The following is a 144,179-nucleotide window of genomic DNA, read 5'->3' on the forward strand; positions in this document are numbered from 1 at the left end:
TAGACAGTTTTTGGCTAAAAATGGCACGGTTCCGGTTGCCCTCGAATGTTACTCGCCTGACCTCGGTCCGTGCGACTATTTTTTTTTCCACGAGTGAAACTGGGTATGACTGCACACCGATTTAGCAACACTGGAGAAGTCAAGAAAAAAGCCGGGGAGGAGCTGTCAGCCATTTTTTTTCTTTTTTTTTTTTTTTTTTACTTTATTGTTATTTTAAAACCTGGACAAGTCAGGTAGGCTGGCAGCGGCACACTACGCCGCTCTTCAGCCATAGCGTTTTACAAGAGTATAAAACATGGTGAATGACAGTGAACAAAGTGACGGGCAAAAGAGAGAGGACACAGAGACATAAAAAAACACGGAGTCGTTCACATGTGACGATAACAACACTGAAAACACGTTGGCACGGCGCACAAAACACTGGTGAATCCGACGGCACAAGTGAACGTAGGAGTGGGACGGCGGACACCAAAAACACTATATGACGTCACACACACGAAGCACAAAAGGCGACGATCTCCGGCGCGCGAATGTTCACTATACGTGTGCGAGTCCGGGGACCTGCCAAGAGAGGAGGAGGAGGAAGGGGAGTGGGAGAGCGAGAGGGGAGAGCAGAGACGCCACGGGCAGGGGAGATAGGGGGAGGGAGGAAGGGGGAGAGGAAGCCCGGGGGAAGAGGGGGAAGGGAGGGGACAGGGAGATGGAAAAAGAAGGGAAGAGAAGAGAAGAGAGGGAGGGTGCCGAAAGGAAAGGACACGGGAAGTGGGGGGTGGGGCAGGGTCAAAGTTGATAGGAGGGGTAGATGGAGGGGACGAGGACATCATCAGGGAGAGGGAGCCGGCGGAAGCCACCTTGGGAGAGGGCATGGAGGGTGGAGAGATGGAGACCGGGTGGGACGTGCGAATACAGGCGCGGCAGCGGGCGGGGGTGGGAGAGGAGTGGGGAAACGAGCGGGTGAGGAGGATCAAGTTTACGTGAGGTGTACAGGATACGAATCCTTTCAAGGAAAAGGAGGAGGTGGGGGAAGGGGATGAGGTCATACAGGATCCGCGTGGGGGAGGGGAGACGGATGCGATAGGCAAGGCGGAGAGCATGGCGTTCAAGGATTTGGAGGGATTTATAGAAGGTAGGGGGGGCGGAGATCCAGGCTGGATGGGCGTAACAAAGGATAGGGCGGATGAGGGATTTATAGGTGTGGAGGATTGTGGAGGGGTCCAGACCCCACGTGCGGCCGGAAAGGAGCTTGAGGAGACGGAGTCGGGAACGTGCCTTGGCTTGGATTGTCTGGAGATGGGGAGTCCAGGAGAGGCGACGGTCGAGGGTGACGCCAAGGTACTTAAGGGTGGGAGTGAGGGCGATAGGACGGCCATAGACGGTGAGATAGAAATCAAGGAGGCGGAAGGAAGGGGTGGTTTTGCCTACAATGATCGCCTGGGTTTTGGAGGGATTGACCTTGAGCAACCACTGGTTGCACCAAGCGGTAAACCGGTCAAGATGGGATTGGAGAAGGCGTTGGGAGCGTTGCAGGGTGGGGGCAAGGGCGAGGAAGGCGGTGTCATCGGCAAACTGGAGGAGGTGGACGGGGGGCGATGGCGGCGGCATGTCCGCCGTGTACAAAAGGTACAGAAGGGGGGAGAGGACGGAGCCTTGGGGCACACCGGCGGAGGGGAAAAAGGTGTAGGAATCGGTGTTATGGATGGTGACATAGGAAGGACGGCGGGAGAGAAAGGAACCGATCAGACGGACGTAGTTAATGGTCAGCCATTTCTAAAGATGACTACAAATGTGTTTCGAGCAGTGGAAGCACCAGTGGGACAAGCTTATAATGGGGAGTATTTTGAAGGGGACTGTAAACAATTTGAAAAAATATAGTTGTTAAAAAATAGTTCCTGTTATTTTTGGGTACCCCTCGTATATGTACAATATACACTGAAGCGCCAAAAAACTGGTGTAGGCATGCATATTCAAATACAGGTACATGTAAACAGGCAGAGTACGGCGCTGCGGTCGGCAGCGCCTATGTCAGACAAGAAGTGTCTGGCGCAGTTGTTAGATCGGTTATTGCTGCTAGAATGGTTGGTTCTCAAGATTTAAGTGAATTTGAACGTCATATTATAGTCGGCGCTCGAGCGATGGGTCACAACATCTCCGAGGTAGTGATGAAGTGGGGATGTTCCCGTACGACCATTTAACGAGGGTACTATGAATATCAGGAATCCGATAAAATACCAAATCTCCGACGTCGCTGCAGCCGAGAAAAGGTCCTGCAAGAACGGGACCAACGACGGCTGAAAAGAATCGTTCAATGCGACAGAAGTGCAACCCTTCGACAGATTTCAATGCTGGGCCATCAGCAAGTGTCAGCGTGTGAACCATTGAATGAAACGTCATCGATATAGGCTTACAGAGCCGAAGCCCACTCTTGTGCCCTTAATGACTGCACGACACATAGCTTTACGCCTCGCCCGGGCCTGTCAACAAAGACATTGGAATGTTGATGACTGGAAACATGTTGTCTGATCGGACGAGTCTCGTGTCAAAATGTATCGAGCGGATGAATGCGTATAGGTATGGAGACAACCTCAAGAAGAATCCATGACCCTGCATGTCAGAAGGGGGTTGTTCAAGCTGGTGAAGGCTCTGTAATGGTGTGTGTTGTGTGCAGTTGGAGTGATATGGGAATCCTGATACGTCAACATACAACTCTGACAGGTGACACGTACGTAAGCATTCTGTCTGATCACCTGCATTCATTTACGTTCATTGGGCATTCCAACGGACTTGGGCAATTCCAGCAGGACAATGCGACACGCCACACGTCCAGAATTGCTGCAGAATGGCTCCAGGAACACTCTTCTGAGTTTAAACACGTCCGCTGGCCACCAAACTCTCCAGATATGAACATTATTGAGCATATCTGGTATGCCTTGCAACATACTGTTCAGAAGAGATCTCCACCCCTTCGTATTCTTACGGATTTATGGACAGCCCTGCAAGATTCATCGTGTCAGTTCCCTCCAGCACTACTTCAGACATTAGTCGAGTCCATACTATGTAGTGTTGCGGCACTTCGGCGTGCTCGCATGGGCCCTACACGATATTAGACAGGTGTACCAGTTTCTTTGACTCTTTAGTGTTTATGGCTTATCTGCATGGAAGCGAATCTGAGGGTAAAAAGCTAGTTATCCTATATTCATCTGACCGTAAATTTTCATTTCACTTCATTGACCCGCTGTTCAAATGGCTCTGAGTACTATGGGACTTAACATCTGAAGTCATCAGTCCCCTAGAACTTAGAACTACTTAAACCTAACTAACCTAAGACATCACACACATCCATGCCCGACACAGGATTCGAACCTGCGACCGTAGCGGTCGCGCGGTTCCAGACTGGAGCGCCTAGAACCACTCGGCCACACCGACCTACATTGACCCGCTGTATGTAGACTATAACTTTGCATTTCAATTTTAAGATTTTCTAATTTCTCTACCACATTCAGATTTCCTGCGTTCCACACTTCAACTCTAGTGTGTTACCCTTTCGTTGATCATTCAGTCTTTCTTTTGTGCTTATCTCCCCACTGGCATCCACCTCTCGGAGATCTGAATGGAGTCTAATATGGATTCTGTTCCCGGAGAGGAGATCATCATGACACTTTTTCAGTTACAGGCTACATGTCGTGTGTATACATATCTAGTGTTTTTAATTAATTGGTTTCCATTTCATTCCGCATCCTCATGCCGTTGATCAGTTCTGATCCCTCCGCCTGTATGGAACCTCTGTCAGTCCTCCACCCTATTTGGCGGAAGTCTTCGGCTGCCGTTGCTAATGATTATAATTAAAAGTCTGAGCAATGACTAGGATAGAACAATGACGCAGAAAGTTTTGATGACTAATCTAAGAACTTACTCCTAGACCACGGTGGCATGTTTAATATGCACCAGGAAATCCGCGAAAGAGAATAATTTCACTGAAATCGTTACAACTGTGTAATCTGTGAATCTTCATGCCAAAGTTTAATATCAAAAGTCTTTTTTTAAGTCACCAGTCTTCTGACACGTCTGCTGCAGTTCTTCCTCTTATCCTACCTCGTGGTAATTTTTTCATCTCGACATAGTTCTTGAGCTAAACATTCTCCACAACTTTTTTGCACGTTTTAGTTTGTACTATTTTTCCCTTCACCTATTTCTTCCTGTGTTAGGTTAACTACTTCCCGATGCCGTAACAGATGTATCAATGTCGTGTCCCTTGTTATTCATAGTGTCTTCTACATAACTCTATCGTCGCCTATTCTTTTTAGCATTTCATTTAAGTCCCTGACAGCTTAATTCTAACATTGTGAAATAACTATCCGTTTCAAACGCTTCCAGTTTCTTTTTCTTCAGATGTACGATGGTCCACCTTTCACTTACATGGATTGCTATGCTCCATATATACAGGCTAAGGAATTTATTCCTCAGTTCCACATCAATATCTGATATCCATGGAGCTCTTTCACTGAAGAAAACTTTCTTCGCCTGTGCCACTCTACATATGGTATCTTCCTTAGTTCGATCACTTTTCTATTTTTATTTCCTAGACAGGAGAATTCTTTCACTTCTTCTATTTAGAAATTCTCTGTTGAATAATCGCTTTCAGTGTTTAATTTTGCGACTTCTTTATTTTTATTACTTCGCGAAATAGTTGTCACAGTGTTGCTGCCAAGATGATTCTTCAGTCAGCATCGGCTAGCAACACTAATATCTTTGGAGGTTTAGTCTGCGAGGGTTGAAGGAAGCATTCTTTGAGGCATCTTCGGTGGTACGGACCAATCAGATGAGTTACAGTTCGTGGTCCACGCTTTTTCTTGGTCTCAGTTTTTTTTCGTTTTGGTACTGTGCTGTTGGCTGGTCTGGTATGGACGGAAGCAAGGTAGGAGGTTTTGGTGTCGATTCTGGTTTGTTACAGGGTTGTTGTTTGGTGAAATGTTTTATGTTACGGGGTTATCCGTAGGGATTACCTATCTGAAAATTTATTTCGTTAATCATTTGCTATAAATTGTGAGCTGCTCGCATTCCACCGTTAATTTTTCACTGATTCGCGTTGGGAAATTGCTGTGAATCCTGGGAGTGGACTTACGTTCCATGTTCCGCTGTTAATCCTTTGTATCTTGTGAAGTCAAAAGCCACGAGACTTCGTACAGAATCCGACTTTAGTCGCTTATTGGGAAGTGGTGGAGTCAATTCGGTCACTCTTCCTTTCAGTTTAGCTTATTAAATGCTTTGCATCCTATACGGAAACTTAGTTCAGATGATGAGAATGCACTTACATTTAAGTAACACGTGTTGTTTGTGGACTCGGAGGACCGTTGTTATTCTGCTCATTTCATTTAACAATTCACTTGTATGCAGTCATACATAAAATTTATCTCTTTATTTTGCCTTACCTGGTCATTTATTTATTGCTTAACTGCGTTAATGAGACTGATTCTTTGCGGCCATTACACGATCGCACAATGCAATATGTATCCTTTGATATACTGATTGATTCGTTCAACGGTTATCACATGGTACTTTCACATCAAAGAAAGCATTCTCTGTTCTGAACGTTACGTATACAGTTACTGTAAATAAGGTGAATGTGATGCTGGAAAAAATCTGCAGACGCGCTGTGCGTGCTTTTTCAAGTGCGTGCATTCAAAATTTCACATTTGACTGCTGTAATCACAGATCAGAATTCCATCACTACTGGACAGTGACCAACTACAAGTCGATTGCTAAAGGACATTCATTACTGCTGGAATCTTAGAGATAATTTTTCATGTTCGCTTGTGTTCAGTTATCTATTGCTGTGTGTACTAACTCCTGATGCGCTATTAAAATAAGCGTGAACTGCTCACATAACTTTCATTTCTCATGCTGTAGTCAGATTACGTTCATTAATCCATATCGAAGAGTGTTAAGAGTTATTTTAATAGTAATCCAGCTCTAAACAGAGCAGTCATTATACACACTATTTCATCGTCCCTAAATCTGCTGTTGAGCAAGTTACTATTCTCCTTTCTACTACTCTTTATTTTTGCTTTGTTTGTTCTTAACCATATTCTGTGCTACTTACACTGTACATTTCTTTCAAGAAGTCTTCTGAGTCTTTAGATCCTGCGAGAAGGGCTGTGTTGCCAGTGAATCTTGGCACTGATATCTGTTCCTCCTGAACTTTCATTCCACTTCTGAAATTTTCTATCACTTTCGTTATTACATAGTCGTCCTACAGGTCGAACAATAACGGCAATAATTGGCATTTCTGCCTTACAGCCTTCTCAACATGATTTTCTTTGTTGACCTTCCTCTTTTTATTATTCCCTCTTTTGGCTTTGAAGATGATGCAGATTATTCGTCTGTCTCTCTAGATCCAGTCTTCCACGGGTTGTGAACGCCTTAGCCCGCCTCAAGTTATCGAAGCCTAAGTTGGGTCCACAAATTCCAGGAAGATATACTGATGTATCCTGATATTTTTTTCAATTCACTTTCCTGTCGGAATTGCTTCTCTGGTAGCCTTCTCTGTTTAAAAATGAATAATATACTAGGAACTGAATAGATGTTGGGACAGCAATTGTGAGCGAAGCTGCACGTACCTTGTCGTACACAGCAAAGCTTGTTTTTGTGTAGTCTGTTTAATCTGAATAGGAAATGTCGTTTATCGACTAATAAAGTCATAAGAAGATCAAAACAAATTAGAAAACGATTTAGAAAAGATATCTGAATGGTGCGAAAGTTGTTAGTTCACCCTAAATAACGAAAGACGTGAGGTCATCCACATGAGTGCTAAAAGGAATTCGTTAAAAATCGGTAACACGATAAATTAGTCTAGTCTAAAGGCCGTAAATTTATCTAAATACCTACAGTTACGAACAACTTAAATTGGAACACATCGAAAATGTTGTGTGGAAGGCTAACCAAAGACTGCGTTTTATTGGCAGCACACTTAGAAAATGTAACAGATCTACTAAGGATACTGCCTACACTACGATTGTCCGTCCTCTTTTATAATACTGCTGTGCGGTGTGGGATCCTTACCAGACAGGACTGACGGAGTACATCGAAAAAGTTCAAAGAAGGGCAGCACGTTTTGTATTATCGCGAAATATGGAGGAGAGTGTCACTGAAATGATACAGGTTTTGGGCTGGACATCATTAAAAGAAAGGCGTTTTTCGTTGTGACGGAATCTTCTCACGAAATTGCAATCACCAACTTTCCCCTCCGAATCCGAAAATATTTTGTTGACACCGACCTACATAGGGAGAAACGATCACCACGATAAAATAAGGGAAATCAGAGCTCGTACGGAAAGATATGGGTGTTCGTTCTTTCCGCGCGTTATACGACTTTGGAATAATAGAGAATTGTGAAAGTGGTTTTATGAGCCCTCTGCCAGGCACTTGAATGTGATTTGCAGAGTATCAGTGTAGATGTACATGTAGATATTTTAATTACAATTCTGTCATTTAATAGGACCAACTATTTCTACAATAGACAAGGTATTGTTATGGCGTCTCATTGATGCGTTATCGCGTATAATGAGGGTGTCCGGATTACGCCATGCGATATGCAAAGGTTAGCCACAACCGTTGCTTCGGCCACACTGATGGAATAAAAAAAGATGCTTCAGCAGCATGCAGTACCTGTATATGACTGCCATTCTTACACAAAATTTCAGGAAATGGCAGGAACATTGAGTGATTACTGACAAAAGATGCGTAGATTGTTTGTTTATGACTATATACATAGCAATACAAATGTTATTGTAATTTCTCAACATAAATTTTTACAGAACAAATGTAGATCCTTGTAGATTATGCACTTTTTGCTTTGTTTTATTGACGATCGCTGTTGAATTTTTATAAATGAATAAAAGCGTGATTAAACTTACTTAACATATTCAGAGGTATCACTTTCTACAACAGTCACATACAAAGCAGTGTTTTCCTGCAGCTAAAGTTTATGCACTAGTCTCTTATGTGAAAAGAAAAAAATGAGATTACGCTGGTCCTTCGAACCGAGTCGTTGAAGATTCAGATCGCGTTTGAGATATGTCTGCATGAGAACAGGATGCATAAAAAGTATGTCTTTGACAAACATTCGTACTCTGCGCTGCCTCGTGCTCGACTTCTAAACTAAACTTCTATACATGTCGAGGTACTTGTTGATAGAGGAAAGAATACATGGAAAATACACTGGCTGCAAATAGAGGAGATGGGTCTGTAAATGATTTTCCGGATGCCTTTCTTAGCTTTTTGAAGTTTGAGGTGAATTTGAGCACGTTGTCTGCCACCATTATGTTGACGAAGCAGGCCACCTTATCTGATAACTTACTCTTATCACTATGCTCCTATTGTAACATGTTGTGGAACACGTATCTATAAGTTCATTTATAGCACCTGAAGTCGTGATGTCGTTTTGATGACCATGGAATATATAAACCATTACTTGACATTGAACTTTTTAGCTGAGGCAGTCCTTGTCTCTAAACTCGTATAGCCACCAGAATGAAGACAAGGGCAGCGAACAAGAGCGAGCCTGCAACACAAGAAAAGTGTTTCAGTTTCAAAAATATTATTGGCCTCAGTGTGTCAAGATGAGCTACAAACAAGATGAGAACCCTTGCGACTGATTGGGGAGCACATCATGAGAAATGTGAGTCGTTTAGACATTCGCCCTGGTGTTATCTTTGTCCTAATGCTCAGGTTATTTGCTTTGTTTTATCTATTGATCTTTAGCTTACGCCAGACCGCTATCTAATTCGTATAGCTAATACAGAAATTTGACTTCTTATAAAGTACTACTGTTATAGTGTGTTTTTTTTTTCACGTAGCTAATCCCAATATCATAGGGAAAGGACTTAACAGCGCTTTCCAATACTATATTGTGAAAGTGGAAGGAGGTCATATGTGCGGTCATTCAGTTTTAGTTGATTTTCATTTCAAGTTTACATCATCTTGTTCTATGTGCAGCTGCTAGTTTCGACAAAAATAAGGGCACAAAAATACTTATGACTTAACAAAAAAAAAGGGAAGTCTAACTTTCCATGTTTATTTGCACTTTCTAAATATACGCATTCCAAATTACAGGTTTCGATGAGTGTCCTAAACTATCTTAAGCTTCTGTAAGAGACTGTAAAAAAGCAAAGAAGTTCTACTTGTTACTAATGTAGGAATTAAAGCAACAAAACTGTAGTATTTCCTAAATGAAGAAGCGGAATGACCAGATAAGCCCTTAGTAATAAATGTAGTTTATTAAACAGTTATCATGCCAAAGAACCACAAAAGAAAATTGGTAAATATTTTGAGATATGTACGAATGTTGTGAATCTTGAGAAGCTACAATGAGAGAATAATAATAACGTTTGACGCCACGGTAGTTATTCTCAACAGCAGTCAACCAAGTCATACAAATAGTTGGAATTAAGTATGGGTTGGAATATGAAATGGAACGATAACATTGACTCAGTGAAGTCGTGGAATTCTTTTGAGGTTAGAGTAGGCCTACATGATAACGGACTGCGTTTTGCCTGCAGCAGCACACGGCAGCCTGGGGAGTTACCGTGCAGCGTACATTTTGCAAATCATCTAGCCTATTTACCTCCCATCGTACTTTTACAACTATAGTAAGCACAAATACCTAAATCGTTCAGCGTGTGCTACGTTAGTGATTGCCTTCTTCTAGCTTGTTTCTTGCTTTCTTATTTTCGGTTTTTTAGCCCAGAATGCCCAACTTCAGTAGTCTTCATTCTCTTTAGGGGCTTACCTAATCATACATTGCTCGGTATTGATGTTGTGTGGGACTGTAGGGGGTATTTGATGGCTGTTGACAAAACAGCTGCAAGGTGCTTTGGCTGTTTCTGATAGGCTGCAAGCTATATCTCTGGGTCGCAGCCTTGGCGAGGCATCACGGCATGTGCGACGGCGTCACATGGGATCATTTCTGCCGTGCCATCTGCAACTGATGGCTCTCTTGCCCTGCTCCATGGACAGTCAACGGGCTGTTCATGTTATGTGTCCCTGGGCGGAAGGGATTGGCCATATTACACTCCCTGTATGTTCCAATCTAAATAGGAGCCATAGCCTGTTGCCGAAAAGACAGTTGGAGCTGTCTTATCTGTTGACAATGATTATGTTTTTAGAAGATTGGGCGGTCCACCACGAGACCAGTTATAAAGCCACTCAGAATGCTGTCACCTCCAAGGTTTGGTTTTCAGCAACCGCTGCTCGACTCGCTGCGGCTCACTTCTTTACCGTCGCTCGCGCACGCCGACGCCACTAGCCCAACGCCCTGGCTGGACGGAAAGGGAAGCAGATTGCAGCCGCACTGGAAATTCTCATCCATGCGATGGGGAACAACAGCGGCCGACAACGGCAGCCAAAGCGCAAGCGCACTCGGCAGAACAGCAAGATTCTGCAGTGCTGCAAGTGCCAGCAGCTGGGGCATGCTGCGCGTGATTGCAAGAACGTCGTCGCGTGCTTGAAGTGCGCGGCGGCACACGACAGCCGGAGTTGCGCGAAGCCACGTGGGGCGGCCAGCAGCTGCGCGAACTGCGGCGGGTCACACGCCGCCAACTCGCGTAGCTGCAGCTACCTCAGGGAGTCACGCCGTCAGCCCGCCGCACCACGCCCTGCGGCCGTGTCAAGCGCCACGACGGCTGCCCTGTCCCCCCGCTCCGGCTAGGGGTGCGAGCTGCGCCGACACGAAGCAGAAGCCGCCACTGACGACGCCACGGCCGGCCTCCAAGCCGCCTTTGCGGCAGAACGGGCCGAGCTCAAAGAAGAACTCGCCGCAGTTCATCGTCAGCTCCAGCAGCTGCGTTAGGAGCTGCGAGTTCTGAACAAGAAGATGGTGCCCGCCCCCGCGCCCGCCTCCCCTGCGGTGCGCCCGGTTGGGGTGGACGCCGTCACGCAGACGGACCTTCCGTCGCAGAAGGACGTGGCCACTCAAACGGACGTCGCCCTGGAACCTGTAGCTATACAGGAGACCGGGGAGACGCCCATGGACGTGGCACCGTCCTCCCCGTCCCCAACTCCAGGCGGGAAGGCAACACAGAAGGGGAAGCAAGAAGAGGATGGCAAACTTTGCACGGACATCATACCCTTTCCGGACAGCACGAACATGCCAAACGTGCTGAAGAAGATTGCCACCATGTTATGGGATGGGCACTACAACGCCCAAACGAACCCGTACCTCTTCGCTCAGGTGGAAAGGGAACGGAAGCCGTCGCTCCCACACAGGCCGTTCGAGCTACGTGGCGGGCATCGGGCAATTCTGCTCGAGTTCGTTACCAAGAAAGACCTCAACACCATCAACGCGAACCCGGTCTTCACGCCGCGCGACTGGGAATACATCCTAGAGGACGCAGTCGTGCGGCTGAGGAATGAGGTTCGTGACGGCGCGAGGAAGCTGTCCGCAGACCTGCAGACAGCACTGCAGAACGTCTCGCGCGAGACAAAGAAGATCCAAAACACCAAAGTCCACTAGTAGGCCTGCATGCTAGTAGCCAGGACAGACACCGGACAACGAGAGGACACACCATACAGTGAGGCCACGTCATCATCGCATCGTCAGGAACAGGAGGAAAGACTGTAATAAGTCAAAACTCCTACACCTCGGGCCAAGGCCAAGGCCCGTCTGTAGAGCGCCAGCGTCAGCAAATAACTGGACGAGAAGGTTCTTGAGGTGCACTTTATCCAGCTGACCGATGTGAATTTGACTTGATTTATTGATATCCGGTATGTAATATCGATAGGAGAAGAAGACACCTAGGAAAATTATTAACTTCAAAGTATATAGATTGCTAGAAATTTACTCTAAGTGAAAGACTCTCTGGGACACTGTTCTAAAGTCTCATATGAAGAAAGACCAAGTCTAGAGTCAGAGACAGTGGCAGTCTACAACTGTTCCATTCACTCAGATTATAACGTTTTCCGACCAAAAGAAATAGTACCAAAAACGGCCAAGCCTCAGAGACGTTGGCTCCTCGTCTGGAACACGACGAGAACTACCTTGTGTCTATTCTCTCCTCCAGTTTCAATGTCATACCCCCCTCCTCCCCTCCCCACCTCCTCCGGGGAGAAGGATTACTTCGACTGGTGTTTGATGATCTCTTGACACATCCCAATCCCAGCATCTTGTTTTCTATTACATCTTGTGATCTCGATTCCCTGAGTAGCGCTGGTTCAGTGAGTTAAACTATCTCGAGTGTCTGGTTTATACTCTGGATTCCAGGCAGTGTAAGCAATAACTCAACATTCACTTGGATAGTCCCCAAAACACTGTGAGAATTTCTTTATTTTACGGTTCCAGCAGCTGATCTCCAGCTATCAACTGTCAATACAGAGCATGTATGCCAATTATTGAATTTGTGTATTTTTCTTATGTTCGACTATTACCCCTCAACTAACAGAACGCAGCGTACACGCGTGCACAATTTCAAAGTTTGTGCCTTATGCCTGGACGCTTCGTCAAGGCACGCTGGAGCCTCTTCAAGTGTCCACGCTTCTGTATATTATTCAAAGAATTGGTTTCCTTTCGATAGTATGTTATTACTAACTGTGACTGGTGTTGGCTCTCGTCTGAGGAACTAGGCGGCTGCTGAAGCTGCTGTGTGCATGTGGCTACAAGTCATGACTTACTTCAACACCAATGTAAAGATGTGCTGTGTTTTCTGAAATATCTATATAACAACAAACAGATGATACGCTCGTTTGATTCAAATATCAGACAAGTCGAAATTGAAGGCTTCAATGCAGCCATGCCCAATGATAGTAGAACACGTGATTAAATAGATTTTTTTAAACATTAGATGGTCCATACGAAGACCTTTTCATTCAGTGACTATCCGTCTTAAAAAAGCGCACATCGTTAATTGACCGTACACAAGCTACTCTATAAAAGACAGATCATAGGACTTGATGGATAGATTTTAGATGCAATGTCGGTTGCACAAAAGCGTAGATCCCTTTTTCTCTTGTTGTAGATCTCTTCTGCGTGACTGGGTAATCAGCTAGCTATTCCAGGCTTTGAGGATGGATGTGGGCTAAATTCACGTTAGTACTGATTACATCACTGAAAGTCAGTGAATTACAAGTTTACGAAATACGTTTGGGTTCGCAGATGATTGGTTTTTTAAATTATTTTTGGCGCTACCGAAGGAATTACATTAATAAATTAGACACTAAAATTAGTAGATGAGTTTTGTTATTTGAGCAGGAGAATAAGAGACGATAGTGAAAGTAGAGAGGGCACAAAATGTAGACCGGCAACAGCATTTCTCGAAAAAGAAATTTTTTAACATCCTGACTATCTCCCGCAATACGGCGAAGATCTGTTGTGCTATTTGTTTTTACAGCAGGACATCATCGATTGTCACCCGCGGCACGCTGACAGCACAGAGGTACGTTGACGACGTTCTACGCCCCGTTTTGTTGACCTTTATGGCAAGCCATCCTGGGCTTACATTTCCGCAAGATAAAGCCCGCTCGTACACTGCAAGAGTTTCTATTGCTTGTCTTCGTGCTTGCCAAACCGTACCGTGGCTTCTCGCTTCCCACGCCCGGGTTCCTGGGTTCGATTCCCGGCGGGGTCAGGGATTTTCTCTGCCTCGTGATGGCTGGGTGTTGTGTGCTGTCCTTAGGTTAGTTAGGTTTAAGTAGTTCTAAGTTCTAGGGGACTGATGACCATAGATGTTAAGTCCCATAGTGCTCAGAGCCATTTTTTTCGTACCGTGGCCAACAAAGTCAAAAGATCACTACCCAACTGAGCACGTTTGAAGCGTTATGGACAGGGACCTCGCATCAGCTCATGATTTTGGTGATCTAGTGCGCCAGCTGGACAGAATAATTTTGCATGCTATCCCTCAGAAGTTCATCCAACAACTCTTTCAGTCAATGCCAAGCAGAATAACTGCTTGCAAAAGTTCCTGAGGTGGAGCAACGAATTATTGATTTGCTCAATTTGTGAAACTCTTTCTCCTGAATAAATTATCCATTTTTTTTCAAATTGTAATCATTTGTTTGTCTGTACATGTACATCACATCTACCGACATCCGTCCCATTCGGTTAATTCCTTTATGGGACGTCGTTTTTCTTGCCTTAGAGTGTATGTTAATGCGTCCCTCCACGAAACTGCGTAAACGTATAAAGAATAAAATAAATATATACCCGTCTCCTCCATTAGCTGAGTGCTCAGTGCGTCTGACTGCCGTATAGCAAGCCCGAGTTCAATTCCCGGCCGGATCGGAGCTTTTCTCCGGTTGGGGACTCAGTCCTCTATTGCCTCCCTCATTATTTCTTCATCATTGACACGCAGGTCGCCCATCGTGCCGTCAACTGAAAAGACTCCCAACTCGGTGGCCGAACTTCCTCAGATGGGGACTCCAGGGCATCAATACCAGACGGTCATTTCATTTTTTCCGGGAATATACAAGGAAAAACAAATTATTACTGTAATAACATATTAATTTCTGTTTTGTTATTCTTTGTGAATTAATCCATGTAATTAAAATCAACGTAATGATGATTGGTCACAGACTTTTTCTAAAGAGGCAAAAATGGTTCAAATGGATCTGAGCACTATGGGACTTAACATCTATGGTCATCAGTCCCCTAGAACTTAGAACTACTTAAACCTAACTAACCTAAGGACAGCACACAACACCCAGCCATCAGGAGGCAGAGAAAATCCCTGACCCCGCCGGGAATCGAACCCGGGAACCCGGGCGTGGGAAGCGAGAACGCTACCGGACGACCACGAGAAGCGAGCTCTAAAGAGGCAAGAAACTTTGTGTATCTTTCTCTCTAAAACAAACGAATTGTTGTACATCATTTATTCTCGCCATACTTAGATGTCTTTTATCGTCTGTCTGTTGTAACGTAAGCATCCATGTTTCTGAATACTGTAATTTTGTCTTAAATAGAGCGTTCTGTTATGACTGTATGTGTGGCATTCATTTAAAATATTAGACCTGGTTATGTCGCATGTGATTAACCATAATTTTGCAAGAATTTTTGGATTTTCTCGGAGACCGTAGAGAAAGAATTGATGACGAGTTGTTCGAGGGTATAACGACCGAATCCATTACTTGTTTCTTCGTTATTTAGAAGGTGGGGCGCTTAAATCCGGACAAATTTGAATTTCTCGCCATATCGTAGTTCCGCTGTAGGTCGCTTTTGGCGTTCTTGAAAGCCATTAGTATTTAGTAAACAGTCAGAAGCCCAAAATGGCCGAGATGTTACGGACAAGTGCGGAGTACAACCGAAGAGCCGCGATTATGAAAGGTCTTCGCGCTGGGCGTTAGCCCACTGAAATAGTTCGATTCTTCGATTACCCGATGTTAACTGTTTACGATATTGTGACCAAGTACAATGCTTCGGAGAAGCCTGGGGAAGGTTCCAGTAACCCGGCGAGGAAACCTCTTTCAAGGAAACGCGTGTCACGAACTGCAGTAGTCATCGAAAACGCTCAGACGCTCATTTCGGAGAACCCGGGGCAATAGCAGAGGAAACTGGCATCAGTATTGAATGTTAGCAAGCGCACATTGCGTCGGACGGCAGAGGAGGACCTCATACGAGCCATTTAGTTAAAAACTGGCTCTCGAATAAAGCTTACATGTTCTGGTCAAAGGAATTCTGGCCCCCGAATAGCCCGGACCTGAAACCCCTTGACGATCGTAGTCGAAAGAGTTATCAACGAAACGAGGCATCCTAACGTCGCATCTCTACGCGCCGCTATCTGAGCAACATTCACAAATATGGACAGCGATGTTGAGTGCGTGCGATCGCTTCAGGACAAGATCGGAGGCGGTCATTGCGGCTGAAGGGGGTTACATTTAGTAATTTACTCTTGAAAGATACCACTACTTATATGTAAAACGATTTTCTTTTCATTTGTACTTTGCTTTAATAAATTTGCTTTTTTTTAAAAAAAATTTCATTTGTCCGCACCCTGTACAGTGTATCACTAAAGAGAACTCCCCCGAGATTAATTTCCTGATCATTTCTTTGAGTTCTTTGCGCATATTTTACACGTAAGAATATTTTTTAGGTTGATCGGTTAGTTGCAGTCGCTTCACTGGCTTAATGTGTCGTGCCTAAACAAAATCAACAGTTGACAACCTGAAATATTACGTGAATGCGTAAGTATCATTTTTAACAGCAATCATGGATTCTATTTAACTAGAATTTGGATCAGTTTTGAAGTACTTGGACGTTTCTTTCGCTAGTCACGGTGTTACATTGTAAGCAATATTTTAATAATCATATTGTATAATTTCCGTGACATACTGGAAAAATTATCGTTTAAAATATCGCAGGCAGTTCTGTAGTAAATTCAAGAGTGGAACGCTTCAGGTGCTACAGGAGAATGTTGAAGAGTTGATGGGTAGATTAGGTAACTAACGAGAAGGTACTGAATCAAAGAGGGGAAAAAAGAAACTTATGGCACAACTAGACTAAAAGAAGGGACCGACTGACAGGACACATCCTGAGCCATCAAGTAGTCGCCGATTTGGTAATGAATAGAATTTTGGGGGTAAAAACTATTGAGGGAAATTAAGGGTTCATTACGTTAAAATGGTTCGAATGGCTCTGAGCACTATGGGACTCAACTGCTGAGGTCATTAGTCCCCTAGAACTTAGAACTAGTTAAACCTAACTAACCTAAGGACATCACAAACATCCATGCCCGAGGCAGGATTCGAACCTGCGACCGTAGCGGTCTTGCGGTTCCAGACTGCAGCGCCTTTAACCGCACGGCCACTTCGGCCGGCTTCATTACGTTAAGCCAGTTCGGTTGGATGTAGGCTGCAGTAGTTATACGGAGATGAAGAGGCTTGCACTGGATAGAGTAACGTGGAGAGCTGTATCAACCGATTCTTCAGGTTGAAGACCGAAAAACAATAACGACTTATGACAATCACACACTGTGTTTCAACTGATAAATGCTATCGGAAGCTTTCTCTGCAGTGATTGATGCCACACCAATTGGAACAGACTCCCGAATTACGCCAGCCACTTGGATGTTCTGCATTGTTACTTATTATACTGCCTGATCCATATGCATACCCGAAACCCTTTAGACATATGATAACAGGTCGCTTCGTCTCACCGACGTAAACAAGATTGCAGTATAGGCTAACCTCAACCTCGTGTACTATGCAGCTTGTCGATCACAGGAGCAGTAGTGTGAAAGTTACGGCTTCCTTCCATTTCTCGGAAATGGAGGTGACTGCTCTACTAATTCAGCTACTACTTCAAAAAGTGCCATCCATAAGCGTTGCAAAAGGCATCAGGTCAGATATCTGCTGTGCTAGTACCATTTACTCGCGTTTTTAGTACATTCATATTATTCCTAAAGAACGTTTGCCTTTATACTCACATATTTTATCTAATTTTGCCAACACGTTTCTTATGTAATATATATATGTAAGGAATACTAACACGGTCATTGCCTCATTCCAGTGGCGCACGGGTAGGATACCCAAAGCACTAGTTTCATAGGTGATATCTATCTTTGGCAGAAAAAGTTATTGTTGGTAACTTCAAAGTTAAGACTGCAAACCTATTCTGAAGTCTCCATCGTATATTCGCGGGTGGGCGTTAAGGGGAACAAAAGAAAGATTAGTCAAAAAATGGAAGCGAAGTGTTTCCGCGTTCCATTCGCGAACAGAAGAGGAAAACAGTTGCTCGTTCCTCTCTTTTAAAAGACAACCCTGTATCACTTCGTCAAATACGCCAGAGATGTCAGACCGGCTGTTTCGCGTATCTTGCTGATGTTTTAGTATTTAGTTCGGAGACTGATTTGATGCTGCTCTCTTCCCTCCACTACGAAACCGACGATTCCTTAATGTCTCAGGATATGTGTTATGAACAATATGTTCTTTAAGACAACCTGTGCCATAAATTTCTTTTCTAACCATTTCGGTTCACTGTTTCCACTTTCGATCAACCTGTCTGATTTTCAGTGTTATTCTGCAGCATCACATTTTAAAAGCTTCTTGTCTGGACTGCTAGTAGTTCAGGTTTCGCTGCATATAGACGGCCATAAGGGTCAGCGTAAGCAGTTAAAGAAGTTTTTGTGTGGGGAAGGAAATCTTGGAGAGTCAATCGAAGGATATATCTCACTTTCTGGGATTGATGACGGGCGGTGTATGACCCTTACCTTTAAACTGACCATTGTTAATGACACCAAGCGCCGACGAATTGTCGACGACTTCCGTTTCTTCGGGCCAGTCTTCCTTGATGAAATCGGCCGCCCTCTCGGCCAACATGACGATGGACGAGATGGGGTTGGAGTTGGGTATGTACGGGAAGACGGAAGCGTCGACGACGCGCAGCCCAGCCACGCCGTGCACCCGGAAGCGCGGGTCTACGACGGCGGAGTCGTCGGTGGCGGGCCCCATCTTGCAGGTGCCTCCCTGGTGGTTCTCGGCGCCGGTGCTGTAGCGCACCACGCACGCCCAGTACTCGTCTGACGCGAACTCGTAGTCCTCGCAGCCGGCCGTCACCGTCGTGTCCAGCTCGAAGCCCCAGCGTTGCATCGCCTCCGTCCGTGTCATGTTGATCACCAGTTTGATGCCCTCGACCAGTATGTCTACATCGATCTGCTCAGAGAGGTAGTTGGGTCGGAAAATCGGGTAGTCGAGAGGGTCGGTGCTGCGTAGTTTCATATAACCTTTACTGCGTGGCATGATGTTAGTAGGTCGCGCATCGATGTAACGGCGACCGCAGTCGACGCCCACGTCACCGCTGGAGCATTCTTCTGGCAGACCCGAGCGGGAGCAAGCTGCATTGAAGCCGTCAAAGAAGATCTGCAGGTCGGGCACGCCGTCGGTGGCGTACTTCGAAAGCATGAAGCCTGTCGTCTGTGTCAGACCTGTACCTGACATGGGGCCAGTGCGGTTGCTGATGAAGTCTTGCAGCACCTCTGTGGTCAGTGTCTGGTAGGATGTATCATTTATGAAAAAGGCCACGAAACCAGATACGTGATTGTGCAGATTCTGGCCGACAGACAAGTTCTTCAGCACTGTGATGCCCAAGTCCTCGAGGTCCGCCTGTGGCCCGACACCAGAAAGCATTAGTATCTGTGGAGATCCGATGGCTCCTGCGCTTAGGATCACTTCCTTATTGGCCATTACTGTATGCAGGTTGTTCTCACTATCCAGAAATTCTACGCCAGTCGCTGTCAAAGTTTCAGGGTCGATAAGAACTCTGGTCACATGTGCGTTTATACCAGTGTAAAGTTTGGGATTACTGGCAGCAGCGGGCCTGAGATACAGCCTGGGTGTACTACCTCGGAGACTGTCTTTCACCATCATCTGTGCTATGGCGACACCCGTTTGGTTGCTGCCACAGAGGTCTCCCGTGCGGTAGCCGAGCTCTATTCCCGCCTCCACGATGGTCTCAGAGAGCAGCGGGTGGCTGGCGAAGTGCTGCACCACGAGTGGTCCTTCTGTGCCGTGGTACCCTTCCTCCAGTTGGTCGGCCTCCAGGTTGTTCTCCGCTTTAATAAAGTACGGCAGCACGTCATCGTAGCCCCAGCCTTCGTTGCCAGCTGCTTCCCACCCGTCGTAGATGCTGCGGTGTGCCCTGGTGTACATCATGCCTTGCATGCTGCCAGTTCCAGAGACCATCTTGCCTCGCGGCCAGCTGCAGACGCCTCCTGTACTGAGGCACGCCTGCTCCTGCACGTCGGTCGTGTAGTTCCAGTCAAGCACCGTGTTCTCCGCTGCGACTGCGAATGCCTGCAGAAAATAAAAGGTGATGCAGTTTGTTTATTACGCTCCGCTCTAACGCAAAACTCCATAAAAAGTAGCTATTTTAAAAATCTGTATGGACTTATTAAGTTGAACACGTAGAAAACGACACACACTCTCTCTCTTGCCGGCCAGTGTGGCCATGCGGTTCTAGGCGCTTCAGTCTGGAACCGCGTGACCACTACGGTCGCAGGTTCGAATCCTGCCTCGGGCATGGGTGTGTGTGATGTCCTTAGGTTAGTTAGGTTTAATTAGTTCTAAGTTCTAGGCGACTGATGACCTCAGAAGTTAAGTCGCATAGTGCTCAGAGCCATTTTTTTTCTCTCTCTCTTCATACTACACTCTGAAGATTCGACAGAAAGTGGCCAGGTAGATTTCGGTTCCCTCGAGTCCTAAAAGATTTTCGAACTTGTACTAAATGTCAACTGATAACAAAGACACGATCGTAAATGAGCAATTTTAAATACTGTACTGGTTCGCAGGATTCTTGACCGTTATAGGACAGGCAGTTCTTCTGATGTACTGGTGCTTATCAAGAAGAAAGTTAACTTCAGTTAAAGAGATAAGCATGAGTATTAGAGCCGCTCATGTATTCAGTACATCAGGTTATTAATTTAAAGGGGGCACCCTTAACGTTTGATAAACAAGATCAAGAAACAAGAAGTGTTAGCATTTCATTATGAAGTTGACATAATTTTCTGTCTACCGATACCTTGAATCAACTGTAAACAAAACAATGCCCTTCTTTTAAAATCATTCGTGAACTTCGAAAATCGAGAGTATAATGATATGATACTTGCTAAAGTCTGTTGCGGAACTTTATACGAAAACAAAATGAAGACCCCCTGCCCAACCATTGTTTGCAAGTGCAGCTTTATTGGCTTCCATTGCCATATAAACATTGGTTAATACGGCAGAATATGCACTGTGCCGTTTGACTTCGGATTTTGCACGTTTCTCGTCTTTTTTGTGAAAATTTCTACAGGAAACTTGCAAGTTACGAGTTTTAATAATATATTCGCCTCTCCGTTTATTTCCACTTGAAGAAAGACTTGCATCTCTGCCTTCACCTGTCCATGAAACACAAACGGCGTCGTATTTTTTGTTCACCTTGCAAATTAGACGAATGTCCAAAAGTTGTGCATGATATACAAAAGGAGGAAAAGCAGAGAGAGAGAAAAGACGATCAAAATGACTGTCAACTTTTCTCCACAAAGATGAGGTGCGTGTTCATAAGGAAGGACTACTCTGTCTTAGAATTGTGACGCGATTCAAATGTAAAAGTGCATTTGAAACGTAATATATCAGCTCTACAGGATAACTTCTTCATGAATGTTGCAAAGTAATGCGACACGCATGCCATTGGTTCCCTCTTTTACAAGGTACAAATCGCAGACACCTTGAAGCAAGTGAGTCTCAGCTGTGATGAATGAATCACTAAATTTCATGTCATGTATTTGTAGACGGCTTCGAGATGGAGGGAAAGTTCGCTCTACATAAACCCAAGGTTCACCAGGAGTAACCACTCCACAATGGGACCGATTTTCGGCCTCAGCAGCGACGAATTCCAGTGGTATCTGCAGGACTGGCCTACAGAAAATAGAGTTGGCTCAGATATTGCAGTGTGCGATAAACTGTGAATGTGGCTCGGAGAAGCAAGCTCATATGCTTCTCAACCGGTAATACATTTCCGGCTTACAAAGGTGGACCTGCATATTATGAAACCAAAAACATCAAAGTACTACCGGGAATAACTGGAGGAATTTTCTTTCCACAAATGAATCCAGCTAGAGTTTTCGGAATGAATGTAGTCACAAGTTTGTATGGAGGGAAAGTGGTGATGTGACAAAGAAGGAAGAGTAGGATTCAAGATTAGTATGGGATTCGAGAAAGATGACGAATGAGTCCGGCCTTACTCTCTTTAGAGGAACCTTCCGAGTATTTATTGGAAACAATTTAGGAAAAGCATCAAAGACAAAATTAGATGTCCGGACGGTGTTTGACGCCCAGTCCTTCCGAATGCGGATTCAGTGCGTTAAACACTGCACCACCTGAGTAGCGCGTACAATTACAGGAAGACAGTGGAAAGAGATCAACTGCTGTGTGGAAGAGATCTGATGTAGGTACGCTTCATGGTGCAAGGATGTAGAGATCCACCTTACAAGAGATGTAGAGGCGAGCAGCTGCAACCAAATGCGTGGCTTTTCAAACTTGCAGTTGGTCCACACTTCCGCTTTATGAAAGTTAATGTCCGTCTGCATACAACTGTTCTGGTAGTTGAATGTTGCACAGAAGAAGAACATTGTGCTCGGAGGTCTCCGACTCTGCCGGCCCCGTCGACCGAGCGGTTCTAGGCGCTTCAGTCCGGAACGGCGCTGCTGCTACGGTCGCAGGTTCGAATTCTGCCTCGGGCCTGGACGTGTGTGATGTCCTTAGATTAATTAGGTTTAAGTAGTTCTAAGTCTAGGGGACTCATGACCTCAGATGTTAAGTCCCATAGTGCTTAGAGCCATTTCTCCGACTCTAAATCTTGCAGAGTACATCTGGAACACATTGGGAAGAAGAACTGCACGCACCAGCCGCCAGCCGTTTTTCAGGCCTCTGTGATGGTTTTCTTAAGGATGCTTTGGCTGCCAGTACAGATTCTTAATCGCTTCATAACCAGCCGTCCACGTGGCGGTCACGTATGTCTGGCAATTAGAGGTAACCAATGCAAAAATTGTTTCGCTGTTGTGCAAAAGATTTTCTTCTTGTATTACTTTAAAAATAAATTCTGTCTTCGGTGTCAAAACGGTGCACTCGGCGCTGAGACTGAAGTGCTTGAAGATGTGACGTTGTTGCTTGAAAATCGGGATCCAGTAGCATATCTGTGGCATTAAATTGCAGTATTTATCAAGAAGCTACTCTTTACTCAGCCGAAGCGCCACTGCATTGCCTTTCTGATGTGCTGCATTCTTTATCTTTGGATCACGTGCTAATGCGAAGATACCGTATTCTTCCCTATGCATATGCACAATGTCAAGTTGTGAATAAATGTCTCTTTTTCCATATCATGGTTAACTTTTGTACACTACTGTATTGTGCAGCGTGAACACAAATATGCTACCATTAATGTTTCATAAACGAGTAAAGATATCGAAGCATGGTTTCCTTCGAGTAGAAACGCATGGATGGGGCAAATAATTTACTGTGTGGTTAATTCTGGTAACTGGCCGGTTTTCAGAGAAAATTTTCGCAGAAAACGAGAAATATGCAAAATGTGAAGGCCATGGTAGGCAGCGCAGACCAGTTTCTGCACTAATATACAACGTTTATGTGAGAATAGAAGTAAAGTTGCACTGAGGCAGTAGGTATTGTCTTTTTCTAATTGTTCAGTTTAAAGACATTTTAGTTGCTTCAATAAACTTATGTGAATTAACCACATAGCGAAATACCATCATTTGTCGAAAACCTTGTTCCCTGATGTTTATACATTATTAGGGATGTCCTCGTGTAACGACTAGCATTATACCGGGTGCTTGTAATTTAACTTTCCCTAATAAATGAAAAACACTAGATTGCTTTTGTTGTACAGTATTACTTTTATTGCGTTAACCGGTTTTCGACTTACAAGGCCATATTCAGACATTTACTGAGTATTGTCACCAAAAAAAAGTTACAATGTTTGTAAACAACATTAGAAGAGAAGTTTCACGCCTACATTGAAGCAGAAACATACAGTAAGTAACATCTTTGACAGTGTGGTGGTAATGCAGTGTAAAAAGTAAAAAACTGAACAGTAAGAAAAAAATAGTAACGGAGTAGTCAGGAAAGAACCTTAACACAAAATAGGAACAACATGCCTACCTAAAAGTTTTTGTTTATAAACGAAACTAACAAAATAAAATAAAAATTAGCTCTTGACAAGGCTACTCCGGGAGGTATAAAACATGGAGACTGATTTATCATTATGCTGTTCTACCAAGAGCCGACGGAAGATTCAGTTAAGATGATAAACTTTCCGTATTTAACACGTTATAACGCGTTAACTAATTACCGTACGAGTATCAAACTTGGTAGCATTAACGTCAAGGACACGGGGAAGAGAAGTAATGCAGAATCAATTCAATTGAAAGACTTTTAATGTGCTGCTACGGTACATCATACCATTACATAGAAAGCGCAGGATTGCTTCCGAAGGATGTCCGTGCGTATACTGGCTACCTCACTTGCTAATTCGATCGTTTCGAAACGTCTTTCGGAGAAGCAGGTGAACTTCACGAGCGGTGTGCGGTGAGGTCCCATCTTGCATGAAAACTGTTGTCTTCTGCGGGGCGGATATGACATGCTGGCGAAGTATATCGCAATAACGCTGGCCTATCACACTGCACGTCTTTGTCCTTGGGCGCCAGCCTGTTCAAAAAAGAATGGGCCGATGATGAACGTAGCCGGTGAATCCACACCAAGCGGTAACACGTTCACCATACACAGGAACTTCATCACAGTGACTGGAGGTGAAGATCCCCCCACTAGGCAATTCTGTGTGTTCGCCTTACCCGTAAGAGTAAAATGAGCTTCGTCTGTCCGTATGTATGATGGTGCAGGGCCAGCCCTCGTCAATTTCAATCCTTTCGAGAAAGCGGAGAACGAAGTGAACACATCGTTGTGCGTCCTGTGGTGCAAGGTACTGTGCGATATGGATCTTGTACGGATACCATTTGAGAATGGTTCGAAGCGCCGGCGTTATAGTGGACCACGGGATGTTCAACTGTCGTGACACAGCACGCGCACTGCCTGACGATCGAGAATTGCGCTCAGCGTTGTCTGCCAGAGCAACAGCGATTTCATCAACCACCTGTGGTGCAACCGGTCGTCGGCCTCTTCCCGAAGGGACGCCCAGTTCCCCAGGTGATTCGAACTTCTTCATCATGCTCCACACAGCAGGTGGAGAAAGAGGACCCTTCCGTAATCCTTTCAGCCCGCGATATTCTACAAGTGCAGTTGCAGTATTACTGTTGTTTTGATAATAGAGCTTCATCAATAACGCCCTGCTCCTTTAGTCCAAGCTCATGCTGACACGTCAACAAGTGTTCTGCGACTGGTCAGGTAGGTGAGACTATGAATCACGATGACTGATGGTTCAAATGGCTCTGAGCACTATGGGACTTAACATCTGAGGTCATCAGTCCCCTAGAACTTAGAACTACTTAAACCTAACTAACATAACGACATCACACACATCCATGCCCGAGGCAGGATTCGAACCTGGGACCGTAGCGGTCGCGCTGTTCCAGACTGTAGCGCCTAGAATGTCTCGGCCTCCACGATGACTGATCACGGCACTTGATGGCCATAGTTGGAACTGGAATGTGACGCTGTGGCACATGGAAATCATGCACCCCATGCTATGGACATTAATGCTACCAAGTTTGGTACTCGTTCGGTAATTAGTTTCCGTGATATAACGTTTTAAATAGGGAAAGTTTAATTATAACCGCACGGTACATAGAACTCATTAGCGGCCATGTAAAAAATGCTTGTGGCACACCGAACGTTAGCCTTCTTCTTGATAAATAGGTAATCGCTGATAGAACTGCGTGTTGGCTTTGGTTCCTCAAAACTTTTGTGAAACAGTCGCAAGCTTAAAAGTAAACCGTGTCTCTGTTCCTAACTGCAAAAAAGTCACATTTTAAGACTCAAGGACAACGAAATTTGCCTGAAAGTCTTCTTTCAATTGCATCTTTAGGATATTTGTATACCAAATGTTTTGTAATTACGCTTTTCCTCGCTTTGAAGTTCTACAGACAACTTGTTTAAGGTATCAGCTTGTAGTGCTGATTATTCTTAAAATTGTGACACTAGTGCACAAAAGACTTAACAGGCGGTGTGAGCAACAATCTTAGATTGTTGAGCGACGAAGCTGTACCCAACAGCAAAGTCATCAACAGATGTCGAAGTAACTTCGAGCGTACTTCAGGGAACCGTGTAGGGTCCCTTGCTATTCTCGTTGTAAATTAACGATCTTGCGGACGTTATTAATACAAACGACAAACTTTTCGCAGATGAACTTGTCTACATGAAATACAGTCTGAACGGAACTGTAGAAATGGTCAGTCAGACCTTGATAAGATTTCAAAATGGTGTATGACTGGCAGCTCGCTTTAAATGTTCAAATATTAAAATTGTGCACTCCATCGAAAATCAAAGTACCAAATAAAATAATATTAATGAGCCACAGCTGGAATCTGTAAACTAATACTAACACTTCGACGTAGCACTTAGTAGGAACATGAAGTGGAACGATCACATAGGCTCAGTCGCGGTTTCTTGGTAGAATACTGGGGAAATGCAATCAATCTACAAAGGACATTGCTTATAAATTACTCGTCCTACCCATCCTGGAATACTGGGCAAGTGTGTGGGACCCATACCAGATAGGAGTAGCAGGTGATTTTGAACGTACACAGAGAAGGACAGCACGAATGGACACAGGTTTGTTTGACCTGTGGGAGGGTGTCGCTGATATGTTGAAAGAACTGAACTGACGGACTCTTGAAGCCTGACGTACACTATCCCGGGAAAATATACTAATAAAGTTTCAAGAACCGGCTTTAAATGATAACTCTAGGAATACACTACATATCGCTCCCATAGGATCTTAAGGATCAGAGTACATTAATTACAGCACACACAGAGGCATTTAAACAATAATTCTTCCCACGCTCCGCTCCATACTTGAATGGAACGGTAAGGAACTATAACAACGGTACAGTGGGATGTACTCCCAGCCGTGCACCTCACATTAGTTCGCACATTATTGATGCAGGGGTAGATGTAGATCATCGCTGGGTAAATGGGCACCGAGATAAATAAGCTTTCGGTTGATTTAGCGAATGGCCTTAAATGTGGATGAAGAAGAGTAAAAATACAACTACATTTTTTTAGATTATTAATGTGAAACTTCTGCTTTCATTCAATTTATGCAATTACATACATACTACGTAAGCCACCGCAAGTTTCATGGTGGAGGGTACCGCGTACCACTATTAGTAATTTCGTTTCTTGTTCCACTCGCTAATAGAGCGAGAGAAAATCGAGTATCTAAAAGCCCCCTTGCGAGACCTAATCCTTCACGTCTTATCTTCGTGATCCTTCCGCAAATTTCCGTTGGTGGAAGTAGAATCATCATACAGTCAGCCTCAAATGCCGGTTCTCTAAATTTCCTCAATACTGTCTCGCGATAAGAGCTTCATCTTCCCTCCACGGATTTCCATTTGAGTTCACGAAGTATCTCCGTAATACTTGCGTGTTGACGGAACCTACTGGTAACAAATCTGGCAGCACGCCGCTGAGTTGCTTCGATGTCTCCCTTTAGTCCGACCTAGTGTGGCGTGGAACGTCAGAAGCTTGAACGTGGTAGGGAAGCTAGAAAATCTGGAAAGGGAAATGCAAAGGCTCAATCTAGATATAGTCGGGGTCAGTGAAGTGAAATGGGAAGAAGACAAGGATTTCTGGTCAGATGAGTATAGAGTAATATCAACCGCAGCAGAAAATGATATAACGGGAATAGGACTCCTTACGAATAGGAAGTTAGGGCAGAGAGTGTGTTACTGTCAACAGTTTAGTGATAGGGTTCTTCTTATCCGAATCGACAGCCAACCAGCACCGACAACGATAGTTCAAGTAGACATGCCGACGTCGCAAGCTCAAGATGAAGAGATAGAGGAAGTATATGAGGACATTTAAAAGATAATACACTATGTAAGAGGAGATGAAACTCCAATAGTCGTGGGGGACAGGAATGCATCTGGAAGGGAGGAAGTAGAAGAAAAGGTTGCAGGAGAATATGGGCTCGGGACAAGGAATGAGAGAGGAGAAAGACTAATTGAGTTCTGTAACAAATTTCAGCTGTTCAAGAATCACAAGAGGAGAAGGCCGGATGATACGGAAAGATTTCACTTAGATTACATCACGGTCAGACAAAGATTCTGAAATCAGGTACTGGATTGTAACACGTGCCAAGGAGCAGACATGGACTCAGATAACAATATAGTGGTGATGAAAGGAATGCTGAAGTTTAAGAGATTAACCACGAAGAATAAATACGCAAGTAAGTGGAATACCGAAGTATTAAGGAAAGACGAGATACGCTTGTAGTTTTCTAAGGCTATAGATACAGCAATAAGGAATATCTCATTAGGCAGTAAAACTGAAGAGGGATGGACATATCTGGAAAGGGTAACCACAGAAATTGGAAATAAAAACACACATACAAAGAAGCTAACTACGAAGAAACAATGGGTAACAGAAGAAATACTTCAGTAGATTGATGAAAGAAGGAAGTACAAAAATGTTGAGGGAAATTCAGGAATACAGAAATACAAATCGCTGAGGAATGAAATAAATAGAAAGTCAGGGAAGCTAAGACGAAATGGCTGCATGAAAAATGTAAAGAAATGGAAAATGAAATGATTGTCGGAAGGACTGACTCAGCACATAGGAAAGCCAAAATAACCTTCGGTGAAATTAAAAGCAAAGGTGGTAACATTAAGAATGCAACTGGAATTCCACTATTAAATGCAGAGGAGAGAGCGTATAGGTGGAGAGAGTACATTGAAGGCCTCTGTGAAAGGGAAGATTTGTCTGTTATGATAGAAGAAGCAACAGGAGTCGATTTAGAAGAGACAGGGTATCCAGTATTAGAAACAGAATTTAAGAGAGCTTTGGAGGGCTTAAGATCTAATAAGGCAGAAGGAATAGACAACATTCCATCAGAATTTCTAAAATCATTAGGGGAAGTGGGAACAAAAGACTATTCACGTCGGTGTGTAGAATGTATGAGTTTGGCAACATACCATCGGACTTTCGGAAAAATATCATCCGTGCTATTCTGAAGACTGCAAAACTGACAAGTGCGGGAATTACCCCACGATCAGCTTAAAATGTCATGCACCCAAGTTGCTGACAAGAATAATAAACAGAAGAATTGAAAAGTAAATTGAGGATGTGTTAGATGACTATCAATTTGGTTTTAGGAAAGGTAAAGGCAACAGGGAGCAATTTTGAAGTTGCGGTTGATAATGGAAGCAGGACTAAAGAAAAATCAAGACACTTTCATAGGATTTGTCGACCTGGAAAAAGCTTTCGACAATGTAAAATCGTAGAAGATGTTCGAAATTCTGAGAAAAATATGGGTACGCTATAGGGAGACACGGACAATGTACAATACGTACAAGAGCCAAGAGGGAATAATAAGAGTGGACGACCAAGAACGATTTGCTCGTATCGTAAAGGGTGTATGACGGGGATGTAGTCTCTCGCCCCCTAATGTTCAATCTGTACATCGAAAAAGCAGTGATGTAAATAAAAGAAAGGCTCATGAGTGGAATTAAAATTCAAGGTGGAAGGATATCAATGATACGATTCGCTGATGACGTTGTTATCCTCAGTGAAGTGAAGGAGAAATGGTTCAAATGGCTCTGAGCACTATGGGACTTAACTTCTAAGGTCATCAGTCCCCTAGAACATAGAACTACTTAAACCTAACTAGTCTAAGGACATCACACACATCCATGCAGGATTCGAACCTGCGACCGTAGTGCTCGCGCGGTTCCAGACTGTAGCGCCTAGAACCGCTCGGCCACCCCGGCCGGCGAAGTGAAGGAGAATTACATGATCTTATGAATGGAATGAACGGTCTAATGAGTACAGAATACGTATTGAGAATAAACTGAAGGAAGATGAAAGTAACGAGAACAGCGAGGTACTTAACATAAGGAATGATGATCACGAAGCAGATGAAGTTAAGGAATTCTACTACATAGGCAGAAAAATAGCCGACGACGGACAGAGCAAGGAGGACATTAAAAGTAGACTAGCACTGGCAAAAAGAGCACACCTGGCCAAGAGAGGTCTACTAGTATCAAACATAGGCCTTAATTAAAGGAAATTTCTGAGAATATAGGTTTGGAGCACGGCATTGTATGGTAGTGAAACGTGAACTGCGGGAAAACCGGAACATAAGAGAACCGAGTCATTTGAGATGTGGTGCTACAGACGCATGTTGAAAATTAGGTGGACTGATAAGTTAAGGAATGAGGATTTAGGAGAGGAAAGGAATATATGGAAAACACTGACAAGGAGAAGTGACAGGAGGGTAGGACATTTGTTAAGACGTGAGCGAGTGACTTCCGTGATACTAGGGGAGCTGCAGAAGGCAAAAACTGTCGAGGAAGACAGAGATTCGAATACATCCAGAAAATAACTGAGGACATAGGTTGCAATTGCTACTCTGGGATGAACAGGTTGGCGCAGGAGAGGAATTTGTGGCGGGCCGCATCAAACCAGTCAGAAGACTGATGACTCAATAAATAAATAAATAAATAAAGAAAAAGTGGTGAACCCAAACACTAAACACTCGAACACACTGTTCGCTTCTCGTGGTCTAGTGGTTAGCGTTGCTGCCCCTGGATCATGGGGTCCCGGATTCGATTCCCGGCCAGCTTGGGGATTTTCTATGCCCAGGGATTGGGTGTTTGTGTTGTCCTCATCATTTCATCGACATCATCATTCGTGATAGTGGCTAGACAGGACTGCGTAAAAAATTGGAGTGTGAAAAAATTGGGACTTTGTACGGTTGCCGATGACCGGCAGTTGAGCGCCCCGTTATACAAACATCGTCATCATCATCGAACAGTACTCAAGAATGGGTCGCACTAATGTTCTGTACTCCCTGTCCTCCGTACATGAGCTACACTTTCTCAAAATGCTCCTACTGTAAGGATGCCGAGCATTCGCCTTCCCTACCACCAACCTGACGTGTTCATTCCATTTCATATCGTTTTGTAAACGCTACGCTTAGATATTTAATAGAAGTGACTGTGCAAAACAGCACGCTACTAAGGCTGTACTGGTACTTTGCAGGATTGTTTCTCCTGCTCAACCGCATTAACTTACATTTTTCCACATTTAGAGCAAGCGGCCGTTGGTTACAGCAACTAGAAATTTTGTCTAAGTCGTCTCGTACACTCCCACAGTCACTCGGCGACGACACCTTCCCGTTTTCCACAGCCTCATCACCAAACAGCTCCCAAAACCAGACAATCTGATGTCCAGAACTGACATCTGACCACAACTTCTGTTTCCTTCATAAGGTTTTTGAATCACGTAGGTGATATTGGCTGTTAGAATGGATAACGCGCTGTATTGCGGACGAGCGTTTTAATTCCAGTTTTTGATAATCCAGAAGTAAACTATGCATCCTACAGAAAGGTGATTCCCTAGGAGAAAGTCACAGATACCTACAGAACCCGTTGCTGTAAATATCTAACAAAATTTTGACGATTCCTAGCAGACGTGGTGAAAGACAGTTGTTGTATGTGGCGTAGCAGATTCCGTATAAATTTACACGTTTCTGGTAAGTCTTCGTTGGGGGCAAACCGTACAATGTATCTGACAACGTCGTCGTAACCGCAGTTACGGATATGAAGTACTACAACAATTTTAAGAGCCCTCTCTGATGACACTTGATTACCATTGTTCTCGTTTTAACATTTTGATTTTGTTGTTGTTCCTATGGCTTTCAGTCAGAAAGCTGATTTAATGGAGCTCTCCATGCCATACAGTAGAGCTGCATCTCCACGGAAAGTATAATGACTGTTGTTTCCCTTTGCTTTCATCAGTCTGCAGCAACAACTTAGCAAGCCTGTGGTGAATGTTGCTACAAGGTTATATCAGTAAGTTCTCTATAATGTTGCCGCTGTACATACTGAAAAGATTGCTGTCCCTCTTCCTGAAGCATGTCAACCTTGTTTTGTGCAGCGTTTGTAAACATTACGAGTTCCACATATTAAACTCTAGTGTAATATATTAAAGCTATTTGTAGGCTGCTGTTAATTCTTCAGTTACAGAGTATATTGGTGAGAAAATTCTGTATATCGTTATAAGTAATTAAATGACGTGTGGGTGGCCAAAGCGTACTTTGTTTGTTGTGGACCTTCTTGTACCGTGAAATGGAAGAACGTCCTCTGCCATAGAAAGCACGATATATGGCTACGCCACTCTGTCTGCGGAGTCTTGTCACGGTACGCTCGGCTCCCCCCGTCGGAGGTTCGAGTCCTCCCTCGGGCATGGGAGTGTGTGTTGTCCTTAGCGTAAGTTGGTTTAAGTTAGATTAAGTAGTGCAAAAGCTTAGGGACCGATGACCTCAGCAGTTTGGTCCCATAAGACCTTACCTCAAATTTCCAAATGTTATATGCAAATGATCTAATAATTTTACCTATCTTGAAACTGTAACTATTTGTTGGTTTCCAATAGCTTGTATTTCAGAATTTTTTAACTTGTAACAGGGTTTTGATAGCACCTCTTTTTAATTTGATTTCACTTACCGAATTTTGGAGTATAGTAGAGTAATAACGTTGCACAAAGACTATTAAGTTCAATACTGACAATATTTTTCTTAACTGTAACAGTTTTTAATTTGAAAGGCATATTTTTTCCTAGATAAATGACGACGTTAGAGCTTGGAACAGTTTTCCACATTTGAAAAAAAACCGTACTTTCAGAGAAAGACTTCAGCACGCTTAAAATGAATACTCCCATTTGAAAATGAAATAAGAAAATTTATTAAGCTTTTATTACAAAGCTAGCTAGAAGCGAAAAATTGAAACGTCTTCCTAGGTGCAAGGCCCTCTCCTGCACATTGGAAAGTACGGTTTTTATGACAAGTAAAGCCCTCTCTGTACATTTCGTCGTTGTTCTGAAGTTTTAGTACAAATTCTGAATCCTTTTGAACTACAAAGAATGACATATAATTCCATTGCACACTTTGTCAGTTAGTAGTAATTCTATGTAGATATGCACATGTTTTTACACTACTGGCCATTAAAATTGCTACACCACGAAGATGACGTGCTACAGACGCGAAATTTAACCGACAGGTAGAAGATGCTGTGATATGCAAATGACTAGCTTTTCAGAGCATTCACACAAGGTTGTCGCCGGTGGCGACACCTACAACGTGCTGACATGAGGGAAGTTTCCAACCGATTTCTCATACACAAACAGCAGTTGGCCGGCGTTGCCTGGTGAAACGTTGTTGCGATGCCTCGTGCAAGGAGGAGAAATGCGTACCATCACGTTTCCGACTTTGATAAAGGTCGGATTATAGCCTATCGCGATTGCGGTTTATCGTATCGCGGCATTGCTGCTCGCGCTGGTCGAGATCCAACGACTGTTAGCATAACATGGAATCGGTGGGTTCAGGAGGGTAATATGGAACACCTTGCTGGATGCCAACGGCCTCGTATCACTAGCAGTCGAGATGACGAGTATCTTATCCGCATGGCTGTAACGGATCGTGCAGCCACGTCTCGATCCCTGAGTCAACAGATGGGGACGTTTGCAAGACAACAACCATCTGCACGAACAGTTCGACGACGTTTGCAGCAGCATGGACTATCAGCTCGGTGACCATGGCTGCGGTTACCCTTGACGCTGCATCACAGACAGGAGCGCCTGCGATGGTGTACTCAACGACGAACCTGGGTGCACGAATGGCACAACGTCATCTTTTCGGTTGAATCCCGGTTCTGTTTACAGAATCCTGATGGTCGCATCCGTGTTTGGCGACATCGCAGTGAACGCACGTTGGAGGCGTATATTCGTCATCGTCATATTGGCGTATCACCCGGCGTGATGGTATGGGGTGCCATAGGTTACACGTCTCGGTCACCTCTTGTTCGCATTGACGGCACTTTGAACAGTGGACGTTACATTTCAGATGTGTTACGACCCGTGGCTCTACCCTTCATTCGATCCCTTCGAAACCCTGCATTACAGCAGGATAATGCGCGACAGCATGTTGCAGGTCCTGTACGGGCCTTTCTGGATACAGAAAATGTTCGACTGCTGCCCTCGCCAGCACATTCTCCAGATCTCTCACCAATTGAAAACGTCCGGTCAATGGTGGCCGAGCAACTGACTGGTCACAATACGCCAGTCACTACTCTTGATGAACTGTGGTATCGTGTTGAAGCTGCATGGGCAGCTGTACCTGTACGCGCCATCCAAGCTCTGTTTGACTCAATGCCCAGGCGTATCGAGGCCGTTATTACGGCCAGAGGTGGTTGTTCTGGGTACTGATTTCTCAGGATCTATGCACCCAAATTGCGGGAAACTGTAATCACATATCAGTTCTAGTATAATATATTTGTCCAATGAGTACGCATTTATCGTCTGCATTTCTTCTTGGTGTAGCAATTTTAATGGCCAGTGGTGTAGATGGAGATGAGTGGTCTAAGCGCGAGAGCTGGCGCACTGACCGGTATCTGCGTGGCGGTGGGCTCCTCGGGCCCCGCCTCCAGCAGCAGCACGGTCCAGTTCTGCCTCTCCGAGAGGCGGGCGGCGAGCGCGGGGCCCGCGACGCCGGCGCCGACGACGATGAAGTCGACGGCGGGCGGGTCTCCCAGCTGCGGCAGCAGCAGCTGCGCGTCGCGGCCCGCGCGCCCGCAAGGGTCGGCCAAGTCGCAGCGCGTCCGCAGCACGTACTCCACCATCGACATGAAGAGCGCGAAGCCCGCGCCGCACGTCCCCGCCAGGAACGCCGTGTCCTCGAACGCGCACTGGCAGCAGCTCACGTCCATCGTCCCGATGCTCTTTACGGCTCTCCTTTAAAGAATCGAGAAATACAGTTACGTCTTTCCTCAGCTTTTATTTTATTGGTCAATGAATCACACGTAATACACGTAACAGACCCTAGATATCCAATATGTATCTTAAAAGTTTTATACACTGTCCAGTGGCTTTTCTAACGAAGGTTGACATAGTACATGTGTAGAATTTCAAGCCGCGCGGGATTATCCGAGCGGTCTGAAGCGCTGCAGTCATGGACTGTGCGGCTGGTCCCGGCGGAGATTCGAGTCCTCCCTCGGGCATGGCTGTGTGTGTTCGTCCTTAGGATAATTTAGGTTAAGTAGTGTGTAAGCTTAGGGTCTGATGACATTAGCAGTTAGGTCCCATAAGATTTCACACACATTTGAACACTTTTTTTAGAATTTCAAGATGCGTATCGCTTATTGTCAAATGGTCAGGCAGGTGTTTTCGATTTGGGCTATTCGGCATAGACAACCGTGGCTTTATATGACATTCAGTCGCCTGAACAATCGGCTCTGGTTCCTTTTTTGGTGTCTTTTGCGAACCTTTTCTGGAGACTGTCCACACATTACAGTACTTTCCTGTATTCTGTACACTATGTTTATTCCATGAAAGAAAAGGAATGCTGCTTTACAAATTAGAATATCCCTACCTACAATTCTCAACTTGTAGGAAAACGCACCTGCGTGATTACGATGTCCTTCTTCTTCTTCTTCTTCTTCTTCTTCTTCTGCAATCCTGGGACGCTTCCTCTGAGTGTGGCGCGTGGTAAACAGCCTAGCAAGAAGACACTGGGAAACCTACGAATCCTGTCCATCTTTTCTGGAAATAACAAGGGACTTGTCTGCTTTTTTTAGATTTTCAAATGGACGTTTCTTTCGATCTGTATTGCTTTTACCAAAACAAATTCGCCATGGGATATCTGATGACGGGGAAGAGCAAGGCAGCATTAACTCAAAAAGTCGGTTTTTGGACTTGTTCAGTTTTTGTAGTAAGCCTCTCATATATAAGACGAATCACCTAAAACTTGCACCGTAGATATTACGGAAATGGAAAGTGATATTGATATGCAGTCTTCACAGAATGGATTGGTAGTCAGGGATTCGTATTATTAGTCAATCAACAGATTCTAATAATACTTAAAAAGTGTATTTTTGTGCAAGCGTACACTTTTTAACTGAAACAATGCCTATTGACATTAACAGACTAAAAGAGACTAAATTAGAACGTTAGTGGTGTTTGCTGCAAGATTATAGTACGAGCCGTTTGCGTGACATCATATTTTGAAAAATTCCCACAGCGATACTTAATACCTGTGGTAGTACACACTAAAGAACAACAAAAGTGAATAAGGAGTTATGTGGATTTTGACCAATAACGAGGCAACTGACGATCACATGTTGTGTTCAAAATGACCGTCGACAGATGCAACATACGCTTCCAATCCGGTATGGAATGACTGCTGCACACGTTCCAGAATTTCACCAGAGATGTCTGAATAGGCTGCAGTAGTACGTCGTTGATATCATCAGACGTAGTTGATATGTCCTTGTAGACAGCATCTTTCAGCTTTCCCCACGGAAAAAACGTCCACAGGCGTTAAATTCGGGGAACAGGTCAGCTGAGGTACTTGTCCTCTGCGTCCAGTCCAACGTTTCGGAAGCAGTTCGTAAAGACATGTTGTAGTATTTCGTGCACTATGAGCTGAACAGGCGTCATATTGGTACCACAGGTTTCTCCTGCTCTACAGAGAAATGTCCTCTAGCGTACGCGCAAGATTGACTGTTAAGAGGCTGTGATACCTGTGCATGTTCAGTGTTTTGTTTAAGAAAAACAGGAATATGAGCCAATGGCTCATTATCCCACACCACACTTTTACACTCCATGGGCGCTGACGTTCCACCTGACGCAGCCAACAGGGATTGCCAACAGACTGATAGCGCATAGCCGGCCGGTGTGGCCGTGCGGTTCTAAGCGCGTCAGTTTGGAACCGCGTGACCGCTACGGTCGCAGGTTCGAATCCTGTCTCGGGCATGGATGTGTGTGATGTCCTTAGGTTAGTTAGGTTTAAGTAGTTCTAAGTTCTAGGGGACTGATGACCTCAGTAGTTAAGTCCCATAGTGCTCAGAGCCATCTGATAGCGCATAAAAATATGCGGTTTCCCTGGCCATGATTGGTAAATGTGGTTTCATCGCCAAAGAAGATGGATGATACATCTGGAGTATCCTGTCTTAATGCCCAGGTTCAAAAGTTAACACGATTCTCATAATCGTTTTCATGCAGCTCTTAATGGAGAGATGTAATAGAAATGGTACCTATGTCGATGGAGAATGTGTAAGACACTTGCGTGACTCATGCCACTTCCTCGTGCGATTGCGAGGGATCTAACTTGCAGATCAACTGCAAAAGCAGCAAGAAAATTAATTTCCCGTTCTTCTCTCATCACTTGTTTCCTTCTATTACGTTGTGTGGCTGTTACACTACCACTTTCACATAACTGTAGAGGTTAATAAATAACTACCGAGCTGGTTGATGGCTGTTGAGGTATCTTGCCGCTTACGTCGTACAAGAACGAACTGCATTCTTTCTACACTTTCCACACACCATGAGCAAGTCGGCTTTTTTATATTGGTAAATCTCATCGTCCACTCAGAACCTACTGCGTGAACTGTCACACACTAACTGATGACCAGCAAATCGCAATGTACTCAGGGAACACACAAGAACACTGTAAGCAAGCACAACAATACCGTACCTAACAACCACGCAGGCTGAGTGGCACAAACATGTATGAAAACTTTTCAAAATACGATACTTTGTAAACGATTCACACTAGAATCCTGCAACAAGCAAGGCAAGGTGAAATGTTCTGCCTGTACTAGTGTTTTAGCTTCACACTCAAGAGGGCTGTGAGCTGGAGCACCATCATATATGGTACCCATATTACCCTTTGTATCACCAAAGGAAATCTTCCAGCAGAGGAGGCTGGGTCAACCACAGGAGGTAGAGATATGTCTTGCATGTGAAGCGTTGTGGGAAGATGGAGTACCATGAAGTCGTCATCAAAAATTTCCGCTCACACATTGCCGCTGGAGCAGTGCTGATGGTTCACTGCCACATATTATATTACAGGGGTTCTCCGTAGCCCACAGCTGGGTGTTACGAAGGTTGCTGATATCATCTTCCATAAACATAGCCTTATCTGTGAAGGCGATGGATCACAGAAGTCCCAGTATTACTGTGGCCCATGTGACGAGCCAGCGACAAAAGCGTCGCTGCGGAGGCAAGTCCATAGGCAACAAGGCTTGCCGGCATTGTGATATGGGTAGTTGTTGTTCTCATGGAGAACGTTCCACATGGCTGCTTGGTGATGGTATTGGGATCACTGTCAGAGATCTCTTATCTCCACTTTCAAGTGGGTGCACCTTCTTTGGTAAGCATTTACAAACCTGTCTTGCTCCTTATCCACACAGGGGTCGTTCCCTGCAGTTTTTCCCTATTTGTCAAATCTCCCTATATACATATGTAACAGCTGTATCTGCCTGATGTTTTGTTAGATTCAGTATTGTTGATGTATACAAATCGTCACCTAAATTTTTTTGTATTGAAAATATTTGCATAGTGAACTGGGCCTAACAGCAAAGAATTAAGAATCCAAGTAATGATTATTACCAAAATTGAAATATAAAATTCAAAATACAGGTCACGACATTAATTTATATACCACCAGTAACTGCAAGACAATATTGCTCAGAAAGAAAAGACTATGTTGTAATTAAGAACAAACTGAATATGGGAGCAAATTGCTTTAGATGTGCGCGCAGACCAAATCACGTTCATAATGATTTCAGTTTTTTCAACAATGCGTACTATATTAAGAACTTATCACAAAATAAATCATTATAGATAGTTCTCCTAGTAACAGTAATAAAGGAAGTAGGTTACAGTACACTTGTTCGCCCACTGTATGAATACTGCTCACCGGTGTGGAATCCATACCAGAAAGGGTTGATAGAAGAGATAGAGAAGATCCAAGGGAGAGCAGCGCGCTTTGTTACAGGATCATTTAGTAATCGCGAAAGCGTTACGGAGATGATAGATGAACTCCAGTGGAAGACTCTGCAAGAGAGACGCTCAGTAGCATGGTACGGGCTTTTGTTGAAGTTTCGAGAACATACCTTCACCGAGGAGTCAAGCAGTATATTGCTCCCTCCTACGTACTCGCGAAGAGGCCATGAGGATAAAATCAGAGAGATTAGAGCCCACACGGAGGCATACCGACAGTCTTTCTTTCCACGAACAATACGAGACTGGAATAGAAGGGAGAACCGATAGAGGTCCTCAAGGTACCCTCCGCCACACACCATCAGGTGGCTTACGCAGTATGGATGTAGATGTAGATTAATTTTGAGTACACAGGATTTGCAAAAGGCTTAGTACATCACAAAACATTATATACTTTGGCGACTGATGACCTCAGAAGTTAAGTCGCTTAGTGCTCAGAGCCATTATATACTTTGAGGTCGTACGGTTTACAAAGGCTCTACATTTCGATCCACGTCAAAGAATACGGAAACGGAAAGTTTGAAGGACCTGAGCCTGTACGAGGGATTGTAAAACTTAAAAGGAGGCTCTTGAAGAAGAGGGAAAGGACGAAAAAACTGGAGTGCAGCGAGATGAGCTACAAAATTGCACTGCTTTTGTGTTCTTTCATCTAATAGTAATTTAATAAAGCAACACTTGATAGTTGCAGCTGAATATCTGTGTCCACTTCAGGTAGAACAGTTTCGCATGGTGCCGTTACATGCTTTCGAAACAAAAATGGCTCTGAGCACTATGGGACTTAACTTCTGAGGTCATCAGTCCCCTAGAACTGAGAACTACTTAAACCTAACTAACCTAAGGACATCACAAGCATCCATGCCCGAGGCAGGATTCGAACCTGCGACCGGAGCCGTCACGTGGTTACAGACTTAAGTGCCTAGAATCGCTCGGCCACACCGGCTGGCGCTTTGCAAACACTTGCAAAATTTTTGTAACGACTGTTATAAGTTCTTTAGCGCTTTATGAAAGTTTAATATCACAGGCACACAGTTAGCGTGACATTCTTAGCAGTGTTGTCGAAAGTGTAGAAAATACGTACAGATTAGCCACGCATTTTATGAGTTTGTGTCTCTACAGACTTAGCGCCCGTCAGGTTGGGAAATAAATCAAGATTCGTAGCGCAAGTGAATGCAACTTGAAGTAACTGATCTGCAGGACGACAGAGAACATGAAGATATAAAGATTTCTCCAAGCATTTCCGTCAGGATCGATCTCTCCATTTACACGTATCTCCACACAGATCCACATTCCATTCCAAGTGCAATACTCGTTGTCCGCAGGCCTGCGCTCATCAACTGCTCAAGGAAGAAGTTTACTGTGACTTCCTGACAGCTTCCATACCTCAGAATCCGCTGTAGCATCATTCTACACCATTGATACATTGATACATTTATGAGGGCACACCCAGCAAGTGCACCCAGTGTCCTTTCTCTTGGAGGTCAATCCCTTTTCGCGACTGGCCGCTATTCTCGGTGCACCTGAAAATGTCAAATGGCTCTGGGTTCTAGAAGCCTTCAGCAATGTCGTATCTTCAATTCGTGATTTTTTTTCTCGTTTTACCAGTGTCAAGCAGGAATATATAGATATATAGAAAGTGTTCACAAGTATCTGAACGATACCTTCCTGAGAGCAAGATAACACAGGGCGTATCAAAAAGAATCATTCAATTAAAAAAAAAGTCACCACTATTATGTTATTTGAGATTTGTGTGTGAGCAACATGCTTCTGGAAAGAGCAAACTCTGGAGTTTTACATAGTTCCACTAGGTAGCAGCAGAGTGCGCCCACTTCAGTTCTAGCACGTTGTTTGTGTAAAGGCAAATCGCCGGGCCGTCCCCGCGTGTCTGACACAGAACGCATCAGCCATTTTTACAGGTAGCATATATCTCGATATGCTTGAGAGGTTTATTTTCCCACAATTGGAGACTGATTCGAACGACTCCGTTTACCAACAGGATCGGGCACCGCCAAGCCTTACATTCTTGGCCTCCAAAGTCGCCGGACCTGACTGTATGTGATTATTTCTTGTGGGGGTTTTAAAAGACTGTTTATGTGCCTGCGTTACCAACAACAGTGAATGAACTGTGACATCGCATAACAGCAGCTGTGGACGCTGTAACTCAAGTCACGTTCGCTGAAGTGTGGGAACAATTTGAATATCACATTGACATATACCATGATTCTGAAGGGGGCATATCGAACACCTATGAAAAGCTGTGACAAAAACTTCATCAAAAACTAAAATTCATTGTACATGGTTATTAGTTTCAAAAATATAGACGTGCCAGATCGGATGATTCTTTTTGATATACCCTGTATACACACATCCATACTCGGATAAAAGTACATCGTAGGTGGTAGTCCTGAGTGGGAATGAGCTTGAAAAGACGTATGTTAGACGTATAGGCAACCTTGGAGAGCGTGTAATCAGAGTAGGGAATAAAATTTCATCACTGCCTTTCAGAATTACAAACGATTGAATAGGGATGCTGCTTGGCTCCTACAGTGTTAAAATTATAAATCCAGATAGCCTTAGACTTGTGAGGTAGGAAATGTGTAGGAATTGGTATTCAGGTAAGAAAGGGTCATCAGTATTTGTACACCTTGTTCTTCGCAGATGATCATGTAGTGGTGCGAGTGATACACTGTCCAGTCATATTAATGTGATCTCCTATAAAAAGCCAGAAAAACCACTTTTTGCAGTGCAATACGTGCAGGAAGAGGTTCAGGAAGTTTCCGACAGGCATGTGACCCGCTGCTCTAGGTTTCTCGGTTGGGGACCCATGGTGCTAACAGTGTGATCGAAGGTGACCTCACAGATCCTCAATTGGGTTTAAATCTGGGGAATCTGGCGGCCAGGGGAGTGTGATACACGCATCTTGGTGCTCTTCAAATCACGAACGTACACTGTAAGCTTGTGGTACGTTGCATTTTTCTGCCGGTGGATACAGTCATGCTAAGAAAAAACAAATTGCATGTTCGGGTAGACGTGGTTCTCAAGGAAAGATGCATACTTGTGTTGATCCATTGCGCCTTTCAGAATGACGAGATCACACAGGGGATGCCACGAAACCATTCCCCAGACCATAAAGCTCCCTCGTAATTGTAGGGGTTTGTTTTTAGACTTTTCACGCAGTACACGCCAACGATCATCTGTCCGATGGAGCATAAAACGTGATTCGTCTGAAAAGGCACCTATCGCCACTCAGTGGACGTGAGTTGTGGTATTGGGGTGCAAATTCCAGCCTCCGTCACCGGCGAACAGTATCCGCCATGAACCAGGCGGCTGCTGCGGATGCGCATGCGCAGCAACGTTCGCTGAACGGTCGTCGAGGAGACGCTGTTGGTAGCCTCTTAGCTCATCTGGGCTATCAGCTGCTGAACAGTTGCACGTCTGTTCTCTCGTACATCTCTCAGCAACTGTCGTTCACCCCAGTCATCTATGGCTCGTGGTGCACCACAGTAGCCTCGGCGCTGGTTTTGGATGTGGCCATTTTGATATGCCCGGCATACTTTAACCACGAAGGCTGTCAAACGTTTTCAGAACTTAGCCGTGTCGGATACGCTTCATCCTTCTCCCGAAAGCCTGTGATTATGCTCTTTTGGATACCAGATAAATCACTCTGTTTCCTCATTGCGATACCGATTGCACTGTTTACCGCCCCCCTCCTCCCCCCCTCCCCCATACACTTTTGCTAATGCTGCCGACTGCCGTCTGTGAGTGGTTATTGCACGTAGAAGACTAACATAGGCGGGGATCACATCGCCGCGCGGGATAAGCCGAGCAGTCTATGGCGCTGCAGTCATGATGGACTGTGCGGCTGATCCCGGCGGAGGTTCGAGTCCTCCCTCTGGCATGGGTGTGTGTCTTTGTTCTTAGGATAATTTAGATTAAGTAGTGTGTAAGCTTAGGGAATGATGACCTTAGCAGTTAAGTCCCATAAGATTTTACACACATTTGAACATAAAAAAAATATTAGAAGAATGTGATAAGTGGGGACTGAAACCATATTTTCATAAAGCTGAAAACCTACGCAGTGAAGAAAATGAAAGAAACGTAATAGTAGAGGACCAGCACATCAAGGGATGTACGAAATTTAAATATCTGGGCGGCATTCACTCGGAAGACGTAGCAAGTAATTGGGAAATACAGCAAAGACTAGCCCATGGGAAAGTAGCAATCCAGAAATGGCTCTGAACACTATGGGACAGCAATCCAAAAGCTAAACCCTTTGTTATGATGCTCTAAGATACGGTTGAAAGTAAAGAAGATGTTCTATACAAGCACTGTAGCGCCTGTAACGATTGGTGGATGCGAGTGCTGGGACCTTAGTGGAAAAAAATGAAAACAAAGTGAGAGTTGTAGGCATGCATTATCCCAGAAGATCGTGTAGAATATCAGCGAAACCACGCAAGAAATACAACGATCAGAGAAATGACCCACACTCAAGAAAACATCACAAATAGAACAGAAGAACAGCAGCTCGCCTGGTGTGGACAAACAATGCGAATGACAGATGGCAAGAAAAGATCTTGATGTGCCTTCCTCAGGGAAGAAGAAGAAGAGGGACCGAAAAATGCTAGTTATTCGGGGTAAAGGATGCCATGAAAAAAAGAGAAGTAGAAGAAGATAAGGAAGCATGGGAAGATAGAAAGCGATGGTGACAGATGTGAGGGATGCAGCGACAGCTGTAGGAAATGCACAGGAGAGACAGAGAGAGAGAGAGAGAGAGAGAGAGAGAGAGAAGGGGAGAGAGACAGTGATGGCAGGTAGTATCGGCAGGCTTGGTGGTTAATAGATAGTTTTTCAATAGTGTTGTATACTACTTTGTAAAAAAAAATGGTGGCCAGTTTCCTCCATCCCTTGCGACTGACAGATGGCAAAAAAAGATCTTGATGTGCCTTCCCCAGGGAAGAAGAAGAAGAGGGACCGAAAAATGCTTGTTATTCGGGGTAAAGGATGCCATGAAAAAAAGAGAAGTAGAAGAAGATAAGGAAGCATGGGAAGATAGAAAGCGATGGTGACAGATGTGAGGGATGCAGCGACAGCTGTAGGAAATGCACAGGAGAGACAGAGAGAGAGAGAGAGAGAGAGAGAGAGAGACAGTGATGGCAGGTAGTATCGGCAGGCTTGGTGGTTAGTAGATAGTTTTTCAATAGTGTTGTATACTACTTTGTAAAAAAAAAATGGTGGCCAGTTTCCTCCATCCCTTCCTTTTTCACGAATATAGCATGAGTTGCTCCCATCATCCTTACTGCTGTCCTGGATACACACTCTCGTCTATCCATATTCACCAACTACCCCACTGACAATTCTTCCTACCAAATGCTGTATGTAAACTGCTCCCTACACTGAGTTACACAATTTGCAGTCTGTGTGTTCATTACTAACAAGGTTTAGTGTTGTCCATGTGCACATTATACACAAATTATAAGTTTACATTATCAGTTAACAGTATAAATCTGTTAAACAATTGTAGAAATATTGACAATGAAGAGAAACATTTTTAATTGCAATTTCAAGTAAGACATTTTACATCGAAGACTAACTACTATGCACGATCAGTGGCATACTACGACTTGACTGTCAGTGGTACGAACGTAGTACACTGCGCTGTAAGGCTCATAGCAAGGAAGCAATGTATGTTTACTTGCTATGAGCGATTAGATACCTTAAGCTCTTGAGTAACAAAAGCCACAGGCGACTTTTCCCATGATCGGAACGGCACAGGAGTAAGTTCAGGGGGAAGAGACATGTACTTATTAATTTGCAAAGTAAGGAGAGAGTGGAGTGTTTAGACATGTGAGCAACAAGCATGTAAGTCAGACTCACACGAAATTTCCCATTGTGAGTTCATTGGATTTTATATGAATGAGTCGCAGAGGCGGAGACATGAGTGCACGCTGTCGCGTTGGTATATAAAGCTAAAGCTTTTGCTAAAGTTCCGTCAGTGTCGAGCGACCGCCGTGTCATTCGCTGCTGATGGCGTAATTCGGTTGTGGTATGGAGGACGTAGGCGTCAGCACAGTGCCCTCCCAGCTTTTATCATTCACCTAGAGCTCGGATCTGCTGCTAATCACTTAAGTAACTCCTTGACTAGCATCACGAGGCTGGGATCATCCCGTTCCAGTCGACCCACCAAGGAAAACTCCCTGGCAGTATCGACATCCACATCTACATTTATACTCCGCAAGCCACCCAACGGTGTGTGGTAGAGGGCACTTTACGTGCCACTGTCATTACCTCTTTTTCCAGTTCCAGTCGCGTATGGTTCGCGGGAAGAACGACTGCCGGAAAGCCTCCGTGCACGCTCGAATCTCTCTAATTTTACATTCGTGGTCTCCTCTGGAGGTATTAGTAGGGGGAAGCAATATATTCGATACATCATCCAGTAACGCACCCTCTCGAAACCTGGACAGCAAGCTACAGGGCGATGCAGAGCGCCTCTCTTGTAGAATCTGTCACTTGAGTTTGCTAAACATCTCCGTAACGCTATCACGCTTACCAAATAACCCTGTGACGAAACGCGCCGCTCTTCTTTGGATCTCCTCTGTCAACCCGACCTGGTACGGATCCCACACTGATGAGCAATACTGAAGTATAGGTCGAACGAGTGTTTTGTAAGCCACCTCCTTTGTTGATGGACTACATTTTCTAAGGACTCTCCCAATTAATCTCAACCTGGCAGCCGCCTTACCAAGGATTAATTTTATATGATCATTCCACTTCAAATCGTTCCGTACGCGTACTCACAGATATTTTACAGAAGTAACTGCTATCAGTGTTTGTTCCGCTATCATATAATCATACAATAAAGAATCCTTCTTTCTATGTATTCGCAATACATTACATTTGTCTATGTTAAGGGTCAGTTCCCACTCCCTGCAACAAGTGCCTATCCGCTGCAGATCTTCCTGAATTTCTCTGCAATTTTCTAATGCTGCAACTTCTCTGTGTACTACAGCATCATCCGCGAAAAGCCGCAACGAACTTCCGACACTATCTACTAGGTCATTTATATATATTGTGAAAAGCAATAGTCCCACAACACTCCCCTGTGGCACGCCAGAGGTTACTTTAACGTCTGCAGACGACTCTCCATAGAGAACAACATGCTGTGTTCTGTTTGCTAAAAACTCTTCAATCCAGCCACACAGCTGGTCTGATATTCCGTAGCTCTTACTTTGTTTATCAAGCGACAGTGCGGGACTGTATCGAACGCCTTCGGAAGTCAAGGAAAATGGCATCTACCTGAGATCCAACTTGTTTTCCGCTATGGAATACAGTGATGCGTTACTTTCCATGGACAGTTTACGCTTCCTTTGACATAGTGTGCCTCTGCCTCACAGGAAATCAGTTTGAGAAAACCATAGACCATGAAAATACGTCTTCTGTATGCTACAGATATCATGATTCCCTCTACGAGAATTTGTCTACTATAATCGCTAGAATGAAGTCGCAATTAAAGGCACTGACGTTTCGCAAATTGTACACACTACCTGCTTTATTTAAAAAAAAAGAACTGATCTGGATCATTCACTACACTTTTCTTAATTAGATTACCACTGTAAGTGAGTAGCCTTTACTTGTGTGTGTGTGTGTGTTATCGTAAGTACAGACCTGGGAATGTGAAGTGACAACCTAAATACGCTACTGAGCTCAAAGCCACATCACTTCTATGAAACTGAAAAAAAATCCTCTCTCTCTCTCTCTGTCTCTCTCTCTCTCTCTCTCTCTCTCTCTCTCTCTCTCTCTGTGTGTGTGTGTGTGTGTGTGTGTGTGTGTGTGTGTGAGAAAACCGATTTCATTCATGCGCACATAAATGAGCAAGCCAGTAATTTCACGCTCAGTAGATTTGGTCAGTGCGAACTGTTTGAAAAAAGCTTAACTGTATAAAAAAAACCAAACTATAATTTCGACCTTTATAAGAATGTAACCCGAAACACACGAAAATTTCTGCACTCACATATGGCCCTGGTAAAATAAATAAACTGACAGAACCTACATTGCGCAAAGAAAGCGAAACAGTCACTTATTACGAATCTCACCTGCAAAATGAAGTACAGGCAGAAACAGCAAGACTCGGCAACAATGGAAGAAATACTGCTAAAAACTAACTACAGTTCGTCCAGGAAAACTGCGTTCATATTCTTGACACAGAATGTCAATGAAACACATGACTCAACTTCAAGCTCCGTAATTTCAGTTCGGAAGGAACTTATACAAAAAAGTTATAGACTCTATTATGAAAATTCATTTAATGTAACAACTTCCATGGTACTGTAAATTAAGTCAGAAGATCAATCAAACAATAGAATAATTATCAAAAACTCGGATGTGAAGAGGGTGAAGTAGATCAACAATACATGTCTACAAAAATAAAAATAAATAAAAATAAATCCTTTACCGCGGTCCCACCCGCTCGGGCATGGGCGTGTGTGTTGTTATTAGCATAAGTTAGTTTAAGTAGTGTATAAGTCTAGGGAGCGATGGTCCCTTAGGAATTCACACACATATGAAAATTTGAACACACACTTTACCTCATCATATAATACCTTGTTCTTCATTTCAGAACTTGTTTTATGTCTGAATTCTATCCAACCATTGTTCTGAGTCATCAATTCTCCTCGTAATAAATCTACAACTCACATAGGTCCCAAAGTGCGTCAATACATTGCACTGTACGTTCAACGAAACCCCGCCTCCTGCACACCGCGGCTTTCCACTATTGACTGTCAAAGATGCTACGACTCCACGGTGCTGCTATCGCAGACACAAGTACTACTGTCTAGCAACTGTTTCACTGACCACAGTTCTTCAAATATATAATTTTTCTTCATAAATATTAACACATTCGATAAAATCATCAAAAAGTAGTTACCTTACACCACTTTCTTCAGCTCTACAGCTAGTGGTGCAAAGCCCTTTCTACAGAAGAAGAAGGATGGATCTTAACGCTTTTGGACGTACTACGCGTTGCTGCCCTACTTTTGGATCTTCAGGTTATCTGTAGGCCATACCAAAAACGGCAATCTAATAAAAAAAATGTAGTGATTGACTATCGCATCTCTTTCTCTGCTTATTCACAAATCGTGTAAAAGGACTCAACAAAATGTGTGACCAACTTTAAATTTTCATGGCTGCGTTGGTGTCCAGGGGACGGCCACACATCCACCGCAGTGTCCGGTTACTGTTCTGTTAAATTCCTGCTAATTGACTAAATTATAAGCCGAATATGGTTGGTGAAATAAAAACGTCCTCCATACAGCGTGGTCACTGTTTAATAAATAAAAATTTTTATTTCACTCATGCTTAATGCTGTGAATGCAACGACAGAGCGATCCACGGGGTCAATCAAGAATTCCCTGCATACGCTCTGCTGAACACCGTGCGGCTGTTAAGAGTTGAAGTCCACCAAAACCAGTGAGAAACTTTTCTAAGTCCACAAAATCGTACAGAAATTTTAAAAGTTCGTAGAAATGTTGCATGAAATATGTCACGTTTGGTCACGACTGGCACGCCACACGTTCGCACAGATCGGACCTCTATTGACCTGACCGAGGCCAATATGTGTACCATCTTTAAGTAGCCTTCCAACTGTCGTTGCGAAACGAACAAACGGCATTCACTAAACATAATGCTGTTAAAATCATACATGTAAACATTTTACATAACTTCGTTTACGCACTGATACCTTTGACGTGGTAGAGCATGACATCTGGAGTGCCTTTTGTAGATAAATCTTGCACAATGTCTCTCGTCAGTCATACGCGGATATTTGACCGAAAAAACTATATTAAACTTATAGCCACCAAAAATTTTATTCATCAACTACACAAGAGTATTACCAGACTTTACGTGGTGGTATTGGCTTTTTGCTGTAGCTCTTAGTTTATGAGTTATTTGCGTCTCATTATAATGAATCATTACTGCTTTAATAAATTTTCACAGTTCGCGCTTAAGCTGACAGTCTCGCAGAGCGACCCAGTGGTTTGTTCATCCCATCGAGATCTGTACACGGTTACTCTGACTCTTGCGGACAAACCGCGGGAGAAGTTCGTTAAGAGGACAAGGAACAAATAAAATGCAATAGGTACGTAGAACGTGGAGTAAACACCGTACTCTGCTCGTGTAATTGTGTGATGACTAAAGAAAAAGATCTTTTCTGCTTGATCACCCCCTGCTACTCACTTGTGGTTGCGGTGTAGATAGCCATTGGCTCATACTGTTAGTAAAGAAATTTGGTTTCTGTGCGTCGCAGTGGGTGAATGTGGTGAGCAAAAATCCGTGAAATATGGAGCAATAAATACTCTTAGGAAAAGCTATACGCTCTGTCACTTGCGGACTTTATCGTACATATGAAAATGCGTCTATTGTATCATTCGTCTGATATTGTACGATGCTTGTGCGGCTTCGTCACTCAGACTTTAATAAAGATGTGTAACATCAAGGAGGTCAGTTTTCAATCTCTCAGTACGTTTTTGTGAATGACACTTCACCTACGATCGACAGAGACACGAAAAAGAATCTAGATACACTCAAAGATAAAAATACCCGTAACTAACAAATGAATAATCGAACAGTAAACTACAGTGATTTCGGATAAACATTTCGCTTATTCTTCGTGGGTATAATCCTTTTCATAATTTAGTGCGTTTTCGTGAATCACTTTGCTTATTCTTCTGTTGCATATTGACCACGTCCTAATATTACTAAAGTATCAGTAGCCCCTTGATGTCACCACCGGTAAAATATGTCTGCGTAACGTAATGTTAATGCCAGTATGAATGGAACAGGGTGAGGATTGTTTAGGCGAGTATATTCACTAATACCGTAAAGTGCAAAAGTCATAGAGAATATAGCTTTTTCCAAAAGAACTAAGTGTTGCACATCTCGCGTTTTACTGATTTATCTGCCAACCACAATCACACTTGCACCCAGGCTAGGCGGCTATGCGGGTAGCAGCGGTGTGTGGCGTGAAATGGACGGTTTTTTAGTTTAGAGGGTCTCGTCGAAACACAGAGAGGGCTTCAGTCTCAAAGGTGCAGCTCGAACATTGAAAGAACGTTGATCTATGATCCATCGGTATCTGTAAATTGTCGTAGCTGTGTTGGGAAAGTATCAGAGCGCCAAACGCTATTAGAAACTACTGATGCTCAAATCTTTATAGGCGCTGAAGCCGAAAATAAGTTCAGCCGAAATTTTTACGAAGGACCTAAAGGTGTTTAGAAAGGATAGGCTAAACACAGTTGGTGGTGGCGTATCTGTTGCTATAAACAGTAGTTTATATTGTAACGAAACTGAAGTAATAGTATGCCGAAAGGTCATTCTTGGCAACCGGCATAAAATAATAATTGCATACTTTAACTGACCTCCCAACTCAGATGATACAATTGCTGAAAGATTCAAGGAAAACTTGAATCTAATTTCAAAAACGTAAATTTAAGGTATAGTTGGTGGTGACTTCAATTTACCCACGATACGTAGGCGAAAATACATGTTTGAATCCGGAGGAAAGTACAAGACGTAATCCGAAATCGTACTAAAGGCATTTTATGAAAATTATTTCGAGCAGTTGGCTCATAAGCCCACTCGAATAGTAAACGATTGTGCAAACACACTTGACCTCTTGGTAACAAATAATCATGAGCTAATAACGAGCATCAAAACAGATACAGGGATTAGTGAACACAGGGTTGTCGTAGTGAGAGTGAATACCGTAAATCTCAAATCCTGCAAAAATAAACGAAAAATAAACCTATTAAAAAAACGGATAAAAATTCGCTTTATGCCTTCCTGAGAGACAATCGGCACTCCTTCCAAATTAATTATGTAAGTATAGACCAGATGTGGCTTGAAATCAAAGAAATAGTACCGAAAGCAATTGAGAGATTTGTACCAACTAAATTAACAAACGACAGTACTGATCTCTCTTGGTGCACAAAACGGGTCAGAACATTATTGCAGAAACAACGAAAAAAGCATGCCAAATTTAAACGAATGCAAAATCCCCAAGACTGGCTATGTTTCACAGAAGCACGAAACTTAGCATGAATTTTCATCCGAGATGCTTATAATAGGTTATACAACCAAAATTTGTCTCGAAACCTGGCAGAAAATCCAAAGAGACTCTGATCGTATGTAAAGTATGCTAGCGGCAAGACACAATCAATGCCTTCCCTGCGCGACAGCAATGGAAATACTACCGATGACAGTGCTCGAAAGCAGAGTTACTAAACACAGCTTTCCGAAATTCCTTCATCAAAGAAGACGAGGTAGATATTCCTGAATTCGAATCAAGAACAGCTGCCAAATGAGTAACGTAGAAGTAGATAACTTCGGAGTAGTGAAACAACTTAAGTCACTTAATTAGAGCAAGTCTTCCAGTCTAGAGGGTATACCAATTAGGTTCATTTCAGACATCGATGTGCAGCAGGATTCTGGAACATACGAGGGTCGTTCAATAAGTACTGCCCCACATTTATTCCTCAGGACATATTTATTGTTAAGAGTCAGAATTTGGTGATAATATACATCAGCCTGTCTTATTTTTCTACGTAGTCTCCATCACGTTCTATGGCCGTAAGGCCAACATTGTGGAAGGGCATGTCTTCCCTGCTGGTAAAAGCTCTTGTCCTATGGGCGTAGCCATGTTTTCACCGCTTTACTGACACTCTCGTCATCTTCAAAGTGTGCTTCCCGTAGAGAATCTTTAAGTAGCCCAAAGAGATGGAAGTCCGTGTGTGACAGGTCTGGACTGTAGGGTGGATGAGGCCTTTCTTTGAATCTGTGGTCCGCTGTGGACATTCGTGGAACCTATTATGAGCACCTCTTTGAATATCCGGGAGTCTCGATCATTGCAGACCACTTCCAATGCTGATCGACAACTGTAGAGCGAATTGTCGAGTTGTGACCCGCCGGTCGGTACGAATAATGGCATCCGCAAGATTCAACATGTCTGGAGCAGTGGCTGTGACAGGGCGTCCCGAGCGTGGCTGATCGTAGAACTCTATTTCTGCATTTTCTGAGGCTGCAACTTTCTTTACCCATCGCCCAGCTATACTCCTATCAACTGCAGCACCGTCATACACTACACACAAACGTTTATGGGTGTTCACTACGGTTTCTTTTTCTGCACACAAGAATTCAATAACAGCACACTTCTTGTAACGTGAGTCGTATGTAGACGCCATTTTTACGCTGTACTACGGCTCAGCCATCTGCCAGAACGGCTCGAAACTTCACCGGCGCGCAGAAAAAACATTAAATGTGAAGCACCAACAAGGACGTCTGTCTATGTATATTAATGGATTTTTTTAAAAAGAAGTCGGGCATATTACTTATTGAACGATCCTCGTATGCAATGTTCGAGTATTATGAATTATCCCGAAGAGAACGGTCTACTGACACGCAGCCCACATGGATTTAGAAAACATCGTTCTTGTGAAACACAATTAACTCTTTACTCACACGAAGTGTTGAGTGCTATTGACAAGGGTTTTCAAATTGATTCCGTATTTATAGATTTACAGATGGCTTTTGACACCGTACTTCACAAGCGGCTTGTAATCAAATTGCATGCTTATGGAATATCGTCTCAGTTACGCGACTGGAGTCTTGATTTCCTGTCGAAGAAGTCGCAGTTGGTAGTAATTGACGGAAATTCGTCGAGTGAAACGGAAGTGATTTCTGGTGTTCTCCAAGGTAGTGTTACAGGTGCTCTGCGGTTCCTTATCCATATACACGATTTAAGAGACGATTGCCGGCTGTGTTGGAGATTTTCTCCGCTCAAGGACTGGGCGTTGTCTTCATCATCATGTCATCCCCATCGACATGTAAGTCGCAGAAGTGCGTCAACTAAAAAGACTTGCACCAGGCAATCGGTCTACCCGCGAGAGGCCCTAGTCACACGACAGTTCACTTTTACCCATCAAAATGTGGAAGAAACACGTTGAGGACTCTATCACCATTATACTGCATCGTGAATGAAACATTAGGAACATTTTCATGTATACTGTGAAGTTCGTAAGTCATATACTATTAACTTTGCCTAAGAGCATTCCCGGATTTTTCTCACCACACTCACTTACTGCCATGCACTGCGACAAAACTACCTTAGTAACAGGATAACTGCATTCATAATATCCTTAATGAGATATACGTCTGTGTGCATCTCGTATCTAGAATGGTACTCGTGCCTTCTCCCATGACATATAATCTGACCCGGGCAACGCAGGGTTTCTCAGCTACTATTAAAAATAAAAATGAAAATTGTGCGTACAAATAAATACGACGTAGTGGCATGGACGGAACTCCTGCGCAATAAATTTAACCTTCAGATTTAACTCTTTCGCAGTTTCATTTCGGTCATACTTCGCTGAAGAACATCACAGTCGATTCGTTTTCCTACTACTGTACATATGATGGTAGCGTTGCGTGTACAATGACATCGACGTACACACGAGACTGAAGGCTGAGATTCCTTGCTTTTTTGAAATTATGCACTTGTTGCTTTTTAATAGCTCGCTGCCGTTGAATATGGTATGTGTACATGTCTGCAACAAGTAAATAAATGCGATTCATTGGATGAAATGGACTTCATTGTGTCTGTATGGTTGCATGACGTACAAGTAGCACAACGAGTTAGGAACCGAGCTACAGACGGTGATGAAAGGGTTGGTGAGAAATGAACCAAACCATTTAGTTTATAACCAGATCGTAGTGGGAGAACCAATCACACAGCTGAAAACTTTTGACTAGCTAGACAGTCTACCAGAGTGATGAGTTACGACTTTATATGATAGAAGCAAATGGCCAGTATGGCGGCCACTCTGTGTGCGCCCGAACTTTTGCCCGGACCGCGCGTTAGCAGACCATATGATGCTTGACAGCTCTCGAATGTATCAATACAGGTACGGAATATGTACTAATTTGCTTCAAGATTGATTTCCAGGCGATGGTGTCAAGTATATAATTTTGTTAAGAAACAGACAGTATGGAATAGCGTGTTTCATTAACCCGCAAGTGCTAACACGCACCCAAACAACGACGTCATATTAACACAAGACCCTAAATACCACGCAGATATTATAACCGCACAGTCCAATTCAAATATTCACTTCTCCAGAACTTCACTTCTACTCTTCTGAAGTCCACAGAAGGTCTTCTGGTGGGAAAGTTATGGCTTAGGCACAGCATAGGCGCTCCAGTAGGAAACTTTCGTTCTGCCATGAGGTGTAAGCTATGATGAAACAGTTCAAACAACTTACGGGAATGCGGTCTAGTGACGTCTTCGATAATCTACGACATTTGAACAAATGAACATCCCGCCATTTTGAAGGTAGAAGTGCCACGAGCAGCGACAAGACGTTTTAATACTTTGTTTTTTACCTTTAATCTTCTTGTACGAGTTTAAATCTTCTACCCACTAATGGGTTAATTACTTGTAGTAGATTTCGTGCCACCTGTTGCTGTTAACTAAATAGCGTTTTTTTTAAATATGTTGTTTCATTTATTTATTTATTTAAATAAGACATAAAATTAGGCCCGAAGGAAATGTGGCCATCGTAAAGTCTGCCGGTACTCGCCTTTGTTGGCCAGGTTTCTGAAATGAAGACTACTACTGCAGCAGTGTGTTGGTAGGACATCTTTACAGTTTCTCGATATCGTTCCTTCAGTCGCGGTACGTTATCCAGCAGGTGCAACTCTCGCGATGGGTAGCCCCAAGGAAGGTGTAGAGCCAGTCGTAGAGCCCTATTCGGAATGCGATGCAGTCGTCTGATGTGGAAGTGGGCAGCGTTGCTCCATGCAAATGCTGCGTACTCGAGGAGAGGTTACAAACAAGAAAACCGGCGTGGCTGGACATCGTAGAGTGTTTGTTAAGCATTGAGTATACGCCCCTGAGTTGTCCATGGGCCCTACAACGTTCTACTTTTGTGCATTGATGCCACGTTAGGCATCTCTCCAGTGCAACGCAAAGGTATCGACAGAAAATGCCCAGTTTACGGCTCTCTTCGTAATGAAGATGTCCTTTGTCTTGCATGGATAGAAACCTAGCCGCTATTTCCAATCGCCGAGTGGATTTATCACTATCTGTGCATTAAGGCTGTTGGTGTACGAGGCCGAGTCATCAGAGTGCTCTTCACCCATGGTGTTGTGAGGATGTCTGCTATATGCAACGTATATAGGACCGGGCCAAGAACCGACCCATGTGGTACACCGGCGAGCAGCGAGAAAAAACTTGCAAGGAAATTTAAAATAATTGATTAGTGAAAGCAGTTAAGATCTCAGAATATCTCATTTATTAAAATGACCGGTTTCGCAAATTTAATTGACCGCCATCAGATTATGAGCAGGTGGCGAAGTGGTGAACAGCTGTAAGTGGCCACAAAAGTAACTGTAACGGTGACCACACGCAGCTGTTCATCACGCCGCCAGCTGCATCCAAATGATGCTCTTAGTATGATGATGGCCGATTAAACATACCAAAACCGTTCAGTTTAATAACTGAGATATTCTGCGATCTTGACTGTTTTTACTAAGTGATCATTAAGAACAGAGCGCTGGTACCTTCTTAGCATGTAGGTTAAAATTATGAAATTTATACCGTCGGTAGATGGGCTCCGGCGATCAAGAACATACATATCGTAAACAGCTAGCACTACCATACAACCAAAGATGATCAACGTCAGGAGCTGTCGATAGTGAATATTAATTACAAAGAGTCAGCAAGTAGTACTAACTCTGTCTCTCTGTTGTTTTATCAGGGACAGAGCAGGATTTCGAACAGTACTTAAGCAAAAATCTCCATCTACATGTATGAGATCACTTGTCAGTTTAGTCTCAACTGTTTCCTTAATAACACTACCCCAGTAGCTGGAAGTGTACGTCAGAATATCTGGGTTGTAACACTCTGTAAGATGACCGGTACTGAAGCAATGTTTTGCAATAGCACATTTGCTCGTCTGTTATAAGTGCGTCACACCAGTGAGCAGTATTCAAGCAGTGGGCGAACAATTGTACTGTAACCTACTTCCATTGTTTTCGGATTGCATTTCCTTAGGACTCTCAGTCTGGCATCTGCTTTACCGACGATTAATTTTGTATAGTCACTCCATTTTAAATCACTCCTAATGCGTACTCCCAGATAATTTATGGAATTAACTGCTTCCAGTTTCTGACCAGCTATATTGAAGTTAAAGGATAAAGGATCTTTCTTTCTATGTGATCGCAGCACATTACACTTGTCTACATTGAGATTCAATTGCCATTCCCTACACCATGCGTCAATTCGTTGCAGATCCTCCGGCATTTCAGTACAATTTTCCATTGTTACAACCTCTCGATGTACTACAGCACCATCCGCAAAAAGCCTCAGTGAACTCCCGATGATATCCACAAGGTCATTTATATATATTGTAAATAGCAACGGTCCTACGACACTCCCCTGCGGCACACCTGAAATCACTCTTACTTCGGAAGACTTCTCTCCGTTGAGAATGACATGCTGCATTCTTCAATCCAATCACACAATTGGTCTGATAGTCCATATGCTCTTACTTTGTTCATTAAACGACTGTGGGGAACTGTATCAAACGCCTTGCGGAAGTCAAGATACACGGCATCTACCTGGGAACCTGTGTCTATGGCCCTCTGAGTCTCGGGGACTAATAGCGCGAGCTGGGTTTCACACAATCGTCTTTTTCGAAACCCATGCTGATTTCTACAGAGAAGATTTCTAGTCTCCAGAAAAATCATTATACTCGAACACAATACGTGTTCCAAAATTCTACAACTGATCGACGTTATGGGTCTATAGTTCTGCACGTCTGTTCGACGTCCCTTCTTGAAAACGGGGATGACCTCTGTCCTTTTCCAATCTTTTGGAACGCTACGCTCTTCTAGAGACCTACGGTACACCGCTGCAAGAAGGAGCGCAAGTTACTTCGCGTACTCTGTGTAAAATCGAACTGGTACCCCATCAGGTCCAGCGGTCTTTCCTCTTTTGAGCGATTTTAATTGTTTTTTCTATCCCTCTGTCATCTATTTCGATATCTACCATTTTGTCATCTGCGCCACAATCTAGAGAAGGAACTACAGTGCAGTCTTCCTCTGTGAAACAGCTTTGGAAAAAGACATTCTTACTAACATGCGGCCAAACGACAGACGTATCGTCTACATATTTGAAAAAGCATACAGGTTTCAATGCCGCAGACTCCAGGACGCTCTTCGAAACAGATTAGCAAAAAATACTGACGTGCGGCTACCGATAAAACGCCATGCATCTTCTCGTAGGACCGGCTGTTGAATATGAAGTAAACGCAAGTCCGCACATGTTGAAGTAGGTTAGTTAATTCAATACCAAATCCATCCTCAATAAACCATAACGAAACAAACGAAAGAAACGCCAGTGACCACATCAAAAATTACTGAAATTCACATATCAGAATCATTGAAACGTAGTCGCTCTAAGCGATGCAAGAAATCCGCAGAGTTCTTAACGTGATGCACACACCAACTTCTTGTCAGATTAAACTTCTGTGGTAAGCCGGAAATGATAACTTGACCTACCACTTTAACTAATAACAAGCTTATTAAGCTATCCTTACTAGCAGAACTCATAGCCTATTTCAAACTTTCAACTGATTGTAACTCTCTTCTACCTACCAATTCCACAGGCTAGTCCAGATTGCTGGAAGAAAGGATACTTGAGGGAATGGCTGAATGACTTCGCCACAGCTCACGTTTCGTTTATAAAGCCAACTTTTCGTTCTGTATCAGAGTTTCTGTCCGATATTTAATTTAACTACATCGAGAACTTTCAGCACAAAGTATTTTCAAACGTAAAGTGAAAGTTCCATCCAACATTGAAAAGTTAGTTGGTGAGTGTATCAGTTTACAACAGTTACGATATCCAAAGAGATGCTGAAGGGCTTGACTCACCATTGGGCTAAACATTGTCACAGCATAATGACCATGAAAAAAATGCTTCTTTCTTTTGTCAGAACATGGCTAAATCTCCACTTCATCGAAAAATTTGTCCCATAAAATGTGACTATATAACTGATATTAGGACTCATCAAAAACGTGTTATAAAAGTATGATAAATGGCAAGTAAGGTGATAGTGACTGCAACAGCATGCTCCCCAGTTATTTCGGTACATTCAAATCCATAAAGCAACTGAAGTTCATAGTAGTACGTACCTGTGCAAGCAGATAGTTTATACCATAACTTGTGGCTCTGTGATTATATATACGTCTGTTAACAAAGCTCAGCTTATCTAAAACTTTAAAAAAAAACCGGCATTTAAGATAACTTCTGTAGTGGTACTCAACCACGTTCTTAGATATTACTGTGCTGCTGTAGGAATTCTTCATGATGAATTCTGCTGACACTCCTTACACTGCATTTATGGCCTCAGAGTGTCTGTCAAACATTCTGACACTTAGAGGAATCGACGATCTTTGCGCTGAAACGAAAAGATAGAATGTTATCAGGCCGTAAGCACAAGTACTGAAATTGACTGAGGTTTTCCAGAACTGTATAACTTTTTCTGTATTTGAGGCAATAAGAGAAGAAGATATACCATCAATTGTTAAAGAGCAAATTTTAGGTGATCTGTACCTATTATTGCATACATCCCATTGATAGAATTTTTTGTCAGTCGTTTATCATACTGAAGTTTCCGACAGAAAGTACCATGCTTATCATCTGATGTAGAGCGAAAAAATTACGCTAAATGCAACAAATAATTGCCACAGAACGAAGTTGACTCCGTTCTGCAGTTTATCATTTCCTTCTCACGACATATACATCAGATCGCAAGAAACTTAGTATTCCGTAACGCCGCACTCCGTTAGCTGGGTAGCATAGGATGAACAAATCAGTGAAGGTAAACTGCGAGAAAAGAAGACAATGGCAAAACAACACTTTTCAGTTAGATCCTCGAAGAAGGAGTTCTGTTGGATTGGAGACTAGCAGACGAATATCTAGGGACAGAGCGCTGACCTTATGGACTCTTGATGAAGTGTTTCATTATCTGCTCCCGCCTTAAGACCGTAGGTTGCCCAGTGTCTGCCACTGTCCTCTGTTTCACACTCTGCTGCTTACAGCGCCACGAGTCTTTCCATCTCGATGAGCTGAGATTCATTGTACGCAGCGGACGACACGAGGCACATGAGTTGCGCTAGCCACGCAATTCTCGCCACTATCACTGGCGCGCCGTCGACTAGTCGTGGAAGGTGCTAAACCTCGGCCTTTTATTCAGCCTCGTCTCACTGTAGACAAGAACTTGCAATCCAGTATGACATGTATTTCTCTAAAAGAATTTTTCTCTTTGAGCAGTCGGTCAGTATTTTTTTTCTCAGTCAAATACTCAATTTAAGTCTTTCTCATGCTTTTTATACTGAATCCCAATAGTTGAACTGCAGTTGCTAATTTTAGTGTTGCATTGATTGGTATCTCATATTTCCGTGTCATATTCCTAAAAATTTTCATTTAGGATTGTATGCCCAGTGTAGCATGTTTTGAGTGAATTGTAGTAACCAACCAATTTCTAGGATTAATTAAGCCCGTGAGGACACCAACCGACCCTCAGAGTGTTTCTCGGTGTCATGTCTGAAGAGAAGCGTCTCGGCTTTTCATTCGAAGTGACGCGACTTGCAAACCAAGAAGATTTTGTTCATGAACTGACGGTATAAAAGTTAACTATTCTAAAACTTCAAGGCTCAATCGGCATTTAAGCTAACTATTCTAAAACTTTAAGGGTCAATCGGCATTTAAGACACTACATTTAGACAGTCAGGCTTCCAGCATGGGATGAGATGTTACATTTTTGCCACTTGCATGGCATGGGACATAGGAACTTTTAAACCAGTGTGGAACTGGAAACAATGAATTAACTATTGGTAAATATTTCGTCAGTGGCAACTCTATCTGACAAAATCACGTAGCATGTCATTTGCTGAGAAAATGGTATGACAATCTACCCGACGAATCAGTAACTGAAACATAACATCTAAAAATTACTTCAAATGATTATAAAATGACTCTTGCATGAATAGAGCACAAATGAAATCTAAATAAAAATTAACAAAAAAGAAAAAATACAGAAAGAAATTTCGACACTAGAACACTTGTTTCAACCACTTACCTTTTTCCAATCAGAATGAAGCAGAATCCACCCCGCCGGCCGCTGTGGCCGAGAGGATCTAGGCGCTTCAGTCCAGAACCGCGCTGCTGCTACGGTCGCAGGTTCGATCCTGTCTCGGGCATGGATGTATGTGATGTCCTTAGTTTAGTTAGGTCTAAGTAGTTCTAAGTCTAGGGGACTGGTGACCTCAGATGTTAAGTCCCACAGTTCTCAGAGCCATTTGAACAATTTTTTTTAGAATTCACCCACTGAAACAGGAACTCTTCTCCAACTTTCGCATGGAGTAATGAATTCTGACATTGAGGAGTGAAAATAAGCTGTGCATCATTTTAATCTGAAATACCATATTTTTATAATATCGCATGTAAAATCATTTTATGCTGTAACATGTACTACTGAATAAGTCGTGACACACAGCTACTAACTGAACATCTTGCTTATCTGCGAGGTAGCCACTTAGACCATCTGAGTGCACGTCTCCAGGACAAATTCATATTGTCAATGTCCTGTTTTTTCCAAAACTGCAACTAGAGGTCCTCCGACGGTATGCGTGGAAATAGCACTACCCAGGGAAGAGATTTGTCGGGAGACGGTGATCTTTCTTGTAATTCAGATATATATGTTGAATTATAGTCACTGAAATGAAGTGAATGAAACGTATGGGAACAGAGTAAAAACTGCAGTGGCAGGACTGTGCCAGTATTGTAAACTAGTATGTCATTTGCCACTGTATATACGTTAACTTTCTCCTCACCAATTCCTTTCAATTTATTTCAGTGAATTTATTTCAAACGATGTGCATAAACTGTTCAAACAAGGAAACACTCCTGTTTCTTGAGACTGCTGTATTTGTGTTCGAAGCATCCTTAAATAATCTTCCCAGGTAGTTTATTAGTAAAGGTCCGTCTTGATTACACACTTTTTTTACAATTCACTGCTACTGGTTTCGGGTACTACCGTCTTCAGATGTGTTACAAGTAAAAAATAATGGTATAATCAACGAAGTTGAATTAGCTGAGACAAAATCTATAACAGGCCTGGTAACACATTTGAAGCAGATCTGAAGATGGCAGTAGTCGAAACCGGTAGTAGTGAATTGTAAAAAATTTGTGTGGTCAAGACGGATCTTCACAAATAAAGTACGACAATATGATTGCGGACTCATTTACAGACTTGACGTCTTCTATTGATAAATTTCCACGTAGCATAACTTGAAGGAAGGAGCTTTGAGAAGTGAGGATAATTTTCCGGAAAAAAGTGCTGGAATTATTTTCTGAAGTACACTATGTGATCAAAAGTATCGGGGCATCTCCAAAAAACATACGTTTTTCATATTAGGTGCAGTGTGCTGCCACCTATTGCCAGGTGCTCCATATCAGCGACCTCAGAAGTCATTAGACATCGTGAGAGCAGAATGGGGCGCTTCGCGGAACTCACGGACTTCGAACGTGTTCAGGCGATTGGGTGTCACTTGTGTTATACGTCTGCACGCGAGATTTCCACACTCCTAAACATCCCTAGGTCGACTGTTTCCGATGTGATAGTGAAGTGGAAACGTGAAGGGATACGCACGGCACAAAAGCGCACAGGCCGACCTCGTCTGTTGACTGACAGAGACCGCTGACAACTGAAGAGGGTCGTAATGTGTAATAGGCAGACATCTATCCAGACCATCACACAGGAATTCCAAACTGCATCAGGAACCACTACAAGTACTACGACAGTTAGGTGGGAGGTGAGAAAACTTGGATTTCATGGTGGAGCTGCTGCTCATAAGCCACACATCACTCCGGTAAATGCCAAACGACGCCTCGCTTCGTGTAAGAAGCGTAAACACTGGACGATTGAACAGTGGAAAAACGTTGTGTGTAGTAACGAATCACGGTACACATCGTGGCGATCCGATGGCAGGGTGTGCATATGGCAAATGACCGGTGAACGTCATCTGCCAGCGTGTGTAATGCCAACAGTAAAATCCAGGGGTGGTGGTGTTATGGTGTGATCATGTCTTCCATGGAGGGGGCTTGACCCCTTGTTTTTTTGCGTGGCACTATCACAGCACAGGCTTACATTGGTGTTTTAAGCACCTTCTTGCTTCTCACTGTTGAAGAGCAATTCGGGGATGACGATTGCATCTTTCAACACGATCGAACATCTGTTCATAATGCACGGCCTGTGGTAGAGTGGTTACACGACAATAACATACCTAATGGACTGCCCTGCACAGAACACCTTAGGGATGTTTTGGGACGCCGGCTTCGTACTAGGCCTCACTGACCGACATCAACACCTCTCGTCAGTGCAGCACTCCGTGAAGAATAGGCTGCCATTGCCCAAGAAACTTTGCAGCACCTGACTGAACGTATGCCTGCGAGAGTGAAAGCTCTCAAGGCTAAGGGTAGGCAACACCGTATTAAATTCGAGCATTACCGATGGAGGGCGCCACGAACTTGTAAGTCATTTTCAGCTAGGTGTCCGGATACTTTTGATCACACGATTGTATTTGGGAGTTATTCGCATATTTCATTAAGTATGAGAAATGTGTGTGCCCTCTCGATGTATTCAGGGTACATCTACAGTTACATCTATACTCCACTCGCCACCTTAGTGTGTGTAGCGTAGGATACTTCCTGTGCAAATGTTAGTTCCCCTCTTTCCTCTTCCCGTTTCGATTGATTCGTCGGAAGAAAGACTGTTTATATATCTCCATGTGAGCTCGAATCACACTACTTTTATCTTCATGGTGTGTTAGTGAGATATAAGTAGGAGCAAGCAATATGTTTCAAATGGCTCTGAGCACTATGGGACTTAACATCTGAGGTCATCAGTCCCCTAGAACTTAGAATTACTTAAACCTAACTAACCTAAGGACATCACACACATCCATGCCCGAGGTAGGATTCGAAACTGCGACCGCAGCAGTCGCGCGGTTGCGGACTGAAGCGCCTAGAACCGCTCGGCCACTGCGGCCGGCAGAAAGCAATATGATGGCTGAATCTCCTAGAAATGTATGCTCACGGAATTTTAACAGGAAACGACACAATGATGCCCATCTCTCCTGTACATCCTATTACTGGGATTGGATGAACAATTCAATGAATCTTTCGTGCTTACTAAACGAATCCGTGAAGAAACCTACTGCTCTTCGTTGGACATTCTTCGTTCCCTCTACTTGTGCTACGGGAATGAGAAGCAGTATTATTTCGAAGTATCGGCCGAACGGAGGCTTTGTAACTACGTAAAACGGGGAGAGGGGGGGGGGGGGGGGGAGACTACACTTCCTGATGTTCTCCCAATGAATCACAGTTTGGCAACTGCCTCTCCTACGATTTGTTTTGCGTGGTCCTTCCACATTAAACTGCTTCGTTAGCGTAGTACCGATATTTAATGAATGTCTTTCCAGTGATTATCCGGCGATCATGTACTCAAACAATAACAGCTCTTTGTGTATATTTACGCACAATACATCCTGTCTGAGGATGAGATGCCAGTACGTACCCTAACGATCCTTCCCCCGCAGGTCTTCCTGCAAGTCGCTAAAGTTTTCTAGGGTTTGGACTTCTCTATATACAACGGTATGACCTTTGGACAGCCTAACGGAGCTCCAGAGCTAAACGCCTAGATCATTTATGTTTCTTGTGGTCAGTAATGGCCATGCAAAACTTCCTTCAGATAAGCTGGAAGTTACTTTTAGTTCTGAAGATTCCTCCCAGCTAAGAACGACATGCTGTCTTATATTTGCTAGGAACTTTCCAATCCAATCACAAATTTGATCTTATGTTCCTTACATTCGTAATTTGTTCAAAAGTCGACAGTGCAGAACTGTATCAATACATTTCAGAAGCCAAGGAAGAACGCATCAACCTGGACACCGGTATCTTCCTCGTTCTAAGTTTCGTGAGAAACCCAATGGGCTGGGATTCGTGATATCGTTGATTGCGAATCTGGTAATAATTCCTGCTGCGAAGATTTTCAGTCTCCAGGAAGGTCATAATGCGTGAGCATAAAACATGTTCCAGAATTATACAACAGATTGACGTCAGCGGTGTAGGCCTATAGTTGTAAGTATCCGTTCGACGCTCTCATTTGAATAGGGAAATGACCTGGGCAATTTTTCAGTCACCTGGAATGCTTCGGTCCTGCAATAGACTGCCGTTGGAAGAGGAGGAAATGCATTTGCATACTGTACGTATGATCACATCAGCTCCAGTCGTCTTTCCTCTGTTATGCGATTTCAGTGCTTCTCGGTTCGGTTTCTAATCTCGATGACATTTTCGTACTGGTGCAGCGATTGAAAGCAGGAACTGCTGTACGATGTTCTTCAGTGAAACAATTTTGGTAAACAGAATTTGGTATTTCGTCCATTACTTGTGAACGTCATTTTGGTGGCAGTACGGTCATTGACAGATGGCTCTCATCCGGTTGCTGACTTTTAAACGAAAACATCTTACCAAGTTTGTCAGACAGACGAAATTTTAATTTCCAACTCGTTGAATGCTTCATGCATCCGTGATTTTCTACAAACGGAGGTACCTACGCCCTCCTTGTTTTCACTGAGTGATGACTCACTATGTGCTGCTAAAGCGTTGTGCTTTTGTTACAGGAGCCATTACACTGTATCGCGTACACAAGGTATGGGAATCCAGCACATTGGCGGAGCTGTCATTTGCACTCACGTGATTCATGTGAAAAGGTGTCCGATGTAATAATGGCCGCACGAGTGGAATTAACAGACACTGAACGCGGAAGGATAGTTGCAGCGAGACACATGGGGCATTCTATTTCGGAAATTGTTTGGGAATTCAATATTCAGAGATCTACAGTGTCAAGAATGTGAACCTAGTCGCTGAGGGCCTTCACTTAACGACCTGGATCGGCAGCGTTTGCATGGAGTTTTCAGTGCTAACAGACATGCAACACTGGGTGAAATAGCCACAGAAATCAATGTGAGACGTACGACGAACATATCCGTTAGCACACTGCGGTGAAATTTGGCGTTAATGGGCTATGGCAGCAGCCGACCTAACCGAGTACCTTTGGTAACATCACGACATCGCCTGCAGCGCCTCTCCAGTGCCCCCAGGACCCTAGATGACTGGAAAACCATGGTATGGTCAGATGAGTCCCGATTTCAGTTGGTAAGAGTTGATGTTTGATTCGAATGTGGCGCAGACCCCATGAAGCCATGGCCCCAAGTTGTCAGCAAGACACCGTGTAAACTGGCGGTGGCTTCACAATGGTGTGGGTCCTTTGGTCCAACTTAACCGATCATTGACTGGAAATGATTATGTTCAGCTACGTAGAGACCATTTGCAGCCATTCATGGACTTCATGTTCCCTAACAACCATGGAATTTTTATGAATGCCAGTGTGTCGAATCGTCGAGCCACAATTGTTCGCGATTGGTTTGAACAACATTCTGGACGATTCGAGCGACTGATTTGGCCACCCGGATCGCTCGAAATGAATCCCATCGAACATTGAAGAGACGTAGTCGAGATGTCAGTTCGTGGTCAAAATCATGGACTGGCACCACATTGAAATTGTAGACGGCAACAGAGGCGGGGACGTCTAACGACTTATAGAGTCTATGCGACTTCCGGTCGCTTCACTACGCCGTACAAAATGAGGTCAGTACGACATTAAGAGGTATTCCATGAGTTTTTTCACCTCAATGTATTATTCTTATTTGTCAGTTTGTTACAGTTTTAATGAATAACTCACATCTAAAAAAAAATGCTTGAGTTTGGTCGTCTATTAGAAGATCAACCTCTGTTCAATTTTGTCCGGAAGCAAAGAGCCATGAACGAGTTGTGTTGTAACTCTTTCATTAATGCTAAGTGTGACTTTGACCTTAGCAGTCTGGCTGTGTGTGTAATTCTAGATTCAGTACTCTGCCAGTCCGTCACGTTGATTTTCGGTTCGTTCGATGCTTGTTTGTTTATAGGACTTTGGTTTCGTTTAACTTGTAAAGAAGCTTTATAAAGCTTTGTAGAGTGGATGTTGGATAAGGGCCGGTCTTTATCATCCTTCGCAAATTTTCTCTGCATACTTCTGTATAAGAATTAATGTACCGGTATGTCAATGTTTTTGAATTTTCTCCAGTTGCATTCAGTACTTGTGATCTCTTAGATGAACGTTTGATGTTGAATGCTTAGGTACTTTGAAATTTGTTGACTGTCTCACTTACCAAGCAGAAATACATTTCTACCGTTCTTAAGATTCCTTCTGAAACTTGTAGTGAGAGATAACTACAACGGCCTTACGATCTCTGACAAGCTGTTTGGCCTCTTTTCATTCAGATGTAAATATGCCCTCTTACGACGTCTTATTTTCTGTGTAGCGACCAGTATTATGATCAGACGGATGGCGTTACGATGGGAAGCCCGTTAGCTCCAGCAGTTTCAAACCTCATTGTGGAAAGGTTTGAGCATTTTGCCTTAGACACAGCCCCATCAAAGCCTAGTTGTTTCTTCTGATATGTTGACACGCGTTCGTCATTTGGCCTGAAAGACGTGAAAATCTGGACGAGTTCTTGGAACATCTCAATAGAGTTATTAGCAGTATCCAGTTCACTATGAAAGACGATGCCCTACTCTTCATCGACGTTGTTGTCGTCCTCAAACGAAACGGATGCACAAATGTGGCCACAGCGTCTAGAGACAACCTACAACACCGATCTGTACTCGCACGCCATTAGTCATCGTCAACCTGCACATCACGGACATTGATATATCGAGTGCGAATGATATGAAATGATGATTATTTGTCCCATGAGCTGAGCGATTTACACTACGTCTTCACGGACAGTGCCGCAATTTTCATCAAATAAATAAAGTAGTTTCAAGCGAAAATGGCAGTAAGACCACCGACGAGGAGCAGAAAATGATACTTACTTTTTGGACATTCTGCGGCTCCGTGCCGGGTCAGATAAACTGTCTGCTGAAAACACACAAAATCAAATTGATCTTCAGAATTCCGTCAAAAATCCGGCAGTTACTGAGACCAGTTAAAGAATGCAGCAGGTTTCGGAACTCTGGGGGTTTACAAAATACCTTGCGAATGTGGCCACTCTTAAGTCGGGAAAACTGCGCACTGTAGAGCAGCGCAGGAAGGGGTCTGAGCGGTTTTATCACCCACTCTACTCCAAGAAATGCTCTTGAAAACGGCCACCACATCAAATTTGACAGAATCTCTGTCGTGGTTCATACGAGCGGCTTCTGGGATTGTCAAATTAAAGAAGACATCGAAATAAAAGTCACTGACAACACCTTTAAGTGAGACGACAGTCTACAGCTCAGCATGGCATGGGTTCCAAAGATCCCAAAGTTGAAGGGGACACGTCGAACGCAAAGTCAATATACGCCCATATGGGCGATGCCGCGACCACCAGTGACGTCACATCGGCCAGTAGTTAAGGTCGTACCAGCAACGCATCAACAGTCATTCCACTTGAAAACGACCAAGGAATGCTTGGTCGAAAGCTCGTGGCATTTTAACCACTTGACACGGCTGGAAGACCGAGAACATTAAATTCAGTCGATTTTTATGTTTTCCGTTTAATCTTTAAAACGGGTTACGTCTAGTTTCTTCCAGTACTGTAGCAGCTAAGAGTTACAAAGATTTTTTTCACATAAACATGAAATCTCTTAAGCCCAAGGTGCTATTGCCGAGTTAAATCGCTTGCTACGACTGAAACTACGTAGTGTTTCTAATGCATCTCTAAAAACCCCTTGAACTTGGTATACATGAAATTCTTTCAAAAATCACATTTCGATCTATGTACCTCAACTGTGTCATATTTTGATTCAGATTGTCACGTCCTTCATTAAAGTTGTCTTGCTTATAGTAGTTCTTGAATTACATTTCAACGATTCCTTTTCATTCAGATTATTGTATAGGATATATCAGACTGGAGACATCCGTGGAACTTTCATTGTAGATTTCGTACCCACCCAAGAAATTGGCACAGGACAATAAATAGTTTTCTGCATCATCAATCAAGTCACGTTACGGATGATCCCCACCACCTCTGCCCTCACAAAAAAGAGTTTTGTAGCTCTTTATGGTTGTTATTGTGGTTTCAGTCCAAATCATCTCCGTGCAACTACTGCTTCCTGTATTCATCTCTTGATCTTCCTCTACGATCTCCCCCCCCCCCACCCCCCACGCCTCCCTCCAGTACTAAACTGGTGATCCTTTGATGCCTCAGAATGTGTCCTACCAACTTTTTAGTCAGGCTACACCGCAAATTTCTTATCTCCCCAATTCTATTCAGTTCCCGCTCATTACTTATGTGATTTACCCATCTAATCTTCAGCATTCTTCTGTAGCACCACATTTCGAAAGCTTCTATTCACTTCTTGTCTAAACTGATTATCGTCCATGAGTCACTTTCATACATGGCTACACTCCATACAAATATTTTGAGAAAGGACTTCCTGACAAATCTACACTAGATTTTAACAAATGTCTCTTCTTCAAAAATCTTTTTCTTGCCATTGCCAGTCTACATTTTATATCCTCCCTATTTCGACCATCATCAGTTAATTTGCTTTCCAAATAGCAAAACTCATTTACTACTTTAAGTGATTCATTTCCTAATCTAATTCCCTCAGCATCGCCAGATTTAATTCGAATACATTCGATTATCCTTGTTTTGCTTTTGTTGATTTTCGTCTCATATTCTCCTTTCAAGACACTGTCCATTCCGTTCAACTGCCCTTCTAAGTACTTTGCTGTCTCTGACAGAATTACAATGTCATCAGCGAACCTCAAAGTTTTTATTTTTTCTCCCTGCACTTTAATTCCTACTCCAAATTTTTCTTTTGTTTCCTTTACTGCTTGCTCAATACACAGATTTAATATCATCGAGGCCGGCCGCTGTGGCCGAGCGGTTCTAGGCGCTTCAGTCATGCCTGGGGTATGGACGTGTGTGATGTCCTTAGGTTAGTTAGGTTTATATAGTTCTAAGTCTAGTCGACTGATGACCTCAGATGTTAAGTCCCATAGTGCTTAGAGCCATTTGAATAACATCGGGAGTAGGCTGTAACCCTGTCTCACTCCCTCCTCAGCCATTGCTTCAATTTCGTGCCCCTCGACTCTTGTAACTACCATCTGGTTCCTGTACAAATTGTAAATAGCCTTTCGCTTCGTGTATTTTACCCCTTCCACCTCCAGAATTTGAAATAGGGTATTCCAGTCAACATTGTCAAACGCTTTCTCTAAGTCCACAAATGCTATAAACGTAGGTTTGTCGCTCCTTAACCTAGCTTCTAAGATACCTCGTAGGGTCAGTGTTGCCTCGCGTGTTCCTTCAGTTCTCCAGAATGCAAACTGAACTTCCACGAGATCGGCTTCTACCGGTTTTCTGGAAAGGATTCGTATTAGTATTTTGCAGCCGTGACTTATTAAACTGATAGTACGATAATTTTCACACCTGTGCTTTCTTTGGAATTGGGATTATTATATTCTCCTTGCAGTCTGAGGGTATTTCACGTCTCTCATACATTTTGCTCACCAGATGGAAGAGTTTTATCATAGGTGGCTCTCCCAAGACTATCAGTAGGTACTACCGAGACCTTGTTTCCACTTAAGTCTTTCTGTGCTTTGTCAAATTCTTCACGCAGTATCATATCTACCTTCTCATCTTCCTCTACGTTCTGTTCCATTTCCATAGTATTGTCCTCAAGTACATCTCTTCGTATATACCCTCTATATACCACTTACGCCTTTCTGCTTTCCCTTCTTTGGTTAGGACTCTTAGGACTGGGTTTCCATCTGAGCTCTTGATATTCATATACGTGGTTCTCTCTTCTCCAAAGTCCTCTTTAATTTTCCTGTAGGCAAGTCCTCTAGCCATTCCTGATTTCATTTTTTAGACGTTAATATCCCCTTTCGCTTGCTTCATTTATTGCATTTTTGTATTTTCTCCTATCATAGATTAAATTCAACATATCTTATGTTACCCAAAGGTTTCTACTAGTCCTCGTCTTTTTACCTTCTTGATTCTTTGCTGCTTTCACTATTTCATCTCTTCTTCTTTTACGGTGTTCCTTTCCCCTCTTCTTGTAAATCGTTCCCTAATGCTCCCGCTGAAACCCTCTGCAACCGCTGGTTCTTCAGTTTAACCAGGTCCCACCTCCTTAAATCCCTGCTCTTTATGGAGTGTCCGGTAATTGTTCTGTACTTATATTACTGAATCCATTTTTTAACCAGAAAATAAATTGTCGTACTATCACTTTAGAGCAAATTAGTGTGTTTTTGGGTTGTTTATTAAATAACTTTTCCTGTCATCAGTCACAATTTTGTTTTTATTTCTTTTTTCATGACGCTTTCCGGGAAACGATTCTTGTATTCAAGTGCGTTTTCCGTTTCGGGAAATGAGTCTCATTTTCAAGCGAGTTTCTCGTGTGCTATGCCATTTATTCGAGATGTTTCTGGTGTGAGGGGCCGCAGTGTTCCGTTGTCTCTGTTGTAATGTATAAAAAAACCTTGCAGTTTTTAATTAATGATCGATTTTTATATACGGTTAATGGTGAAATCTGGAAAGAACTTCTACTTACAGTTGTCTTGTGGTCCATCTGTGCAGAAACTCAAGCATATTAAACATCACACACAGTTATCTGTGCACAGTACACTATGAAAGTAGCAAAAGAACATAAACAAACACATACAAGGATATTTTTTCATGTAGTTAACAGAAACGCTATAGGTCGTTCAGAGGCTATTATATATTTTCGCAGAGAAGATATTTATCTTAATAATCTGGATCATTATTTGGTTATATACATACTCATACGTACAATGGTACTTATTTCAAGGTGTCACTATTTTTATTTAAGTACACTATCGAGGCATCTGAAAATATTCACTGATTCGTTTTCCATGTAGTCATCTAATATTTTATTTTCATATTTTTTATAATGCGAATATATGTGCAGTTCTTTCAACATATCTATTTTATGACCTTTATTTAGTCGGTGGAGTATACTGAGATTTTGCTCTTCTTTTCCAAATGGGTGTCTTGTATTCTGTATGTGTGTGGTTACTGCTGATGTGTGTCTGTTGTGTGAGTAGGCTTTAATGTGTTCTTTATACCTGATGAGAAGTCGCAGCATGTTTGCCTAGGTAGAATATGGAGCATTGCTAGCATTTTATTTTGTATAATGCAGAGTTTGCATACAGGTCATGATTACACTTCACATTGTGTTTCAGTTTTTATTGTGGGTTATTATATGTAGAGAACACAATTTTTACTTTGAGATTTTTGAAGATATCTGCAGTATTTTGTGATATGTATACTGCCGTTGTATGGGACGGTAGACATACACTTGTTTTTTACTTTATCTTGTCTGGTGTGGCCTGTGTCTGGGTCTTGCATAGTACTGAGTCAACCAATGAAGGATTATAGCCACAGGCAACGGCAGTCTGTTTCACTATATTAAATTGTTCATCTGCATTCTGCAGTTACATGACTACTCTGCAATTCACAATTAAGTGTCTGGAAAAAGGGTTCAGCGAACAAATTTAAAATTATTTCTCTATCGTTCGACTTTCAAATATCGCTCAGGAAAATACAAAGCTTCAATCTTTCCTTAAAATCTCTTATTTCTCTCATTTTATTACATTGAAATTTTCTCCCTATGTAGGAAGAAGTCAACAAAATATTTTCGCATTCGGAGGAGACGGTGGAAATAGCAATTTCGTGAAAAGATCTCTCTGTAACAAAAAACGCCTTTGTATCGAAGATTGCCACCACAACTCGCGTATAATTTCCTTGGTACTCTCTCCCCTTTCCGCAACAATGCAAAACGAGCTGCCCTTTGTTGAACCTTTTCGATGTCCTTTATCAATCCTATCTGTTAAAAAGGCGATGCCACACTGCATACTCTAGCAGAGGACGGACAAGCTTAGTGTAGGTAGTCTATTTAGTAGAACTGTTGCATCTTCTAACTCTTATGGATTCCTGTTAGTACTCTTGTGGATGACCTCACAGCTTTCATTATTTAGAGTCAATTGCCACTTTTTGCATCATACAGATATCTTGTCTAAATCATTTTATTATTGGTTTCGATCATCTGATGACTTTACGAGACGGTAAATAACAGCACCATCTACAAACATTCTAAGAGGGCTAGTCAGATCGTCTCCTAAACCATTTGTAGAGATCAGGAACAGCACGAGGCCCGTAACACTGCCCTGTAGTACCCCCGATGCCAGTTCTGTTTCACTAGCTGATGTTTCGTCAATTACTACGAACTGTGACCTTTCTGACAGAAAATTACGAATCCACTCTCACAGCCGTAGATACACAATTTGACTAAAAGTCGCTCAGGAGGAATGGTGTCAAAAACCTTCTGGAAATCTAAAAATATGGAATCAGTTTGAGGTCTTCTGTCGGTAGCACTCATTACTTCGCGTGAATAAAGAGCTACTTCTATTTCACAAGAACGGTATTTTCTCAATCCGTGTCAGCTATTTGTCAGTAAATCGTTATCTTCATTATATTCGAACACAATATATGTTCCATAATTCTACTGCAAACAGACGGTAGGGATATGGGTCTGTAATTCAGCTGATTACTCCTATTTTCATTCTCAGTCGTGGGTGCGACCTGTCCAACTTTCCAGTCTGCAGGTACGGATCTGTCGTCGAGCGAGCGGTTATCTACTATGTCACCATACTCTGAAACGAACGTAACTGGTATACCATCCGGACCGGAGGCCTTGCCTTTAATAAGTGATTTAAGTTGCTTCACTGTACCAAGGATATCTACTTCTAAGTTACTCATGTTGGCAGTTGTTCTTGATTCGATTTTTGGAATATTTAGTTCGTTTTCTCTCGAGAAAGAATTTTGGAAAACCGTGTATAGTAACTCTGCTTTAGTGGCACTGTCATCAGTCACATTCCCATTGGTGTCTCGCAGTGAAGGTATTTGTTGTGTCTCACCGCCACTAGATTTGTTACTGGTAGGTTCGAACAACACGAAAGTGTTATGGACATGCTTCGGAAACTGAAATGGGAATCCCTGAAGGAAAGACACAATTATTTTCGAGGAACACTATTGAGAAAATTTAGAGAACCGGCGTTTGAAGTTGACTAAGGGACGAGTCTACTGGCCCTAACATATACTGCGCGTAAGGACCACGAAGAAAGTTGATCAGCTCTCTCAAATTTGTGTTAACTTCTCTGGTAAGATTTTCAATTTTCGTAGTACAGATTTTAAGATTTTAGTTATTATTTTCAATTTTCCTATTATGATGTTTAAGACTTTCATTGTCAGATCCAATTTTTGCATTAATGTACAAATGAATGTTTAACTGCTCATGATCCCCTTGGAACGAATGCATGGAATGCATGGAAATTTGTCCATGGTGTACAATACACCGACACCGTTACATATTGATAAGTTGTCTTTTAAAAAGGAACTTCTGGATGTTTCATCTGTAACACCTGTGATTCAAGTTTCTTGTTTTATCAAAAACCAAGATTCCATACTCTGTGCGATTCCAGCAATCCCTGCATATGATTACAAATTAATTGCTTGTTATGTCAGTTCCTACATGTGTTTAATAAATTTGTCTTAAATTCATCTGGGCTTGTTTGAAAGTGATAATAACGTTCCTTTATACTTTTTCGACTGCCTCGAAACAGAAGTATTTCCGTATTTGATCCTGGTTTTCCACAGCAACATCATCAAATACACTGTTTGGCTTTACTCACCTGATGGCGGAATATTGCCACTTTTGCTGAATGTTGTGTACGTAACAAGATCAAATTAGGACTGTTACTTCCTTTCGTAATTGCTATTTGGGTTGAAATAACGTTTTTAAAAATACATACATACTTTCGAAGCAAATACCATCAGGGTATGTTAGCAATGACATAATAACAATCGTCTTGCCGCAGTCTGATAGGCCAAGAGTTATTGATCATATATTAATGGGAAGGAATGTTCCCTTCTTCCTCTTCGGGTTTGGTAGTATTGCAGGACCAGTTAGTTACTACACAGTCCTTGTGACGAGGGTGTTTCGCATGCTCATCTATGGTAACAATTATACATTCGCATTAGCATGCAGAAGATTAAACAAAAAACGTGTACATGTTGCTGTTTTCTATTTACAAACTATTACATATGACTAGATATAGGCATATGCTTAAATAAGAAGTTCGTTCAGTGACTGAAAATGGCATGGTGAGTTTATACATATTTCCCTGTACTGATGCACCGTGTATCAAAGTTGAGTGACGATTTCTTCTGGCGGATGCAGAGTTAGGTGCGCTAAGTGCGTCAAATTGATCCACATTTTTCTCATATAATGTGACCGCATATGGTTGCCAACTTAGTGGTCTGTCCGGATCATGTAACTGATAGGCTTCAAGTTATAAATGTTTGCTCTTGCCGATGACTGTACTCTCTCTCATTAGAACGTTTATCATTTGTGGGAAGTCCCTTGTGGAGAATGTATGCTCATCTGATATCACTGGAGTTCGATCACTTCCAATGCACTTAGGAGCAATCTGCAATGAGGTATCCCATGGACGAATCCACTCATTCAAGAATAGTGTCACTTTCATACCACCAATTTGAAAATGAGCGAAAGCCATCGCTGGGTAGAGCTCATGAGCTGACAACATTCCATACACTAATGAATTCACCGTCACTTCTGTTTAAATTGTATGTTGAATTAAGCAGTGTAATTTTCACATCAAATGGTTTGACGACATTGCCTCATCAGCACGAAAAAAGTAATGAGTTACGCATTATGTACTGATGATGTATGTTTTGACATGTTCACCATTTGATAGTTCTTATGCGACTAGGAAAACGCATTTTCAGCTACTCTTAACAAATATTGTTCATAGCAGCATATGCAACTTTAAAACACAAAAGCTGTACAACTGTACCGCCTTTACTTTATGGGTAAAAGAAGCATACACTGGAATCTACAGCCCGTTCGTCACTATTGCTTGTGTTGTCAACACAGATGCTGTTGAACATGAATAAGGTTATGGTACTTGATGCCAAATGTGATAAGCACTGAGTGACAGTACTAGTTGTTAATTTAAGTCGTAGCAATGAATGTATACTACAAGTTCTGAATTTCAATATTTTGAACTCATCTGTTAAGTAAGTGCTAAAAGAGAATGATTACAGCAAGCCACGGCGTTTTCATGATATCTAGTAAGCCCAGTCAGTCTAAATATTCTGGAATAAGTTATTCACAAATATATCATGATGCTACAACTGGACAATTATGGATTCAATGAGGAAGAGAGTGTTACTCCTTATTATTTGTTTGAGTGACTGAAGACTAGAAATGTGTATCAGCTACTTTTTGAAATTTATAAAAAACTTACAGAAGTGTGTCATAACTTAAACCCAATTTACTGTTTTTTGTTTCCTAAACAAGAATGCCCTTTTTATATAATCTTTCAGACAGCTTTCTCTAGTTACCCGAGGTGTTGCAGAGTGATGTGCTAATTTCTAAGAATTATTACTGTTATAACATAACATTAAAATACCAGTGGTTATAGGATTCAGAAAAGACCCTTTTTTAGGGTAGGGAGGACAGAAAGAAAACAAATTTTAAGAGAGGTTAGAACTGAGACAAACCTTCAGTTTGAGAAAGAAATCAAAAAACATAATTCCAGCTTATTACATCAACATAAACAGCCATTGGTTAAGAATTTTCAACTGTCAGCAGATATTTTAACTCCATCCAATTTTAAGTCAGTCAATGTGAAATGTCAGCTATCTTTATTGCATCAAAATATTCGAGGACTGAGAAATAAAATTAATGAATTAACTATCTGCATAGATGAATTAGAGTCTTCAAACCCAGCTGACATAATCTGCCTCTCTGAACATCATGTGACCACTGGTATAGAACTTTTAAGTGTTACAGGGTTTAGGTTAGCATCTCACTATTGTAGATCAGAAATGGAGAAAGGAGGAGTTGCCACATTCATCAGGAACTGTCATAAATTTAAGAACATAGACATTCATAAATTTTGCCTAGAACAGCATATGGAAGCATGTGCAACAGAATTAGAATTTCACAAAAAATCTTTCATAATATTAAGTGTATATCGAGCACCTGCAGGTAACTTTAATCTGTTTGTAAACCACCTTGAAGCTGTACTGGCCCATTTAACAACCAAAAACAAAGAAATAGTGGTTGCTGGTGATTTCAATGTAGATTTCCTTAAAGACTCTCCCAATAAGAACCTATTTGAGTTAGTAACACTATCATTCAACTTAATTCCCACAGTAAAGTTCCCCACTAGGATAACCACTTGCTCACAAACAGCCATTGATAATATCTTTATAGAAAAGTCAAATGAACAAAATTATATTACAAAACCAATAGTCAATGGCCTCTCAGACCATGACATGCAGTTCCTTCTGTTAAATGTTAATACTGAACAAGATATAAAATCTGTTAAATCTGAGCTCAAGAGGGTAATCAGTAAGCCAAAAATTGATTATTTTAGGACACTCCTCAGAGACATTCACTGGACTGATGTTTACAGTGCTCATGGCATGAATGAAAAATATAACATTTTTGCTAATAAAGTGCTTACCTTATTTGAACACTGCTTTCCCCCAAAACTTACCAAGGTTAGAGCAAAGTCTACAAAGAAGCCATGGATTACTCGAGGAATAGGGGTATCTTGTAAAACAAAAAGAAAACTGTATCTGTCAATCCGAAACATTTCCAATGTTGATGCTATAGCACATTATAAGAAATACTGCAAAATATTAAAGACTGTAATACGGATGTCAAAGCAAATATATTACAAGGAAAAGATAGTCATATCAGATAACAAAATAAAGACAATATGGGATATAGTGAAGGAGGAGACCGGTAGAACCAGACATGAAGAGGAACAAATAGCATTAAGAGTAAATGATGCATTGGTGACAGATGTGTATAGTGTTGCAGAACTTTTTAACAAACATTTTATAACTGTTACTGAAAAGATGGGGTTGTCAGGTTCGGTAGATGCTGCTATGGATTACCTTAGACCAGACATTTCAAGTAACTTCCATAATATGAATTTGACCCTCACTACCCCAACAGAAATAATGTACATCATAAAATCTTTAAAATCAAAAACATCTAGTGGGTATGATGAAATATCAACAAAGTTAATTAAAGAATGTGATTCTGAGCTAAGTAACATATTAAGCTATCTGTGTAACCAGTCGTTTATCAGTGGAATATTTCCCGAATGGCTGAAATATGCTGAAGTTAAGCCACTGTTTAAGAAGGGAGATAAAGAAATAGCATCAAATTTCCGTCCAATTTCACTGTTGCCAGCATTCTCAAAAATTTTCGAAAAAGTAATGTACAGTCGTCTTTATAACCATCTTATCTCAAATAACATACTGTCAAAGTCACAGTTTGGATTTCTAAAAGGTTCTGATATTGAGAAGGCTATCTACACTTACAGTGAAAATGTACTTAATTCATTAGACAAAAAATTGCAGGCAACTGGTATATTTTGTGATCTGTCAAAGGCATTTGACTGTGTAAATCACAATATCCTTTTAAGTAAACTAGAATATTATAGTGTAACAGGAAATGCTGCAAAATGGTTCAAATCTTATATCTCTGGCAGGAAACAAAGGGTGTTATTAGGAAAGAGACATGTATCAAGCTATCAGGCATCATCCAACTGGGAACTAATTACATGTGGGGTCCCACAAGGTTCCATTTTGGGGCCCTTACTTTTTCTTGTGTATATCAATGACCTTTCATCTGTAACATTACCAGATGCCAAGTTTGTTTTGTTTGCTGATGATACAAACATTGCAATAAATAGCAAATCAAGTGTAGTCTTAGAAAGATCAGCCAATAAAATATTTGTAGACATTAATCACTGGTTCCTAGCCAATTCTTTGTCACTAAACTTTGAAAAAACACACTACATGCAGTTCAGAACTTGTAAGGGGTGTCCCAAGAGTATATGTCTAACATATGATGACAAGAAGATAGAAGAAGTGGACGGTGTTAAATTCTTGGGATTACAGCTTGATAATAAATTCAACTGGGAGGAGCACACCACAGAACTGCTGAAGCGTCTTAACAAATCTCTGTTTGCAATGCGAATTTTGTCAGACATAGGGGATATAAAAATGAAAAAGCTGGCATACTATGCTTACTTTCATTCCATAATGTCATATGGGATTATTTTCTGGGGTAATTCATCAAGCCAAGCTAAAGTTTTCCGGGCACAAAAACGTGCAGTAAGAATTATATGTGGTGTGAACTCAAGAACATCCTGCAGAAGCCTGTTTAGGGAACTAGGGATACTAACTACAGCTTCCCAATATATTTATTCCTTAATGAAATTTGTCATTAAAGATATATCACTTTTTCAAACCAATAGCTCAATTCATGGAATCAATACTAGAAATAAGAATAATCTTCACAAGGATTTAAAGTCACTTAGTCTTGTACAAAAAGGTGTGCATTATTCAGGAACACACATTTTCAATAACTTGCCAGCAGCCATAAAAAGCTTAACAACCAATGAAATTCAGTTTAAGAGAAGCCTAAAGGATTTATTGGTGGCCAACTCCTTCTACTCCATTGATGAATTTCTGAGGAAAACCAACTGATTTGTATATAAGTACAACATATCTTCTGCACAATTTCAGTGCAGTAATGTGTTCACTGAAAATTTGTGTGTGTGTGTGTGTGTGTGTGTGTGTGTGTGTGTGTGTGTGTGTGTGTGTGTGTGTGTGTGTGTGTGTGTGTAAGTATAATCTAACTTCTGCACCATTTCAGTGCAGTAATGTGTTCATTGTAAATAAGTATTACAGTAGTTGTATTACATGTTTCTTACCTTATAAATAAATAAAAAACTTTTTTATTTTAAATTCAGTGCAATAGTATTTGTAAAATGACTCTTAGTGTTCATTAAAAAATGACGATCATTCCACTTGGGACCTGTGGATTGGTACATTAGCTTATTTGTTTTAGTTTAAATATTTGTCATGTATTGTTGTTTTTCTGACATGTTCCACATCCTGGAGGACCTCCTCACTACGGATCAATTGGAATGAAAGTAAATCTAATCTAATCTAATCTAATTTGAGTGGAGAACGTCAGATTAATGGACCACGTCCTACTAAACTACGCTGTGGAGATGTTTTTATTTCTTAAAATCGATTCAAAAAAGTATTATCATTATAGCTTAGGCCTGGGGATGAGATAGTAGTGGGACTACAATAGTTTTGGGACTACACTATCTTGTACAAACTTCTGCAATTATTTAACTGACTGAACTACAATAACTGTACATCTTTATAAACTTTTAAATCACATTAGAAATAATAAGAACGACAGTATTGGGGAGGAAATAAAACAATTTTGTAATAAATATTATTATTTTATCGTATATACATACTTGACCAATCAACATGAAAGCTGGCACGTATATGCATTTTTTCATTGAGAAAATTTTTCTGTTACCCACTTTGTGTAACTTACCGCTAGGTGACTCTGCGGCATCGTCCAACTGATCATCGGGAAAACTGGTATACATTGGCATTTGAGCACAGCGAATATTTTCGCTCTATCTGCATTGTTGTACTTTGTTACTAGATGGTGATGCAGCATATCAACTTCTGTACGTTTCAGTTGATCACGAAAATCAAATTGGCTCTGCAATAGTCAGTATTAACAAATAGATATTGTGACTGTGATTTGTAATTGGTAACTGAATTTTAAATGAAATACCATTTTTATAGTGTTGAGTACTGGACATCAATATTAATACAAAATCTTTTTTTTTTTGTTTATAAGCGAAAGAAATTTGTGTTACACACAACTAAACTATCTTTGGACTGCACGTCTATCATCAGACATTAAGACCTGAAAATTGTTTGAAATTCCACCAAAAAAATCAAATGTTGGAAGCTCAACCACACATACTGACATTGAAAGCTCCCTCACCAATACTGCTCCTTTGGAATCTTATCACACCAAAGTTGTGCAATGGAATCAGACTTTTCGTGAGAAAACTCATTCCAAATGTGATTTAAGCAACAATAATTACAGCAAATCGAAAGGAGGTAATGTACTGATTCCACACTTTCCAATGTTTCGCTCTGACTTTCACGTCACATTCAAATGGCTACAGTCTCCTGTACATCTTGCTTTCGTAATGGCAGTCAATAAAGTTCAAAGGCAGTCACTGCATGTTGCTAGACTAAATTTACAAAATCGGTGTTCTTCTCATGGTCAACTATATGCCATTTGCTCTGGAGTAGGAACTCTGAAAACACTATACATCTGTATACCAAATCAGAAAACCAAAAATGTTGTTTATCTGCTTGCACTATTCTAAATGTTAGCACTATTTTAAATTATTTTGGGTTGATTTAATTATATAGAGAATGCAATAGTCAAATATGTTGTTCAATCATGTTGTTTATTAGTAAACAGCTTTATAAATTTCATCATCAATTTACACCAATAAAAATAGCGGAATCTCATCAGTATGAACTATCTTTGATTTTTTCACAGTTTTGTTCAACGAATTATAGATTCTAGGCTATATACAGATTTTTTATATATGCAGAGGCAAATAAATATACACAACCAATGCAATATCTGCCTAATTTCGCTGGTTATTTATATTTTTATTCATTATTATTATACACTGTAGAAAATAAATCACCGTTATTAAATAACTGTCATTATTTTTTTTCCACATCAAGCCCACCAGAATATTTTCCAAATAACCGTTTCTTTTAAATATGCCTTAAATTCCTCCTTTATTGCGTACAGTCTGATAGGAGCATCAATGTACTTAGATAATCAGTATGTATATTCTGCTTTTATGGATTTAATGCCTGTCAGTGTAATGGTAGCAGACTTCATTACAGTATGACTGGATGAATTTATACATTGATCTAACTCCTCCACATGTACACTACACTCATGCACGTAGCCCACAATATCATCGAATAGTGCCTTGATTTAAGGTTGTCGCCTGCTCAGCCGGTCTATCACAATCAGTAAAGCACTGTATGAATCAGTAAAGTACTGTATGGACCACTCGCTTTCACAACACTGAATAATATAATTAAATGCACTGCAACGAGTCTCCAGTTAGTAACTTCAGTGTTTAAGCTCCGTACATGCGGAAGGTGTATATCTCTGAAGGAGGATGAGATGAGTCATACCCTGTCATCATCACATCCTCTATGTATTCCATTACGCTATATAGATGGCCCACTCCACCTCAGTAACAAGCACTTAACACTACATGGAACATTCTCGATTTGTACTATTACTTTACAGTCACTATCTGTTGCTATGCCTACATTTAGACGTTTTGACCAGCTGGCAGTCAACTGATAAATGTGAAGAGCAGTGTTCTGAAAACACTTAGCTGAAGCTTGATGTGCAGTGGTGCTGACATTGGAGAGACTGGAAACTCACTGTCTGCGAATAACTGTGTGTCACGCTCCAATATATCAGGCAGTGTGTCTGCTGATTCCTGCTGCATGGCACCGATGAAGAAATAATAGTAAACGAAAACCCATACACGCAGTGAATAACAAAATGTACAATGAGAGAGAGGCGACAGTTTCTCTGTCTGGATGTTACTGATCTCTGATGACGGTTCGTGATATTCAACCATTCATTAGGTGGCAGAGTAGGAGTGCGGAGTCCATCTGATGGCAAGTTGAGTGGCATTTCCACTATCTCGGTGATCCTTTGACCATCTTGGACCACCATGTTTGATAGTGGCAATAATACTGGACGCCATCTTACATCATAAATTAATTATGACAATCAGCATAATAAATTGGGTAATAAATTAGATTCTAAATAAACACCACTTCCAACAAATACGATAGCATGTGACTTCTGAAATTTTCCCGGCGTATTTCTTCTTCTAATAATTTCCGGGTATGCAGCCGGATCCCGTCGACATTCTGCCACGATATTTCGGCCCAGAGACGTCCGGCCATCATCAGGTGAGTACACAACTACTGAAGAGCCCAGGTGCAGTCGCGGTATTTATGCCGAATCTCGCGCATGCGAAATGTACTGGCATCCCACAGCGCATGCGTCAGGTGTTGACATGCGCAGCATAGCCGAGTTGTACGTGCTGCCCTCGGTGGTGAAAATAAAGGTTCATCTAGTCATTGAGTGTCGAATGACACTGTCGATTCCGCTGTGATTGTATAATTTTAATTACAGAATTCCAATTTTTATCCAGCTGAAAGCCGTTGTCACGATTTATAAGATTATTGGCAAGACGTATTCCTTGATTACGGAATCCCAAAAACCGGAAACCGGGGCTAAAATTTTTGTTCCATTGTATTCCATTGAATATCCCAATGAAATACAGTGCTCTGCTACTGCCGATTTTGACGGTTGCCGCAGACGGGTGTATCTTTCATGTTCTGTGCATCGTTCATGGACAGTTCTTGTCGTCTGGCCAATATATGCAGAGCCACATTCACAGGGAATTTTGTAGTGGCCTGGTTTCTTCAGTTGTAAATCGTCTTTAACGGATCCAATCAGGGCCCGGTTCTTTGCTGGTGGACGGAAGATAACCTTGATTCTATTTTTCTTCAGTAATCGGCCTATTTTCGAAGACACATTCCCGGCGTATGGAAGGAACGCAGTTGATTTAAAGTCGTCATCTGCGTCCTCAGTGCGTTGCTTCTTGTTATGACAGTTGCGTATGGCCATGAGGCCATACAGCAAAAGCTTAGCAGTTCGGATTTATTAGTCAGCTTTGATGTGGTCTCACTTTTTACCAAAGTGCCTTTAATGGAATCATTACATCTTATTGGTAACTTATTCAGTGCAGAAATGACGGCCTTGTTTGAACATATACTCTCCTCAACGTACTTTTTATTCAATGACGAATTCTTTGAACAAACAGACGGCGTCGCCATGGGGAGCCCTTTGTCGCCTGTGGTAGCTAATCTCTTTATGGAGGACTTTGAGGAGAAAGCACTTGAGTCTGCTGTTTTAAAGCCTACGGTCTTCTGGCGGCACGTAGATGATACTTTTGCTGTATGGCCTCATGGCAAACAGGAACTGGAGAAATTCCTTCATCACTTAAACTCATTACATGAGAACATCAAATTTACGATGGAGATTGAAAAAGAGGGCACTTTACCATTTCTAGACGTGCTAGTACGCCGTAAAATTGATGGGTCATTAGGACATTCTGTGTACAGGAAACAGACTCACACAGATCTGTATCTCCAGGCGTCAAGCTGCCATCACCCAGCACAAACAGCCGGTGTTCTCAGTACCTTAATACATCGAGCGCATATAATATCGGGTGATGAAAGCCTCCACGCAGAATTAGAACACTTGGAGAAGGTTTTCAAAGAGAATGGCTACACTTCTCGCCAAATAAGGAAGGCCATGCGCAACTGTCATAACAAGAAGCAACGCACTGAGGACGCAGATGACGACTTTAAATCAACTGCGTTCCTTCCATACGCCGGGAATGTGTCTTCGAAAATAGGCCGATTACTGAAGAAAAATAAAATCAAGGTTATCTTCCGTCCACCAGCAAAGAACCGGGCCCTGGTTGGATCCGTTAAAGACGATTTACAACTGAAGAAACCAGGCCACTACAAAATTCCCTGTGAATGTGGCTCTGCATATATTGGCCAGACGACAAGAACTGTCCATGAACGATGCACAGAACATGAAAGATACACCCGTCTGCGGCAACCGTCAAAATCGGCAGTAGCAGAGCACTGTATTTCATTGGGACATTCAATGGAATACAATGGAACAAAAATTTTAGCCCCGGTTTCCGGTTTTTGGTATTCCGTAATCAAGGAATCGGTGGAAATACGTCTTGCCAATAATCTTATAAATCGTGACAACGGCTTTCAGCTGGATAAAAATTGGAATTCTGTTATTAAAATTATACAATCACAGCGGAATCGACAGTGTCATTCGATACTCAATGACTAGATGAACCTTTATTTTCACCACCGAGGGCAGCACGTACAACTCGGCTATGCTGCGCATGTCAACACCTGACGCATGCGCTGTGGGATGCCAGTACATTTCGCATGCGCGAGATTCGGCATAAATACCGCGACTGCACCTGGGCTCTTCAGTAGTTGTGTACTCACCTGATGATGGCCGGACGTCTCTGGGCCGAAATATCGTGGCAGAATGTCAACGGGATCCGGCTGTATACCCGGAAATTATTAGAAAAAAAAAAATACGATAGCAGCCTGACCTTAACTGGGTCGTAAATTATGGTGCTAAGGATAAGAACTTGGGTAATAAATTCGACCCTGAGTAAACGCCATTATCTGGCAACAAACCAACAGTATAACAGCCGACCATTTATGAGGAAAGCAGTTTTTCTAAAGATTTGGGTGGAGGGGGGAAGGGATGGGAAGGGATCTCAAATCGAGGGAGGGTGAAAGCCAGGGGAAGATAAGAATGATAGGTCATAAAGACGATGAAAACGACGATTATGCTGAATATGCCTGAAATTGGCAACATCGCAGCAAACATTTGAAAACTCTGTCGTCATCCGCTGACTTCATGGTCGAGTATTGAATTATCCAGCAAACTGCACTTGATTTCCCCGTCAATCAATGTAATATTCTGAATAATTAACAAATGAAGTGTGACACTGAGAATGTAAGTTTAACCAGTGCCACCAGGCTGTATCGCCAGCTACTATGTACTGTTTGATTCTGAGCTGTATCGTGCGCTCCGTGCGAAACCGAAAAGTTTCGCGGAGTTGAAGTTTGGGTTGCTTTGATTTGGTGTCCAGACGGGGAGGTTCGCCTTACAGAGAAGGACCTCAGTTTGGCAAGCTACTAGCATGTGAAAGCAATGAGTGTATCGTTATGCTTTACGGAAGAGGGGTGACATAGTATAGTGTCAAAAAATGTTCAAATGTGTCTGAATTCCTATGGGACCAAACTACTGAGGTCATCGGTCCCTAGACTTACACACTACTTAAACTAACTTATGGTAGGAACAACACAGACCCGAGGGAGGACTCGAACCTCCGGCTGGAGGGAGTACAGTGTCACTGGTAACTTGCCGCATTAATTCTCACAGTACTTGCAATACGATGTAATGATCTGCTGTACTGGAACTAATGTGTAGCGTGGTACAATGCGGACGTACAGTACTAGACGAAGGTGGTCTGCCGTGCGGAGTGCCCGCGTGGTTTGAGGCGCCATGTCACGGATTGCGCGGCTTCTCCCGCCGGAGTCCGTAGCTCGGGGTCGCGTTCTCGCTTCCCGAGCACTGGGTCCCGGGATCGATCCCCGGCGGGGTCAGGGATTTTCACCTGCCTCGAGATGAATGTGTGTTTGTGTTGTCCTCATCATTTCATCATCATTCATGAAAGTGGCGAGTTTTGACTGAGCAAAGGTTGGGAATTTGTACGGGCACTGATAACCGCGCAGTTCAGCGTCCACGAACCAAACACGATCATCATCATCTCCCGCTGGAGGGGCAATTTCGTCCCTTAGGAATTCACACACAAAGAAAGAAGCTGTTTTCGAGAAATCTTGGTACATCTGTTCGATAATAAATGAATTACCAGGAGTGAACATGTATGAAAAGAGTTGTAATTCACTCAAAAACTTACTGAAAATAAGTGGTACGTTCTACTTCGTTCACTACCTATGTTCTCGCTAATTGTAAGACTGTGAATTTAGCTGTACCCTCTTTTCAGCATATGAAATTGTGCCGAAAGTATTAGGGAAGAAGATAAGACCATCTTAGGTCTGGGATATGGGCAACGATATTTTGTGTCGTATAATTTGGTTTCAGTTTTGTGAGTTGTGTTTACGGAACTTTCTACCACGCTTTCGGACACTAACATTTGTTTGACCTGTCATAGTAGTCTGGGTTTTGGTTCCCAACTGACTGTATCTCCCTGCGCAAGTATAGTCTGAGAACAAATCCTGCAGGCGGAACGAGGCCGAAATTATTACGGTCCCTAAGAATTATCAGATTTTGGTTTAAGGTTACGCTATGGAGCGTTGTTTGTCTATTTCATGTCCAGGAGCTGTGCTGCGTTTTTCTTTTTTCTTTTTTTTTCTTCTCAAAAAAAAAGAACAGACAAATGTAAGTAGAACTCGCGCTCTGAGGCTTCCATACAAGCTCAGTTACGTATACTTGATAACTCAGCCCCCTTAGAAAAATGGGTCTTGACACAGAGTGATAGTATAATGGTTCCGTTTTCAACGTTTGAGGTACGGAAACCTAAAAAAGGAAGGATGATTAGATTTAACGTCCCGTCGACATCGAGGTCATTTGAGACGGAGGACAGGCTCGGATTGTGTCAAGGACAGAGAAGGAAATCGGCCGTGCCTTTTCAAAGAAACCATCCTGGCATTTAGTTGGAGCGATTTAGAGAAATCACGAAAACCTAAATTTGGATGGCTGGACGCTGGTTTGAACAGTCGTCCTCCCGTATGCGGGTCCAGTGTGCTAACTACTGCGCCACGTAGCTCGGTGGAAAAAAAAAGAATAAAAACCTCAGGTGGCGTATGTATTGGGTGTTAGTTGCATGGCGCAACTTTTTGTCAGTGTTTGCTGTGTGTGCGTTGTACTTTGGCCATTCATGAGTAGCTGCGCTATGTTGCATATGGATTATGTCTGCTATTAACTGTGTTCAAATAAGGGTTTCACTCGTAGCCGTGGGCAATGAATTTTAATAGACCCTTTTGCAACTCTCATTTTAAGGAAGAGTTTTGTTTTGGTTACTCTGGTTGTGTATTAGATATCGCTGTCTCGTGGTTTCTGAAATTTAAATTGTATTTGACAGGCTGTACTTTGTAATGAAGTTATCGGCAGTGTAACGAAAGCTTCGTCTACAGGAAGATTGGTTCGTGAGTAAATTGTTACGATAACCTTACTTTTAGAACGATGAAAGATTATTCACAGTTGAAGCATATCGTTAATAGTCTGGCACAGCGCTTGTTCCCTGATGAAAAGCTACTGTAATAATTCAGTTCTCGCTGGAGAAGTGGTGTATTTAACACAGGTTTTTGTTTTCCTCTAATAGAGCTGTAAAAGACTAGAATGAAAATCCGTAACGAAATCTCAGAAAATTCTTGAGGCACTACCGCTACTCTTGCATGGACCAATATCAGTTTTCAATAATATTAAACCTTTTGCTAATATCAGAAGTTGCTAGCAGTAAAGTTTTACATTGCAGTAAGTTTTATTGAATCTGTCACCAAATATGTGAAACTGATTACTGTACGTTGTCATACAAGAGGAATGGGCCGGCCGATGTGGCCGAGCGGTTCTAGGCGCTTCAGTCTGGAACCACGCGACCGCTACGGTTGCAAGTTCGAATACTGCCTCGGGCATGGATGTGTGTTATGTCAGGTTACTTAGGTTTAAGTAGTTCTAAGTTCTAGGGGACTGATGACCTCAGATGTCCCATAGTGCTAAGAGCCATTTGACCATTTGAACAAGAGGAATGCGTGCCTTATAGTGTAGTGCAAAACACCGCAGATAATATACTGTCGACCAAGAAGAATATTTCTCATACGGCGAGAAAAAGGGGGAAAGATATAACTAAAACTGTATTTGAACCTCCCTTCTCTTCTACTTTGTCCTCTCAGGCCAGCAGAAAACGTTTTCCCATTTAGGCATTTTGTAGTCTATCTTTAGATAATAATTGCATAGCCTCTTGCCAGGAATTTATTTGAAACGTCTTAATATATGTCATCTTCACTTAATATTTCAAATTTCTTCTCTAGGGTGTTCTGATATAGACTGAAAAACTGACAAGTCTTATTTGCGTCAGTACTTACGAGTGTTGTTCTAGTCTCAGCTCATGTGGACGCCCTGTGTGATCGGATGTGCGTACTAATGAGTAAACAGTTGTCTGAGTTATATTACTGGTGTGCTCGCAAAAAAAAGGAAGTCCAATAATACACTACTGGCTATTAAAATTGCTACACCAAGAAGAAATGCTGATGATAAACGGGTATTCATTGGACAAATGTGTTATACTAGAACTGACATATGATTACATTTTCACGCAACTTGGGTGCATAGATCCTGAGAAATCAGTACCCAGAACAACCACCTCTGGCCGCAATAACGGCCTTGATACGCTTGAGCATTGAGTCAAACAGAGCTTGGATGCCGTGTACAGGTACAGCTGCCCATGCAGCTTCAACACGATACCACAGTTCATCAAGAGTAGTGACTGGTGTATTGTAACGAGCCAGTTGCTCGGCCACCATTGACCAGACGTTTTCAATCGGTGAGAGATCAGGAGAATGTGCTGGCCAGGGCAGCAGTCAGACATTTTCTGTATCGAGAAAGACCCGTACAAGACCTGCAACATGCGGTCTTGCATTATCCTGCTGAAATGTAGGGTTTCGCAGGGTTCGAATGAAGGGTAGAAATTGGTTCAAATGGCTCTGAGCACTATGGGACTTAACTTCTGAGGTCATCAGTCTCCTAGAACGTAGAACTACTTAAACCTAACCAACCTAAGGACATCACACACATCATGCCACATCGGCCACTTCGGCAGGCGAATGAAGGGTACAGCCACGGGTCGTAGCACCTCTGGAATGTTACAACCAAGCCAGCCGGTGTGGCCGAGCGGTTCTAGGCACTTCAATCTGGAACCGTGTGACCGCTACGGTAGCAGGTTCGAATCCTGCCTCGGGCATGGATGTGTGTGATGTCCTTAGGCTTGTTAGGTTTAAGTAGTTCTAAGTTCTAGGGGACTGATGACCTCAGATGTTAAGTCCCATAGAGCACAGAGCCATTTGAACCATTTTTGATTTTGTAACGTCCACTGTTCAAAGTGCCGTCAATGCGAACAAGAGGTGACCGAGACGTGTAACCAATGGCACCCCATACCATCACGCCGGGTGATACGCCAGTATGGCGATGACGAATAGACGCTTCCAATGTGCGTTCACCGCGATGTCGCCAAACACGGATGCGACCATCATGATGCTGTAAACAGAACCTGGATTCATCTGAAAAAATGACGTTTTGCCATTCGTGCACCCAGGTTCGTCGTTGAGTTCATCATCGCAGTCGCTCCTGTCTGTGATGCAGCGTCAAGGGTAACCGCAGCCATGGTCTCCGAGCTGATAGTCCATGCTGCTGCAAACGTCGTCGAACTGTTCTTGCAGATGGTTGTTATCTTGCAAAAGTCCCCATCTGTTGACTCAGGGATCGAGACGTGGCTGCACGGTCCGTTACAGCCATGCGGATAAGATGCCTGTCATCTCGATTGCTAGTGATACGAGGCCGTTGGGACCCAGCAAGGTGTTCCGTATTACCCTCTGGAACCCACCGATTCCATATTCTGCTAACAGTCATCGGATCTCGACCAACGCGAGCAGCAACGTCGTGATACGATAAACCGCAATCGCGATAGGCTACAATCCGACCTTTATCAAAGTCGGAAACGTGATGGTAGGCATTTCTCCTCCTTACAAGAGTCATCACAACAACGTTTCACTAGGCAACGCCGGTCAACTGCTGTTTGTGAATGAAAAATCCGTTGGAAACTTTCCTCATGTCAGCACGTTGTAGGTGTCGCCACCGGCGCCAACCTTGTGTGAATGCTCTGAAAAGCCAATCATTTGCATATCACAACATCTTCTTCCTGTCGGTTAAATTTCGCGTCTGTAGGACGTCATCTTCGTGGTGTAGCAATTTTAATGGCCAGTAGTTTATTACGAGTAACACAGATTTACATCGGAGTACTTGAAGCTCGGCCGAGTTGAGCCCATATGCTTCATATGCCTGAAGAACTGAGTAGTCACAAAAAAACGGAATACGTATTATGTGGTCTAACGAAGTAGCGTGAGATGTCCGCATTGGCTTAGACAAAATCGTGAGACCTGAAAAGTAAAAACCGTAACCCTAGTGTAGCTCGATGCTTCACACCAAGTGGCCCCGATAATTCCCCAGTTAGATACACAGGTAATGTTCATTTAGACGTTCCCAGCAAAAAAAAAAAAAAGTCTGAATAAACTTTAGTGTCTCTTATAACCAATCGGAAAAAACGCAAATTAGCTTTGTGTGCGACACTTACAACTCAATACCATTTTGACGCTGTGTATGCCGGGTGAGATCTTACACAGGCTACAGCAGTCGAATAACAAAGCACCGTAGTTTCTGGTCGAAGCTTCCCGCAGAGCCGACCTCAAGAGATAATAAATCCAAAATGGTAACACTCTCGTCGAAATGTTTAACTGGACCCGAGCGACCAGTAATATACTCGTACTTGCCACACGGCTTAGCGTGGAGGAAACCCATCAATACGTGTATCTAACATCCTGTCGTCCGTGTTTGTAAGCGACTGATTTACCATGTTGGTTAAAATTTGCAATAATATGGCTCGAATGAGCCTGAGGAAATGTTAAATAAGACCTTCGATATGAGAGAATGCCACTGTGGACTCTTGGCGTTCAAACAGGTGCCTTGAGGCTACTCGTACCCATTTGACTGTGTGAGAGGCGCTCTTGATGTGACAATCGCGTCTGTGCCGCCATTGGCTGTGTCGGACAAGGACCTCGTTGACTTTTAGCACACTCGACCGACGGCCGAACTGAGCCACTCAGCGTTTGACGCTGTTGATCCTCTCGGCTGTCGCGCAGCTGCGTGAATACCGCGCAAACACTCCACGCTGAGTGCCGCACTCACGGACGGCGACTGTGCTCGCCTGTCGGAGCTCATGCTAAGCGCTTATGGGCTGCCACTCGCAAACACCTGTTTCGTCAGCGGCCGCCTATTTCGACACAGCTCCACAGAACTACCGCTCTGTCTCTCAGGTCGAGACTTTCCGTTTCGTGAGTAGTGATATGGTAACAATCTGCAATGAAACTGTATTGGTTGTTTTTTGTGGCCTTCAGTGCAAAGAGTCTCCACGTTAGTCTGTCAAGTGCAAGTATCCTCATCTCTGCATAACGCTTGAAACACTTGCTCGCTGTAATCAAGCTTTGGTCTCCCTCTATAATTGTTACCCTCCATTTCCAAATTAATTATTCCTAGATATTTTAGGATGCATACTATCAACCGATCCGTTCTTTCACTCTTCTTGTTTTACAGGTTTCTTTCTCCTCGAAACAATTCAGTATCTATTCGTTAGATATCCAATTTACCCATATAATCTTCAGCATTGATCTCTAGCGCTAATTTCAAAAGTTTCTATTCTTGGCGGTACTGTTTATCGTTCATGTTTCACTTTTGTATAAGGCTACATTTCAGAGAAATACTGTCAGAATTATATCAGATGTTTCAACATTTATCTTTTTCAGAAAAGATTTCAGTTTATTGCAAGTCTACGTTTTATGACTTCTCTACCTCTGACAACGCCAGTTAGTTAGGTACCCAAACAGCTGCTTTCACTGTCTTGTTTCCTAGTATAATACCCCCACAATCGTCTGATTTAATTCTACTACACTCTATTAGCTTTGTCTTACATTTGTTGACGTTCATCTTATAACGTCTTTTCAAGGCATTATCCATTCCGTTCAACTGATCATCGAAGCGACAGCTGAATTACTTTTAGTTACAATTGAAAATTTGTGAGCCGCGCGGGATTAGCCGAGCGGTCTCGGGCGCTGCAGTCATGGACTGTGCGGCTGGTCCCGGCGGAGGTTCGACTCCTGCCTCGGGCATGGGTTTGTGTGTTTGTCCTTAGGATAATTTTGGTTAAGTAGTGTGTAAGCTTAGGGACTGATGACCTTAGCAGTTGAGTCCCATAAGATTTCACACACATTTGAACATTTGAAAATTTGTGCCCAACCGGGACAGCCGGAAACCCCTGGCACGAGTTACCCTCCTGGTACAAAATTCTAACGAGTTTGTGACACATGCACGGAGTGACACTGTACAGAGAGGGAATGTTATGACACTTGCAAGGAGCCCAGGACACTGTAGTAGTAGACAAGGTGTTCCAGAAGTGGGATGCACCGGCCTGGCCACAGTAGCCTGCGACGTATTCTGGAGAAATGCAAAGCCCATTTCCCGCACAAAATTTCCTGTCCCCGCATCAGTTCGTAACTTTCTCCCAGAGTTCAGTACCGCAGCTGACTTCTGACTAGCAAGTAGTGTTCCGTGTTTTAATGCTGAGATAACTGAGTTCACCGAGACCACCAACGGGAAGCGTTTACTGATTTACAACAGGTATCGGTATGTAGTGGAGTATACAAAAAACAAGAAGTGACTTAATGGTGTTGTGTAAACTTTTAAAAAGAATAAATGCAAAGGAACACTATTCAGAACAAATAACACAACTTTAGAGCAGCCACGTTTGTATTCGAGGTGAAGCAACAAATGAAGTGCGAAGACATTTTGTCGGTTTGCATTGAAGAAGCAGGGCAGCACTTCCATCGAGGCTATGACTTAGTGACATCGTTAACATCACACAGAAGTAGGAAGAAATCGCTGCATTGTGTTATGGAACTGCATAAGACCCCACTGATTCTGGAGGAAATTTCTTCCAAAAAAATAATCTACTGATGAACGATGCTAGGAATTTTTTTTTACTTGTAGATCATAACACCGGACCGAATGACAGAATATTGGTGTTTGCCAGGAAGGATCTATCAAGGGTTCGAACAAGCATTTTGGACAATTTTTATACTCCTCGCCGACCTTAATAGTTCTTGTGAGGAAACAAACACCATTCCAGTTGTTTACCCTTTGCTGCCAAATAAAAAGCGAGAAACATATGAACATGTTTAAAGCTATTAGGCGCAGTATGCCTGGATGTAGCCATGCATCTCTGATGATGGACTTTGAAATTGCTGTCGTCCAAGCAGCTAATAATTTGTTTCCTAGAAGAGTTGCATTTATCATTTTAATCAATGTATGTGGAAACAAGTTCATTGTGGCGACGTCGTTCCAGCCTATAAGGAAAATGAGAAAATATGCTGTGTTCTGCTCTAGCGCATCATCACTGGAAATGTTAGACGGTGTATTCTGGAGAGCACGCCTGGAAACCAAAAGTTCCAGGACTTTCATGACTATTTTTGGTCCAGTGGCTCGATAACGAACATATGCAAGAGAGATGTGTGACTGCAGTACAAGGCGCCATTCCACTCAACGTCTCAGGAGAATAAATACATCAATATCAAAAGTTCATCCGAATGTTTATTCATTACTAAAAATTTTTCGACGAGATGCAGAGTACCACAACCACCAGTTTGACCGACTAATTTTAAAATCTGATGGAAAAAGAAAAAGAAAAAAATGAGCCAGCAATGAAGACTGACAGAACGGTAACAAAGGCCTAAAGACACTCCAAACTGATGGGAACTTAAAATCTTTTCTGACTTGTCTGGCCTTAGCACAGAAATTACTATGAGAAAGAAAACGTCAGATTCATTGAAAAAATTGTAAATTTTGAAAAGTATTTGAAAGTAACCGTCGATAATCTTGTAAATCTTGTGAATAAAATTAATGAGTGACTGAGAGACTACCTCTTTATGCTGTTTCCTGGAAGAAACACAAAGTCGGCTAAATGTCTCTTAAAATTTGTAAATTATTCCCTAATGAAGACTAAAAAGATTATCTCAAAGGCCAAGACTTTTCTAGGGAATATTCGCAGCATTCGCCTTGAGAGGTTCTTAAAATCAAAATATTTATGGGCGAACACCGAATACAAAGTCCTTACAGTGGAAACGCAGGGAAATGGCGTGCGATTAATTCCATACTTACTCCCTCCGTTAGAAGGTGAGAAAACCAGCATGAAATTGGTAAACACAAAATAAATTATCATAACAAAGTGACTGGTCGTAGTTTTGATACCTTTCAGCATATGTTAACACTAATTTCTAGTAACCCATTTCGTAGACTACAGCAGGCCTGTTGAGGATGCGGCTAGAAGAGCAAGAGCACTCCTGCTCGCTAGCCACCTGGGTTGTGAGCGCTCGCGGTGAAATGATATGATAAGACTTCCTTACGGCCGACTGACAGAGCAGGAAAAGTGCAAACAATGTGCTGCCTTCAGAGCAATGATCATAAATAGGTTCGTCGTAGCCTTAGATACGAATACACGGTATATACAGCCAAAATTTTAACATATCTTCTACTTCAATCAAATTTTAAAATGATTTCTATTATGCAAAGATGTAGCAATACCCAAGTTTTGAAGGCCACAATTTCATTAGTTTTCGAGTTTTGAATTTTTAATGTGACTTCGGCGGCATTCTTGAAAACCAACAATTTTTACGTGGTAGATTTTACAGGTTCTGTGTATTCACTTTATGAGAAATATTAATGATTTGTATTTAGTGTTTATTTAAAGTTTCAACCTTAAATTTTCATTAATTGTCGGTACATCAATGTGATGATAAAATATATTACAATTTCAATAATATGTATACAAACACATCAAGACTACTTACTGCAAAAATTTCATTCAGACTGGTTCATATTTATGATAAAAAAGTTGGCAGTGGGCTTCATCGTCACCATAAAATTTTCCCTTCCTGCTTATATGACGCTTCTTCTTGTAACTTCAAGATCAGGGTAGCCGTTTTCTTGAACGTTCTACATAAAAATCTACTCTCTGTCTTCTTGAGGAGGTCCAGTGGTAGGGATATCTGACTGTAAGCCAACGCCTGTTTCCTTGGGGCGTGTTGATTGTGCTGAACAGGACTTCAGTGCATTCCCTAAATCTATATTTACCCAGTCAACAGGCGAAGCAACTGATTTCCAACGACTGGAGTAAAGATGGTTCTGTTTGATGGTGACAGAAATCAAAAATTGTCTTTGACAGCTTCTGGTGTGCCACAGCCCCTTACGCAATCGGTATTTCAAACATTTCTTAAACGTGCTTGTTATTTCGAATACAGGTAAATCGTTTTCGTATTTAAGAGTAAACACTTTAAAGATGTGAAGCAGCCATTATTTTTTTCGAGAAAAAATTTTAGGGAGTAGTCTAGCTGTTTTGAAAGGGATGAAAAGTAGCATGGTGGTCGGATTAGGAACCTCAAAGCAGTCATACACATCAAGTCAACGCATCAGTGCGGGATGCCAAGTCTATATGTTTATTATATGTGATGATGTCTTGATATGCTTAGTCTTCTGTAAATTTGCTTCAAAACTTTGAACACAACGAAAAAATTCGGTTTACAACAACATTACAATAGATTCCACGCAAATGTTTATGGTCACTTGGAAGATGAACAGCGAGAAGCCGATGTGAAAAAAGAGAGAGTGAGAGAAAGAGAGAGAGAGAGTGAGGAGACACACACGCACGCACACACACACACACACACACACACACACACACACACAGAGAGAGAGAGAGAGAGAGAGAGAGAGAGAGAGAGAGCGAAAGAGAGAGAGAGAGAGAGACAATACTTTAAAGTGATATGACTGAAGAAAATATTCATCATAAGGGAGCAGAGAAATTAAGACTCAATAATTTTTCAAACGATTTCATTGTGAAAATACATTTTTGTTTTCAAGCGGACCGTCAACGAATGAATCTGAAGTTAGCTCAAGTACCGTACTGCTTTTCAACTTGCAAAAGGTTGCGCAGTTTCATTGATTTCCATGTTATTTTGACTGTATGGAAACTCGGCTGTAATTGCAACTTATACATCTACTTTGTGACATTTGCGTGATTAGTTTCAGAGCAAAATTTGTCTCGTAGACTTCTGTTTTCGCAAGGTAAATTTTCACGACTTTAGATGTTTTCAGCTTCGATTATATCAATGTTTAGACATAGATATGTATGATGAGTTTTTAGCAATGAAGAGAACCAAATCCACCCACAGAAGCTCACTGGCAGACTTCAACTTAACAACTTGTCTTTGAATTAGCATTAGTCGAAAAGTGGTACTAGACATTGATCCTTTAGTGAAAATCATAAGTAGTGTTCACTGACATTCTATGTTTTTATATTTAACGTTTAAATAAAATGGTAACGAAATATACATTTGTCAGTTTAAATTTCCCCTTAAAAGGCAGTCATCGTAAGGATGCAACGGTCGCAAGAAATACCGTCTCTCACTTAGCCGCCCCCCATTCCTTGAAACATAAAGATATTAAAAGAGATATTGAATTTCATTGTCAGTTCTCGTTAAAGCAACAGGCATAATGGTAAATTTGCCGCGTAACGCGTTAATGAGCCACCCTGAAGCGGTACGTGGTTGCTCACTCCTTTGGTGTGAGCACGAACCAGCTGACACGAGCAGCTGCGCTGAACTGCTGGACTCCTTAGAATGCCTGTACCTGTGGAAAGCTGGTTAGTCCGGCATGAGCCCCCGGCTCCTTGTAAGTGTCGCTCCCTGCAAATGTCACACCGTGCAAGTGTTCTGGCGCCAATTTTAACTGTCATTGCAGATTCATTACCATGCGGGCTCAGTGGACGGCTTGCACTGGTACAAGTAGTTCGTGTTATTGCATCCTAACTACTTTCATTCCATCGATCTATTCATTTCATTACGTTTAATTTGTATCATGCAGTTATTTATGTCACTACAGACGCATGCAAATTACTGCTTAATAGACGTTCGCTTTTAACTATCGTTTCAGCATATGGGGTCAGTTACAGGGTTCCAAGTCCGATCATTAGAGACACGGCTGGAGAAGAGTAAGACTTAAATTTTTGGCCACTGAAGGGGAAGAGTGAGTCACTGAAGCAGGAAATGTGGTATGCAGTTGGAGATATCAAGGGAAAGTAGAAGCTTGACTGTTACGGGCAGGTACGAATTTGACCCCATATTTTCTCTACAAGGGCTAATGTATTGTCACTGTGTAACTTGATCGATTCTTTCCAATCCAGATGATTAAAAACAATACAAAGAAGAATGGACATGAAAATGGTGCTTGTCCCATGAAACAGAATCACCAACAGTAGCTACGTTTTCAGGTTGTGGGGAGAGTTGCGTCCTACACAGCTTCCAGTTTATGTGCACTTGAAGTGTAAAGCCTTGTTGAGATAAGATTAGTTTCACCACATTTACGACGTAATTTCGCACCCGTTAGACACGAATGCGATGCAAAATCTATTTATGTCACTCAACACCTGAATTGTATTCATTTTCTCAGATTTGCGATACTGTAAAAGGCAGACAAATGAAAACCGAACACCCGCCACAACGGGACCATAGACGGGTTCAGTTCAATACTAATCACTAATGCATTAAGATATTTATCACACTTGGAGGCGAGACTATCAATTCCTATTTCGTAAACTGCGGTCGGCCTCTGATGGATCCACAACCGCTCCAACTCTTGCACTTCCCTATCCGACAAAGCAACGTCCACGCTTATCCTTCCTTAGGCCTCCAAAGAAGTGAAAATCACACGGTGAAAGAACCGGGCTTTACGGAGGATGTTGCAGTGTTCCCCAACCAAAATACTGAAGTGTAGCCTTAAAAAAAATTTTAAAAAAATGGTTCAAATGGCTCTGAGCACTATGCGACTTAACTTCTGAGGTCATCAGTCGCCTAGAACTTAGAACTAATTAAACCTAACTAACCTAAGGACATCACACACATACATGCCCGATGCAGGATTCGTACCTGCGACCGGAGCGGTCGCTCGGTTCCAGATTGTAGCGCCTAGAACCGCGCGGCCACTCGGGCCGGCGAAGTGTAGCCTTCGTCCAATTGAAAATGGAGTGGAGAAGGGGAGTGACGGGGGTGGACGTTATCGTGCAACAGAATGATTCCACCCGACAGCATTTCTGGGCGTTTAGACTTAGTGACGCTTCGCAGTTTCTGCAAAGTGAGTTCATCGGACTGCGCGTCGATTGAGGCTCCATGCTCAAGGAACTCCACGAGCACTTTGCTGCAATCGAAGAACAGGGTCACTATGACCTTACTGGAACTCGTGTGGCGGCTTTAGATTTGTTTGGAGGAGGAGACGTGCGATGTTTGCACTGCTGACCTTGCCGTTTGCCCTCAGGCTGTCGGAATGCTGTCAGACAGAGACATACTGTTGCGCGATAACGTCCGCTTCCACACTGCCAATCGGACGAAGGCTACACTTCACCGATTTGGTTGGGGAATACTGCGACATCGTCCGTTCAACCCGTTTTGCTCCATCTGATTTATCTTTGTCGAACTGAATAAAGACACTAGTGGAAGTTGGTGTGCCGGACGAGGAAGTTCAAGAGTGAGTGCAGTTGTGGACCCGTCAACGGCCGACCGCGTTTTACGAAACGGGAATTGATCGTCTCGTCTCCCAGTGTGGTAAATGTCTTAATGTGTGTGGTGATTAGTGTTGATTTGAGGAGTTCTATTGTCCCGTTGTGGCGGGGGTTCGGTTTACATTTGACTGCCCCTCATACATTCAAATTTCTACAATACCCGAGCTGCCGGTAGTGAGTATAAGGCGGAAAAGAAAAGGAATTGCAGTCAGTCCTTGTAATGGTCGTCGTCGCGAAAGTCGAGTACAAGATGAGAAAGATTTGGTCGCGAGTGGATCGTGGGTGCTACTTACACGAGACACTATTGGATCGTGGCACTGGGATTTTCACGAGCCATCTTGTCAAAGGTGAACCATGAGTACCTCGATTCTGGGAAAACCGGCTCCACCAGAATACAGTACAACGCGAAAACCCGTATGATGACTGGAGTCACCGACATCTATCACTAATTGTAACGGGAAATAGACCGGTCGTGTTACAGCAAGTCACTCGACTTCTGGACAAGGACATCCTGTTAGCAGACATACCATCCATAACTTGCTCCTTGCTATGGTACCGAAAGCCGTCGTATTATGCTAAAACACAGAACACACAAATTCTAAGGGCGTAGTTACACCGCCGTATGGCTCTCGAAACATGGAAATAGGTCGCGCTTCACGATGATATAGGAGGGTACTGATATCTCGAAAATGCGTATGAGGAGAGCCGTGCTGTTTACCAACACTACTCCGCTTAGGGGATGGTGGAATATTGTAATGTTTGAGATGCTGAAATGGGATGAAATGTGCGACCGTCTAATTTTGTCTCTCACCGAAGAACAAAACAGGAGCTGAAACATCCTGGCAGATTAAAACTGTGTGCCGGACCAAGACTCTAGCTCGAGACCTTTGCCTCTCGCGGGCAAGTGCAAGTGGTTGAGCACTTGCCTGCAAAATGCAAAGATCCGAGTTCGAGTCTCGGTCCGGCACACAGTTTTAATCCGCCAGGAAGTTTCATATCAGCGCACACTCCGCTGCAGAGTGAAAATCTCATTCTGTAAACAGGAGCTATAGGACGCCACTGGCAGTCAGTTTGCTCGTCTTATGCCTCCAGCGAGACAGTACGAGTACGTCGCTCCCATTGCTGCCGTGCTGTGTTACAGTGGTTGAGAAACACTCCGCGGTCACTAGTGTGCTTGTGCAACCTCTTGGTCACTGGAACACAGTTCAGCGTCTAGCGTAACAAAGCTGCAGATGTGTATACATACGACATCGTCTATTCTTGTTAACAGTACGCCTACTATTTGTAAAGTATTCATGTCACTTTATAAACTACACTCGCATTTTTTTCTTGCATTAATTATATTTGAATTTATTGTTTCTACACTGTAAAAGAAATACTGCGAAAGATGTTTAACAGAGTCTTAGTAGAAGCTGATCTTTCCACGAGCGAAGAGTATAAATACATTTTACATTGGTTCTTCTACCACAAGATATGGTAAGTATTAACACTTCGGCCTGTCGAGCCGGAGCGCGTGCAGGGAGAATATAGTCGATAACTATTTAGCAGTTGCCGAAGTGAGTCAGCTTCAAACGGCTGCAGCGGTAAGAAGCAGTGAAAACTCTATTACAACTACTCTGGAACTGCGAATATTAAATTGCTTCGTATGGAAGAATGAGCAGGCAAGCAGACCGTGCTGAAGCTCGCTCCGCGATCTGATGAAAAAAAGTCAAGTACGATGGGAATATAGAGAGTTGAAATCCGCTGAACAGTCATTGGAACGTGATTTGCTTTGAAAGATCTAAAGCTGTTGCAATCTGTCGATTGGAAGCTGCATGCAATTTTTCATATCTAATAAGTTAGGGTTATTCTCTGTTCCTCTGTCTTTTCTAAGTAGAGGTCAGCTTTAATTCTTTTTGCTTATCGCGTTCGGAAAGTTATTAAAGTAACGTAAGTGTGTAATAACTGACAACAGAATTTTTAATACAAACCTTCTTTTTATCATCTTTGGGTATCCTATTTAACGAGGAAGTCATTTGTGAATTATAGTTGCGAAGGTTTGTCTAATATGTTAGCGTCAAAGTAATGCTTTAAGTTACGTAATTTTAACGTGGTACTTAAAAGTCAGCTTTGTTATTTCATGTGTTATAGTTAAACCACGAGGGCTACATACTGTACTATCACTCTTGTGAAAGTTTCAGTAAAAGTAATCTTCCTATTTGTTACTAATTCACGAGCAACTGACGTAGAAATTTTGAACTATTTCATTATTGGAAATTTAGTCATGTTCTGTAACGATAAATTATACCTGGTACTGATATGCAGCTAGGAAATCTACTTATTTCACCATCTCGGTCTTTCCTGAAGCAGAAAAGCTGCAGGAGAGAAAATTATTGATAACTAATTACTTAGAGCAGAAATAAATAACTGTCCTAGTGGGACTGGGGACAGATTTTAAATAAACTAATTACTAGGTGGAATTTCTCAAGGTCAGTATCACTCGTCCCTGTCTCAGTTATAAGTACTGGCACTGAACTTCTGAGTAGAAAAGTGTCCATTTGAAGCCTTGCACAGTCAAGCAAAGAAAATATCTCTGTTATTGTGCTTCAGAAACGCCTATGTGACTGTGTTTTAGGCTCTTCGGCATTGCGATAGCCTTGAAAATGAGACATGTAATTTCAGCCCACATTAGTTAGTTTAAAACCTTATATTTAAAGGGAACTGTATTCTGAAATTGTACATTGGTGTACAAAACTTAAGGACGGAAGCAGGTTTCTCATGATGTTTCACTGTTAAGTGACATAGAAAGACAGATCCCTTATCATTTAGCTACAAAATAGCAGGTCAGCAACTGGAAGCAGTTAATTCCATAAATTATCTGGGAGTACGCATTAGGAGTGGTTTAAAATGGAATGATCATATAAAGTTGATCGTTGGTAAAGCAGATGCCAGACTGAGATTCATTGGAAGAATCCTAAGGAAATGCAATCCGAAAACAAAGGAAGTAGGTTACAGTACGCTTGTCCGCCCACTGCTTGAATACTGCTCAGCAGTGTGGGATCCGTACCAGATAGGGTTGATAGAAGAGATAGAGAAGATCCAACGGAGAGCAGCGCGCTTCGTTACAGGATCATTTAGTAATCGCGAAAGCGCTACGGAGATGATAGATAAACTCCAGTGGAAGACTCTGCAGGAGAGACGCTCAGTAGCTCGGTACGGGCTTTTGTTGAAGTTCCGAGAACATACCTTCACCGAAGAGTCAAGCAGTATATTGCTCTCTCCTACGTATATATCGCGAAGAGACCATGAGGATAAAATCAGAGAGATTAGAGCCCACACAGAAGCATACCGACAATCCTTCTTTTCACGAACAATACGAGACAGGAATAGAAGGGAGAACCGATAGAGGTACTCAAGGTACCCTCCGCCACACACCGTTATGTGGCTTGCGGAGTATGGATGTAGATGTAGATGTAGCTCGATGAAACTTGTTCCACGCATAGAAAGAAATGCTACAGTACAGCACACAAGGTAACTGAAAAAAATACACAATGAGACGAACAGAAATGACACTTTAATTTCAAAGTCAATAATTAGACTGAAGTCACTTGGATTTATGATGGTTCCCTGGACACTATAAAAGACATGAATTTGTTCTTAATACGGTGTTTGATCACTACGGATGGTCATGCACGGTCTGCAACGTGCGCCCATAATGCTCACAAGACTGGAGTTCTCGTGGTTGGACGTCCCAACCTTTCACTGTATCTAGATACCTGTTGAGCTCTCCTGAATGTCTCTGTTATCCCTTCTCCAATTAATTTAGTATCTACGAGTCCTAATATAACAAGCTCTGATGGGTATCCAAAGCATTATCATTTGGTTATTTTATGATAAACTCCGCTATCACAGTTTCCACTTCTCAGCGAAACCAGCGCCAAATCTTCAAAATTATTTGGCGAAACAAACAAGCTCATCATACATTATCATAAAGGTCATGAAATAAGAACATTTAATGTTTCAGAGAGAATTAGTCTGCACATATTTAATAAACTGAAGCAAATTTATTGGCCCAGTAATGAGTAACGCCAGGAAAATAACGCGGATGGAGTACGTGATCGTAGATAACTGGACAGGGGAGAAGTAAGAGGCTCTTGAACGTGATTTTTGCGATAAGAGTTTCACCGAAATCATGACGTACGCCTTGGGCAGTAATGTTTCATATTTGCTGTTAATGTCTTTTCGCAACCGATTCAGCTCTGTTCGTTGGGGCACTGGGCACTGAGCAACGGAGTTGAATTCTTCTTGGCCGATTCATTTAGGCAATATACATTTATCGTTAGAACTGATATTGTCTCGCGATTCTACGTTATTATAAAGTATTTTTAACAGAGCTGTTAAATTTTAGGGTTTGAGTCTGGCAGTGGCTGATAATAGGTTGGTTATTAGAGTCTGTGAATTCAAAATGACTTATTCTGTCTAAAAGATAACGTGCTACCCAAATATGTCGAATGTGAGTTGTACCATCTAGCTGCATAAAAACGTTACTTTTTCCAGAGAAAAAACTGAATAAACAAGGTTCATGAAACTGCAAGTATCTATCCATATCATTTACTTGAAAAGTTTTAAGGTTCATAATGGCTCTGAGCACTATGGGACTTAACATCTATGGTCATCAGTCCCCTAGAACTTAGAACTACTTAAACCTAACTAACCTAAGGACAGCACACAACACCCAATCATCACGAGGCAGACAAAGTTTTAAGGGTAAAGATACGGTAATGCTGACTGACCTCTTATTGCTATCAAAAAACTGCACAACTCACCGCTCAACGTTATTGCGGCACTGTATTCGTTCCCCAAGGACGTCTTTTGAGGGGTGCGTTCAGCTCTGACTTCATTTTTGTGGATCAGAATCCGCGACTGCATCGACCAGAGCAGGTGGAAGACCTTTTGGAACCATAGGATATTCGATGAATGGACTGGTCTACCCGGTCCCACGACTTCAGTCCTACAGCGCACGTATGGTATTAGTTGGGGAGATGTATTGGACCACATTCACATGCACCCATGAGCATCCAGGCCGGCATTTCTGTGTATGAAACCATCGTAAATATCTGCTGTTTAATTTTAGTAGCAGCCTCGTTGAGAAATGAACGTGCAGGATCACATTTACACAAATAAAAAAAAAAAAAAGTTTTCATCACCTCACTTCCGAGAGTTGCGGAACCAGTACGGAAAATTGGAATAGAGATCAACATAAATATCGTTTCCGCCCTTTTTACTGCTCATGAAAACCACCCACTGCATGTTGTACCACCGTACAGTGAGATCTTCACATGTGGTGGTCCAGACTGTTGTACACACCGGTACCTCTAATACTCAGTAGCACGCCCTCTTGCATTTCTGCATGCCTGTATTCGCCGTGGCATACTATCCACAAGTTCATCATGGCACTGTTGGTCCCGATTGTGCCAGTCCTCAACGGCGATTCGGCGTGGATCACTCAGAGCGGATGGTGGGTCACGTCGTTCATAAACAGGCCTTTTCAATGTATCCCAGGCATGTTCGATAGGGTTCATGTCTGGAGAACATACTGGCCACTTTAGTCGAGCGATGTCGCTATCCTGAAGGAAGTCATTCACAAAGTGTGCACGATAGTGGCGCGGATTGTGGTCATGAAGACGAATGCCTCGCTAATATGCTGCCGATATGGTTGCACTATCGGTCGGAGGATGGCATTCATGCATCGTACAGCCGTTACGGCTCCTTCCATGACCACCAGCGGCGTACGTCGGCCCCACATCGCCACCCCAAAACAGCAGGGATCCTCCACCTTGCTGCACTCGCTGGACAATGTGTCTAAGGCGTTCAGCCTGACCCGGTTGCGTCCAAACACTTCTCCGACAATTATTTTGTTGACGGCATATGCGACACTCATCGGTGAAGAGAACTTGCCAATCCTGAGCGGTCGATTCGGCATGTTGTTGGGGCCCTCCTGTACAGCGCTGCATGGTGTCGTGGTTGCAAAGATGGACCTCACCATCGACGTCGGGAGTGAAGTAGCGCATAATGCAGCCTATTGCGCACAGTTTGAGTTTTAACACGACGTCCTGTGGCTGCAAGAAAAGCATTATTCAACATGGTGGCGTTGCTGTCAGGGTTTCTCCGAGCCATAATCCGTAGGTAGCGGTCATCCAATGCAGTAGCACCCCTTGGACGGCCTGAGCGAGGCATGTCATCGACAGTTCCGGTCTCTCTGTATCTTCTCCATGTCCGAACAACATCGCTTTGGTTCCCTCCGAAACGCCTGAACACTTCCCTCGTTGATAGCCCTTCCTGGCACAAAGTAACAATGCGGACGCGATCGAACCGCGGTATTGACATTCTAGGCATGATTGAACTACAGACAACACGAGCCGTGTTCCTTCTTCCTGGTGGAATGACTGGAACTGATCGGCTGTCGGACCCCCTTCGTCTAATAGGCGCTGCTCATGCATGGTTGTTTACATCTTTAAGCGGGTTTAGTGACATCTCTGAACAGCCAAGGGGACTGATCTGTGATACAATTTTTTATTTTGTCATCAGTCTTCTGACTGGTTTGAGCTAACCTCTTCATCTCAGATTAGCACTTGGAACCTACGTCCTCAATTATTTGCTGGATGTATTCCAATCTCTATCTTCCTCTACAGATTTTGACGTCTACATCTCTCTCTAGCACCATGGAAGTCATTCCCTCATGTCTTAACATATGTCCTATCATCCTGTCCCTTCTCCTTATCAGTGTTTTCCACACGTTCCTTTCCTCTCTGATTCCGCGCAGAACCTCCTCATTCCTTACCTTATCAGTCCACCTAACGTTCAACACCACATCTAACATGCTTCGATCCTCTTGGGTTCCGGTTTTCCCACAGTCAAAGAAAATGGTTCAATTGGCTCTGAGCACTATGGGACTTAACTTCTGAGGTCATCAGTCCCCTAGAACTTAGAACTATTTAAACGTAACTAACCTGTCATCACACTCATCCATTCCCGAGGCAGGATTCGAACCTGCGACTGTAGCGGTCGCGTGGTTCCAGACTGTAGCGTCTAGAACCGCTCGGTCACTCCGGTCGGCTTCCCACAGTCCATGTGTCACTACCATACAATGCTGTACTCCAGACGTAAATTATCAGAGATTTCTTCCTCAAATTAAGGACGATATTAATAGACTTCTCTTGGCCAGGAACGCTCTTTTTGCCATTGCTAGTCTGCTTTTGATGTCAATATCCACAGTCATCGTCTATCTTCAGGAGTTCTGGGAAGTGGGGTGATGCAAAACATTTTTCTTATGTGTGTATATTGGTTTTACAGTTTTTTTGATAACAACAAGCGTTCGGTCAGTATGACCGCAACTTTACCCTTAAAACGTTTCAAGTAAAGGATACAGACACTTGCAGTCTGAAGAACCTTGTTTATTCAGTATCTTTTCTCTGGAAAAGATAATGTTTTTATGCAGTTAGATGGTACAACTCACGTTCGACAGATCTGCGTAGAGCGTTACCTTTTGGACCGAAGAAGTCATTTTGAATTCGTGGACTCTAAAAAACAGCCTGTTCTCAGCCACCACCGGATTCAAACCTAAAAATTTAACGGCTCTGTTTAAAATACTTTTTTAATAACGTAGATCTCAGAACAGTACCAATTCCAGTGACAGATGTATATGACCAAGAAGAATTCAACTCTGTTGCTTAGTGCCCCAACTAACGGAGCTGAATCGGTTGCGACAAGACATTAACAGCAAACATGGACCACTGCTATCAAAGGCGTACGTGACGATTTCGGTGAATCACCTATATCAAAAATCGTACTCAAGAGCCTCTTGCTTCTCCCCTGTTCAGTTACCTACGCTCACCTGCTCCATCCACATAGTTTTCCTGCTGTTATTCATTACTGGGCCAATAAATATGGTTCAATTTATCAGATATGAGTAAACTAATTCCCTCCGAATCATTAAATGTTCTCATTGAACGATTGTTATTGTGATGCATGATGTCCGTCGAGCCGGTCGAAGTGGCCGAGCGGTTCTAGGCGCTTCGGTCCGGAACCGCGCGACTGCTACGGTCGCAGGTTCGAATCCTGCCTCCAGCATATATGTGTGTGATGTCCTTAGATTAGTTAGGTTTGAGTAGGAGTAGTTCTAAGTTCTAGGGGACTAATGGCCTCAGGTGTTAAGTCCCATAGTGCTGAGAGCCATTTGAACCATTTGTTGACCGTTTTTGATTAGTCAAAAAATTTCGGTGATTTGATGCTGGTTTTTGTAACAAGTGAAAACTGTGATAGTGGAAATTATCATAAGAACTGGAAATCGAATTCAGACAGCTATATTTCGCAAACTTTCTGGAACTTAAAGTGGCACCAGTCCTCTCTTCTATTTTCTTAGTTCCACGGATGCTTACCTCCATATCTCGATGTGCGTCAACCGGTGTGACGGAGAGTACACTGTTGAAACAACAATGTATACATTGTAATAACAGGAAACTGATTACATGTTCATGATCGTATGTGCCGAGCTTCATTTACATGCTTGCCGAAAAGTCGCTTATAGAAAAAGAATTTACACGTGAAAATTTCTCTTCCAGTTTTTATTTAGCCGATGATTTAATCAGTGACTGATGTCAAAGTTTTTGTGTTTATGAGAGTGTCCTGCGGAAACCGCGTTGTGGCGAGACAGACAGCGGCGCGCGTTTCGTCAGAGAAGGCAGACGTGGAGCTCACTTCTGAGGGAAAAGACTTGACTCTCCCAGGTAAGCTCGCCACCCAACACAGGAGAAGTACTTGGTTCAGAGGTGAAACTTTTCATGGATTTCGCGATCGAAGTCTTACACGAAGCAGCTCCATGGCGTATTCATAATGTGATCAACTTGTGATTAAAAAACGTTGCATAGAAACTGACCAAAGTACCACTTAGAGGGCAGGAGTAGTTCAAATGGTTCAAATGTCTCTAAGAACTACGGGACTTAACATCTGAGGTCATCAGTCCCCTAGACTTACAAACACACTACTCGCCATTTAAATCGCTACACCACGAAGATGACGTGCTACAGACGCGTAATTTAACCGACAGGAAAAAGATGCTGTGATATGCAAATCATTAGCTCTTCAGAGCATTCACACAAGGTTGGCGCCGGTGGCGACACCTACAACGTGCTGAGATGAGGAAAGTTTCCAACCGATTTTTCATACACAAACAACAGTTGACCGGCGTTGCATGGTGAAACGTTTTTGTGATGCCTCGTGTAAGGAGGAGAAATGCGTACCATCAAGTTTCCGACTTTAATAAAGGTCGGATTGTAGCCTATCGTGATTGCGGTTTATCGTATTGCGACATTGCTGCTCGCGTTGGTTGAGATCCAATGACTGTTAGTAGAATATGCAATCGGTGGGTTCAGGAGGGTAAATACGGGACGCCGTGCTGGATCCCAACGGCCTCGTAACACTAGCAGTCGAGATGACAGGCATCTTATACGCATGTCTGTAACGGATTGTGCAGCCACGTCTCGATCCCTGAGTGAACAGATGGGGACGTTTGCAAGACAACAAACATCTGCACGAACAGTTCGACGACGTTCGCAGCAGCATGGACTATCAGCTCGGAGACCATGGCTGCGGTTACCCTTGACGCTGTATCACAGACAGGAGCGCTTGCGATGGTGTACTCAACGACGAACCTGGGTGCACGAAAGGCAAAACGTCATTTTTTCAGATGAATCCAGGTTATGTTTACAGCATCATGACGGTCGCACCGTCTTTGGCGACATCGCGGTGGACGCACATTGGAAGCGTGTATTCGTCATCGCCATACTGGCGTATCACTCGGCGTGATGGTATGGGGTGCCATTGGTTACACGTCTCGGCTGTTACGACCCGTGGCTCTACCCTTCATTCGACCCCTGCGAAACCCTACATTTCAGCAGGATCGAATGTTGCAAGTTCTGTACGGGCCTTTCTGGATACAGAAAATGTTCGACTGCTGCCCTGGCCGGTACATTCTCCAGATCTCTCACCAACTGAAAACGTCTGTTCCATGGTGTCCGAGCAACTGGCTCGTCACAATACGCCAGTCACTACTCTTGATGAACTGTGGTATAGTGTTGAAGCTGCATGGGTAGCTGTACCCGTACACGCCGGCCAAGGTCTGTTTGACTCAATGCCCAGGCGTATCAAGGCCGTTATTACGGCCAGAGGTGGTTGCTCTGGGTATTGATTTCTCAGGATCTACGCACCAAACTGCGTGAAAATGTAATCACATGTCAGTTCTAGTATAATATATTTGTCCAATGAATACCCGTTTTTCATCTGCATTTCTTCTTGGTGTAGGAATTTTAATGGCCAGTAGTGTACTTAAACCAAACTAACCTAAGGACATCACACACATCCATGCCCGAGGCAGGATTCGAAACTGCGACCGTAGCAGCCGCGTCGTTCCGGACTGAAGCGCCTAGGACAGCTCGGCCACAGCGGCCGGCTCCAGGAGAAGTGTTCACAATGTGAACATTCACCTCAAACTAAAATGGATCACTACAAAAAAGTCGTCGACAAGACCGCTACTGCGGTTTTAAAAGACATTATACCTAGTCTGTTCAAACCAGACAGAGTTTTCAAAACTAAGGCTCTACTCCGTCTGAAATGAACCTTTATGATTAGTGTGTTTCTCTGGTTTTAAAGCATGACAATGAACCATAAACAAGACAGTCAAAAAATAAAAGCTGTTCCGCGGTTAATAGAGAGAAACGTGATGGGAAAGACAAGCAAATGGTTCAGGTAACAGATATTACTGGAAGACTATAATGGAAATATAGCCAAGTCAGTAGACGGTGGATGGGCGAGAGATGGTAGAAGAGAGATAACTGAAGGTGGGTTTGGGACAATGATAGGTGAAAAAATGAACGAGAGCATGCATACCTACAGCTGAAGACGATTACTCACGAAGAAATCAAGGGGAGGCGTTTTTCCAGCCGTGGATGCCAAGTAGCAACTTTTTCTCCTTTCTCTCGGTATTTTCCTTCTGTTGGCAGAGATGAATTTAGATAGGGGGTCGAAACGACTTAATTCCCCAGTTTACTTCATTCGTGTGTCTCACCTGTAGCTGTTAGTTTCTGCAACCAGTAAGTCAACTGGTTCGGTCGATTTATTAGTAGTACTTCACTTTGGCCTTAATGGAAATTGTGATATCGTCGAACGATCGATACCACACAGGGGGCCGTCATCGTTGAAGATTCGGAAGTTAGCAGCGCCAATTCCACGCTCCCTGCGCGGTGGCGCCACCAGAGCGCGAGAGAGAGACTACCTCACACAGAGGTGCCGTCTGCAGCAGGAGTATCAGTTAGTTTCCAGTTACTCTTGTGGGTGCAGCCAGTCTGGTGCAGGAGTACGTCAGCGGAGCCACTTTGCAATACAGTGACATACATCGCTATTCAGTGTCTTCCTCGCCTCAGAGATATCAACTCACCGTTATGACAGTTATCTACGTGGAACTTTAACTTCGGTTAGGTACAACAGAACTACTGTGCGTAATTTATAATTGTGCATGTCAGCGGCATCAGTAGGCAAAGGACTTTGCACTACACCACATGTAGATCTTGAAGTTGAGTATTCAAAACATAATTATTTTACAGTGATGTTTGTTATTCATTCCCTGTTTGATTTATGCTCCAGAACCGTATTTTGTACGCATGTCTACCAATCGGATACACATTGTTTGGCACCGGCGCTAAGCGCTATAGCATCTGGCGACGAGGAAAAAGATTTTGAAGATGGTGATTAATTTGAGAAAATCTGTTCAAAATGGTTCAAATGGCTCTGAGCACTATGGGACTTAACATCTTAGGTCATCAGTCCCCTAGAACTTAGAACTACTTAAGCCTAACTAACCTAAGGACATCACACACATCCATGTACGAGGCAGGATTCGAACCTGCGACCGTAGCAGTCCCGCGGTTCCGGACTGCAGCGCCTAGAACCGCACGGCCACCGCAGCCGGCAGAAAATCTGTATCTGTTTCAGATCCAGACGTTGCCCGCCAATATAAGTGTAGTAATGTGTTTCTATTTACAAAATTCTGGCAAGAGACAACTCCTATTATGTATAGTGCATTTTATTGTTGTACAGTGCTCTGCTTTCGCTTTTGCTTAGAATTAGTTACTTCCGCCTTCAATTGTATTTGTCTACGCCATGGCTATGCCAGAAATGTCACACAAGTCGCTCAGTTCCAGGCACAACAACTTATGGAAAGCACAAAAACACTCCTGGCGTTCCAATCAAATATAACGACATAGCTAGCTGCTACCCAGGCCGCGCCGCAGCAAACTACACCTACAGTTTCGAAAATTCAATGCACAGCAGAAGGACTAGACTATTTTGCATAGCTCCAGATACACTTATCAGTCTAGCACTTACAAGGTACGGAGTATCTTGCTCATTTTTTTTTCAAATGTTGCTGTTGAAACTTACCGACTTTGCTATAAAGTGTTTCTAAAGACACGCTCTGAGAATATTGCCCACGACAGGAAGCATTTTGGAGAACAGATTCATGTAGCAGCTCCGAGGTTTAACTTTTTAGATTCACAGCTACATCTACATCTGCATCTACATTTATACTCCATAAGCCACCCAACGGTTCGTGGCAGAGGGCACTTTACGTGCCACTGTCATTACCTCCCTTTCCTGTTCCACTCGCGTTAGGTTCGCGGGAAGAACGACTGCCGGAAAGCCCCTGTGCGCGCTCGAATCTCTCTAATTTTACATTTGTGATCTCCTCTGCAGGGGAAGCAATATATTCGATACCTCATCCAGAAACGCTCCCTCTCGAAACCTGGTCAGCAAGCTACACCGCGATGCAGAGCGCCTCTCTTGCAGAGTCTGCCACTTGAGTTTGCTAAACATCTCCGTAACGCTATCACGCTTACTAAATAACCCTATGACGAAACCCGGCGCTCTTCTTTGGATCTTCTCTATCTCCTCTGTCAACCCGACCTGGTACGGATCCCACACTGATGAGCAATACTCAAGTATAGGTCGAACGAGTGTTTTTTAAGCCACCTTCTTTGTTGGTGGACTACATTTTCTAAGGAATCTCCCAATGAATCTCAACCTGGCACGCGCCTTACCAACAGTTAATTTTATATGATCATTCCACTTCAAATCGTTCCGTACGCATACTCCCAGATATTTTACAGAAGTAACTGCTACTAGTGTTTGATCCGCTATCATATAATCATACAATAAAGGATCCTTCTTTCTATGTATTCGCAATACATGAAATTTGTCTATGTAAGGGTCAGGTTCCACTCCCTGCACCAAGTGCCTGTCCGCTGCAGATATTCCTGCATATCGCTGCAATTTTCTAATGCTGCAACTTCTCTGTATACTACAGTATCATCCGCGAAAAGCCGCATGAAACTTCCGACACTATCTACTAGGTCATTTATATATATTGTGAAAAGCAATGGTCCCATAACACTCCCCTGTGGCACGCCAGAGGTTACTTTCACGTCTGTAGACGTCTCTCCATTGAGAACAACATGCTGTGTTCTGTTTGCTAAAAACTCTTCAATTCAGCCACACAGCTGGTCTGATAATCCGTAGGCTCTTACTTTGCTTATCAGGCGACAGTGCGGAACTGTATCGAACGCCTTCCGGAAGTCAAGGAAAATGGCATCTGCCTGGGAGCCTGTATCTAATATTTTCTGGGTCTCATGACCAAATAAAGCGAGTTGGTTCTCACACGATCGCTGTTCCCGGAATCCATGTTGATTCCTACAGATTCTGGGTTTCCAGAAATGACATGATACGCGAGCAAAAAACATGTTCTAAAATTCTACAACAGATCGATGTCAAAGATATAGGCCTATAGCTTTGCGCATCTGCTCGACTACTCTTCTTGAAAACTGGGACTACCTGTGCTCTTTTCCAATCATTTGGAACCTTCCGTTCCTCTAGAGACTTGCGGTACACGACTGTTAGAAGGGGGGCAAGTTCTTTCGCGTACTCTGTGTAGAATCGAATTGGTATCTCGTCAGGTCCAGTGGACTTTCCTCTGTAGAGAGATCTGAGTTGCTTTTCTATTGCTTGGACACTTATTTCGATGTCAGCCATTTTTTCGTTCGTGCAAGGATTTAGAGAAGGAACTGCAGTGCGGTCTTCCTCTGTGAAACAGCTTTGGAAATAGGTGTTAAGTTTTTCAGCTTTACGCGTGTCATCCTCTGTTTCAATGCCATCATCATCCCAGAGTGTCTGGATATGCTGTTTCGATCCACTTACTGATTTAACGTAAGACCAGAACTTCTTAGGATTTTCTGTCAAGTCGGTAGGAAGCCACAGGAAACTAACAATCAATGCTCTGTATGTCCATCTTTTTAGAGATGGTTGCAGAACTAGGGTGTTCGATAGAGGATGTCAACTTAAACATCTTTCAGCCGTCTAGTTTCGAACCTTATTTTATTTGGCAGCCAGTATCAGCTTTTTCTTACGCCATATTCAGGCCCCTGACCGACGTGTAGGAAGAATGTACCTCTGCGGTGATCAGAACAGGAGCCAACAATACTGGTATTAGTCGTTTTTGCTATGACTTCAACCATCACCTGCCCGAGTCTGCGAAATCTACCAATACCAGTATTTCTGGCCCCTGCTCTGATCACAGCCGAGGTAGATTCCTCTTACTCGTCGGTCAGGGGCCTGAATATGGCGTAGTAGAACGCGAAACTGGTTGCCAAATAAAATAAGGTGGGAAAGTAGACGGCTGAAAGGTGTTTACTTTGACATCCTCTAACAACCACTGGGTCGCAGATTTCAGAGGCTTCGTCAGACAGTGCAAATTTAAATGTGAATATGGCAAATATTATAGTGACGAGGTGTTGCCCGATGCCATTACCCAAAATGCCAGATACTCATCTAGCGGACCAAATTCTCAGATATCCAGATCCTACTCTCAAGCAGATTCTCCATTTGTTGGACCAGCAAGACACACTTGATAGTGTGGTGTTAGGGTCCGTTGTTCAGGCTACTGGCAGTAGTAAACAGCCCGTGCGCACAAGCTACGCGCCACGTTTCGGCGTGAGCCGGCCGACCCGGGCCCGCTCCGTGCAGAACGCCGGCAGCAGTCAACACCCGCCTCGCGCCAAGCAAGCTGTAAACAAAGTGAAGCCGTTTTCTCAATGCTCCAAGGCACATCAGTGACAAATGGTTCAAATGGCTCTGAGCACTATGGGACTTAACTTCTGAGGTCATCAGTCCCCTAGAACTTAGAACTACTTAAACCTAACTAACCTAAGGACATCACACACATCCATGCCCGAGGCAGGAGTCGAACCTGCGACCATAGCGGTCGCGCGGTTCCAGACTGTAGCGCCTAGAACCGCTCGGTCACTCCGGCCGGCGCATCAGTGACAAGCTTGTCCTTGTAGAGAGGTACAATGCTTTAAAAGAAGCAAACGTGGACACGTCCAATACAAGACAATAGTATGAATGTACTTGTGTCAAAACCAGCTTATGAGGCGGTCTATGTTAAGTTTAAGTCAGTTTCCTAGTCAGTAGTGAAGTCAGTCACAGTCATAGAATTTGTCTAAAACTCAGAGAAGAGCTGACAAGTTATACGCGTCTTTGAACATTTCTAAGCAAGATGAGCGTATGCGTATAGATGCAAGAGCATCAGGCACTTTGATAAACCGACATACATACAAACCATTAGGTCAGCCGAAACTTTCAAAGTCACAAACTGTGCTACCCATTTACAATGGAGGTAATATTCCGGTTCTCCCTGACTGACGACATTTGTCTCGCTCGGAAAATACAGTTTACCGAAGTTACACAAAAAGGAATTTGTGCTGGGAACTTTAGCTTTTGTTGTTCATTTATTTGCAGCATCCTCCATTACAATATTTAGAAGTGTGTGTGTGTGCGTGTATGTGCGTGTGTGTGTGTGTGTGTGTGTGTGTGTGTGTGTATAATGTGTGGATAGTGAATAACAATGAAAACAAGAAGATCAAAGAACATCTAGCACCTTCTCTGAGGTTACCTTTTGTCAAGAGACTTTCGGCTGGATAGAAGGAATGGTATAAGGACTCAATGCAAAATCACACTTCTTTAGGTCTGCAACGGGCGTGCTTCACCGTCTCCGCTCTGAGAATCTACGAAGTGATGTGTGGAAGTGATAAATATACATCTGAGAAATTGGAAAGACAAAAACACTCGTTAAATTGCATAAGAACCACACACGTATGAGACAAAATGTAAAATAAGCGGTAGCGGAGCACCAAGAAGAATGTATTGAGATATAGGGAACATAAGGATACTAGCCATGGAAAATAACATGAAGCAGCGGAAATATCGAAGAGTGAGTATAGTTTCAAAAAGAATGACGACTCCAGGCTTCCATCTTCCTTATCGAGAGTCAACATCCAGCCACGGCGAACGAGAAACATAAACAAGTATCAGGGTGTAGACGAGGCGACATAACTACAATAACATTGTGGATTACCCCATTCATTCAGTATCTGTTTTCAGTATTTATCTAATGACGAGGTCCCATCAATGGCACAATGAAGATTTTGGACCTTTATGCTAATGTGTGTCCCGTCTTGCAAGTCGAGTGCATGCAATGCTCGTTGCATCGGAAAACAAATAAGTAAGTTATCCCTATATTAGGTCACTGTTCACTAGTAACGGATTATAAGACGCTATACGGACTAGGCTATAAGATGCACCTTAACTTTCAAGCAATTTTTAAAAAATAGCATTTTTACCATTTTTATTAATTTCAAAGCGAGAATAAAACATTCTTAGTTTATAAAACCGAACTGACCTTCAAAATCCTTGAAAATCTTAATCTGAACCTTCCTCCTCGTTGTCTCCTTCCTCCTCTCCCTCGTTGTCCTCCTCATAAATAAGATGGTCTTCACTGCTATCGAGAGCATTACTTACGCTGCACTTCTTGAAAGATTTAACAATAATATCTTCTTTCACTCTCGACCACGACTGTTTTATCCACTGACAAACTTCTTTGACTGTAGATCGTTTTAAAGCTCCCTTCGGCGTGAATTCATGTTGGTTTTCCACCATCATCCATTTTTCCTACTCCGCTCTCGTATACGCTTTAAATGGTTTATTTACCGAGACATCAAGAGGTTGCAATTGTGAAGTAAGTCCTCCCGGAATAACACAGAGTTTTGTGTTTCCCTGTGTCAAATTCTCTTTCACAGAAGTTGTCAAATGACTACTAAATTGATCTAGCACAAGAAGAGAACTCGTCTTCAGTAAACACCTTTCCTTCTCTCTCTCTCACACTCCGTTAATCTATAACTTTATACTATCCTCGTCCATCCAACCCTTGCCATGTGCAACAACACCACGTGCCGGTATTTTACAAGGTTTTGCACTTGAAAATGATCATTGGATTAAATTTCGTACTGTCAGCAAAACATGAAAGGACAATAATGCAGTGATTTTTTTCATGTCCATTTATTTTTATAGCTAAAAATTTGATTACCTTTCACGGCAACAGATCAGATACGGAGAATGCCTGGCAACACATTTCATCTGACAACTCTACTACACTAATTGAAAAGAAAAGTCGTAACAATCAGCAACCGTGGATTTGTCAAAGCACTGCAAAGAAGCAGACAGGTGCTGGAATTAGAAATCTGCCGCTAGATCACATAACCGTTTTCCCTATCTCGTGTGATAAAATTTTTCCAGTTAAAAGTTCCAAGAAAAAAAAGTTACTTGACCTGTGACAGTGTATGCCACCTGAAAAATGGAATTTCCATGAACATGTAACTAGTGAATAGTGGATTTGCACGTTTTTCTGGCAAAACACATTGATTGAGGACAGAAACTGTAATGCCGCCTATACAAATTGTGTGTAATTGCAACAGGAATAATGTGAAACTTTTCTGTACCTTCTGCTGCAGCTTTTGCGGATTTGTACTGCACTGAAAATTATACGTTTTGACCTGTGTTGTAGTTTCTGAAACTAAGATTTCTATTTCTGCAATAAGTAATACAGAAAAACCAGACTGTTTCAGCAGAACCGCCCAGATTCAACGTTGCTCGTCCAGAAAATACAAAAAAAAAAAAAAAAAGAAATATTGTAATATTTTTCATAGCTTATTATGTAGTAATTGATGTGACTTTTCATGCTTTCCCGACGGATCTGTTGCAAATACGCTTCTCGGGTTTGCCGCCGGATCGTATTGTGTAGCTCGCACAAGATTTCATCGATGCAACTGCTCGATTCCTGCTGCTGTTGTCACTGCTGCTAGGCGCGACTGATGACAGCAGCAGCAGATGTCGAGCAGTTGCATCGATGAAATCTTGTGCGAGCTACACAATACGATCCGGCGCCAAACCCGAGAAGCGTATTTGTACGTGATAACTGTTAGAAAAATATGCAAAATGACGTTTTACGTCATTTACTCTGCCCGTGTCAAGAAATCCCAAATGTGTACATAAAATAGGTAAACAAAATGTAAGTATAAAACATCCAGAACACAGAGTACTTCAGTTGCATCAGTAGCAAAATCCCCTATCTCATTCATTCCTCGCTGTAACACACACCATTTGTTCGACAATATGTGAAACGAAAATAGTTATTGCATGTTCCGTGAATGAAACTGTTAGCGTAGACAACAAAAATTTAAACATACGGTACATAGCTCACTCTGCCGCTGGATGAGCGACGGTCTACTTCTAGTTTTAAAATGAAAATAACCCTTAATGCAATATTTTCTTAAAATGTGATTGTAACTAACTTCATAAACCACGTACGAAAGAGAAACACCAGCCACAAATCCGCGTAGCGCGCGGCCGTAAAGTCGAGTGTTGCGCTTTGTAGCTCGTCGCAACCGAACGTCAAAATATTAGGTTGGTGCAAAAGTTCGTAGCGTTTTTGTTTTGCATGTTGGTATTTCTGTTTATTTATCGATTGTCATTCTTTATTTGTAGTTCACTGCTACTATTAGAGTAAAAATACTATCATTTTGTCATTTAGAGATAGTGAGTGGATCTGCAGACGCTAGAAAATGGAGTGCCGTGTGGAGAAATACGAGCATTTTCGACATTTTCTTCTGCTTGAGTTCAGTAGAGTGGTTATAGCTGCACAGGCAGTTAGGAACATTTGCGCCGTGTATGGGAATAATGCTATTGGACAGACCGCGGCAAGAAAATGATTTTCTCGGTTTACAGGGGATCGTTTTGACGTTAGTGATTCTCCATGTTCAGGAAGACCTTCGGGCATTGATGAAGATCGCTTAAACGCATTGATCCACTATGCTCCACATCGGTGTACTCGAGAACTAGCAAATGTGATGAACTGTGACCATTTCACCATCGTGCGATATTTGCATGCAATGGGGAAGGTTCAGAAACCAGGTATATGGGTATCACACACCGTAAACAAAAATCAGAAAAGTCAGTGGGTGGCCATCTTGCTCGTCATCAGGTGGCCCGTGAACAACACCGACATTCCTATGCTGTATCGTTACTGGTGACGATAAAAGAGGTTTTTATGCTAACGTAAGGAAAAGAAAGCAGGGGTTCAGTCCAAACAGAGCAACAGCTCTCCGTACAAAGACCTGCGCATTCACAGAAGATAATGTTACGCTTCTGGTGGAACAGCGACGGAACGGTGTTCTACAAATTTCTTTCTCGAGGTGTAACCATCACTGTTGACACTTGGTGTCAACAACTCAGACGTTTCGCAGACGCAATCCAAGAACGACGACCAGGAAGAGTGTTTGAAGTAAACCTGCTCCACAATAACGTTCGCCCACGTTCTGCTACACTGACAAAAAGCACTACGAGCTCTGTTCAAAAAATTCCGGAACATCCGTAATTTCTCGCCAATGGTGTGTTGCAGCGAAATGCTGTTGGCATCCCTGCCCTCGCCTGTGACTAATGTGTAACATTTAAAGGAATTAGATAAAATTTTTTTATGAATATGTAGACACTAGTTCAACTACCAGAGATTAATGCGTAAAGCATTTGCTGAACAAAAGAAGCTTTACGCTCTTCGCCTATTAGTTTTACAATAAGTTACCTTTTGCTGTTATCCTGTCCTAGTGTTAAGACGTGTTGTGGCTTTTCTTACTGATAAAATTGGGTTAAATAATAAAAGTGATTTTGAAGCAGAGCGATTTTATCTTTTGCGATATCATGGTTCCCAGCTCCTGAAAGTCTGTAAAAATTATTACTATTATTTTAATTTTATGCAGAGAATTTAGATGGAGGCGACGATATTCACTGTGACACTGCTCAACAATAGAGGTACGTGAATGTGTTCATCTTTTTCCTTCCGTGGCCGCTACCGTCAATTTCAATGTATTTGCCGCGACATTCAGAACCCGCAGTCTTCCTTTTAATTTAATTTCGAAGTCCACGCATTTACGTTCCAAGATGAATAAATGCATTTAACTGTAATTATTTTTATCCAGGCCTCGGGGGATGATTGCACTCAAAATGTAGGTGTCTCTATCCCGTTCGTATGTTCGTATACATTTGTGTACAAGCCTAACTATATTTCCTACACAGTATTAACGCCTTTTTTTCTTTTGACCACTCATTCGCGAATGTACGTGCCCTGTTATTTGATGTAGTCAGTCGGCGTATTCTTTAATAACATTATTTGTAATATTCAGTGGCTTAGTTTCCACAATTGATCTTTGCCCGTGTCGCAACAACGCTTCACGCGAAATATTTATTACGCGACATTCACAATAAGTTTTATTTCAAAATTTCGACGACTGACTGAATAAAGATTTTTCTAACAACGACAATAGCAAAACATAATAACATAAGAGGACGTGTTACAAACTGCCGGAAGTCTCATTGTTATATGTCTGTTAGTTATTGTTCAACGCTGTATTGAGTAGAACGTTGTGCAGCACAGTTGGGGATTTCGAGATGAACAGAGGAGCAACGCGTCTGCAATAAATTTTGCGTGAAACCCAAGGAAGCCTTTACAGAGACACATCAGATGATACAGGGAGCGTACGGTGATGAGTGCTTAAACCGTACTTAGTGTTACGAGTGGTTCACATGGTTTAAAAACGGCTGGACAGAAGTTCAAGATGACCCTCGTTCAGGGCACCCTTCGACGTCTACCGACGACGCTCGTGTCCGGAACGTCAACGAACTGACTGTCCGAGAGATTGCAAAACAATATAACATTACAGTTGGACCATCTCATGAAATCCAGACACAACATCTCGGAATGCACCGCGTTGCTGTCAAGTTCGTCCCACGGCTCATGATTCAAGCCCAGAAAGATCTTCGCCTAACAATCTGTGAAGATCTTTTGGATTGCGCAAATTAGAACGAGATGTTTCTTAAGAGAATCATAACTGGTGACGAAACCTGGGTCTAAGGTTATGATGTTATGACCAAGGTTCAGTCTTCACAATGGGTGGAGAAAGATGATCCAAGACCAAGAAACACTCGTCGGGTCAGGTCAAATGTCACAGACATGCTCATAGTTTTCTTTGACTTTGAAGGATTATTTTATCTTGAATTCGTGCTGCAGGGACAAATTGTTAATCGACGGGACGTTTTGCGGCGTCTCCGACAAAATGTGAGAAGGAAACGGCCTGAAATGTGGGGAGACAATTCACGGCCCTTGCTTCACCGTAACGCATCCGCACATTCATCCCTGTTGGTGCGTGAGAATTGCAAAAAAAAAAAAAAAAAAAAAAAATAAATAAAATAAAATAAAATAAAATAAAATAAAATAAAAAAAATAAAAAAAAATAAAAATAAAAAAACAAAAAAAAATTGGCTGTGCTGCCTCATCCTCCATACTAACCAGACCTGGATCCTGCGGACGTTTTTATTCCCAAAATTGAATACCTCCATGAAATGACTAAGATTTGCAGCGACAGAGGAGATAAAGGAAAATTTGGAGACGGCACTTCGCGAGATCCAGCAAGAGGCGTACCAAGACTGCTTCTGGTAGCGGAAACGGCATTGAAAGCGGTGTATCAGTTATGGAGGGCAGTATTTCCAAGGAGACGATGCGCAATAAGTAAAAGGTAATCGTAGAAAAGGCGTAGAAAAAGTTCCGGAACTTTTTGAACAGACGTCGTAGGGGAGTTGCGGTGGGTCGTCATTCCGCACCCACCTTATTCATCTGATCTTGCGCCTTCAGATTTTCACTTTTCCGCTCTCAAACGAGCAACGTTCGAGTAACTTCGTTTCTGGATGAATATATGCATTGAACATGCCCCGACAAGTTCTTCGCCTCAAAATCACGTGATTCATAGAGTCGCGGAATCCCAGTATTGTCAGGCTGTTGTAAATAGTGAAGAGGACTAATGTCTGTTATGTGTATCTGTTATGGTTATTAAATGTACGGAGAACACCGCAAACTTCATTTATTCGGGACTGGAAAGAGGTATTGCTCTCCTTCCACGGTCAAAAACAATTTCGATAGGCTGGCTATAGTTCTTACGCAGCAACGTATGTCATAAAACCCACCAAACATAAAAGTCCAGCGACTAGATTCTTCACTACAAACTTTTAAAAAGATGCCAGGTGGTTTACTTACTTCGGAAGTATCACAATAACTGTGGGCAACGAGGAAAATGAAACCAGTTGACTATCAGACTGTGTTGTCAGACTACAAGATGTCGAAAAATAATTTTGTTTGCCGAATAGTTTCCTCGAAATCGAATGAGAAAAACTGCACTGCAGAGAACACGCGCGAATCCTAAAACGAAGATTTGTAATTATTTACGCGAAACCAAAAGTTTAACTGAGAAACTAAATACAGAGATAGATATAGCTTTGCTTCATCTACATAAAACAATGTTTCTGAGGCACACCGGATGACTTCAGGTTAATGGAAAGAGCAACTCGCTCTTTGGACGTCTCCGCCACGTCTCCCTTCGGTACGCCGCTCGTGGTGATAAACGGACATTTCGCGGACCACGAAGCGACGCGGCCTCGCAACGCCATCTCTGTGTGAATTACTTTATCTGTTAACGTGGAGCTGGCGCGAAACAGCGCCACGTCACCGCCACACGTCCGCAACACGCAATTGCTGTGTGTATTGTGCGTAACGCTTTCTTAACCTTTGGCAGAAACCACATCGCCTCATACCTCAATCTCCGTTACCTGTATCTGATTGACCGACTTTTACACGTCGCCTGGAAAATCTCACCAATCGGAACTTTTCTCTCTATGTAGCTGACTTATCTGTCGCATTATAAATATCCATAATAGACAATCTCCTAATTGGTAGGACTATGCCTTACGTATTAACATTAAAACAACTCGCGCGAAATGCTCATCTCACAGTAAAAGCATACCATTGGTCACACTTAATACGACCTTCACCTTGGTATAACCACAAAACAGTGTATTAGCTGTAACACGTTGTGTAACCACTTCTGTTAATCTGTGATAGTTCATTGCTTCGTTATTTCGTCATGATTAGTTACTTTGTTCTGTACTCTACTACTTCTATTTCAGCTAACCTGTGCAATACTGTCGTATATCTCTTAAAGTCTCCATGTTAGTGAATTAAATTTCTTTCTCTCTTTTTTTTACATTAAAAGAAATGTTTTCGATCACGATCTTTGTTCATTAACATGTCTTCTGGAACTGAAGGATTTGTACACCTGATTATTACAACAAGATTGCCCCCTGAGGTTATTACTCGCAAATCATATGCTGCAATGGAATTACTTCGTATACACTTTTGATAACTATTGCTTCATATGCCAAGCAACTACAGTGTGTGTGATTTTGGTAACACTGTTCTCGTCTGACCTACTTTAATCTGTAAGTAAGCTGCTGGAATGCTTTTTGTAGTGTCCACTGCATCGAAATTTTGATCTCTGACACACCAAGGTCATTGACTGCACGCTTCTCTCTGTTGACACGACACGAACTCTCCATGCAGCAACGCTACGAGCAGCGGCACTCGCTTTAATCCTACACTCTCTTGCTTCCCGATCACATCGCGATCCTACTTTGGTTTTAACTTTCTTTATAAGCTTAAAGATTTTAATGGTTAGTTTCGTTCACTACGTGAGTAAATAAATTTTTTTCACTACTTCCCTAAATTAATTGCTTCACATTTTCGTCGCCTTTGTAAAGGGATTCTAAAATAGAAATATTACTACTAAGTTTCCATATCTCTATAGGCACTGAATTAGTATGTATGTACTGAAATAGATGATTTGTAACGCCGAATTCATTAACCTCGCCTTGCGTGTTAACAGCTTGACTTACTGGCTCAACCGTTTCATTAACGTTAGTCTACTGATTCCATGACAGTTTAAATTACATTTGTGTCATCTTTGCTAGCTGAATCTACATCACAAATTTTGCTGTTTAGTTTACATTCATTATTCGCAACAGTTTCTAATTCTGCACTCTGGTTTTCGTGTCTTTCTTGATACAAAAAAATGGCTCTGAGCACTATGGGACTTAACATCTGTGGTCATCAGTCCCCTAGAACTTAGAACTACTTAAACCTAACTAACCTAAGGACATCACACACATCAATGCCCGAGGCAGGATTCGAACCTGCGACCGGAGCAGTCACGCGGTTCCAGACTGAAACGCCTAGAACCGCACGGCCACACCGGCCGGCTTTCTTGATACAATTTAAAAGCTTCATATTATGTAAATTGAAGGTGGAGAGGGAAGAAAGGGAAGAAAAGGGAAGTAACTGATGATAACAGCTGCATCGGGACTTTATGCGGAATCAGAGGCAACGAATGAAAATGCTTGCCGCACTAGGACTCCAACCTGGTGTGATGGACCTTTTGTATTTCTTGTTTTTATGTTTTCGATTTCTTCAAAGGCACAGAGAAAAGGTGAAGCGGTAGCCCAGCGTAGAGCCTGCGGCTACCGTCATGTATTTTTGATTTTCAAGTGCTAAAAAACGTAAGATCTTTTTCATGAGTCTCTTTATTTAGGGAGAGGGTATAGCGGGATTTCCTGCTTATGAGGCAGTTGCATTAACCAATGCGCACTCCGGACACAGTGTTTATCGCAAATGCACGGAATATCTCGACACGCTCCCCGGCCAACTCACCACCCCGCCTAGCTCCACTTATCCGCAGGCGCTGCGCATGTCCTCCATGCTCGTTAATTTTAGATTCCCACTAATTTTACACTCCCTCCGAAGGTCGAACGATAGTGTGTATCCGCACTGAAGGTTGCGGATTCATTACACGTCGAGGAGAATCAGTTATTTGAAGGCACGGTGTCTGTTTTTGCGGGAAGACCAGACACCACACATTTGTGATTTTCATGTGCTAAAAAACGTAAGATGTTTTTCATAAGTCTCTTTATTTAGGGAGAGAGTTTACCGGGTTTCAGTTTGTATGTAATCGATTGTAACCGCCTTCCGTGCAATTCAATCAATTTTATTTTCTCGGGTATCAATACTCTCCTTATGGGCCTTAAATTCCTTGTCCAAGCTATCCCCTGATTTATCCTGATGCTCATTTGAAACGTCAATTAATTGTTCCGTTTCTTCACATGTCTTGAAATACATTTTCATTTCGTCTTTAGTTTCTTTTATCCCTTGATTGGTTTCTTTAAGTTCCTTTTTAATTCATCTATAGCTTCTTTTTGCGCTGTTTCTACTTTTTATATGACTTCTGTTGCAAGTGATTACTTTAGTGATCTCATCACTGACATTATTGATTGACCCTAATTTTGATTTTCATCCACTACAAAATTATTTTCCGTACTATTATTCTCATTTGGTAAAGTGTCAGCTGATCCAGTGTCATGACGTAAGCTGCTCAAGTCTTCTGTTGGTTCATTTGAAATGTCGATGTCAGATTTTCAAATTCTGTGTCTGTGACAGCTTCATTCAAATCGACAAGGTATGTGTGCTCATGCACGCAATGTATTTATCCTCTGTGAGGTCATTTACAACAGTTTACATTTCCATTCATATTATCAATAACTTCATTTCTTCTGACTTGTAATTGATCTTAAGGATCGTTACTACCACATTTAGGCTGCACTCCTTCCCTACTTCTAAGAAGATATCTCCTTCCCCCTTTTTAAATAATGAAAAACAATTTATAAAATTTATACAGAGCTTTCTAAACAGCTATTACTACTGCATATACTATTACCACTTTCAGTTTACTTAGTTCCTTTTGCCAGAGAAGCTGCATGCATTAAACTACGCCATACAAAGGATAACATTCTAAGTATACAGTTATCTACGATCTGTCGTCTGGAAGATTTCGTTATACTTGGATGTGTGCTGCCGGTGTGACGCCAGGAGCCGTAGCCTTGAGTGTCTGCACATCCTGTAGGCTCAACATTGCGTATTGGTTGCTGCTGCTTGTTCGCCCTCGTCTCCCCTCTCTGAGCAGTCGTTTATAACAGTGTTTACATTTTCATAAGCGTTATCTGTGACTTCATTATTTGTGATTTGTAACTGATCTGCGAAGAGTCTTCTACAATGCGCCTCGTGCGATGAACAGATCCGTTACCCAATTAAATCTTCATAACGATACCACTCACGTAATCCATCTACTGCGCATATGAGTGTTAATTTACCACAACCCTGTAGAGTCTAACCTATACCGAGCCGTTATCCTCACACTTCATGATCTTGTAACAATCGACCGTTAGTTGCACAAGTTCAAATACCGTTCAAGTCGTTCTACATAGTTCAAACAAAGTTTAAATAGTTCACTGTCTTCAGTAATGATTTCAAGCCTCACATATCTGGAGAACTGTTAACTGTTTTTTCGTTCCGGGGGTGCCATGTTCGGCAGAACAAAACGACATGGGATGCTATTATTAGTGTGGGTGCTAATTGCTTGATAACTAATTGAGCTTTGCAAGTGGGTGGTAACGAGAGTCAATTTAGGTGCAGCTAATATCTTAGTATCCTGCGTATTCCCTGTGCAGCATAAAGAAACAATCAATTGAGACACCGAAAGAAAAACAGTTTTAGAGAAACAATACAGTACTTTGTTAACTTAACCTCTTCGCGCTACTGAAAGAAAAACTACAACAATGATATTGGGATTCACGATAACAGCAGTTCAATCTCAAACAGTTACGAAACATTCATTACACTTATGCAATAAAGAATTTTCGTGCCCTGTGATTTTGGGCCCAGCAGATCCGGATCTGTACACAAATTTTAAAAATAAAAGTAACTTTGCGAGATGCATCTATGTCGCATCTAGTCGTTTGTAACTCACCTCCACAAAAAAAGCACGTATACAGGGTATTACGAAGCGATACCAACTAACTCCGAGGGGTTGTAGAGAGTGTCTTGAGGAACAAATTTAGGATAGGCATCCATGTCCAGAAACGTCATCCAACGACGCTACAAAGCGTCCAAGTTGTAGGCACAAGCGCCTGCTATTAGGCCACACCTTCAGCAGAAAACGTGACTTGGTACTCTGACGTACCTCAGGCGGAGCGTCTCCTAATGTTTATACACTCCTGGAAATTGAAATAAGAACACAGTGAATTCATTGTCCCAGGAAGGGGAAACTTTATTGACACATTCCTGGGGTCAGATACATCACATGATCACACTGACAGAACCACAGGCACATAGACACAGGCAACAGAGCATGCACAATGTCGGCACTAGTACAGTGTATATCCACCTTTCGCAGCAATGCAGGCTGCTATTCTCCCATGGAGACGATCGTAGAGATGCTGGATGTAGTCCTGTGGAACGGCTTGCCATGCCATTTCCACCTGGCGCCTCAGTTGGACCAGCGTTCGTGCTGGACGTGCAGACCGCGTGAGACGACGCTTCATCCAGTCCCAAAAAAATGCTCAATGGGGGACAGATCCGGAGATCTTGCTGGCCAGGGTAGTTGACTTACACCTTCTAGAGCACGTTGGGTGGCACGGGATACATGCGGACGTGCATTGTCCTGTTGGAACAGCAAGTTCCCTTGCCGGTCTAGGAATGGTAGAACGATGGGTTCGATGACGGTTTGGATGTACCGTGCACTATTCAGTGTCCCCTCGACGATCACCAGTGGTGTACGGCCAGTGTAGGAGATCGCTCCCCACACCATGATGCCGGGTGTTGGCCCTGTGTGCCTCGGTCGTATGCAGTCCTGATTGTGGCGCTCACCTGCACGGCGCCAAACACGCATACGACCATCATTGGCACCAAGGCAGAAGCAACTCTCATCGCTGAAGACGACACGTCTCCATTCGTCCCTCCATTCACGCCTGTCGCGACACCACTGGAGGCGGGCTGCACGATGTTGGGGCGTGAGCGGAAGACGGCCTAACGGTGTGCGGGACCGTAGCCCAGCTTCATGGAGACGGTTGCGAATGGTCATCGCCGATACCCCAGGAGCAACAGTGTCCCTAATTTGCTGGGAAGTGGCGGTGCGGTCCCCTACGGCACTGCGTAGGATCCTACGGTCTTGGCGTGCATCCATGCGTCGCTGCGGTCCGGTCCCAGGTCGACGGGCACGTGCACCTTCCGCCGACCACTGGCGACATCGATGTACTGTGGAGACCTCACGCCCCACGTGTTGAGCAATTCGGCGGTACGTCCACCCGGCCTCCCGCATGCCCACTATACGCCCTCGCTCAAAGTCCGTCAACTGCACATACGGTTCACGTCCACGCTGTCGCGGCATGCTACCAGTGGTAAAGACTGCGATGGAGCTCCGTATGCCACGGTAAACTGGCTGACACTGACGGCGGCGGTGCACAAATGCTGCGCAGCTAGCGCCATTCGACGGCCAACACCGCGGTTCCTGGTGTGTCCGCTGTGCCGTGCGTGTGATCATTGCTTGTACAGCCCTCTCGCAGTGTCCGGAGCAAGTATGGTGGGTCTGACTCACCGGTGTCAATGTGTTCTTTTTTCCATTTCCAGGAGTGTAGTTCAGTGGTGGCGACTGATGGCCACGATCACCAGTGGGGAAGAGGGAGTTAGATGCTTTGTATCCTATGAGTGTGATGCTCTGTAGCTTCAGCGGATTACGGTTACAAACATGGAATTTTTCCCCTGTATACCGTAAAACATTGAAGTTTTGAGAGGGGTTCCATTACGAGATGTTTGGCCAGTGGTCCGCCATTGCACAAAGTCATGTTTGCTGCTTGAGGGGTGGTCCAATGTCAGGTTCTGGCGCCTGTAACTTCATTTTATAACGCCCTGTATATGGATACAAAGATACTAACCACAAGGAAACTGACAGTCATACAAATTACATAAAATAAACTCAGCGCTAATCCTAATTAAACTTATGAGTAAGGAGCTCTAACTGACTCACATAAAACGAACACCGTCCGAAAAGGCTTTGAAGGCCCAACGGTACCGACTGTCCACCGGGTCATGCTCAGCCCTGAGGTGCCATCGGATGCAGATACAGGGCGGCATGTGGCCAGTACACCGCTCTCCTGACCTACATTGTAAACACAACAGCCGGCCGCGGTGGTCTCGCGGTTCTAGGCGCTCAGTCCGGAGCCGCGCGACTGCTACGGTCGCAGGTTCGAATCCTGCCTCGGGCATGGGTGTGTGTGATGTCCTTAGGTTAGTTAGGTTTAAGTAGTTCTAAGTTCTAGGGGACTGATGACCACAGATGTTAAGTCCCATAGTGCTCAGAGCCATTTCAACCATTAAACACAACAAGAACCTAATATAACCCTACTGTACGAAAACTTTTAAGTTTAAAACGTGATTTTCTGCTTATTATATAGTCAGATTTGATGATTATGATATGGGGCAGGGTTTTTCATTTCAATAACTTCCAGCACTCTGTTTTCCCGCTCCCTCTGTGGACGTAGCATGACTTCTCTTGAGTATGGTGTCTCCTCATAATGCCTGTATCTTTGCTTGCTATTTTCCCCAACGATGCCATGTGCCCATTCATTGTGTCATTAGTTATTGTATGTATTACGCTCTGATGCAGAGCTCATTCTCCTGCCTTCTTGTACATGCTCATTGAGATCTGTTAAAACTAGCTTAACTATCTCTAAGTTGGTCTTCTCAACACAGACGAGGAATATTTTGTGTACAGTTGGCATGCTATTTACGAAGAGTTGAGTCAGCTCGCCTTTACTGTCTGGATAGTCGAGATGCTGATTCCATTTTAAAATTTCTTCAAGATACTGCAAGTAAAGCTGGAAACATGATGCCGCTAGTGGAGGGGTTTTACGATGATCACACCCTATTTTTCTCAGCAGTCGACCAGTACAATTAAATAAAGATTTCACATTCCGCAAAAGTTGTGCAATGTCTGGTGACTGCCAAAACTTTCATGATGACCTCTCAATTAATGTGACTTGTCGTAAATTCTAACTTTAGGTGAACTGTCCAGGACCTAGGCAGACTGTCCTTAAATTGTCCTGTCCAAGTCTTAGTATGCAGATCTCCACCTGCAATTTTGAAAAATTTGCTTAGTGAAAATAAGTGTTTATTTTCCCAGTTCTGTCCATCGAGGTCCTTGGACCTCGATGACAGATACGATTTTCTCACAATGGTCATGATCATATTTTGCGTTGCTGGCGAGAGTATCACTTCTTATCCTATTCTCTGCCAGGGGCGGTAGCCGCTTCGTGCCTCCGAGTGGCTTGGTCTCCTTTCTCTGTTTGAGAAATTTCTGTATAGCCTATACCGCAATAATTAATATGTATTAGTGATGGTCGGTTTCGACAGTCCAAACTGTCATCTTCAGATCTTCAAAAAAATTTTGGTTATAAATCGTTTTTCACTAGGAGTTACCATCCATGCCATGCCGTCATTACAGTGAAGAATATAGAACACATCATGCCTAGGTTTTTCAAAATTAAAACCATGCACAGATAATCAGAGCAGAAGATGACAGTTTCAACTGTCAGAACCGGTAGTCAATAAAAAATATTAATTAATGCGATCTTGGTTATAAAAACATTTTTTTAGATTAAAATAGATACTCCTTACATTTTCTCAATGAGAGAAGCCTCAATTTTCTCAGTTTCGCAAGACCTTGTTTAAGTGAGGCAAACTTCTCAGTTTCTAAGAATCGCAATGGTTCTGTGATCTCATAATCCGTTCGCTGCCCCAGAGCCTGTACTCTCTGAACGAGTTCTTCGTCTTCTCCACTTTCTCCAGAGTTGTCTCAGCCTGGGCAAGCCTGATCACATTGTTTTCGAGATCTCAGTTACTTTTCCCTCCAGTGATTTCATACAATCATCGAATTCCCTCCGTTACGCTTCCAGCTCCTTCCTAAATTGATTCCTGTCTTCCTTGGCTTGTCCATCTTTTCCCCCTGCATTTTCATGTCTTTCCTCTGCTCGTTTACTGTCTTCCTCGGCTTTTCTCTCTCTTCCCTCTGCTTGTTTTCTGTCCACTTCGAGTTTTCTATCTTTCCTCGTCTTCTTCTATCCTCTGATTTACCAACAATGGAATATCCCCCAGATTTCTAGACTTAGAACTGCTCTGTGACACTGCCGAATCCGTTTCGTAAATCTCATTAGTTTCGCTCTGTCGACTTTCGGCAACAGTTTCCTGGGTTTCAGGCAATTCATCTGCTGCTGACGTCTCCCCCACACTATTGAATCTTCTCACCTAGTAATTTTCCTTGCTTTTCGAGACCGCTCTTGATTAGCCCTATCCATATGTGGATGAGTTAAAATTGAAAATATAAGCACAGCCACTCAAACAAAAGTTTTCTCACCCGAGCCATGAACATCCATAACAGATAGCCCATTAAATTAAAAATATGACATTAATATGATGACTGATTTCTTATGCTGTCGCGGAAAGTAATTGCAGACGTGATGATCACCTTGTCATGGTTGTTGTTGTTGATGGTAAGGTGATAGTGGTCTGAAGAATTGTAAGGCGTGAGACAGCGCCGGTGGCAGTCGACAACAAACTCTCAACACGGTTAGAGGACCGGTGCGTAGGGTGTAGCTCAATTTCGTAGGAATGTGTTGTTTGCCTATAGGGGCCTTAAAAGCGAACGTTGCAGGGCTTGCAAGTTTTGGTACTGGATGAAAGAGCCTCAATTAATGGAGAACGCGTGGAAGGATAGAAGGTGTAGTTTGAAATTATACCGGTCAGCTGTGTGTAAAAATAAGTGGTGTCAAATAATCAGAAGCGCGTGTCACTGTTTTCCAGTTCACAGTTCGTTGCGTGTTCTCTGGAGCTCGACAAGCTTGTGTTAGATACAGCTTACACTGCTCATCGGTTCTTATCATCGAGATTTAACCGAACATAACCGGTCGCTTATCAGTGGCTCACATGGCTGCCGCTAGTCACAAATTTTTCCCTTTTACAAAAATCAACGTTAAATAACCTATTTCAGTGATCGTCAAAGTGCGACCCGTGGGCCGCATGCGGCCCGAATCGCGTAGTCTTGCGATCCGCGGTTCTCAGCCGTTTTTATAATAATATGCAATTAGCAATTAATTAAAAAAAGACAAATAACATTAAGCACTTCTCAGTAGTGTAGTATTCCTGCTCAGTAACAAACAGAAATATTACAGAGACAATACTATCAATAATCTAAGATGTGCTTAAGTTTAGGTGACGTTGATGAATTCGGCCGTGAGCTAAGTAAAGTTGGCCGCTTACCTTAGAGGCAGAGGGGTACGTAGTACGACCACTGCGTGGTTAATACTGCGCCTTCCAGTACTGACAACCCATGGTCGTGCGTGGCTCGTACCGATCTGCTATAGTATAAATTTTGATACGGAAGTAACATGTTTTCGTGAATGTACATCACAGAGACCGTCGCCTTCAAATGCATTACATATTTATGGCAAGGAATATGAAATTAAATTATGGTTGCTGTAATGCAAAGAAATGAGTATAAAAATTACATTTAAAACATTTAGTAAACATTAGTGATAGTGTCTCAAAATAAAATTACTGTTATTATTCATTCGTTCATCCAAGCAACGCAACAACAGTTCGTCAGCAATTACAGTGCCACAACTTTGGGGTCGCTGAAGGTGGCAACAATATGAGAACGAGAAAGTCGACACGAAGTGTTCCGAATGATGATGACTTTTAACGATAAGTACCGGTGGTCAACTTGTTGCGTCCTAACTATAGTTGGTATATTGAGGACTCATAAAATACTAATTTATATAGGTTATCAATTAATAATAAGACAGATACATATACGGCCCGAGGTGCCGCCTAGCAATGTCGGTATTGATTCTTGCCAAAACAGTTTGACGTCCGCTGGTCTCCATCATATGTACAACAAAGACCTCATGTAGATCCTGTACAGATGTGAAGAAGACATGATCGCCATTGTGCGAAGTTTTCAGTAATCACAATTTAAATTTTGTTATTCTTATATGGCTCTTATCTCTATCTGCTTGTGTAATGCTAACGATGTATAACCGATATACTTTTTCAATCATACTTTCAGATTATTCAGAGATAGTTAGAATATGATCTATCCACAGGAAACTGCTACAATATGTTAACATATGGTTTGCTTATAAGTTCCACAGACAATGTGCCTTACAAACCGGTTAAGATATATTGTTATTTAAAATCTTGTTCATATACACAGAGGTGACAAAAGGCATGGGATACCTCCTAATATCGTGTCGGACCTCCTTATTCCCGGATTAGTGCACCAACTCGACGTAGTATGGACTAAACAAATCGTTTGAAAAAGTCTCCTACAGAAGTAATGAGACATGCTCCTCTATAACCGAAAGTGTTGGCGGTACAGGATTTTATGCAGGAACTAACCTCTCGATTATGTCCCTTGAATATTCAATAGGATTCATATCGACCGATCTGAGTGGTCAAATCATTCGCTCGAACTGTCCTGAATGTTCCGACATGGCGCACTGTCATCATTCTAGGCTGGCCAGAGGACCCAGTCCATTCCATGTAAACATAGCCTTTACCATTATGGAGCCATCACCAACTTCCACAATCCTTGTTGACAACTTGGGTTCATGGCTACGTGTGGTCTTAGTCACGTTCGAACCCTACCATCAGCAGTTACCAAATGAAATCGGGACCCATGTGACCAGGCCACGGTTTTCCAGTAATCTTGGGTCCAACTGATGTGATCACGAGCCCAAGAGAGGCGCTGCAGGCGATGTCGTGCTGTCAGCAAAGGTCGTCTGCTGTCATAGCCGATTAAAGCCAGATTTTCGCCGCATTGTCCTAATGGATACGTTCGTCGCACGTCCCACATTGATTTCTGCTGTTATTTGACACATTGTTTCTTGATTGTTAGCACAGACATCTCAACGCAAACGCCACTGTCCTCAGTCGGCCACTGCGTTGTCCGTGGTGAGAGGTAATTCCTGAAATTTGGTGTTCTCGGCACACACTTGACACTGTGGGTCCCGAGAATAATGAATGCCCTAGCGATTTCCGAAATGGAATACTCAATATGCCTAGCTGCAACTACCATTCCGCTTTCAAGGCCTGTTAATTGCCGTCGTGTGGCTGTAATCACGTCGGAAACCTGTTCACATGAGTCATCTTATTGTTAGTGCAAATGTCAGCTCCACCAAGGCACTGCCAGTGTATACCTTGTGTTCGCTATACTACCACCATCTGTATATGTGCATATAGTTATCCCATGATTTGTCACTTCAGTGTATGATGATTGAAATTTCATTCTTATGAGAGCTTATTTCACTATTTGCAATACAGATAAACACTATTTCTACATACGAAGAATGGTTTTAAGTACCTGACGGCTATTGGGAGTGGCCGACGCTACTGAAACTTTTCAGGTGGACATCGCAGCTCGGAATGCCCAGATGACGTGTACGTGCAGCATATCACCATCTTTTTCCCTTTTAAGAAAAGCCGAATTATTGGCATGAACGTCATTGGCGGACCACACCGACAGGTCACACAGGCAGCTACTGTAGAGCAGTGATAGCAGAACGAGTGATGATGGAATGGACTGCGGTGAACATCGTGTTAAGAAGAGTAGGCACTGGTGCCTCCATGAGGACTACACCACTAGGAGGTCGTACGACTGTTCCACAGGCCTTAACGAATAGACTTATGATAGCTGAAACCGAGGCAGAAATTACATGCAGAGTGTCGCCATGAGCCGTCGAGGAGAGATTACTGGAAGATGGTTTGATATCTTGATTTGCCAGGCATAGTTCCGCTGTCACAGTTTCGTAGACAACATAAATTTTCGTGAAGTAGAGCCAGAGCCAATTGGGAAATTGTTGTCCAGCGGTGAGCCTTGCTTCTGTTTCTGGCTGTCAGATCGACACCAATGTATGCGTAAATGACCTGCTGAAAGGTCACGGTAAACAGCAATTCTCGAGACCCATACCTTTCCAATTCATAGTGGGGGTGTCATTGGATAAGACAAATGTTGAGGCTGTTACTGTTTTGAGGTGTAATGATTGGCCCCATTTTTACGATTGTCAGGTTTGAGGTCGAACATAACTTTCGTTTTTGCTGATGCTATTGGCAGATGCATGACCTATATCTTGGAAGGAATGGGAAAGGTGAATTAGCGGCGTTGATAGCATAATCTCAGAAAACTCACATGCATATATCTGCAGTCCCTAGCGTGGAGGTGTAGAGCTCCAGATGGCTTTTCCGGTTTATTTTTAGATTATTCTTGCGGTTAGGAGACTATCGGACTCCAGTGTGAGAGCTTTACATAGAGAATATCCTTCTTTAAGAAATAAGTCCGACCATGTGCCTAATACGAATTCGAGTCCCTAATTTTTCTAATATTAAAGCTGTTCAGTGCAAAAATGAAAAATGTCACTTTGAAATAATAACAGTACAAGTCAAATTACTTCGTGGTGTTGTCCCTTTATCACATAACACATTTCCCTAACAATGGCTCGTTTCCCAGTCATACTGAAGTATCATTGCTATGTTGCATTCCCGCATTAATTAAATTGGTAATCAGTGATCACAGAAGCCTTTTCATTTACTACACACGCAAACACACACACACACACACACACACACACACACACACATATATATATATATATATATATATATATATATATATATATATATATATATATACAGGGTGAGTCACCTAACATTACCGCTGGATATATTTCGTAAACCACATCAAGTACTGACGAATCGATTCCACAGACCGAACGTGAGGAGAGGTGCTAGTGTAATTGGTTAATACAAACCATAAAAAAATGCACGGAAGTATGTTTTTTAACACAAACCTACGTTTTTTTAAATGGAACTACATTAGTTTTGTTAGCACATCTGAACATATAAACAAATACGTAATCAGTGCCGTTTGTTGCATTGTAAAATGTTAATTACATCCGGAGATATTGTAACCTAAAGTTGGCGCTTGAGTACCACTCCTCCGCTGTTCGATCGTGTGTATCGGAGAGCACCGAATTACGTAGGGATCCAAAGGGAATGGTGATGGACCTTAGGTACAGAAGAGACTGGAACAGCACATTACGTCCACATGCTAACACCTTTTTATTGGTATTTTTCACTGACGCACATATACATTACCATGAGCGGTGAGGTACACGTACACACGTGGTTTCCATTTTCAATTACGGAGTGGAATAGAGTGTGTCCCGACATGTCAGGCCAATAGATGTTCAATGTGGTGGCCATCATTTGCTGTACACAACTGCAATCTCTGGCGTAATTAATGTCTTACACGCCGCAGTACATCTGGTGTAATGTCGCCGCAGGCTGCCACAATACGTTGTTTCATATCCTCTGGGGTTGTAGGCACATCACGGTACACATTCTCCTTTAACGTACCCCACAGAAAGAAGTCCAGAGGCGTAAGATCAGGAGAACGGGCTGGCCAATTTATGCGTCCTCCACGTCCTATGAAACGCCCGTCGAACATCCTGTCAAGGGTCAGCCTCGTGTTAATTGCGGAATGTGCAGGTGCACCATCATGCTGATACCACATACGTCGACGCGTTTCCAGTGGGACTTTTCGAGCAACGTTGGCAGATCATTCTGTAGAAACGCGATGTATGTTGCAGCTGTTTGGGCCCCTGCAGTGAAGTGAAGACCAATGAGGTGGTCGCCAATGATTCCGCACCATACATTTACAGTCCACAGTCGCTGTCGCTCTACCTGTCTGAGCCAGCGAGGATTGTCCACGGACCAGTAATGCATGTTCCGTAGATTCACTGCCCCGTGGTTTGTGAAACCCGCTTCATCGGTAAACAGGTAGAGCTGCAACGCATTCTCTGTTAATGCCCATTGGTAGAATTGCACTCGATGATTAAAGTCATCACCATGTAATTGCTGATGTAGCGACACATGAAACGGGTGAAAGCGGTGACGATGCAGTATGCGCATGACACTGCTTTGACTCAGTCCACCGGCTCTCGCAATGTCCCGTGTACTCACGTGTGGGTTCATGGCAACAGCAGCTAACACACCAACTGAACCCGCTTCTCCTGTGACGGCCTGTTACGGATACGTTTGCGTGCTACGACCATACCTGTTGCATACAGTTGGCGGTAGATGTTTTGCAATGTGTGGCACGTTGGATGCTCTCTGTCCGGATACCGTTCTGCATACACCCTGCAGACTTCAGCTGCATTTCGTCGACACTCGCCATAGATAAGTATCATCTCTGCCTTTTCAGAGTTCGAATACACCATGGACACAGTTCCTACAACACTACACTATCACAGACGTCTGGTAACACGGTGTACTACAGTTGGTCTGCGTGCGGAGACGAATGCAGAATAACAATAGCAGCAAGCGCTACATGCGGACACTGCGACAGCTAGACCAAACCACAACAGTGCACTACAGCCACACTCGTAAACACGGCCGTCATCGTAAACATGTCCCTGCAGATGCTGCTCGCCGACCGTGGCCCACGTTTGTTACAACACACAACTGAACGTCGGAGGTTTCAAGCGTCAACTTTAGGTTACAATATCTCCGGATGTAATTAACATTTTACAATGCAACAAACGACACTGATTACGTATTTGTTTATATGTTCAGATGTGCTAACAAAACTAACGTGGTTCCATTTAAAAAAACGTAGGTTTGTGTTAAAAAACATACTTCCGTGCATTTTTGTACGGTTTGTATTAAACAATTACACTAGCCCCTCTCCTCACGTTCGGTCTGTGGAATCGATTCGTCAGTATTTTATGTGGTTTACGAAATATATCCAGCGGTAACGTTAGGTGAGTCACCCTGTATAGAGTGGTCCATTGATCGTGACCGGGCCAAATATCTCACGAAGTAAGCGTCAAACGAAAAAACTACAAAGACGAAACTTATCTAGCTTGAATGGGGAAACCAGACGGCGCTATGGTTGTCCCGCTAGATGGCGCTGCCATAGGTCAAACGGATATCAACTGCGTTTTTTTTTAACTAGGAACCCCCATTTTTATTACATATGCGTGTAGTACGTAAAGAAATATGAATGTTTTAGTTGGACCACTTTTTTCGCTTTGTGAAAGATGGCGCTGTAATAGTCATAAACATATGGCTCAAAATTTTAGACGAACAGTTGTTAACAGGTAGGTTTCCAAAATTAAAATACAGAACGTAGGTACATTTGAACATTTTATTTCGGTTGTTCCAATGTGATACATGCACCTTTGTGAACTTATTATTTCTGAGAACGCATGCTGTTACAGCGTGATTACCTCTAAATACCACATTAATATAATAAACGCTCAAAATGATGTCCGTCAACCTCAATGCATTTGGCAATACGTGTAACGACATTCCTCTCAACAGAGAGTAGTTCGCCTTCCGTAATGTTCGCACATGCATTGCCAATGCGCTGACGCATGTTGTCAGGCGTTGTCGCTGGATCACGATGGCAAATATCCTTTAACGTTCCCCACAGAAAGTTATCCCGGGACGTCAGATTCGGTGAACGTGCGGACCATGGTATGGTGCTTCGACGACCAATCCACTTGTCATGAAATATGCTATTCAATACCGCTTCAACCGCACACGAGCTATATGCCGGACATCCATCATGTTGGAAGTACATCGCCATTCTGTCATGCAGTGAAACATCTTGTAGTAACATCGGTAGGACATTACGTAGGAAATCAGCATACATTGCACCATTTAGATTGCCATCGATAATATGGGGGCCAATTATCCTTCCTCCAATAATGCCGCACCATACATTAACCCGCCAAGGTCGCTGATGTTCCACTTGTCGCAGCCATCGTGGATTTTCCGTTGCCCAATAGTGCATATTATGCCGGTTTACGTTACTGCTGTTGGTGAATGATGCTTCGTCACTAAATAGAACGCGTGCAAAAAATCTGTCATCGTCCCGTAATTCCTCTTGTGCCCAGTGGCAGAACTGTACACGACGTTCAAAGTCGTCGCCATGCAATTCCTGGTGCATAGAAGTATGGTACGGGCGCAATCGATGTAGATGTAGCATTCTCAACACCGACGTTTTTGAGATTCCCGATTCTCGCGCAATTTGTCTGCTACTGATGTGCGAATTAGCCGTGACAGCAGCTAAAACACCTACTTAGGCATCATTATTTGTTGCAGGTCGTGGTTGACATTTCACATGTGGCTGAACACTTCCTGTTTTCTTAAATAACGTAACTATCCGGCGAACGATCCGGACACTTGGATGATGTAGTCCAGGATATCGAGCAGCATACATAGCACACTTCCGTTGGGCATTTTGATCACAATAGCCATACATCAACACGATATCGATCTTTTCCGCAATTGGTAAACGGTCCATTTTAACACGGGTAATGTATCACGAAGCAAATACCGTCCGCACTCGCGGAACGTTACGTGATATCACGTACTTACACGTTTGTGACTATTACAGCGTCATCTATCACAAAGCGAAAAAAGTGGTCCAACTAAAACATTCATATTTCTTTATGTACTATACGAATACGTAATAAAAAATGGAGGTTCCTATTTAAAAAAAACGCAGTTGATATCCGTTTGATCTATGGCAGCGCCATCTAGCGGGCCAACCACAGCGTCATCTGGTTTCACTCTTCAAGCTAGACAAGTTTCGTTCCTTGTAGTTTTCTCGTTTGACGCTTATCTCGTGAGATATTTGGCCCGGTCACAATCAAAGCGTGTCCGGATGGTTGGGACGGTCACGGTAACTTTTCTAGAGACTCACAGCATCCTGGCTCGAGTCCCGGTTCAGCATAAACTGTCAACTCGCATCATTGATTAATTTCAATACGGACGCCGTCGGAAAAATTTCCCTGAATATTGATTTTAATTTACATTTTACCATCAACATTTCTTCGCGAAAATTAGCGATTCACAAACACGACACTGTTTCAGCCATAAATTTCATAACTAAACTAGGGTGGCTTTCTGTAATTGCCCAAACACTTTTCTCCTGCGAACCGACGTAACACTTTGAACTCTCACTTATCTTTGTAACAAATTGTTCATACTGATTTACCCGCGACGCAGGTGCGCGATATCGCTCGGTGTGGGAGCAACAGCACTACTTCACACACCTAGGTGGTGCTTGACCACTACTGGTGGGGCATTATTGCCCCTTACATGGAAAAGGAGCGCTGAGCTTTGAAAGTTTCAGAAGCCAGAGATAAGGAAGGAGTACATTATCGAAAAAAGTCCTTAAGAAGGCCATACCCTTAGGCTAAACTGTTACTTGAAGTTATCAATATTAAAGTAAGTTAATGTAACTAAAACTTTTAGCCTGAAACACGTGAAGATAAAAAGGGTGTTGAAGTAAGCTTACTGGAGGAAAATATTAGAGAGTTAAATATAAAATCAACGAACATCTGATTTATTTCACTGTAGCCCATTTACAATATACAGGGCTCCATCTGCTAATTTCAAATTATTCATGAAGCAACTTGATGAATTATTAAACTTCAAATTTCTAAGCAAAATGAATAATTTTAAGCCCAGATTTTAATTTAAATTTTATACTTGAGTGTCTTCCAGTTTCATATAACTAACTCTCTTCATACAATCTGCAAAAAGAGTTATAAGAACTAGCCACACTGTTGTTGACAACATTTCTATAGATCCATCAAGATGGCAATGTCATTAGGTAATTTCTATACTTAATCTTTTTTCAGGCAACAGTGGTTAACTGATGACGTTTATTGTCAGACTGCATGATATAAAAAAGAATTGGAAAACTACAAGTGAAATTAATAAAAAAATAAACTTAAGAATTTAAGAACTATTTGTGAACACAATCCAAAGAAGAGTACAGTATACTTCTTGTAAATGAAAAATATAATGTATTCTATACCCCATTCATATACTAATTTGAAAATTGTTTTCCTAAGAAGCTGACTGCTGGAAGCAGATTTAATGCATACAAACCCTAGGTTACAAATGGTCTCAGTATATCATTCAGAACTAAGAGGAGACTGTACTTAGCATCAAGAGATGATGGTCCATCAAGAGATACAAGTGATCACAGGGTAAAATCACATAACACTCCCATGTAAAATTCTAAACATAGCGATCAGTGCATTAAAATATTTTTACTTTCATAAGAAAATAAACCCCTCCAGGAAGAAGAACTGTATAGTGCAAAGTAAAAAATGACACAGGAAAAACAATCAAGAAAATGAAACAATTCCTTTTCTCTGTCAGTGAAGGTAATTTAGGTATGAAAACTTAGTCAATAAAGTACATTTTCTAAGGAAAGCCTTCCAAAAGAAGCGCCATAAACTTTAACCTAATGCTACGTCGCTGAGAGAAGTTTTAGTGTTATTTACACCCTTAAAAAGAGATATTCAAGTATTTATTATGAAGTCAGACGTAAGATAATCAAATACTGTTTAGTTGATCTTTGTAATATGTTGAGTTAGTTATGCAACAAATTTTTATCACAGTGATACTTTCCAAGACAGACTTAAAGATGCTATTGTTAATCCACTTCACAGAAAGGAGTCAATATATTATAAAAGAATTACTTCCGAATCTCATTACTGCCAATATTTTCAAAAGTTTTTCGGGCAGCTTGTGTACAGTAGCATTTGTGATTACTTAGAATATGACATTCCGTAGAAAATCGTTTGGATTTCAAAAAAGAACTGTCAACTGGATGTCCTGCAATCACCTTAATAAATTATGTACTAGAATTAATAAATCGGAATGATTTTTTGACTTGGCTAAGGCATTTGTTTGTGTCAACTATGGTATTAGTGAACACAATAGTTTCATGATTCTGTCTTATCTGAATGACAGAAATCAGTGTATATCATTTCCGTACTGATCACATTACAATAGGCATATCACATTTGAAGCAATCAGACATGATGTACCAAAATGTTCTATTTGTGGTTCTCTGTTGTTTCTTAATACATAAACGAATTTTCCTTATAGTTTTAGAAGATGCAAATTTTGTTCTTTTTGCAGATGATACAATAGAGGAATACAAGGCAGAGCCAGTTTCCTTGCTGAAAAGACAGCTGATGACATATTTTTGAAAAGTCAACAGTTGGTTCAAGGCAGACAGATTATCATTCAGTTTTGATAAGACATAATATATACGGTTCAGAACTGCTCACGGAAATCTAAAAACTATGAAAACTGTATTTTTAAATAGTACAAGAAGTAGTGAATGTGTTGGTAATTTTAAATGGAGGGCACTAATTTATTCTGTGTGTAATCCCGTCCGCTGAGTTATGGCATAATTTTTTTTTTTTGATTTTTTTTTTTTTGAGACGTGACTTCCACTGAGAGTATTTTCAATATTCATAAGCGTGTAATGGGAATTGTAGCTGGTCTTTATCCTAGAACATCTGCAGAATCCTCTTCAAAAAATTAGGTGTTTTTACAACTAGTTCACAATATATATAACCTATTCATTAACATTCTCTGCCACTCAAAAATAGTGAAAAGCATGAATATAAAACTAAGCCCAAAAACAACCTCTACAAGGACTTCAAGTTGCTGAAATGCTGAAATTTGCACAAAAATGAGTCAGACACGTGGGTACACATGTGTTCAAGAAGCTTTCAACAAGCTGCCAGATCATGTTAAATATCATGCAGATAACGCAGTTAAGTCTGAAGCAATTAAAAAAACTTTTTGTTGGAAAAATTTTTCTGCTCCATTGGGAGTATCTGACAGGAACGCTTAAAATTACTGTTTTAGGTTGTTTTATAATTAGCATTAGCACTGTAATGCAGTAGATCTTCCTAGTGTTATTTTACCGCACTGCACTTCAGTGAAATGAAATTAACTTCTCCTCACACCTCAGAGACTCCTCGCGTTCCTCATAACATGAGTAATGAAATGTAATGACAAGAGTTGTGAGTCAAGTCAACGGTAACAGTCTTAAACAGAAAGCTTTGCATAGATGAAGAACTTCTCAACATGAAGTTAGACACTGAATAAGTTTTTCTCTCTTTTGTTGTAGCTTTACTAAATGAGTTTTTACGCCATCAAATCGAATGATTTTTTTAGAATAGTCTTTTTCTTAGATGATGTCACTTACACGTATGTTCATAACACAGTACTCATCTTAAATCTTCTCACAGCGGAAATTTATTTAACTTGCATTTTTCCCAAGGCAGACACAAGTTAACACAGATGAAAGCTTTGGAGACACATCTTTTAAAGTATGAGCTTTTTGCTAATTCTCCTCTGCCAGAACAACAAATCTTGTCGTCCTATTCAGACAAGCTATTGAAGTGCGTGAGGCTATCATTACCTGCCATAGAGATTCGTCGCTTCCCATGTTCTGAGCTTACCCCTGTACTCTCATACTGCTTCTGAACGAAATAAAAAAAAAATTATGTCACTAAAACTTTTCTTGGGTTAATTTTGGAGTGGTCTGCAAATAATTCATAAACTCTGGAAGAATGAATTAAAACACACGTTCAGTCTTGTAATATTAAATACACGATGTATTTCGGACCCTGAGGACCCATCATCAGGTGTAGATCGTCTTAATATATAATTTATTTTCGCTCCTGAATGAGGTGAAATGAATGTGTATGTCATGAAAATGTTTGATATTAGGCTGTGAATTTCGTAAGTCAAATGCAGACAATACATGCGAAACACTCGAAAAATAGTGTAAACATACCACACAATCCACGGAAAGCGCTTTTAACTTCTTAACATCATCAGACATTGGTTTCTCCAGCCAGTTGATGCATGTCACTTCACTCAAAAGGCATCTCTGTAAATACATTTTTGTAAACACTTCACAAATGTTGTTCAACATGGTGAGATCAAAGATGAAGTTATTCATAGTGCCAAAGGTGTAATTATCAAACAATTGAGATACACAAGGAATAAATTTAGAATTTGTCTTTAAAATTACTAAAATAACTGTGGCTTGCGAAATTTGCCTGATCACTCAACACAGATTCTGTTTTTTTTCATTTTTCTGGAGGTATATCGCCAGTTGTTCTAACAGATTTTGGGTCTATCATTTTCTTCGTAGTGCAATACCACCAATTTTTTTCTAGACTGTTGATAATATGTTTCGTTTCCAACACATGTTGTCCAATAACTGATTTTTCGAAGTGGTTGAGCTTGAATACGTTTATAGCTTTTAAAGTTTCTCTTGTTTTCCCTATATAGTAGGCAGGACAACTGGGACATGATGTGGCGAAAGACAGTGATTTCGAGTGATCTCGCTAAAAGCAGATATTATTCTTAGTTTTTGTATTTGACTCCTTCGTGTTGGTTTCTGGAATTATTTTGTGAGTTTTTGTGTGATTGTGTTTTGTGGATGCAGTCAAACAATAAAAGCCAAGTAACTCTTTCAAGAAGTTCAGCGTTATTTCAGCAATACATGTTAGTAACTGCAATGGTGACCCCGATATTACGAACACGAAAATTGGCTCACAAGAATGGAATGGACTCGATCACGTACAGAAATTGGACGGCAGGAAGACGAAAGAAGCGGAGTTCAAGCAACTCCAATAGAAAATTCATCCGTGCCGTTTCGTAACAGCGGCGAATCAGAAATAAGTTTAATCTCGCGGGTGGCTCTACGTTTACCGCCGTTTTGGCCATAGAACCAGAAAATTTGGTTTGCACAGGCAGAAGAAATTTCCTGCCTAGTCAAATAACAAACGAGGAAACAAAGTTCGCCTATGTTGGACCAAAACTACGCATCTATGGTGGAAGATACAATTGTCAGCGCATCATCTGAAAACTGTTACCAACACCTGAAGTCAGCGTTAATACAACCGGTTTCCAAGTCGGTTCAGCAACAAATCCTACATTTATTGCACCATGAAGAGATGGGAGACAAGATGCCTTCGCAATTTTTCCGACGCCTGAGAAGCCACGCAGCGGACACGGAAATGCCAGACTCAATGCTGCGAGTGCTGTGGACATGTCGCCTACGTGTATCAGTGCAAACCATCGTACATTCACGCATGGATAAGCTGACGGAGATGGCTGACCGAGTACAGGAAACAATTTCACTTCCGCTACCACCAATCACAGAGCTTACACGACATTATGCAGCAGCGTCAACAGAGATGGCCGCAGCAACACAGCGGAAGTACCACACTGATATACAGGACGAGTTGCAACAGTTGTCAAATGCAGTACAGCAACTGTCATGCCAAATAGAGACGTTAACAGTGCAGCATGAGCAAACCGAAGTTGACGATAAAGAGAAAAAAATTCGGAGAATACGAAAACATTTTCTGAATCACCAGCTAGGAGCAACAGCCCGAGACCACATCGGCGTCAATTTTGTCGGTATCACGAGCGTTTTGGTGTACGTGCAACACGATGCTCACCAACGTGCAATTACCCAAACTTCTCGAGCGGCCGGCAATAGGCGCGACCGGCTGCGGGAGTTACACTACTGGCCATTAAAATTGCTACACCAAGAAGAAATGCAGATGATAAACGGTTATTCATTGGACAAATGTATTATACTAGAACTGACATGTGATTACATTTTCACGCAATTTGGTTGCGTAGATCCTGAGAAATCAGTACCCAGAACAACCACCTCTGGCCGTAATAACGGCCTTGATGCTCCTGGGCAATGAGTCAAACAGAGCTTGGGTGTCGTGTACAGATACAGCTACCCATGCAGTTTCAACACGATACCACAGTTCATCAGGAGTAGTGACTGGCGTATTGTGACGTGCCAGTTGCTCGGCCACCATTGACCAGACGTTTTCAATTGATGAGAGATCTGGAGAATGTGCAGGCCAGGGCAGCAGTCGAACATTTTCTCTTTCCAGAAAGGCCCGTACAGGACCTGTAACATGCGGTCGTGCATTATCCTCCTGAAATGTAGGGTTTCGCAGGGATCGAATGAAGGGTAGAACCACGGGTCGTGACACATCCCTAATGTAACGTCCACTGTTCAAAGTGCCGTCAATGCGAACAAGAGGTGACCGAGACGTGTAACCAATGGCACCCCATATCATCACGTCGGGTGATACGCCAGTATGGCGATGACGAATACA

The 144,179-nt window shown here is 42.6% G+C and overlaps 1 protein-coding gene across 1 annotated transcript; it reads right to left on the reverse strand.

The window, feature by feature from the left end:
• Nucleotides 1–18,144: 18,144 nt before the first annotated feature.
• Nucleotides 18,145–58,692, reverse strand: LOC124613702 (glucose dehydrogenase [FAD, quinone]-like). The gene is made up of 3 exons (XM_047142420.1): nucleotides 58,625–58,692; nucleotides 34,080–34,425; nucleotides 18,145–19,767 (listed from the first exon to the last, which is right to left on the reverse strand). The coding sequence occupies exons 1-3, from the start codon at nucleotides 58,690–58,692 to the stop codon at nucleotides 18,145–18,147; spliced, it is 2,037 nt and encodes a 678-aa protein (XP_046998376.1).
• Between the last annotated feature and the right edge of the window lie 85,487 nt (nucleotides 58,693–144,179).

Source organism: Schistocerca americana, chromosome 4 (genome assembly GCF_021461395.2).
Source record: "Schistocerca americana isolate TAMUIC-IGC-003095 chromosome 4, iqSchAmer2.1, whole genome shotgun sequence".
Lineage (NCBI taxonomy): Eukaryota > Metazoa > Arthropoda > Insecta > Orthoptera > Acrididae > Schistocerca > Schistocerca americana.

Excerpts from the sequence above, each read along its gene's own strand:
- LOC124613702 (XM_047142420.1), bottom strand. The coding sequence starts at position 58,692 with ATGTGCCTCGTGTCGTCCGCTGCGTACAATGAATCTCAGCTCATCGAG. Across the intron at positions 34,426-58,624 it reads ATGGAAAGACTCGTGGCGCT|GAGAGCCGTAAAGAGCATCG; the intron begins GTAAGCAGCAGA and ends GATTCTTTAAAG. Across the intron at positions 19,768-34,079 it reads CCACCGCCACGCAGATACCG|GCATTCGCAGTCGCAGCGGA; the intron begins GTCAGTGCGCCA and ends TATTTTCTGCAG.